The sequence below is a fragment of the Rhinoderma darwinii genome, chromosome 12 (assembly GCF_050947455.1).
Source record: "Rhinoderma darwinii isolate aRhiDar2 chromosome 12, aRhiDar2.hap1, whole genome shotgun sequence".
Lineage (NCBI taxonomy): Eukaryota > Metazoa > Chordata > Amphibia > Anura > Rhinodermatidae > Rhinoderma > Rhinoderma darwinii.
The window spans coordinates 58,501,822-58,646,000 of NC_134698.1; the positions used below are offsets into that span (position 1 = coordinate 58,501,822).

Below are 144,179 nucleotides of genomic sequence, written 5' to 3' on the forward strand. Positions count from 1 at the left end.
TGCATACATAGAAGCTGCATCTCAAAAAGTAAGTAACATTTTGGATAAATGTGAATTTGAAAAAGGTTTAAAAACACATAAGACATACATTTTATAATAAAAATAAAGATAAAAAGGTTACAAAGTTTTACAGAGACTTTAAATACTTTTCTATGGATGTACCTCTTTGTCACCTGTAAGCTATACTAGACAAAAAGGACAATATTATTGTGTATAGATCACCTAAACGATTGGCATTGCTCTTATTTAAAGCATCTGATGTTTTCCATCTTTTATAAGAACTCCGTTAAGCTGTTATGGATCTGTCAACAAAATTGTTGACAGTTTCCAATGGCAACCAGCAGAGTTGTGAATGCTGCGCTAGATTATAACTCATGATCAGTAAGATAACCAGTGCAACGTATTTACAAAGTTACTCACCTTTTTATGTAGGTTATAAACTGTAAAAAGGTGCTCAAAGTGGAACACACTGCCATATTCACTCTAGAGGGTAAGAGGAACAACTGTGGCTCAGAGGTCCTGACAAAGTGTGTTGTACATTATAGACCACCCCATTGAGGTTACACTTTGATTGTATTTATTTAGTTCTCAGGCAAACAATTATTACTTTATGACACCTCGCTTGGTTAATGCTTTACTGCCAGATCATACATTTCCATCAACACAGGGATGATCGCAGGGACTATGGAGTGAAGTCATTGCCTGAGGTTGGATCAGGAGATCGTATTTTCATGCCCTTGAGTCAAGGCTACATCTAATAAACAAGAACAAAGTATCCACAAAGTGATTCTTCTTATCTGAAAGGCTATACATCATATTATGTTGATGAGACAAGAAAATATTTCGGGAATGTCTGCTTTAAATGTAATGCAAATATGACCATGAGTTCTAAAAGATTAAATGGACTTGTCTGCCCTAAATAGATCTGGGCATGTTTTATTCAGTGCAGTATGTGCTCTCTGCCTTTTATCTGTCATTCCAGTATATAAACAAAGAAAAATTGTAAATGACCTTTGAAACCAAATAATTTTCTGCTATGGACATTTGTACATTTTCAGAATTTTTTTTTAGGGCAAGGATTTGTCAGTTAGATGAAGTCAAATGTTCACAGCCAGAGGCAGAAATTAGGTTTTTGGGCTCACGTTGCCACAAGATCCATAGAGAATCAGATGTATCAGTTATACTTCGTTTTACCTGCAGGGGCGCTGCAGGGGAAACAAATGCTAACAGCATAGCTTGAAAGCTGAAATCATCCAGTCTAACAGGTTTTTTAAAGAATAAGTTTACCAGTCCCAGGATGCATTGCAGTCAGAAGACAAAAGGGCACAGCACTAATAGGAGTGTCGAGGGCCCTTTGTCCTAGTGATCGGTGGATTTTCTGACATTTTAGATGTTTATATTTGAACCATGAAGGTCTTAAAAGCCAATAAGATTTATAATACAAGGTTAAAGGGTCTGTTAAAGGGTCTGTTAAAGGGGGGGGTACCTAACTCGGGACCTCCCACTGAGACAGAAAACGGAAAGCCCCTCTATTAGAGCAGCTCCATTTCTGGCGGACTTCAGCCGCAATGTAAAACTATAATAACTATACATACTGTACTATACTGGAGCTGCAACCTCAATTTTATGGCTCAGGTCTCACAATTTATGCTGCCCAATTCTGTGTAAACAATTAATAAGATATTAATATTACGGCTAATATTCATAATTTTTTGGCAAATAAAATTACGTTCTGACAACACATTATAATCTCCCGACTGTAATAAAGATATCTGTGCTGCTGCATCTTTAATGTTCCCTCAACTCAATTTAGTCCACGGTAGAAAATCTCAGCTGCCCAGTAGGACGCTGCCTGATATTTACGGAGGATTAGAGATGGCAAAATACTATTAACCACTTGCATCCCAACGACGACCTGTTGAATGCTGCTTAGTACAAAAAGGTATGTGTATGTTATCACTTCCATCACAAATCCAGCAAACAAGGGGTGCATTCCCATTTTTCAGATAAAGAGGGGAAAAATGTCAACCATTCCTAATCTGTGGTGTAGTTAACGGTGCATCTACAACTACTGGTATACAGAACAGACACTACCTAAAATGAGAAAGTCATGTATTGCAACCTGTATACAACTTGTTAATCTTCATCAGTGCAAGATATAAAAACCTTGGCTATAGGGGATACACCGCAGTATACACAGTAAGGTTTTGTGGTGATGTTTATTGGTTAGTGGAGAGATTTTAGGTCCCTTGTTACCCCTAAGGCCTCATTTACACGAGCGTGTGCGTTTTGCGCGCGCAAAAAACGCAGCGTTTTGCGCGCGTTTGTATTGCGTATGCACTGCGTATACGCAGCCTTGTTGCGTTTTAAACGCGCGCACGACTAGCGTTTGCATCGCGCGTAAAAAACGCACAGGGGATTAGTGGTACGCCAGCCTACAAATAGGCCAGCTGGCCCAACCCATGCTTGCTGGTAGAAGCATGTTTAGAACCTTATTTCCGCCTCTGCAGAAACCACCGTGTGTGTTTTTCCCTTCACGTTGGAATTGCCTTGCCACCCAACTATTATGGCTTCGCCAGCGCTGGCGCGTGTGCTTCTTGTCTGGATGATCTCACGTCGGTTTGGCGAGCGCCGACACATGCTGCAGGACCAAACGCCTGTAAGAAGTCGCATTTGGGTTCATCCACTTGTGGCCCAACGTACTATAAAAGGCCATTTTCATACCCTGTATGAGGACTTACGCTGGCATCCAGACAAATTTCGTGCCTTCTGCCGCATGTCTGTGGCCACATTTGACCTTCTGCTTGCGCAAACTCGCTCTGGTCTCACCTACCAGAATACCAACATGAGACGCTGCATTTCGGCCGAGGAACGGCTGCTTGTGACCTTGAGGTATGTGTGAAACTGCTAGAACTTAGTCCATGCCGCTGTCTGCTTCACCAGCCCCCCACTAACATGTGTTCTGCCTTTGTTTTTCTTTCTCGTTGTTTTCTAGATTTCTGGCCACAGGCAATAGTTATCATTCGTTGCATTTTGAATTTCTTTTGGGAGTGACCACCATTTCGTTCATTGTCATATCCACCTGTGTCGTGTTGTGGCAGAGGTTAAAGAGCACGGTCATGCCTCAGCCCACGACAGAACAGTGGCTAAGTATTTCAGAGGGATTTCTTCGAGCTACAGAATTTCCAAATTGCATTGGTGCCCTAGACGGAAAACACATTCGTGTGAGAAAGCCCCCACGCAGTGGCTCCCAATACTTTAACTACAAGCAGTATTTTTCTATGGTATTGTTAGCCTTGGCGGACACGAATTATTGTTTCAGTATTGTAGACATTGGCTCGTATGGCAGCTCCGCAGATGCACGCATATTCCGTTCATCAAGAATGGGAAAACGACTCGTGAATAGGCGATTGGCGGTGCCGGAACCTTCCATCCTCCCGGGCTCCAGCGGGCCCCCAATCCCGTATGTTATCGTGGCGGATGAGGGGTTTGCACTCACAAGGCAAGTCATGCGTCCCTTTGCAAGAAGGGGCTTGGATGACCGTCGACGCATGTTCAATCTCCGCCTGGGCCGAGCTCGGCGATGTGTGGAATGTGCCTTTGGCATTATGTCAAACAGGTGGCGTGTCTTTCTCTCAACAATGCAATTGTCCATGCCGAATGTCACACGTGTTATACAAGCGGGTGTAGTTCTGCATAACTTCTGCCGCATTAATGATGCTAACTTTGATGCAGAATATATCCTAGCACATGCAGGCACCACTGACAATGTCCCGGTGAATCCTCTAGGCCGATCTGTCTCTTCCGGCCTTCGAGTGCGTGATACTTTTGCCGCATATTTTGAGTGCCCATCTGGACCAGCACCGTGGGGGGCTGATGACCTTTGAAGGGGTGAATGTTCTTTTGAGGCTTCACTACCCACGTGAGATGTGGCCATTTTTTTTTTTTGGTTTATTTTGGGGTTTGGGGTAGGGACTCGCAAAACATGAGGACCCTTGACGTGGGTTGCGAGCTTATATCTCTCGGGGTTTGAGCAGGACTTTACACAGTTGCCGACTTACTTTCCCCATATATCCTGTTGTGCGGACTCCAGTTAGGGAAGTCCAATTGCAAGTGTACTTATTTTGCTTCGGGGCCCATGGCAGGACCTAAACTTTGCAATCCCTTTCAAGCCATGTCAAACCCCGAGAGATTAACTAAAACCTCATATCACATGGGCATGCATTGGTCCAAAAGGCCAGAAGTGTGTGAGAGTGTAGGCAAAGGAAATGTGTGGCAAACCTTGTGTTGTGTGGTATAAATGATTAATAAAACGAAATCAAACCATTAACCATGAATATTTTTATTTTCGGATTAGGACCTAACCCAAATTTTGGGCACAAAAACTTAGACACCAACATGGTGTAACGAAATACAAAATAAAAACATGATCCCACAACAAACGTGGCCAGGCCTGCACCACACACAACAGTGCCGTCCAAATATATTGGCACCAACACACTCAGAGGTGTTGGTATAGTTGTCCTGGGGAGGCATATGCCTGCATTTCAGCACCACTATGCTGGACCTGGAGCTGGGTAGGTTGTTCCTCGCCAGCATAGTGGTGCTGATGTGGTGGGTGGAATGTGGGCCCTGCGAAGTGGGGAGCCATAGGGCGCATGTATGGATGCGGCCGGCCCATCTGGGGAACAGGGTGGAATTGGCCAGCCACCTGGGGCGTGGATGGCGGCATGTATGCATTTCGCCATTGCTCTATCGCCGCGAAACACATATGGGGATTGTGGGGCGGTCTGCAAGCGTCGATCAAAGTGACGATCGACGCCTGCAGACGGCCCATACGGTCCATGGGCACCAGGCGGAGGAGGGGGACAATGCTGCGGCCGAAGGCATCATTCCCGTCCTCTTCTGCCGCTCGCCTCAGATAGTCGAGTACCCGAGTATCGACCTGGGCTGCTGTGGAGGGCTGTGGTGCACGAACACGCCGACTGCGGGCTCGCACGGGGCGCTCCTGGGCTGGAGAGGCGACCGGCCGTGCAGACTGCCCTGGTGCGGGCTCCTGGGGTGTCGGCTCGGGGCTGGGCGGCAGGACATTGGGAGCAGGAGGTTCTCCCATAGCCTCCCCCACGTCAGTCTCCTCTGCTGTGTCCTCCAAATTGTCGGTGGTTCTACAAGGAGAAAAAAACTTATGAATCCAATATCTAACATTGGCGACAACAACACGTTGGCAAACAGGACATTGGCACACACACATTAGACTCATGCAACGGCATTAACTCTTACGTGCGCATATCCATGATGTCCTTCAAGAACATGAGCTGCTTGGTGTATATGTAGGGCCGTTTGCGAGATGACCCATCTCCGCTGCGTCCCTTGTCACCCATCTCTCGCCTAAATTGATCACGGCAGCTCCGCCACCGTGTCTTGATATCTTGGACTGTAGGATATAACAAAAACATAACACACCATCAGAACTATAACCTCTCACTTCTAAATGAAGGGCCCTGCAGTGGCAATGACGTGGGACACGGGGAAGCACCTGCTCCACCTAAGTTTTTCGTACTAATGAGCGGAATACACATACAGGGCCCCAGGTTTACAATAGGCATGACAGGCATTTACAGAAAATGCGTGGTACTCACCCAACCGAGTGCGGTCCCGGGTTCTGGCAGTCTCCCACTCTTGCTCAAACATGTTTTTTGCCACCAACTCCCATGCGTCCTCTTTTACCGTCCTATTGTGGTACTCCTCACATCTGGTGTCCCATATAGCACGATGGTCCTGGACAAACAGGATGAGGCGCTCCACATCCACCCCGCGCGGCATGGCTGTAGAATGGCTCCAAGAATTCTTGACTGAAGTCTCCAGGCACTGGCTAGACTTGCCCCCTCGCACTGGAAAGGCAGGCACTTCCTGGTTTGGGTTTGCTTTGTCTAGCTTTATAGATTGTTTGGTATGGACATAACAGCTCTTGCGTGATTTTCGCGCATGCAACGCATGAGCGTCCGTGTGTCATGCGTTGTTTTCACGCACCCATTGACTTCAATGGGTGCGTGTTGCGTGAAAAACGCATGATTATAGAACATGTCGTGAGTTTTACGCAACGCACTCACGCTGCGCAAAATTCACGCATCGTCTAAACTGCCCCATAGACTAATATAGGTGCGTACGACACGCGTGAAAAACACGCGCGTCGCACGCGCGTATAATACGCTCGTGTAAATGAGGCCTAACACCATTATTTTACAGATTATACTGTCTGCCTGCTCTCCAGAGCCTTCGGTTTCTATATCCTGCACTGATGATTACAAACAAGCCAGAAACAGCTGTATGCAAGTTGGATAAAGCATCTCTGTCGCTTACACCAGCAGGTCTGGACACACCGGCACCAGAAAGAAGAGAGACATGATTTGCATGGCACCACACGCAATCCTAAAATGTGGATTAAGCTCTTGTTTTAGGATGTTATAGAAGTGGTGACATCCACATACCTTGCACAGTCTTTCAATGGAGGGCTTTTTGTTTCCCCTCATTCCATCATCATATGTGCAGGGGGCAGAGCGTCATCATTATACAAGGTGCTATGTTTTGGCTGCTTTTTTCCCCCAGCAGATAACTGTTCTTTTTCTTTAGAAATATTTAGGAACATCGACTCTGCCAACAGCACGCCCGTGGAGTCCTCGCAAAATCAAGGTAATTTATTGTGTTTATTTTCTGCAGCACCACCTCAGTAGAGAGGTCAGGAGAGGCACGGCTGCCAGAGGCTTGATAAGGAGCTGGTCAGCAAGATCCCTCAGATGTCTGCAATTGATTAAAAAAAAATCCCCAAAATACCTGAACGTGAGTGTTTTATTCTTCCGTCTAATACAGATTTATTTTTATTCTGGAAAGTTAAATTTTTCTCCAAGGCACATTCGGCATCATTTTGTGGAACACAAATTGAAAATGTCAAGAAAAAAAACAAAACAATTTACATTTTATCTACTTCTGTATACTTTAAAGATTTGGTGCCACTCATAGACTGGTGACAGAGCCTCTTTAAAAGTGCCCTATCTCCTACATAATCTGATAGGTGCCGTAATGTAGATAAGAGTTTGCTTTTTTAAAAAGTTTATTTTTTAATCGCGTTATGATGATTTTTTATTTTATGCTAATTTGTTCTAAATGCTACTTTTGACCAAGTGGGCGTTGTAAAGAGAAGTGTATAACGCTGACCAATCACCATCATACACTTCTCTCCATTCATGTCCAGCTGTACTCACAGCACATGTCCACGCTGCGCTGTCACTTAGGCTTTGTTCACATCTGCGTTGGGGTCTCGTTCTGACTTTCCGTCGGAACGGAACCCTGAACAGACACGAACTGACATGAACGGAACCCAGAGGTTTCCGTCTCCATCACCATTGTTTTCAATGGTGACGGATTTCCACCATGGGCACCAGATCCGTCACCATTGAAAACAACCTCTGGCTTTCGTCTGTGTCTGTTCGGGGTCCCGTTCTGACGGAAAGCTCAGACGGAACGTCAGAACGGGAACCCAATGCAATTGTGAACGAGGCCTAACTCCGACAGTAACTTTACCGGGGTGTCGGGAGAATGAAAAGACATCGCCTCCTGACTGTCCCCCTCAATTGGTCAAAAGGAAATAAAACACCCAGTTGGGCATTTAGAACATATTAATATAAAACAAAAAATCATCATAACTTGATCAAAAAACACTAAAAAAAAAACAAACAACTTATCTACATTACAGTGCCTTTCAGATTAGGTAGGAGATAGGGCACTTATAAACTGGTGACAGAGCCTCAAGACCAATTAAAGGGGTTGCCTGATTTAAAAAACACAATTATATAATACGAGGGGGCGGGTGGGGGTACCAGAGACCACTACAAATTTCTCTCTCTCTCTGCAACAGAACCTCCATGTATTTTATGGACCGCACATAAATATTTCAATGGGCACCATGTAATCCTTCATTTCCCCTGTAATGACTGTCGTTTTTTGTAGATTCTGTTCAATGTTTTATTAGATATCAAAATTACGGAGCTATCGTCCCCTAGAAGCAAAGCTTAAAATATATATGGGGCAGAACGGATCACCTTGCAGCAGCACACGGAGCTGTGGGGGCATAAGAACGAATTTTAATAAAAATGTATTGAGCGGCTTCTTTTTCATATTTGTTTCGGAGACTACCAAAATTACTGCCATTACAGGTCACATAAATCAAGTGTTCTACTAAACTTGTAATAATCCTGGCTTCTAGACCTGTTACTGCAGCATCAGTCTAGCGTCACCTAGTGGTGAATTTAAGGAAAGGTCATAAGTATAAAATCACAATTATCATAAATTATTATTAACAACAACGATGAGGATGATGCTTACAAAGCATCTAGGGTACTGAAGCAGTACAAATTGTAATACAGAAAAATTCATTTAATCTGGTTTGGTAGGAGCCCCCATTATCAAATATTCAGGATAACTGGCCAGTCATAAACAAGTATATGAAACGAAATTAAAAAGCATTAAAAAAAAACCTTCGCTGCTTACTCTTCTGCTCCTAGGCTTGTCATTTTAGATTATCGGATTATCAATGCCTTATTATTAATCCATTCTTCTAAGATTGGCATTGTACATTAACCCCGCATCGCATTGTCACGTGCAAGTGTTAAAAAGGGAAGGGATTGTATAGTTAGTGCCGGACAGGCATAGAGTTTTTTGTTTTTTTTTGTGGTACTACTGGCCTCAGCCAGTTTTATTTACAGGTTGTACATGAAATAAAAAGAAAACAAATAAAAGAAAACTCTATGCCTGTCCGGCACTAACTATACAGTCAGGTATCCTAACTAACACAGTGCAGGCCTAATGTCTGGCACCATAAACCATACAACCTGTTATGAATGCACCTATGACTCAAAACAAAATGACATTATGCAGATACTGAATAGGTATTGGCGTATTCTCAGTTCTGATATAGATTTAGTAGACCAGATCACACAGAGGCCATCTGTTACGTATCGGAGAGGGAAAAATATAAGGGACAGAGTCATGCACAGCTGTTTCGACCCCATTTCACCTAGGGGCACATGGCTGGATAGACAAACACCAGGCACTTTCAGATGTGGTAGTTGTAAAGCCTGTGATTTCATTCTTAAAGGGAATAGTTTTACCAGTGTTGTCACACAAAAAAAATACAATATTCGGGATTATGTCAATTGTAAGACAGCAGGAGTAGTTTATCTAATCACATGCCCATGCCCCCTAAACTATGTGGGTAAAACAGCACGACAATTTCGTCGTCGTATTAGGGAGCATGTTGGAGATATTATCCATGGTAGGGACACTCCAATATCCAAGCACGTGCATGCTAAACACCAAGGCCAGGCAGCAGTGTTAAAATTTCAAGCAATTGAACTCGTCAGACCCCCCAAAAGAGGAGGGGACTGGGACAACCTGATTTTACGGAAGGAAGCGCAATGGATCCATAGACTGGAATGTATACAACCAGCAGGTTTAAATGAGCAGACTAATTATACATGTTTTATCTAAATGTGTGATACCATCCCCCTATAGGTGGTTTACCTTGGGGTGGGTGAGTGTTTATCTGCATTTTTTGCATTACCTATTTGAGATGGCTACACTGATTAGCCAACACATAAAGAGATCGTGTTGTCAGTTTTTCTAAGGAATAGAGATTTCAGCAACTTCGTCCACCTCATATGTGATTATTTACTCTTGAGTTGCTTTGTGAGGTTGCCCACTTGCGGTGTTATACTGTCCCGCAAGATATACTTATAACATATCATCGTTTAGCGCTTACCTCCTCGTGTTTGGCAGTCCGGGCGATACGTCCTTGGCTTCCACTGCGCCTGCGCGTTCGGCATGATGCGGCCGATGATGACCTTTGGCTGTCAGCTGACGGCGGGGGGTCACATGGGCAGGTGTCACGAATCGAGAGGGTGTTGTGATTGGTCAATTCATGTGTTGCCGCCGAATACGATGGGTGGAGTTTAGCGTTTATAGTAACCTAGCGCCTGCAATGAAGTATGCCGTTGACATCGATACGTGCATCTTCCCGTGACGCACAGCGGAATATCCGCTGCTGAATACTAATATCGCTGGTGATGAGGCCAGAGTTACCAAGATACGGACCCCTGAGGATGAGTATCTGAAACGCGTAGGGTCGTTTAATGTTTATGGAATGTGTGCATTGGGGACAACTATATTGTGTTACACCCAGCGTTAGGAGATCCGATTTTGTCGGACACCTATGCTTCAATTTGGGTTTGTACTACGGTTGTGCCCTGGGTATATGCTGATTCCTACAAATATCATTTAAACACAGAGATATAGGTATCATAATAACTCAGTGTTTTTTTGTTTAATACATTTTTTATTTTCACGGTGGGGCTTATGTCACAGTGGTGTGTTACCCCTGTTTTTAAACTAGTTACTATTAAAGATATCTTTTTACTCAGTTGTCATTTCAGTGAACCTTATAATTAAATTTCTTTATATTGTGGGAGCACAATTAGATGTCTATCTAAACTATACAGTGAAATTACTACTGGCCTCAGCCAGTTTTATTTACAGGTTGTACATGAAATAAAAAGAAAACAAATAAAAGAAAACTCTATGCCTGTCCGGCACTAACTATACAGTCAGGTATCCTAACTAACACAGTGCAGGCCTAATGTCTGGCACCATAAACCATACAACCTGTTATGAATGCAGTCGGTTTTCTCTCACAAGGCTGAGAGAGAGTGTGACTGAACTGCAGCCTTTTTAAAGGGCTATCACACCTGACCCCTGATTAATAGCTAGACAGCCCAAGACCAGGACTGTGTGGATGGAGTGGGGACCCACCCATCTCTCCCCACTCCAACAACCAGGCTCTTTTCCAGGTTTTAGATAAAACCTATTGCAGAGGGAAAACCACATTATCTGCTGAATTTATTCCCTGGTTGTTTTCAGATAGCAGAAGACAGAAATCTTGGGGAAATATAGACCCCATCCACAACCTCTCCACATGGTCTGTCACTATATATATATATATATATACACATACATACATATACATACACACACACATACACACACACACCAACACTTGGTACCGCAGTAATCGTATTGACCCGTAGAATAAAGCGAACATGTTGTTTTTACCACATGATGAAAACTGTAAAACACGAAACGCAAAAAACAATGGTGGAATTGCATTTTGTTTTTTTGCCCATTTCACCCCACAATTTTCTTGTTTTCAGCTTCCCAGTACATTATAAAATAAATTAAATGGTGCCATGAAAAATACAACTCGTCCCGCAAAAAAACAAGCCCTCATATAGCTATGTCAACGGAAAAAAATAAAAGTTATGGCTTTTGGAGAGGAAAAACCTAAAATTAAAAACAAAAAACTGGGTCAGTCATTAACCCCTTAGTGACCAGCCCATTTTAGGCCCTAATGACCAAGCTATTTTATTCGTTTTTCTATAGTCGCATTCAAAGAGCTATAACTTTTTTATTTTTTCGTCTACATAGCTGTATGAGGACTTGTTTTTTGCGGGATTAGTTGTGCTTTTTAATAGCACCATTTTTGGGTACATATAATTTTTATATTAACCTTTTTGGGGGGGGGATTATAAAAAAAAAAATGAAATTCCGCCATTGTTCTATGCGTTTTTAAATTGACGCCGTTCACTATGCGACGTAAATAACATGTTACCTTTATTCTATGGGTCGGTACGATTACGGCGATACCACATATGTAGAGGTTTTTTTATGTTTTACGACTTTTGCACAATAAAAACACTTTTGAACTAAACTTATTTGTTTTTGCATCATCGCTTTCCAAGAGCCGTAACTTTTTTATTTTTCCATCAATTTAGTGATTTTTTGGGCTTGTTTTCTGCGGGACAAGACGTCATTTTGAATGGTACTGTTTTGGGGTACATGGGACTTATTGATTCATTTTTATTATGACTTTTTTGGGGGGCAATGGAAAAAGATTGCAATTTCGCCATAGTTTTTTGCGTTTTTTTTTTTACGGTGTTCACTTTGCGGTTTAAATTACATATTAACTTTATTAATGGAGTCATTACGGTCGCGGCGATACCACATATGTGTACTTTTTTTTTTTTTTTACACTTTTACTAAATAAAACCACTTTTTATGGGAAAAAAATGGATTTATTTTTTTACTGTACTTTTTATTAATAATCTTTATTTCACTTTGATGACTGATTTTATTAGTCCCACTAGGGGACTTTACTGTGCGATCTTCAGATCGCTGCTATAATGCTCTGGTATACTTCGTATACCAGAGCATTATTACCTGTCAGTGTAAATCTGACAGGCAATCTGTTAGGACGTGCCTCCGGCGCGTCCTAACAGGAATATGTCCAGGGCAGACCTGGGGGCTTTTATCAAGCCCCCGGCTGCCATGACACCCCATCGGATTTCATTCGCGGGCCGCCGATGGGTGATAGAGGGAGCTCACTCCCTCTGTAAACAAAGTTAAATGCCGCGGTCGCTATTGACGGCGGCATTTAACGGGTTAAACGGCCGCGATCGAAGTAAACTTCGATCGCGGGCGTTGGAGCAGGAGCTCAGCTGTCATCAGACAGCAGAGCCCCGGCTCCTGCCTGCACGGGAGACCCGTGCAGGACTTAGACTAGGCTGACGTGAAAAGGCGTCAGCCTAGCTTAAAGCCCATTAGTGACCGACGTAAAAAGGCGTATTAGTGGTCACTAAGGGGTTGAGGATACCTCGGCTTTCTGTGTTTCTTTAGGGTACGAACAGACACAGAGTATTCAGGGCAGATACACTGCGTCAAGTTGCGCAGCGTATCCGTCCTGAATACTGCAGGGAATGCCGTCCGAAATCCGGCACCACACACTGGTGCGTTTTTTCTGGCGTAAATTATCGCGCACACTTACCCCCTCCCGCCTTCGATATCCGCTCTGGCCTCCCTGGAGGACGTTGCAGGCCCATGTGACACTGCAGCCTATGATTGGCTGCAGCGGTCACGTGGCCTGCAACCTCATCCAGGGAGGCCGCACTGGAGTAGAAGCAGGGAACTCTGGGTAAGTATAACTTTATTTATTTTTTTCTTACTTGCGATCTTTGCAGCGGAATCGCTGTGATTCCGCTGCAAATGTCGCAACACACACTTTGCTGTGGTTTTAAGCACCCCATTGAATTCAATTGGAAAACCCACAACAGAAGAGCTGCGATTACGCAGCATTAATGGACATGCAGTGGTTGAAGAAACCGCACGTCAATTTACGTATGTGCATTCCTTTCGGCGACTTTTTTCCGCAGTGTGGGGACGAGAGTTGATGAAAGCTCACCCACACTGCTGCTACTGTAAAACGATGCAGATTTTCGGCAATGATTCCGTTGCGGAAAATCCGCAGTGTTTACGCTGTGTCTGTTCGTACCCTTAAGGTGGTCATCTACCTAACTACAACTCCCAGCGTGGCTTACTGTTAGCTCATTCTGGGAGTTGTAGTTTTGCAATAGTTGGAGAGCCACAGGTTGGCGATCATTGGTCAAGTAGATGACAATTTTAACACATAAGAGACCTGCTTAAATAGCAATTCCCTATTATAACATCAGTACAAACCAATATTAAGGGGCTGGAGGGACTTGACCTGCAAATGTCTGCAAATTACAGATTGTGGTAGCAGTCTACAATCTGTGAGTGGGGTGCAGAATATAGTGTGCGGTGAGGGAATCATTCAGAACTTGAAACTCCCCAAAAAGAATATCCACCTTTAACACAACAACATTTTAGGTCCAAAATGTGCAGCCTATTGTTTAAGGGCATGACCACACATGGCGGAATTCCTCCGCAACTGTCCGCATCAATGCCGCACAGAATCTGCGTTGCAGATTCTGCAGCGGATCTGCACAAAATGTGCAGAAAATTGATGCGGACTAGCTGCTGCGGACTGCAGGAAAAGTGCTTCTCTTCTCCCTATTCAGTGCAGGATAGAGAGAAGGGACAGCACTTTCCCTAGTGAAAGTCAAAGAAATTCATACTTACCGCCCGTTGTCTTGGTGACGCGTCCCTCTTTCGGCATCCGGCCCGACCTCCCTGGATGACGCTCCAGTCCATGTGACCGCTGCAGCCTGTGCTTGGCCTGTGATTGGCTGCAGCCGTCACTTACACTGAAACGTCATCCTGGGAGGCCGGACTGGAGACAGACGCAGGGAGTTCTCGGTAAGTATGAACTTATATTTTTTTTTACAGATACATGTATATTGAGATCGGTAGTCACTGTCCCGGGTTCAGAAACAGTTACTGCCGATCGCGTAACTCTTTCAGCACCCTGGACAGTGACTATTTACAGACGTCTCCTAGCAATGCTCCCGTCATTACGGGAGCCCCATTGACTTCCTCAGTCTGGCTGTAGACCTAGAAATACATAGGTCCAGCCAGAATGAAGAAATGTCATGGTAGTAAAAACAATACGCTCCGCAGCACACATAAGATCTGCGGACTTCATTGCGGAATTTTGACTCTCCATTGAAGTCAATGGAGAAATTCCGCCATGAGTCCGCAACCAGTCCGCCACTGCTCCGCAACAGACAGAGCATGCTGCGGACACCAAATTCCGCTCCGCAGCCTATGCTCCGCAGCGGAATTGTACGCATCGTGTAAACGAACACTGCTAAATTAAAGTGAAAGTCAATGGAGAAACGGCTCCGCTGCGGATTAACGCTGCGGAGTGTCCGCAGCGGAATTTAAGTGAAATTCCGCCATGTGTGAACCCGCCCTAATGCATCTTTATTGCGATCAAAGCTCAGTTTTCCGACTTTACACCTTCAGAATTGGACACGGAATTCTGAGACGATGCCGCTACAAATCCGAGGACAAGCCGCATTCAATGTATGTAAAAAGGCGGTTTTGTAACCCTGTTCACATGCAGTGAGCAAATCGGAAAATGGCATTTATAAAATTCCATAATGTATCCGTATAGGCTCACCTAAATGTTGGTCGCAGCATCTCAATCAGATTTGTGGTTGTAGACCTGCAACAGCAAAAAAGTAGTAAAGCCACTAAAGTTTTACACCCAGGACCTTGGCTGCAATAAAAAAAATAACTCAACAACAACAGGACACGCGAGGGAGTGTTTAACCATTTTATTTATGGTCTGTGCGCTCTAATACTCAGACCAGGCCTAGGGCAGCTCATCATATATAAGAACATTTCCAGTTGCACCAAGCCGGCTTGGTAATCTTCATTTTAATATTAACATACAAACCAAAATAAAAAAAAATGAATCCCATTAACTTCTGGCTCCAATTTAAATACTTTGACATACAATAATTTAATTTAAAAAAAAAAAAAAAAAAAAAAAAAAAAAAGCATTTTTCCAAATAAAAAACAGGTACACTCACAGTAAATGGGGGGGGGGGGGGGAGGACAGCAAACCAGTAAAAAAACAAAAACATAACAGTAGGATTTGCACAATCTTAACCCCTTCCCCGCTGAAGAGGTTCCGGGTGCATTCAGTCTGTGGTTTAGAAGCAGTAAATATTGTCAAATTGGCCAATATACAAGGAAGGCCCAAGCGACAGAAAATGTGTTTCAAAGGCAGGCCGTCAACCTTATAACCTTAGTTTTTGTCGTTCTAAAATAGCATTATAACAATTAGTGACATTTTGTAGCTAGCCAGCGTGCAAACTTTAAAATGATTAACGAATAAACATTATACATTCTGGAGAAGTCAAATAAAGAAAAAAACAAAACCAAAAAAACCAGACCCATACAGTGCATACCGCCCAACCCCACGCCCAAATAAATCCAGGATATGTTTGGTCAAAGCTATAAATTCTGCATATAAAAAATTTGGGGCATCGAATAAAGCAGGGAATTCAGCTGGTGACTATGGGATCAGTTTTTCACAGGATCAGTCCCACAAGCCCCTATACAGCATATAAGTGACCCACTTGGGCAGAACGTCAAAACATTGTATGATAACCTAATACGGAAAATGTGTGGACACATTTGGCTTTAGTCATTGACGCGCTTCCTCCTCATGTCTCTGTAGATTACATATAGATAAGATACATTGCTTTTTTAAGAATCTGCTACAAAAGGATTTCATACCTAGTGACCAAGAGTGAATGCAGCTTCAGGCCCTGTTTACACACTGCTTTTTTGGATGCTATTTTTCCAGCTAAATTGAGAAGTGTATCTTAAAGATAGAATATGAAAAAGTACTTCTCTTTTTTGGGGTCTATCCCAGATTTTGGCATCAGAAATTGCACCAAAACGACTCTATATGAATGAGGCCTTAGCACAGGTGTTCACGTTGCCATTGTGGTCAGTTAATTGAAACCAGGGTTAAAGGAACCTTCCATGTTGGAAATGCAGTTCAATCTATGGGCACCATGTTATAGAACCGGAAGAGCTGAGCAGATTGAGATATAGTTATTGGGGAAAAGATTCTGTATAACTTCTAATATATTGATCTAATCTTCGGTTTATTCTGAGCTTAGAAGTCCAGTGGGCAGTCCCACTCCGATTGACTGTCTTCCCTGAATGAGTGTACATAGAGACAGCTGTCAATCACGGAGTAGGACCGCCCACTGGACTCCTAAGCTCAGAATGAGCAGAACTTTAGATCAATAACTAACAAGTTACATAGAATCTTTTCCCACAAAACTATATATCAATCTGCTCAGCTCCCCCTGCTCCAGAACATGGTGATGATCGGACTGCATTTTTACCATGACATTTTACATATACTTGACAGCTTTCACTAAATATTATGAAGTCTGGGCCACAGATCGCCATAGCGGTGATCTAGAAACTTTTGCCCATTCAATGAAACTGCCCAGCTACGGTGTATAGACCAAATGACATGCTAAATACTGAACTGTATGGTCTATGCTTAATATAGATAGACGGTGAAACATCAACTCGTGATGAAGCATAAAAGGCAGCAGAAAATACAGGCAAATATATAGAGAAGTGTATAATACATCAACATGACAACAAATACGGCTCATCATCTTCTTAGACAATGACCAACATAAAACAACATGGAGTGTCTCCAAAAAGTGGTGCAGAAATGGGGAAAGACCACATTGTAATACCCGCAGATTCACAAACAATGATGACATTCTGGTCTGTGCACATGTGACGCCAAACATCTCAAAACAATTACATTTTACTTGAATGAGTCAGATATGGTCCATTAAAACATCCAGTTTTACATTTAGGAGAAAATTAATGGGTTTTTTTTCCATGATGGTTCCGTGGTGGGGGTGGGGGCTGGGGTTGTATTATCTTAATAACACTCAAAGAAAAGTCAAAGACCCCAGAAGGATTGGTAGATCTACACTCACAAATTTTAGGAATGTAGCACCATGGTGCAGACCGAGTAACTTCTAACTGTTGTTGATGGCATTTATGGCCAATGGTAACACATGCCGACACGTTACAAAAGCCGCAAATGGCATCTTAAAGCAATAAAAGTAGAATGAAACTTGATGCTTAAAGCTGAAGGCTGATAATATAATCTTCAATATGTGCTGCCTAAAACACTCAGAAACTGCCCACAAAATGTAAAAATTTGCCAGTGGGAGTAGTAGACTAACAACTAAAGGCACTCCCAGATCTCTGGATATCAAAAGGGGGTTGGGCAGGGGCATAAATCGCATGACTTTTCCCCTTTCAACCTCCAAGATAAGAGGCATCAGTGGTCATAGAATTTCATGCACTTTCAGCTACACCTAATAAGTATGACCGTAATAGGTAGGCCATCATGGGGCATGAAATAAATTATTTTCGGCCAATGAACATAAGGCTCATTCTGATGCATACCGGTTCCCCTTCACAAAAGTTGCTCCTACAGAGCATATCAATCCCTAGTAATATTTACAAATGGCATTCATGTTGACACAGAAATTGTAGACTACCATTTTATTTTGAGCGTAATTTTTTTTCTTTTTTAAACAGGCCTAGCATGGGGTCAAAAACTATTCTACCCAGTTTCGATCCTGCCACTCAACCTAAGTGTAAAGTGATAAGATAACGGGGCTTTACCATACAAAGACAATCAATGGGACTCCAAAAATCTTTGTTCATATTTTTTTTAGCGATTTCCGAGTAATTTTTGGGCTTCGGAATATACAAAGCACTCGAATCTTTACACAATGTAGTTTAACTTTCTATTTGACGGTTGGTAATCTCATGAAAGGAATACTGTCAAGTCATATAATGCTATAACACCAATCTCTAGAAAAGCGAATGTACAATAACGTACAATAATTGTAAAAATCACATTCAAATCATACTGTATTTTTTTTAAATGCATCTATACGCAAAACTAAAAGCGGATACATAGGATAATAGCAAAAATTCTAAAAGGATCTATGTCCATCAGTAGAAAGACAATAAATTAAGACAATAATGAAGGTAGTGAAAAGGGACCATAGTTGGTATGAAGATTTAGCCTGCTCTTATTCGGTCGATCAGCGAGGTGAGACACAGGACTCTGCGGCTTGGACTAAATGGGGACTTCCATCATATAATGATTCTTAGCAGCTTTAGACCCTGTTCACATCACATTGCGATGTACGTTTAGTTTGTAGGACAGGAAAGCTCCCGACGTGCACGCTAAGCATGTATATAATGTTACATTAGCCGCGACGGAGGCTAAAATTGTGTCTTTTATCCTCCGTCAGGACAATAAAAGTCAGCATACTGCAAAAAAAACAAAAACAAAACATGGAATAGCGTAGTAGACTAAAGTATTTGTGTTTTGATTTTTTGTTTTTAAAAATCTATACTGCAGAGTAGTTTTTTTTAACATGGGAGTCTATGGGTGACGAATGCCACTGTATGGCATCCGTTTAATGTATACCTCATGAGCTTTTCCTGCCGGGTACCTTAAATGGATGCCATAAAAGCCTATGGATGCCTGTGTCACCAAAAGGTTATTATGGCATCCGTTTAACGTATCGGTCATGTAAAGCACGTCAAATGGATGCCATAATGACCTATGTGTGAGGGATGCCACGGTTAGACAACGGTCACAGCCTATAAACGTCGGGAGCTTTTCCCAGCATATGCACATAACGTATTCCCAAAAATGTGATGTGGATGGGGCCAGAGTTGTAGAACAAAATTCTACATAAAGTAGCTTTGGGGCATAGACTGTAGCCCATTGTGGTATGAGGAAGCGGGCACAAAGGTTGCAGTTGTAACTATAGCATGGCATTGCAGATAAACACTAGTAGTCAACATTAGTCTAAACATGTCCCTCGCAGTACAGCAGAGAATACCATCCATCTCGTGTCTGGCAAGTTAAACCTCTACCTTCCTAAAGGTATCATTTCCAAAATGGAAAAAAGCCTTAAATTCCATCTCTAAATTTTTGTTCTTTGCAAATCATTGTAGCCAAGTAAAAAATTTCAGCTCGGCATGAGGAATACCAAGCTATGGCGGTCAACAATACTACCACTTTTAATTTGAATCATATAAACTACACGTATGCCCCTAAAATTCTTGACTCACAAAAGCATGCTCTACCACGTTACAACCAGTTAGTGACACATTGGCACTGTAAGGTAGCCTGCACTTCGGGAACCAAGGCCAATCATGCTAGAAGTATGCCGAGACTTGACGTTCCATTACAGCTACCAAGCCAAATGCTACCAGCCATTAAACTGCAATGTTTTGTACTGCAAAAGCATACCCCTGGATCAGGTTGTGAGAAACCATCCACATGGTCATTAGAATTTTCCAGAAACGTATGCAGGATCATAATCCACCAATTCACAGTTCTCTGTATTCTCCAACTAAGCCTACGGACATTTAACATGAATCACGTCATACAAAAAGTATTTCAATTTTTGTGTTAAAATATTCTCTTTTTGGTTAATTATGTGTGAGAAGACCTTAACATGGATTTGATCTGCATATTGTACATGCAACCAGAAATATCAACATGCAAGTTATAGTTCGTAACAATATAGGACTATTTTGCCAAGAACAAATTTAAAAGGTCCAAATTATAAGGTGGGTATTTGGGATTAATACGGGCAAATACATGTATAGCCAGAGTTAATAAGAGGCGGAGATAGATTGAAGTATAAAATACCAGATAGCGCATCCATTCTGAATTCTAGTAATATTGTCCGGACCATGTACAGTACATGGATGTTTTAACATTAGTAGATGAATTTATATGGAGGGACATGATGGCCTCTCAAATACAGAGTACCCAAAAAACTTCAGTCAGTATGGTCATAGGTTTACAAACTATATTTCCATGTCATACCAGTTTGATATGCCATGCTAAACTTGTATCACAAGTATAGTATTTTTGTCTGCTTTTTACACATTCTTGAAACAGTTGCCACATTAAGTGGCCTAGTGACTAATCGTAAAGTGGGCAATAGACTGGATTTGGTGGAACAATGAAAATCTGCTTCATCAATCTGCTTCCTTCCTACAAGTATCGAACAGAGTTGTGGGAACAGAATAGATTTTGTTTGGATCATTTGTAACTGAATTAAATAGTTCCTGTACAAGGCTGGCATAGTACGCAGAAACAGCACAGACCAATTAATTTTTTTTTTAAAAAAAGTTAAAATCTCTGGACAAAATAACAATACAACTTAAGATATTCAAAGCCTGATACCAAAAGTTCAGTAGCTGTGAACATTGGACAAAAACACGTTATATACACGCGAGTGTAAGCTTGATTTTATATGCTCCGGGCTTGGTGCAATTACCTATTGGCAGTGCCACTGAGAATTACGCATAATCCAAGTAGAAGTCAGTTTTACTCATTTACATGATGTACACCTGGATGTTCTATCCTCAGAAGGCAAGTATAGAAAAGTACACATTTGTTCCATGCTAGTTATTATATAAGTAGAGGAAAAAACACAAAAAAACCAAAACCAAGACGTCTAGTTTGGACAATCTCAACTCAGATTACGGGTTACTATGAGCACAAAGAATTTCGCAAAGAGAAGCTCTGGCCCCTTTAAGTAGTGAAAACCCTATAGAAAGCATCTCATTTTTGCATTTACCAACACGAGCTATAGCCGTTGACAATTTAGATTTCCAATAACGAGAAGTGGAAATAACATCTCGAGCATCTATCGTGAACGATTTTCATTGTTTAGACCTGCCTAAAAATAGTCCGTGAGTAGTCTTGATCAAAACAATTGTAGCATTTAGCAACAACTGGCCACAAACCTCCCAATTACAGCAATGAAGTGTTAATCCTATTAATATTTGCTATGATTAATATGAATTATCTAGGACTTTTATTCATCCAAATAGTTCTGTTTATAATCAAATTTGATTTGCAACATTGTTTCCATGGGCTCTGATCACATCTGTGTTAGAGGATCCGTTAGGAGATTCCATCGCAGAATCTACAAAAACGCTACAAAAGAAAAATCCAGCAGGCTGCATTGTTTTTTCCGGTAACATGACAGACGCCATTATGGAAATGCAACGGACCACATTATAGTCAAAGGAATCTGTCAGGTACTAGTTATGTGACAGATCCATCACAGTATTGAATTCTGTGTTCCGGCACCTAATGGAACAAAAAAAAAACGGAATTCGTAACGCAGATGTGAACAGAGAGGCTTAGAGAGTCCCCACCTCAATTAATATTTTTTATAAAAATCGGATTAATGTAGCAGGAAGAGAAAACAAATCCTATTTTTTCTTTTTTTTTTTTACTGCCAAGAGTCCTTGTCCCTTCTCTGTGCCCTTGTTGCCAATTTAGCTCTGAGTGGAAGACCAGAGTCATCTTAAAGGGGTTTTCTGGTTTAGAAAAACAAATAAAAAAACCAAACATTTTAGGGAACTGCGATCTAACAGAGGGGTCCCCCATTTAGAAACCTCATCAATTAGCCTTAGTAGAGAGTGTAATACTTAATTTCCCCTGCAGTGGTGCTGCAGGAGAATTGAACACTTGCTGCTGAGTTCCCTCACGGATTACAATCACTGCCTGATTTTCAAGACTGTAACTTTTAGAAAATTTATAGCAAGCTGTCTTTCTAAAATTACATCAGAGATGAAGACAAGCAGCTTAGCAGAAGTCACATCATCCAGATCTCCATCTCAGCCGCTGTTATTAATCAAAAATACATATTAGGTCGACAACCTCTTAAATCAGAATTCTGCATCCTGTCATCACAAATGATGACATTATGATCATTTTCTAAAACCCCATGTATCCCATAGCAGACAATTTAGGCTGTGACATCTAAAAAGAACAGGTAAATAAGCTAAACATCGGCCACATCAGTGTGAAACAATGGAAATGTCACTACTATAAAGCTGGGATTATGTGGTCACTTGTGGATGCAAATAGGATTTAGAAACCGATGAAGAATAGATGCTGCATTTCATCTTCAAGTTTGCAAAAACTACTTTACAAATTACGGCCCACAGAAAGACAAGAAAGAATATCTGCCAGGACGTGGCTTTTCAACGCCTGCTGGATAATTCAAGACAATTAAATTGTTGTAAATGGGTTATTGATCTGTAAATTTTTATTCTAAAGCCAGAGATAAAATACGATTCTCGTGTCATTATCTGATGGATCACAGCCACAATTCTTATACGATGCTATGAATCGAACCATCATCTTCGTGAAGCTCCATCTTGGAGTCACTTCAGTGTAGGTTTACCTTTAAACATGATTTTATACTCTACATACGGGTACAATCTACAAACCTTGCTTTATGTATCTTGTATGGACACGGAGTTGCAGTATTTGTTGATTACTCTCATCCAAAACTGCATCTGGATGTTCATTGGGCTTCTGAGTTTATACCTTTTTAGCACTCCCTGCTTGCTCAATGTCTGTACAGTGACTGCACTAGAGGTCTGCCTTCTTTATACTTTGCAGCAGGTACCTAAAGTAATCGGATACCGGAAAGACTAAGCCTCACAGATTTATAAGCTTCTGGGTTTGGACTGTCTGCCTAAAACAACGATTGACTGGTTCCAATAGCACTAAGTAAAATTGTGACTACAGCTCTAGGATATAGTACAGGGGAAGTATACAACAAGTACAACATCTTTTCATGCAGAAAAGACCAAACTAAAAACTGGTAATTCCCCTCCATTCATATGCTGAAATTGTGCACCTTTTAGTTGCAAGAACATTCTGATGTTACACATGACTACCAGAGGAATTCAAAAGCCTCAATGCTTCCTAGCAGAACCACCTGACAGAGCAAGCTGTAGTCTGCTGACAGTTCTGCAAGGGAGCATGGAGCTTTTTATTAACACACAGTGATGCTTGAAATTTAGACATTGATGCTGCTAAAGATTTCAATAATGATATCGCTAACATATTCTCTAAAGCATCTCCAAAGGGGTCTTCAATGCAAGAGAACAGGATAACCCTCAGACACCTTAAAACGCCCAGAAAAGAGAATGCGCTTACACCAACACGGATTGGAGACGAGTGCTGACTAACGGGGATCGGCTCCTTATGCGCCGCCTGTATGTTCTTTTCTGAAGGATTGCAGAGGAGGCATTGAGTACCACTCAACTCCAGTGTTACCCCTTTTTATGGGCACCTTACGGATGCCCTTATTTAAAGTACTGCGGTCTCATGACAGTGGTGCTTTTAGCAGGTTTGCAGAAAAATTTGTGGCAAGCTTTTGCACAGGCCTGATCAGGAAAGCAGACATGAAGAACATTTCTGTGGAAAGCCGCTTCACTTAAAGCTTAATGCTGACCAAATGCAGTCAAGAAGATAAAAAAAAAAAAAAAAAGACACACAAAATGTACACGTTAATGAGGTACAAGTAAGTATGCCAGAAAATAGCTTATTTCAATATTAGCCAAGACCTCCTAAAAGCATTCAATGCGTGAAACATTTCTTAAGCATTCATTTCAACTCAATCACACATATATACTATAATTGACAGAATCCTGTAAAACTATGTCCGACAGTCAGCCCAGCTCTACTACAATCCCAAACGATCATTCAGCTCTGCAGCATGCAGATCACTAAACTACTCGAATAACTACATTAGAAAATTGGATGGGGACCGGTCAAGATCACCAATATCTAAACTTTCTTTTCAACGGTTTGTTGTCAAGACTGTGAGCAAACATTTCTGTCTGCATACAAAAATGGCTATGCACTGCAGCTTCTTCCATCAGTTCATTGGTTACAAAGGCCCCCCCAAGACGAATAGTGGTCTGTTATTTAAATAGGCTACCCATGCAAATATGGAGAATGATGACAATAGGTCTGCCAAGAGGCAAGCAAGTCTGTCAAAGCCATCGACATCAAATATTGTAACCACTTCTTTTCTTTTTTATAGTCAAAGTTTCCAGTGTAGGTTGGATTCTTGGATAGGGCATCAGTATTGCCAGTATAAAGGAAGGTGGGTGGGTGGGGGGCAATGTATATATCAATCAATACCATCAAAGGAAGTCACCATTAGAGGTCACTTTTTAACCACAATAAATACATAGGACAAACATTTGCATATATCATTGAGGACATAAAACAATACAAATCGTGACTTTAAGATGGAATATACATAGTAACGAATCAGGAATTGTACAGTGTTTGACTGGAATAGGGAAAAACTGGAATGTCAACAAAATCAGGAAAAAAAAAAGTTGATTTTGGATACTTGTTTTAGACCTGGGTTATCATTTTTCTATAATGGAGGAAAAAAATAACAAATAAAGAAGCTAAAAATACAAAAAATGAATGAAAGGAGGTTTTGCTGGATTATTGAAGTTTCTAAATATTAGAGTATTGCAAAGTCTTCAAGGTGAAAAGGCGTATTTAAGGAAAATCGGGGCGAGCAGCATAATGACTAAATTTCATATTGCCTTCCAGTGATCTTATGAATCCTCAAAGTGCATTCAGTGCAAGATACGTGGTCATGTCACACTTCTACTGGCTGCAGATAGACATGCCGCTTTAAGACCAGAACTCTTGTTTTTGTTCACAGGTTGATGTTTTGTAAGTTTTAAGTTTGGTTCTGCATAGCGGAACAGTGCTATCTTGACTCTGGCCTTCTACATCCACATCTAATAAGGTTCGTTCGCCTACAGGGCGTGTCACATGAACAGGAACGAAACCGGAGAATCCCGGCCGCTCTTCCACCGTGCTCCCACTGCTGCTGGCAAAACAGGAGTCCACATTGCTTGGGGTTTCAGTGCATGAACTGTTAGCGGGGGACTCTCCACGATTTCTGCTTGGAGATACAAACCACCAGGAGTCAAGTCTCTGTCTGTTGGTGGACGGTCGGGGTCTTGGAACAAATTCTAAAGTCTTGGGTCTTTCCAGTGTAGAATCTTGCTGAACATTCCAGCGCCGTGGAGTTGGGGGGAACACCAAATTGGGATCAGGAAGACGGGGAACCTGTGGATCTCGGTTCGGAGACACAACATCTAAATTAAAAGAAATCAGAATTTCTATTTGAATATGTAAAGAGGTTTAGGTAAAAGTAGCATCTCTGTCATTAGAATATAAACTTGGGACAATGCAGTAACTGATCACATATTTACAATAAGGTACTCGCACATGTACATAATTTAATTTTGTATTATTTGGTTTGCCTTATGGCTGTTCAGGCATGACTGCATAAATATATAATTCTTAGCCATTTTTCAGACATCTATATTACAGCATTGTGTGTGAGCAGTCTATTAAACCCCCCAAAACAGGTTATAAACATCTCTAGGTGTTTTAAAACCCGAGTCTAGAACTCACCTGCACCCATGCATCCCATAGACTTTAATCGAATTTGCAAATAGTCTTGCTTAAAAATGTCCTACCATTTTGTGTCTACAGCTCCTGTACAGACCAATATGTAACCATGGTAACAGACTACAAAACTTTGTTTAGTCTGACTCTTGCTAACCTTAGCAAGAAGTAAGTGGGTATAGGATCTGTAGGATCAGACTACACAGGGTTGTTTGTACTCTTTTACACTAGACACACATAGATGTAGATGCAAAATGATCAGAAATTTTTAATGAAGACTTTTAATTTTCATGCACTCAAATAAAAAAAAAAAATTGTTGCACAGGTAGATATCCCACATAGATCTACTACTATTATCTACATTCTAAATCAATATAGTGCTTCAAACTACTTCTAATGTAAAGAACAAGACCAAATAGAACACATGTAAGAGGAAAAAAATGAACCTACTTGATCCCGAACAGCTTACTAAGCAATTATTAGGTGACGTCCCATTACTAATGACCGGGATCCCTTTAATGGCACCATCTGAAGGGGTCCTTCTGTGTTCTTGGTGAGGTCGGGTATTTACAGTCACGTGAGTTGGAGTAAGGGACTGATTGGGGTCCCGTTTAAAAGTCTCAATTTGAATGTTCACCAGTGGATTGCAGACCACTGGTGCTGGTTCTTCAACGGGAGTGGTGGGCATCTCATAAACGACTATTTCATCACTATCTGAGCGCAGCAGCGAACGAGTGGAATTACATTCAGAAATGGAAGACAAGGACTGCATTGTGATGGATGTTGTTGGCTCTGCCGGATGAGAAGGAGAATCTTCTTTTCGAAAAAGTTTTTTAGAGGGCGGGCTGGTGCTTCTCCTGGGACGGGCGGCACGTTGGAATAGGCTCTCCTTTTTCTTCTTCTCTTCCTTTGGTTCAGGTTCATCTTGACCTAGGTTGCATTTACCTGCTTCTAGCAGGTCAAAGCCTAGCCCAACAGTGGCAAGAAGAGCTCCACAGCCCAAGAGGACCATTGAACATCTCTTGTGCTGAGAGCCACGCTTGAGGCTATTGGTGGGAGTAAGCTGCGGGGTGCTCGTGGCAGAGTTCACTGGTGTGGGATTGTCACTGGTGTCGCTGAATGGTCCCTCCACATCTTCTCCTTTGTGGAATGGTATGCAGAGGTAGGATTTGTTTGGAGTGGGTGTTTGGGAATCTTTGACATCCACCTGATGATTCACAGGTGGGTCAGCAGCATTTTCAGCTTCTGCTCAAAGCAAATGAAAAAACCCAAAACAAAAAGAAAAGTTCAACCATAATATACACAATATAAAACAGATGTGATATATTTAGAATATAGAATGTCAAAAAGATATCTTGTCCTTTCTATATCCCACCATGATATTACAAAAGGAACAAAAAATTTTTACATTTGTACTTTAGTGCAACCCTTCAATTCAGCAGATTATTTACCATTCAGTATAGGTACTACTCTTACACACATACTATACAGCGCAATAGTCTTCTCTCTATTGTGCTATATATACGCACACACACAACTATGGCTCCATGATGAAGAAATTCTCTGCCAACCCCATTTACAGGACACCTGAGCCATAAACGCTGTCTGTATTCTGTTGACAGCATCACAAATTGCAGATGAGGCGAGTCGGAATTCTCCATGGCTTTTCTGCTCTATTACCCTAATGAATTTGTGTATTTTTTAAGGCTTCTTTTCCCAAATAATGTAATGTTATAGATAGAAGTTGCTATGCTGTAATATTAAACTATAGCATGATTCATAGGATTACAGTGATGAAAAGGTAAGGAAGAAGAGACCCAAAGGTTGTTGTGAGCATAAGGCGATGTTCACACGCACAATTAAAAACGGCTGAAAATTACAGAGCTTTTTTTCAAGGGAAAACAGCCTCTGATTTTCAGCCGTTTTTGGAGCGGACTTTCAATTGACCCTATGAAAAACAGCTCCAAGAACGGCTCCAGACGTGACACGCTCCTCCTTCTACGCGTAAAAAAACTTCTATTTTTCCCATTGATTTCAATGGGAAGCAGTTTGTCTGCGTTTCACTAGCGTTTTTTAAGGCGTATTTCGAGGCATTTACGCCCTGAAATACGCCTGAAAACACAGTGTGAACATACCATAAGAGTCTTCTTCCTATCAAGACCAGGCTAAATGTTGCCAGTGTCGCAGTTAAGTGTGGATGCCACCATACTCTGTGATTCACGTCATCTGCCAGACACAATAAATGCTTCCAGCTCACGTGGGTGAACATGGCCTTTGATTGAATACATAACGTAATATCTAGTGATATGATCAGTTACCAACAGTTAGCAAGGTTATTGCCTATGCGGATAAGTAAAAAACGCACTGCATATACTGAAGTTGGCCAAATATTCTTTGCCATTTTGGCCTCGCATGATGGTCTGGCCCACAATCTGGGTGGGGAATATTCAGTACTTCACAGAAGAACTGATCAATATCAAACAAATATATATGTTGTAAAAATGTATTTGTGATTATGCAATAACTTAATTTTTCAAAGGATTGGGTTGCCCACGTAGCAGTGGGTCTAAAAACATGGAGATGCATTAGTGACAATGGGTAAACCTGTTGACATCTCATAGTGGATCACATCCTTAATAGACAGCGCTAAATCTAGAACCCTATAGCCTGTGCTGGATTTACATTTCAGGAGTCTATGGGCACACAATGCTTTGCAGGTAGATTCTGATCAGCAGAGATAGGAGAAAGTGCTTCATGAGTACCCCAGCTTTTATCAAAGATAGACAGGTGAAGTACAATTACGTTTTCTTTCTTTAAAACTAAATTATCACTAAAATAGGCCTAAGTTTAGATTGGCTAGCAGACGTGAAACTATTAACCTCATAGATATAACCCATTTCCCACCTGTAGCATAATGCCATGGAAGACAACTCTCGTTTTACATACCTGTCTCAGTCACAGTGGTGAACCCTGGTGCAGCAGAAGTTTTGATCGGCTTACCATGGTTTGATGTATTTGAAGAGCAAGACTTTGAACTTTCCAGAGATATCCTGTAGTTTTTAGAAATAAAAAAAAACATGCTATTATTTCCATGAGGCAAGTTTTATGCATCATAAAGGATGATAAAATTGTTATGTATCTTAAGGCAACTTGGCTTCAGTTCTGCTGCCTTCTTCACTCAAATTTCCTAGCAATCCTTGCTGGCTCGGTATCTGCACATTGCTCTGGTGATTTACTGTACATTCTGGTTAGTCACTGTATAGTAGTCGGATGTCAGAAAAATGGTCTCTCACAAAAAGCAGTACAGCAAACAGCACAGAATTTTGAAGCCCAGCTATCTATAAGGTTATGTTCCCAAGGGTCGGATAAGCTGCGTAAAAGTATGCAATGTATCTGACCTAGAACCCACAGAGAATTCCAACCGGAAAAAAAAACGCACCAAATTGTGGTGCAGATTTTCAGGCGGAATATCCGCTTTGGAAACCGTTCTAAAAAAAGAGCCATTACTTATCCCCTGGGTGTTGTCATAGCAACGCATCTCTCTGTTCCACGTGCAGCCCAGCCTCCTGGGATGATGCTGCAGACCATGTGACCGCTGCAGAAGTCACATAGGATGAAAAGTCATCCCCGGAGGCCCGGATGATGGAGAATAAAGGAACGCGTCTCTATGACAACGTCTAGGGGATAAGTATTACATTTGCTATTATTTATTTTATTTTTTTAACAAGTCTTTTTTCCGATCTGCGATTTCTGCATGGGAATTAAAGCGTTCCACCGCAAAAAAAAACAAAACAAAATTTGCTATTTGACGCAGGTTTTACCTTCCCATTGTATTCAATGGGAAACAACTGCAACAAAATAGCAATGTTTTCACAGCATAAATTGACATGCTGCAGATTTAAAAACCGAACCGCAGGACAATTTTATGAATATTTTGAAAACGAAATTCAGTCGCGGAAATTCCGCAGCGTTTATCCTACGTGGGAACCCAGCCTAAGGCATGCGTCAGACAACAAATGGTTGTAACTAGTAATTCAGGATCAGTACATATGTTTGTTTTTTTTAAGGACAGAATAACCTATTGACAATACATTGCATAAAGGATTTTGCACAACACTTGCCTGTCTTCACCAGCACTGGACTCTTTACTACCCATAGTAGCTGGAACCCAAGGACGGGATTTTTTCTTTGTATCTTTCTTTTCCTCATCTTCACTTTCATCTTTCTGGCCCCCAGCGCTCCGGTTTCTTGATTTAGTGGAGTCTCCTGGAGTCACTTTACCGGATGAAAAACATGTAGTCAGAATAACTTGGTGCATAACATTTGCAGAGGCAACATAAATATGATAAGCCGATTCTATGTAAAGATTTCAACAAGGTCTACGTTACTTCTATATATAAATAGGTTCCCTCTTTGGAAGCAAAGATGAAGAGGACTAAAGTAAAAAAAGTCTTTATTTCTTATTAAAATCAATGGACTAATGGACATCCCTTTTATAGGTATACATGGCTATGGAGTTTAAAGGGGTTGCTTAATCAAGACAACCCTCGTCCATATGCTCTATCAGGGCATACGGAAATCATAGAACGGGGTCCCCACGCCAGGAACCCCCTTCTGTGAGGGAATTACCCTTTTATTCCTCCAATGCTGGACTCATGTAGATCTCTGCTAATTTTAACAGCTTTGGTTTTATACTGTTGTGTATGATAAAAACCACTGCGTATGTGAATGAGGCCTAGGTTGAGCATTCTAGAATGGATAGCTTTAAAAACTCAGCACATTAATGAGAACAATACGGTATATTGTAAATTCACCAGACAGATGGTCTTATAGTCTAGGCTTCGCCAATTCCAATTTACCATGCATACTCAGGGACGAAGGAAGCTACTACACATCTGGACTATCCTGTCTGGAGAAAGTAATAGAATAGACAAAATGCTCAATGTATATTCTCCAGACAGAGCTGTTGTGGAACGGTCTGTCAATACCATAGAAGTCAGACAAAAACATTCTCATTTCTATGGACAGCTTTAACCCCTTAACGCTCCAGGACATACTATTATGTCATGGTAAGTGCATCGTTCGCGCTCCATGACATAATAGTATGTCATGGAGTAAACACGGCGCCGTTCGCGCGGGGCGCGTTCATGAGCTGTGATAGCTGCTGTTTCCGACAGCAGACTATCACTGCTCAATGTGCCGGGACCGATCGCGGAGCTCCCCCGCCGATTAACCCCTCAGAAGCCGCGTTCAATAGCGATCGCGGCTTCTTAGGGGTTAATCCGCCATCGCCGGCCTGCTACACGATAGCGGCCGGCGATGGTGACTATGGCAACCGGACACCAAACAATGGCGTCCGGCTATGCCATAGACGGAAGCCTAGTGGGTCCTGACAACGTCAGGACCCACTATGCTTGCTGTCAGTGAGTAGCTGACAGTTCTAATACACTGCACTACGCATGTAGTGCAGTGTATTAGAATAGCGATCAGAGCCTCCTGCCCTCAAGTCCCCTAGTGGGACAAAGTAATAAAGTAAAAAAAAAGTTAAAAAAAGTTGTGTAAAAATAAGAAAATAAAAGTTTTAAAAGTATTAAAAGTAAAAATCCCCCCTTTTCCCTTATCAGTCATTTATTATTAATAAAAATATATAAACAAACAAATAAACTATACATAATTGGTATCGCCGCGTCCGTAACGGCCTGAACTACAAAATTATTTCATTATTTATCCCGCACGGTGAACGCCGTAAAAAAAAATAATAATAAACCGTACCACAATAACAATTGTTTGGTCACTTCACCTCCCAAAAAATGGAATAAAAAGAGATCAAAAAGTCGCATGTACCTAAAAATGGTCCTGATCGAAACTACAGTTCGTTACGCAAAAAATAAGTCCTCGCACGGCTTTATTGATTGAAAAATAAAAACTTTATGGCTCTTAGAATAAGGTAACACAAAAAGTGAATGATTGTTTACAAAACGTATTTTATTGTGCAAACGCCATAAGACATAAAAAAAACTATAAACATCTGGTATCGCCATAATCGTATCGCCATGCAGAATAAAGTGAATATGTCATTTATAGCGCACGGTGCACGCTGTAAAAAAAATAGAATAAAAAAACAATAGTAGAATTGCTGTTTATTAGTCACCACGCCTCTTAAAAATAGAATAAAAACTGATCAAAAAGCCGCATGCACCCCAAGAAAACTACAGTGGATTCCTCAAGGGGTCTAGTTTCCAAATTGGGGTCACTTTTGGGGGGTTTCCAATGTTTTGACACCACAAGACCTCTTCAAACCGGACATGGTGCCTAATAAAAAAGAGGCCTCAAAATCCACTAGGTGCGCCTTTGCTTCGGAGGCCGGTGCTTCAGTCCATTACCGCCCGAGGGCCACATGTGGGATATTTCTCTAAACGGCAGAATCTGGGCAATACGTATTGAGTTGCGTTTCTCTGATAAATCCTTTTGTGTTATAAAAAAAATGGTATAAAGAGGATTTTCTGACAAAAAAAAAAGTAAATTTCACCTCTACTTTGCTCTAAATTTCTGTGAAACACCTAAAGGGTTCATAAACTTTCTAAATGCTGTTGTGAATACTTTGAGGGGTCTAGTTTTTAAAATGGGGTGTTTGATAGGGGTTTCTAATATATGGGCCCCTCAAAGCAACTTCAGAACTGAACTGGAACCTAAAAAAATAAATAAATGAGGCAATACTTCGCTTCTTACATTATACTGATAATGAGCCGTGCCCACCCCGAGATGGCCCCAGTTTTGACCGTTTGTATAAACGGAGACCCCTATTAGACCGTTCCAGTGCCCGGTTTTCCCAAGCATTGACCCCCGAGAAGTGTATTTCTATTGAGGAGTCCCTGGTACATTTTAAAGGGAGGATTCCATTCCGCGAGTACCTGCCGGGTAAGAGGGCAAGGTATGGCGTGAAGATGTATAAGCTGTGCGAGAGTGCATCAGGGTATACCTACAGATTTAGGATATATGAAGGAAAGGCCACTCCCAAACCAGACTGCATCGTGGACTACAATAGGTACATGGGAGCAGTGGACTTGTCAAATCAAGCCCTGAAGCTCTACAGCGCCATGCGGTGTGATATAAGAAGCTGGCCGGGCACATCATACAGATGGCTTTGTACAATGCGTACGTGCTACGTCGATGTGCAGGCCAGACGGGAACTTTCCTGGAATTTCAAGATCTAATCTTTAGGGACCAGGAAGGGGGGGGGCACCCAGTACTTCTGGAAGCGAGGCCACACGCATCGTACCAGGGCAACACTTTCCAGGAGAAGGTCCCCAAACTGGTGGAAAGGGAAAGAGTCAAAAGAGGTGCAGAGTCTGCTATAAGAGGGGGATAAGGAAGAACACAATATACCAATGTGACACGTGTCCCGAAAAACCAGGGCTCTGTATAAAAGATTGTTTTAAAATGTATCATACATCCCTTGATTTTTAATTTACCCTGATGCACTCCGCACAGCTTACCCCCCTCATCTTTCCCTTCTGAGCCCTGCCGTATGCCCAGGCAGCTGATAACAGCCACATGTAGGGTATTGTCGTACCCAGGAGAACCCACATTACAATTAAAGGGGTGTATATCTCCGGTGGCGCATGCTGGGCACACTATATCGGACACTGACATGCCATATATATATAAAATTGCAAATCTCACTCTGCACCATCTGCTGCGCATTATCTTTTACACAGTTCCTGTGGGGTCAAAATGCTCACTACACCTCTAGATGAATGTCTTAAGGGGTGTCGTTTTTAAAATGGGGTCACTTCTCGGGGGTTTCAACTCTACTGGTACCTCAGGGGCTTCTGCATACATGACTTAGCACCAGAAAAGCTCCAGTAGGCCAAATGGTGGTCCTTTCCTTCTGAGCCGTCCCATGGGCTCAAACGGCAGTTTATCACCATAAATGGGGTATTGCCGCACTAAGGACAAATTGGGCAACAAAATGGGGTATGTTGTTCCTTGTGAAAATAAGAAATTTTGATCAAAAATGACATCTTATTGGAAAAAATATCATTTTTTTCATTTCACAGCCCAATTCAAATAGGTGCTGTGAAAAAACTGTGCGGTCAAAATGATAACAAAAACCATAAATGAATTCCTTGAGGGGTGTAATTTCCAAAATGGGGTCACTTCTGGTGGGTTTCCATTGTTTTGATACCTCAACACCTCTTCAAACCTGGCATGCTGCCTAAAATATATTCTAATAAAAAAGAGGACTCAAAATGCACTAGGTGCTTCTTTGCTTCTAGGGCTTGTGTTTTAGTCCACGAGCGCAGTAGGGCCACATGTGGGACATTTCTAAAAACTGCAGAATCTGGACAATACATATTTAGTAGTGTTTCTCTGGTAAAACCTTCTCTGTTACAGAATTTTTTTTAATAAAATTGAAATTCAGCAGAAAAAATGAAATTTGAAAATTTCATTTCCACTTTGCTTTAATTCCTGTGAAATGCCTGAAGGGTTAAAAAACTTTCTATATGCTGTTTTGAATACTTTGAGGGGTCTAGTTTTTAAAATGGGGTGTTTTATGGGGGTTTCTAATACATAGGCCCCTCAAATCCACTTCAGAACTCAAGAGGTACCTTCAAAAAAAGGCTTTTGAAATTTTCTTAAGAATATGAGAAATTGCTGTTTATGTTCTAAGCCTTGTAACGTCCAAGAAAAATAAAATAATGTTCAAAAAACGATGCCAATCTAAAGTAGACATATGGGAAATGTGAACTAGTAACTATTTTGGGTGGTATAACCGTCTGTTTTTCAAGCAGATGCATTTAAATTCTGAAAAATGCTATTTTTTGTAAATTTTCTCTAAATTTTGCAATTTTTCACAAATAAAGACTAAATATATCGAACAAATTTTACCAGGAACATGAAGCCCAAAGTGTCACGAGAAAACAATCTCAGAATCGCTTGGGTAGGTTTAAGCATTCCGACGTTATTACCACATAAATTGAAATATGTCAGATTTGAAAAATGGGCTCTGAGCCTTAAGGCCCAAACTAGGCTGCGTCCTTAAGGGGTTAAAGGGAATGTGTCATCATATAATTACCTACATTATAAATAAAGTTTTTATGTCAAACTTTTTTTAATTTTTATTTTAGACTGACACTTCCTGTTCTGTAGAGATCACTTCCTAGCAGTCATCTCATTATAATCACAATTAGGCAGGATTACAAGGAAAGGTAACAGCTCTATATAGATAACACAGGATCCACCATTGACCATATGTGGTGGACACAGCTCCCCTCCCCCTCTGCACAGGAGAACACTCTCCCATAGATGTCTAAGCACATCTCCAATCTACAGGTTCCTATGGTCCATGTGGCTGCGGCAAAGCAAATCTCTACATGCTGTTAGAAGAGAAGAGCAGTAGGTCAGGCAAGATGGGTGTCCCCATAATCAGGTACAGAGAATTGAATAAAGAAAATCTAAAAAAAAAACTAAAAAACTAAAAAAAAACCACATGTTTCTGTATCTGGTCTTAATTAGCAAAAAGAAACAAACAAAAAAATAAAATAAATAAACCCAGCCTGCTTTTCCCCCTGTTCTGGCATAGATTTCCCCTATATAGGGGGTATTCGGAATATCTGATCTACTTATATGTTCCCTAAACCATTTTCCTCAATGCAATTACCCGACAGCCTGCAGGGACATAGATAAATAGCGAAGTTAATAATTGCAGTCTATTAAATTGGGATTGGTCTGAACATATTCTTGGTGGGAATAAGAAAATATTTCATAAAAGTATGCCTTAAAGGGGTTTTCCCACGAGAGACATTTACGACACATGATATTAAGCCAAAGTAAGAAAAATTGAAGGAGCACAAACCTACGCTGTTTACGGAAGTCTCATAACTTAATGGTAGTTACGGAAACAGCGTCGCTCGCATGCTACGCTGCTTCTGTAACTGCCATTCACTACTATTGGAGATACGAAAAGCGTAATAGCTCCGCGAGTTACGTAGCTCACGACTATATAACATTTTTCATGGTCGAAAAACATCTCATTCAGCTGCAACACAGAGGGGGCCCCGTTGTGGAGATAGGTGTGGCTCCCAGAGATGGGACCCGAATCTATCTGACATTTATGACATATCCTGTGGATGTGTCATAAATGTCTCTCGTGGGAAAACCCCTTTAAGTAGCTAAATTAACTATCTATTGCACTTTCAAAATGGGAGGGTACAATTTAGACAGAATCAATGACGTTTCCCATTGTCTGCTTGGGCGGAGAGTATAAATTGGGCATGCTGGATTTTAAAAATGTCCAATCCCTTGTTTTCTCTGGGGATATGGCTCTGAGTAGTTTCATTCACCTATTTCCTAATTAAATATGCAGGTTTGGCTGATCGAGCCTAAAAGTTTTAAGGGGAGTTAGGAGGATTGATAGTAGGTCGAAATAGTTTTTAGCTGATCGTTATCTAATGGGCAATCTCTTTTTCTTGGACGGGTGCCCCAGCGATCAGCTGACCACAGGGTGTCCTGCTTCTCGGACCCCCAGCAATCAACTCAAATCTATGGAGGAACCCGGCAGAAATGTGTTCAACTCCCCTGCAGCGATGGAAAATTATGCTCATTGTAGCCACTTTCCTCCATGGCTAGGAGATAATGGTCCTGAACAGGAAACTCTTAATTTATTAAATCACAATTCCCTAATAAGGTATTTGAAAATGTGCTTTTTTCTAAACCAGACAACTCCATTAGGGCAAGTCAAATATCTGTTTAAAAGCAAAATAGAATGAAATTTTAACTTAAAAGGTAGGCCGATACACATTAGATAAACGTCAGCCAAATTGGCGATTGCGGCGGGACCAGCCGACCATCTAATGTGTATGGGGTGTCCCAACTCTCCCCCCGACGGCAGATGTTGAGACAGAGTGAAGTGTCAAGCATGTTGGATTTCAACATGCCCAATTTATTTTTTTTCATATTCGAAGATTTTTATTGGTTTTAAAACAAGTATAAAACACAGTTGGGGGAAATACCTCCACATGAAAGAAAGAAAACAAAGAAGGGCAAAGCCCCAACAAGGAGGCCAGAATCACATCCTATGACAAGCCACAATATACATCAGCAACGTGGAGAAGCATAATGAACAGGAGCGTTGCATAGACAATTAAATAGAGACAGAACAACTCAATCAATTACACATCATAAAGTGTAACGGTATCCTACAAGCGCCATCACAGGAAGCGAAGCCCCCTCACAGTTTGACAAGGGAGGGGGGGGGGGGGAAGGAAAAAACAGAAGAAGGAGGACAAACAAGGGCAGAACAGGGATATGGTAGGGCACAGGTCATGGTGAGCGAGAGCAGCTATTGGCATGGCAAGGACATGGTTGAAGTGGGCAAAACCACACAAAGCAGCAAGTAATGACTCCTCAGTCTAAGGCCTCATTTACACGAGCGTGTTCGTTTTGCGCACGCAAAAAACGCGGCGTTTTGCGTGCGCAAAAGGCACTTACCAGCTGCGTGTGTCAGCACTCACGCTGCGTTATTTTCTCGCAGCCGCTATCATTATGACACTCCGTTTGGATGTTTGTGCTTTTCTGTTTACATTCAGAGTTTGACAGCTGTTGCGCGAATCACGCAGTTCGCACGGAAGTGCTTCCGTGCGGCATGCGTGGTTTTCACGCACCCATTGACTTCAATGGGTGCGTGATGCGCGAACAGCGCACAAAGATAGGACATGTCGTGAGTTTTTTTCAGCGCACTCACGCTGAGCAAAACTCACGGACTGTCTGCACTGCCCCATAGCCTAATATAGGTGCGTACGACACGCGTGAAAACCACGCGCATCGCACGCACGTATATCACGCTCATCTAAACGAGGCCTAAGGTATATAGGAATCTGGAATTGGGTCTCAAGTCACTATATTTAAATAGTTAACATAATTTAACATAGTCCAATGGGACCATGTAGATGTGTATCACGTGGAGGCAGCTGAGGAATGTGACAACAGGTGTTCCATTCGCTGTATCAAGGCCACCTCCTGGAACCACTCGTCCAACGTTGAATGGTCCACCGTTTTCCCCTTACATGGGATGACTGACTTTGCAGCCTGGAGGAGGTGTCGAGTTGGAGACCGTTTATAAATGGGTAGTGGCATAGGGAACATGAATAGAAGAGCTACCACGGGGGAATTGGGGACAAAGAGGTTTACAAACTGAACACAGAGGTCAGGACAGGGACATTATGGCAGAAACATGACAATGATTTCCATGACATGTAAATTAATGGTCTAAAAACACTTCAAGAGTTTAGAACTGATCAGCAGTGCACGTTTTAACACTTCATTTTCACAGTGTTAACTGAAGAAAGAAAACATTTCCAAAATACATATCTGCACGAAATGACGTTGTGAGAAGCGGCTAAATAATCAGTTGTGCTCTAGTAACGCTCAATGAGTAAGAAGTATGTGATGCACCTATCCAGAATTAAGAGCTGTAACAACCAGTCTTTTGCATGGCTACTTACACTGAATGGCTCGGAGCCGCGGGATAATGGTGGGACTTGCAGGAGGGCTGAACTTAGTGCTAATTAAGCTTTTCCTTTTGTCCATGGTAGGGGAAGCCTGTACAGTGAACTTGTGTTGGAAATCTGTAAAGCACATCATAAAGCAGAGCAAAACAAGATGTCAATGGCTTTTTGGGGTCAGAAGTATAAACGCACAATAAAAATCGACCACCTTTGTGACACACATAATAGTAGGATAAAAGTAGAACATTTCAAGTATTGCGATCTTAATACTAAAATCACCAGTTATACTCTCCCGCCAGAGCGAACATCGAGCATGGAGAGACGCTCTAACACTCTGGACAGTACAGTGGCGGTGGCAACGCCCGAAGGGTTTTGTGCACGGGTCCAATTCTAAATTAATTGGACCCGTGCTCGATACTCTCGGAGTGTTGTATGGTTGCCGCAGCGACTGCACCGTCCAGCGTGCAGAAGAGTCTTGTGTCCCGCACCGATGTTAGATAGGATGGGAGAGTATAACTGGACTGACTCTATGATCAAAATTTACTTTGGAACTTGAGAGGTTGTACACTTTCCTGTCGTCCGACTGCATTAACCCCTTCCCGTCGTAAACAACTTTCAGATTTTAATTTTAGTTTTTTCCTCCCCACCTTCCAAAAGCCATAACGTCTTTATTTTTCCGTAGATCTAGTACTATGAGGGCTTGATTTTTGCGGGACGAGTTGTAGTTTTTCGTAGCACCATTTATTTTGCCATATAATGTACTAGGAAAAATTTGTGGGGTAGAAAATGAAAAATACAGGGATTCCTCCATGGTTTTTTGCGCGCCGTTTTTACGGAATTCACTGTGCAATTAAAACAACATGTTGACTTTATTCTGTGGGTCAATACGATTACTGCGATACCAAATATATATAGTTTTTTCTATATTTAACTACTTTTACAAGTAAAAACCTAAGTGTAAAAAAGAAAAATGTATTTTGTGTCGACAAATTCCGAGAGCCGTAACTTATTTTTCCGTCAATTAAGTGGTTTGAGGGCTTATTTTTTGCGGGATAAGCTGTAGTTTTTAATAATACCATTTTGGTGTACATGCGACGGTTTGATCACTTTTTATTTCATTTTTTGTGGGCGATTAGGTGACCAAAAAAGAGAGATTCTGGAATTATTATTTTTTTTACGCCGTTCACCGTGCGGGTTAAATAATGATATATTGTTATAGTTCAGACTTTTACGGACGCGGCGATACCAATTATGTTTATTTTTTTACTATGCTCTAGGAGGAAAATGGGAAAAGGTTTTTTTTTTGAACTTTTAATATTTTATTTATTTTTTTACACAAAAAAAAAACAAAAACACCAAACCTTTATTTAACTCATTTTTACTTTTTTTATTAGTCCCCCTAGGGGACATCAACCAGCGATCGTTGGATCGCTTGCACGATATACTGCAATACTTATGTATTGCAGTACATAGTTATTCTGACAGGCATCTATTAAGCCCCGGCGGACAAAGATGGCGGACTTGGGGGCCTTCATCAGGCCCCCAGGCAGCCATAGCAACCATCGCCCCCCCCCCCCCGCCTTGATTGCGTTGCGGGGGGCACGATGAGCTGTTAAAGGGGGGGTCGCCCCTTTCTTTCTTTCGCCCCCTTTCTTTCTGAAGTGTCGGCTGTAACATACAGCCGACACCGGCATCGTATGGAGCGGGTTCACTCCGTGAGCCCGCTCCATACTTCCCCTACCCGGCTATGACGTAACTGTATGTCATATGTCGGGAAGGGGTTAAGCAAGTTTATGTCCTATGCAGGTAAGTCTATACAAATACAGCAATTATATGGAAAGTGTTTCTATTCACTGGTGCAAGTCATGTCATAGAAAGATATCACTAGAAATATTGCAGTTAACTGTAGTCACACCAGATATTTCATGGTGGAGAAGTTTTAAAGTGAAAGTCTACCCTTGAACACCATTTTGTTTTTTGCAATATAAATAGGATAGAAATTCTGATTTCTTAATATTCTTCTCATTTCTTAATATATTATAGTATTGGTTAGAGCAGTTTTTCTAATACAGTGATCCAAATCCCTTGAATAGAGATCGATATAAAAGAGAACATGCTTGCTACCTGCAGCTGCTGCCACTAGGGGGAGCTTAGGAGGTTACTGCATACTATTTATACAATGAACTCAATAGCACAGTATGCAGCTAGCTCTTAGGCTCCCTCTAGTGGCAGCTGTAGGCAGCTGGAATGTTATCTTTCTAAATCTATGCAGGGAATTTAAAGTTCGGTGTCAAAAAATACAAAGCTCCATCCGGTATAAAGATATATTAAGAAATTAAGGGAGTAACTTTCTGATCAGTGGGGAACCAACTGCCAGGACCCCCACCGATTCAGGGGATAAAGGGACTGCAGCATTTGAGTAGACCGGTGTTACAGTTCCCTGCACAGCGGGTGGCCGGGAGTGTCTATATCTAGGAAAAGACTGAAGGGGACACAGCACTAAACCAGCCCCTTTAATCTCAGGATTGGTGGAGGTTCTGGCAGTCAGACCCCCCACAGTTCAGAAAGTGATGGCATAGCCTAGCAACATGCTATCACTTTCTATGATAAGACCTTCAATTATTGCAAAAAGCACAAGTAGTAAAATGTACTACTTTTCCAGATGACCAAAAAAAACTTCTTGATTTGTAAATGATAATCCCCATGATACCCTGAAAAGACCAAATGCAAAGTGTCCTGTTAACCTCATTATAAATATAGTTTAAAGAGCCGCATCGAGGACGTACCTGATGGCAGACTGATGATGTTTCCGTCTTTCAACTTGAGGCGACTCTTCTTGAACTTGCCTTTGCGTTTTTTCACCTTGGGCTTCTCTTGACAGAGCTGGTGGATGATAATGTTTAGTTCTCGCTCCAAGATGTCGATTTCCCGCTCTGCCAACTCTTGCTCCCTTCTTCGAAGAAGTTCCTCATGATTCTTCTGCTCAAGGGCTGCCCGGGATAGTTCCTCCTCCCAGCTTCGTAACTCCTATGTAAAAAATATATAAATAAAATGGATATCTCCGTCTACACTCTAGTCCTGTGGAACATAACCACAATAGCACTCTGCGCTACCTGTAGAAAACCACATGTCAACTATACCTTTTCCTTTGCCCTGAGATCGTCAAACATTTCCTGGATCTCCCGCTTCCAGTCTTCTTGCAATGAATGGAATGAATCTTTAGGCATCTCAAAGAACCCAGATTCCTCTATTGTGGTCAGCTGGAACAGGATGTTTGTAAATGTGGGGCGACAATGGGGATCCGCGTTCCAACAATCTACGGATAATTAAAAAAAAAAAAAGGAGGAACAGTTATAGTAATGGACAGCAAATAAATGGTGAGGACTTTGGGAAATCAGCATTGAGTTACTGACTGTTTTTTGTAAATTGGGCAACTCCTTTAAATAATTTTCAAATACCCCATGAGGGCATTCTGAGTTAATAGATATGGATTCACAACCCTCAGCTATTAGCCAGACTAGAGAGCAGCTACAAAGAGCATCTCTCACTCTAAAGGACCAAACATTTTCATGCATTACAAGGACAACCCATTAACTTTGAATTAGAAAATGTGTAATGCTTTATTTCCCCTGCGGTGGCACTGCAGGGAAATTCAACACTTTTCAGATTCTCCCCCAGATAACACTTCATCATTTGGGGATCAGTTAATGTTTGGGGGAGCTTTATAATAGGAATTGTAAAAAAAGTGGACAACCCCTTAACGACCGCCGTATAGTGTTTATACGGCAGCCGTTTCGGGGTAGTTCTTCCGAATTGCTGCCTTTTCACGTCAGCACTTCAGAAGAAGTTTTCCCGCATCGAGCGCGGTGCTCCTGAAGCCCGTGCTGTTGCTAACAGCCTCGGGCTTCAGGGCAACGATCGGAGACCACTGGCAGTGGTCTCCGATCATCTTTAACTCCTCAGATGCGGCGCTCAATAGCGACCGCCGCATCTGAGTGGTTTTAGAGCGAGGGGGCTCCCTCTCCCACCCCACTGGCATCCCGTGATGCAATTGCGGGGTGTCAATGGTTTCTATGGGAGCCGGGGGCTAGGGTCTGCCTCTAGTGATTGCCTGTTAGGCCATGACAGAGGTTTTACACCGGCAGGCAATAATACACTGCAAGGCAGAAGTATTGCAGTGCATTATAAAAGCGGTCAAAAGATCGCATAGTGAAGTCCCCTAGTGGGACTAAAAAAGAAAAAAAAAAAAAAAGGTCCAAAGTAAAAAAAATGAAAAAATGTAAAACCCACTTTTTCACCTTACAAAATACACATATTTGGTATCGCTGCTTCCGTAACGATCCCAACTATAAAACAATTACATTATTTAACCCGCACGGTGAACGCGATAAAAAGTGATCAAAAAGCTGCAAGTACTCCAAAACAGTACCAATAAAAACTACAAGTCATCCCGTAAAAAAAAAAAGCCCTCATACAACTAAATCGGTGGAAAAATAAAAAGTTATGGCTCTTAAAATATGTAACAGTAGTAAAAAACCTATATAAATATGGTATCGCCGCAATCATAACGACCTGCTGAATTAAGTAATGTTGTTTATACCACACGGTAAACAGCGTAAATTTAAGACGCAAAAAAGAATGGTGAAATTTCCGTTTTTTTTACACTACCCCAGCAAAAAAGTCAATAAAAAGTTCATCAATAAATTATATGTACCACTAAATGGTGCTATTAAAAAAATAACCCTTATACGGCCAGGTCTACAGAAAAATAAAAAAAGTTCTCTTTGAATGAGACGATGGAAAAACTTAAACTGATTTGTCATTGAGGTTTAAAATACCTTCGGTATTAAGGGGTGAGGCCCCATGCACATGACCGTAAAACCGCACGTAATTACGGGCCCATAGACTTCTATTGGCCACGGGTACCTTCCAGTTTGCGTACGGGAAGGTGCCCGGGCTGTTGAAAAATATAGAACATGTCCTATTTCAGGCCGTAATTACGGCACGGGCAGCCCATAGAAGTCTATGGGGCTCCCGTAATTACGGGTGGCTACGTGTGTGCACCCGTAATTACCGGAGCGTTGCTAGGCGACGTCAGGGGATTTCAATTTTTGACTAAAGAGAAGCAGAGAAAATGGCGTCAGAGCGATCATATGACCCTTATAAGGGGTTTGGACATAATTGGGACATCATTTCCAGCCCCCCCTTTTTTATGGGTCCGTAAATACGGGCTAAAAACATGTGACAAAAGACCCGTATTTACGGCTAGTATTTAAGGGAGGGAAAAAATACGGTCGTGTGCATGGGGCCTTAACCCGTTAGTGACCGGCCCATAGTCTTTTTACGTCAGTCACTAACGGGCCTTATTCCGATGCCATAGACTTTTTACGTCGCGACATCGGAATAAGTAAACAGAGCAGGGAGCTGTCAAATCTCCCTGCTCTCAGCTGCCAGAGGTAGCTGAGGGCTGGGGGCGTCCCTGCCCTGTCGGGTGAGATCGATATTATTATCGATCTCACCCGTTTAACCCCTCAGATGCGGTGCTCAATAGCGAGCACCGCATTTGAGTGGTTTTGGAGAGAGGGAGGGAACTCCCTCTCTCTCCCACCGACACCCGGCGATACGATCGCCGAGTGTCTGTGTCTCTAATGGCAGCCGGGGGTCTAATAAAGGCCCCCAGGTCTGCCTGTAATGAATGCCTGCTAGATCATGCCGCAGGCATGACCTAGCAGATGCCTGTCCGTTTTAAACGGACAGGCATAATACACTGCAATACAGAAGTATTGCAGTGTATTATAATAGCGATCGCAGAATCGCATATTAAAGTCCCCTAGTGGGACTAGTAAAAAAGTTAAAAAAAAAGTTCAATAAAGTTAATAAAAAAAATGTGAAAAAAAAATGAAAAACCCACTTTTTCCCCTTACAAACTGCTTTAGTATTAAAAAACCAAAATAAAGTAAAAAAGTTACACATATTTGGTATCGCCGCGTCCGTAACAACCCCGACTATAAAGCTATTACATTACTTAACCCGCACGGTGAACGCCGTAAAAAATTTAATAAAAAAAGATGGAAAAATTGCTGTTTTCTGTGAATCCTGACTTTAAAAAAATGTGATTAAAAAGTGATCAAAAAGTCGCATCTACTCCAAAATGGTACCAATAAAAACTACAAGTCGTCCCGCAAAAAAAAGCCCTCATACAACCGCATCGGCGAAAAAATAAAAACGTTACGGCTCTTCAAAGATGGAGACACAAAAACAAATAATTTTGAAAAAAAGGCGTTTTTACTGTGTAAAAGTAGTAAAACATACAAAAACTATACAAATTTGGCATCGTTGCAATCGTAACAACCCGCTGAATAAAGTTATTGTGTTATTTATACTACACGGTAAACGGCGTAGATTTAGGACGCAAAAAAAGAGTGGCGAAATTTCAGATTTTTTTCTATTCCCCCCCAAAAAAAGTTAATAAAAGTTAATCAATAAATAATATGTACCTCAAAATGGTGCTATTAAAAAATACAACTTGTCCCGCAAAAAACAAGACCTTATACAGCTATGTCGACGCAAAAATAAAAACGTTATAGCTCTTGGAATGCGACGATGGAAAAACTTAAAAAATAGCTTGGTCAATAACGTCTAAAATAGGCTGGTCATTAAGGGGTTAAACTGTAGTATATTTTTGTTTACATTTAAAAAAAAAACCAAAAACAATTATACATAAACAAAGTAAAAAAAGACGCATGGGAAAAACTTTATATAAAAAAGGTTAAGACAAATGATGTTAAATCGATGAAGTACAAGACACTCTTTACACATGCATGGAATAAGGCCCCATGCACACGAACATGTTTTTGAGGCCGCAATTCACCCGCAAATCTGCAGGTGAATTGCGGTACTATTCATTTCCATGGGCCCATGCACACGACCGCGGTTTCCACGGTCCGTGCATTGCCCGGGAGAATGGACCGCAAAAAGATAGGACAGGTCTTATTACGGCCGTATTTTGCGGTCCATGCTCATTGAAATGAATACACACATACCTTGTATGTTAGATGTCATAAAATCTAGAAGGGGGGTCTATTTCTTTATAATTTGGATAAGGGAGGGTCATGACGCAATTTCACACATTTGCAAAGAATGCCATGATCCTGGCAGAAAGAAGCCTCAAGACCTCCACATTAGGTGATTGGTGGGATTTCTATCCTAACCCAGACACAAATCTTTGTTTTCTGCCCATTAAAGTAATTGCGCTGTTCAGTGGTGAAAACCTTGCATGCAGAACTCTCCAGAACGAACTAATGATTGGCATCTATCGGGTATGTGGCGGAGGGTGCACACAGTACCTCACCTTCCATAAGTCTGGCAAAGGGTTCTGGACAGGTGGAGGGAATTGGAAGGGACAACTTATTCATGGCAACTCCGTAAGCCACAGCTAACCCATCAATGCCCCGGAATGGAACTTCTCCGGTCAACAGTTCCCATAGCAGGACTCCATAACTGTGGAAGAGAAAACACGCAAGTTACTTCATACAGGCTCCCGGCCAAACTTCATATTAAATCAACATTAGCGCACATGTGGGTTTCACAATCTATAGGGCAGATTTACAATGACTGTCGTTTCATACGCCAGTCTTAGCTTTTTGCGGCACTGGGGTAAGATGCAACATATTTATTAAGAGACGCACATTGGCCTGCACCACGATTGTGGTGTAACAAATCGACTACAATCAGCTGATCGGTCATAAGAAAAAAAACTAATTGTACTCACCTCAGCGCTCCGCTTCTCTCCTCAGGCTCCTGGTGAAGGACTGCAGCGCATACAAGGTCCTGACGCCGAACAGCGTCAGGGCGTCGTATGCAACGCAGGACACAACATCCAGTGTCAGAACGTTGTGTCCTGTGTTGCATAAAACGCCTTGACTGTGCACCTTCTTTGCGCCATGGCCTGGTGTAGAAGTCTGAGGGGATCCGAAGGAGAGAAGCGGAGTGGTCAAGTGAGTAAAATTACTTATTTTTTCATTATATTTAAATGTCCAATCGTGAGGGGGGGGGGGGTATGGTAGTACTGGGCCGTTTGCAACTTTCTATGCCAGAAACGTGGAAAATTTCATAAAATCCCCATCTATGTGTATACAGCGAATATACTGCTCATCATAGCATAAAAAATACAGCAGCGCGAAACTGACTGTTAAAAGGCCAATATATGCTCTACTATCTTTCCAAGTCTGGTACAGGACATCCTTTCTAGAACAGGAGGAAGTTAGGACACGCTTATTGCTTTCGGCAGCATATTCAATGTCCGTGACCTTTAATACAAAGTTTGTAACAACCTGAGAGTCATTCATAGTGTTTTTTTTCTTTGTTTTGTGGGCTTGTATTTTATTTTTTTTCATTTGAGGGGGGGTTTACTGGTAAAGCACTCTCCTGTAGTATTGTTCAAACTGTATTTAGCCATTTACTTTAGGGTGTTCCCTTCAGAGTCTCGGCCACCAATTCTGTCAAATAGCAAATTGGGGGATTGCTGTATGGAGCACTATTTTTCCCGTCCAAACAGACAACTCAGACGGAACCCGACAGACCACATTATAAAGACAACGGGGTCTGTCGGGCGCCTCTGGTGTCTGTCATGCGACAGATCCGGCACGGTGTCGTTATTTCGGTTATGATCAGAAGCAAAGACCTAGGGCCTTAGCATTAAGGTATAGCCACATGCGGCAGATTTGTTGCATAAAATTTCTGCAACTGAAAATCCATTCCATACATCTGAATGGGGTTGTTGCTGCAGCATGCGCATACATTTTTGCAAGCTCATTCCGATGTAAAGCACAGTCACAGAAATTTCTGTAACAAATCTACCACATGTGAACAAAAAACTACTGGGATAGTTAGAGGACTACCAATACGACCACCACAGTTGCCTTTTGGTTCGATCTGTCCTTTCCAGCTTCCGAAGACTCCAGAATGTCAGATTTGCCTGATCATGCAATGATAAACCCTCAGGTACTGTATAGTTGTTGAGAACACATAATGATCACAGCGACCCTACAGATTTATATACCTTATGACATGTCATAGGGACAAGATAGTATCAGTGTGGGTGCCAACATGAAGGGTCCCTTTAAGCGATTGTACACAGTATTGAGATTTACGTGTCACAATCATGCAGGGTAAATGATCCCTATATTGAATTTTTGCAGGATATTCATCTATAGCACTCAAAGAAACAACCGCCTTGGAAAAAAGCACCTAAACTGTCTGCAAAAACGGATTTTTCATTGCTAAATTTGTTCACAGCGGGTTTTTGCCACAATGTATTGAGCATTACAAGATGGCAGAGAGAAAACATACCTCCATACATCACTGCCCTTTGAGAACATAGAGGAGCGAATAACTTCTGGAGCCATCCAGGCATATGTCCCTGCTGCACTCATCTTGGTGGTCCGGTGCCATTCTCTTGCAAGGCCAAAGTCTGTGATCTTTAAGACCTTGTTGCTGAGGTCGCTATTCTCGACCATTTCCAGAATTAAAACTGTCAAAAGATATAAAAAAAAATTTTATAAGCGATTACCTCCGTCCAAACAAAAAAAATATATGGTCGCAAATCATAAAATCAGGCCTTATAGATATGCCAGACATTAAAAAAGTACAGATGTTTTGTACAGAGAATTCTAGAGGTAGAGGGTATCGGTAGGACCAACTAAGGCCCTGTTTACATTAGGTATTCGTCTAGAGTGTACTTTGGGTAAGCTCCTGACGTACACGCTAAACATGTCTATAGGCCTCCATTGTCAAAGGCCATTAGAGTGTCCTCTTGTGTACCATCCAGACGGAGGCCATCAGTACACTGGAGAAGAAAAAAAAAAGTATGAAATAGTGTAGTAGACTACGATATTCCATCCCATGGAATCCGGAAAAAAAACACTTATGTTAAATGTATATATATATATATATATATATATATATATATATATATATATATATATTTTTTTTTACATGGGAGCCTATGGGTGTTGGATGCCACTGTATGGCATATGTCACAGGCATTCATTAAACGTATACATTATGAGCATTTCAATAGCTTTGCATGTTGTAACTCTTAGGGTATGTGCACACACACTAATTACGTCCGTAATTGACGGACGTATTTCGGCCGCAAGTCCCGGACCGAACACAGTGCAGGGAGACGGGCTCCTAGCATCATACTTATGTACGATGCTAGGAGTCCCTTCCTCGCTGCAGGACAACTGTCCCGTAGTGTAATCATGTTTTCAGTACGGGACAGTTGTCCTGCAGCGAGGCAGGGACTCCTAGCATCGTACATAAGTATGATGCTAGGAGCCCGGCTCCCTGCACTGTGTTCGTTCCGGTACTTGCGGCCGACATACGTCCGTCATTTACGGACGTAATTAGTGTGTGTGCACATACCCTTAAGCTAATGCTATTATAGCCAGTGGGTGACGGATGCCACTGTTAAACATCAGTCACAGCCTACGTTTAATGTATACGTCGGCAGCTTTTCCCAGGGTATGCGTCAAACATAGGCAAAAAAACGTGATGTGAACACAGCCTAAGTTAGAGAAAAAAGGAAAAGAACGAGAATTGTAATTTGCCCGCTGGGCAGAGACTACACCCATTGTAAACACTGGAGGTAATCCTAAAACCACATCGTCCGTGTGCGCATCTTCACATGCAGATGTATAAGTATGCGCACAGCGCGGAGCCGATGGGGCCACATCTGACATCGCAACGGTCCACGAAAGCTCCTTTAAACAATATGGCTACTTAAACTTTTTTTTTTTTACTTGACACCGCAAATGAATTGAAAAATTCCATTATCTCTGTATGAGAAACAGGACGACCAAACTTTGGTAACTGCACCAACTTGGGATTCCGATTTTATTTTATGTTTAAGGTGAAGCTCTATAGAAGCTACTGTATATAGAACGTCATATTTAAAGAGGTGCTTGTCCTGTATCCACGTGTATCAGTATTTCTGTTGCCTGTAGTGTTCGGCTCAGGAAGACAAAAGCTCTGTGTCGTTCTGGTCTGATCTTTCCCACGGGCCCAGTGGGCCAGGAGTACATGTGATCCAGGCTTTTGTTCTGCGGCCACAAATGGAACGTAACGACCTGTTTTATTATAGAAGACAAGGATGAGATTACTCCCAGGAATTGTGTGAGGTCTTGGAGCACATGACTATATATTCACCTATGAAGCTACAAGCAATGACTTGTGTCATATCCCCCTAAAACAAAAGCAGGGACCGGGTCATATGCACAAGACTCCTCATACGGAGGACCAGCTAGAAACAACTGGAGCCAGTTAGCCCACTCCAAAAGGTGTTTTATGTAGGGTTTTTTTTTGGTTTTTTCTTAGCATTTTTTACTTGTAAAGCTGGCCATTCACTAGAGATTTTGGAAGGCTAAGGCCGGGTTCCCACGTAGCGTAAATGCTGCAGAATTTCAGCGAAATTCTGTGCGGAAATTGCACAGCATTTACAGTAGCAGCAAAGTGAATGAGATTTAGAAAATCTCATGCCCACGCTGCAGAACAAAAAACGCAGCGTAAACGTTAATAAATTGACCTGCGGTGCAGAATTTAATTCCGCAGCATGTCAATTTATGCTGCATTTTCATTGACTTTTTGTTCCCCAATTGAATTCAATGGGGATGCAAAACCTGCAATAGAAAGCCAAGTGTTGCGGCTTTTGCAGCGGAATGAGTGTGATTCTGCCGGAAAAATTGTAACTCAGAAAAAACAAAACAAAACATCATACTTACCCAGAACGCTCTCCTTCTTCCTGCAGCCCGGCCTCCTGGGATGATGGAGCATCCCATGTGACCGCTGCAGCCAATCACAACTGCAGCGTTACATGGCCTGCAACGTCATCTTAGGAGGCTGGACTACAATGAACAAAAAAGGGGAGGGGTAAGTATGGACATTTTGTTTTTTTTCCAACAGCGCTGCTTTCCGCAGCAGAAATTCTGTTTGAAAAACCGCACCACAATGAGGTGCGTTTTTTCAGACAGAAGGTGCTGCAGGTTCCAGGTCGGATACGCTGGGCAGTTTTTACGCATTGCAGTGCATCTGACCCGTGGGAGCCCGGCCTAAAATTTAGACAATTTTATGCCGATTGTTGGCGCTTTTTTGGGACACAAACAACCCTTGGCAAATATCCATAGAAAAGTTGATCTGCTACGTTGGATTTTTTCGGTCGTTGTATGGAGGATTGAACCAGTCTTCAAAGTCATTCATGCCAAAAGACAGACCTGCATCCTATCAATAGAAGCCCAGACCATAGATCAATGCAGCGATCAGTCCCGATTTGTGGTTTTTACATCTCGAGTTGTCATCCAAATGGACATCCTTCACAGACCAACCATGAATGACAAGTTCTGCAGAAAACGGACATCTGAAATCTCTTCGGCCCTATTCACACAGCGGATTTTGCGTGGCGGATATTCCTGCCATCGGCAGGTAGATTCCTCCTACCATTGACTTCAATGGGAGGTTCAGGAGGAATTCACTAGCAGGAAAAAGAAGCGTCCGACTCCCATGGAAATGAACGGGAGGCGGAATTTACCTTAGTGTATGGCCAGTTGTACTCATGTATTTTTGTTTATTTTTCTGCGGAACGCATAGGGCCTTTCCAATGTTGCAATTTGAAGTGGACTTTAAATTTTGTACATTTTATGAAAAGACAAAACGGGCAGAAACAAGGAAAACATTTTAGTTTTGTTCTAAAGTAGTTGGTTCAAGTCAATGACATTTGCCCCAACAATTAGTCCTCTAATGATCTCATTTTATTTTAGAGTGGGTGCTTTTTTGGTAGTAGGGGGCGATAGGAAGTATTAAGACACAAGCCAAAAATAGACCCACCTATTGCACTCTTGTAATAACTTACAATTCTGGCCTCGCTATGTGTCAAAGGACATTTTTTTTTCCACTTTCCTAGCCTTACGATTACACAGACCCTCAAAATATGAATAAGAGCTTTCAGGGGTCGGAAATCCTTCAAAGTGGTAAGGAATGAAGAGGTTAATAGCTGACACAGCAGATCATTCAACTTCATGGACAGTGCAGGAAGTCTGCCCTAAGCAGATAATTGGCTTCCTGCGGAAAGGATTTATGCTAAAATTACTGGCATCCAGCGGCAAAATCCCCCATTTCATTTAGATCTAGAAATTATACAAGCATCAGTGGATAATTTGATGTGTTACATATTCATATACACAAGGGTGGACCAAATACTGCAGACTAGGAGCCAATTAGACCAATCCACAAGCCATTTTTTTCTTCTTTTATTGGCCAGGCAAGAAGAACTTCCATAGACCAATATAAAACAACTTAAAGGGTTAGGGTATCTTCACACGTGGCAGATTTCTTGCAGAAAGTTTAGGTAACTGTTATCATGTTCCAGCTGTAATAAAGTGATAATTTACAGAGAAGCTAATTTAAAGTTGTTTGGTATTATATAAAAGCACCAGATCTTTTTCCCCCAGGAACAGCGCCACTTTTGTCCATGGGTTGTGACTGGTACTGTAGATCAGCCTCATTCATTTGAATTGATGAACTGCAATACCAAAAACACATCCCATGAACAAAAGGGGCACCGTTACTTGGGGGAAAAAAAAAGCTGACCCTTTTTTCCTAATTCCAGATAACTTCTTGAAAAAGCAACAACCAATATGGCTGCATTTTCCAGTTGCAACTTTTGCAAAAATGGCCACCATAACGGAATAGAAAAGAGCAAAACGGTCACCAAGTAAAGATTTAGTTCACATCTGCATCAGGGCTCCTTTCTGGCGTTCCGTCTGAGCTTTCCGTTAGAATCGAACCCTGACTGAAACCATAGGTTTCCGTTTGCATCATCATTGATTTCAATGGTGACAGATCCGGTAAAAATGGTTTCCGTTTGTCTCCGTTGTGCAAGGGTTCCGTCGTTTTGACAGCATCAATACTGTAGTAGACTACGCAAATTCTACAATTATGCATTAAATGTTAAAACTTCTACTGAAAAAGACTTGGGGATATTGGTGGACAGTAAATTTAACTTTAGCAAACAGTGCCAGACAGCTGCTGCCAAGGCAAATAAAATCATGCTCATAAGAACATAGTTTTGCTTCTATACAAATCACTAGTCAGACCACATGGAATATAATGTACAATTTTGGGCACCTGTATATAATAAGAACATGACAGAACTAGAGCAAGTGCAAAGAAAGGCAAAAAAGTTAACTAAGGGAATGAGCAGATGGCAGTACCAAGAAAGGTTATCAAACCTGGGGCTATTCAGTATAGAAAAAAAGACAGCTTAGGGGCGATCTAATTACAATGTACAAATATATAAATTGGACAATACAGAGAACTTCCTAATGATATGTGTATACCTAGACCTGTAACAAGGACAATGGGGCATCCTCTATGTCTAAAGTAAAAAAGGTTTCACCATCATCACCATTTACTGTAAGAGCTGTGAGACTATGGAACTTATATAAGTATATAAAGTATGGTTAAAAAAGGGACGCATGTTCAAATAGGGAAGAGACCTGCCAATCAAGCAGAGCCAGACAGGGAGAAGCTGGAGAGGAGTCACCCAGCGGACACGTCCCTGGGCCCGGAACTTAAGTAGCCCCGATACCCCTGAAGACGCTACATCGTAGCGAAACATGTCGGGGGGGGGGGCTTCCTTTTCAATTTTAAACACCAGTCCTGCTGACTCCTTGAATCAAATTGTGAGCTGTGTGCAACGTGCTGCAGCCGTTGACTCTAGGCTCCCTATACTCTGCACTGTGCTTATGCAGTCAGCAACGGACCTTGTTTTTATGTCTATGTAGTCTGTCCTTGTTGCATAAATCAAATAAATACTTTATTATTTTCAATTTTGATAGTTGGAAAAGAGGGCTTTTTGCCGGTAGGCAAATCAATCTTTTCAATCGGAACTTAAAAGGAACTCTAAATACACAAAAATTATCCCAGCAATTTCTCTTTTAACCTACTATTTTCCTTTGATCCCGTTTTGTCTCATATTGCAATTAATACGGAGAAATATAAAAACAAATCTTCTGTGTCCCAGCAGATCAGCCATTTCCCCCCTCCTTCTCCACACAAGCTTGTGTCTGGCTAAAAGACAACTGGCTGCAGCAGAAACCTCCCCCCCTCTCCTGTCTGCAGTAGGATAAAGGGATCACTAAGCCTCGCCCCTTTGAGAAGTCAAGCACCCCTAGGCCACTTACCAACCAAAAATGGAACAGATCAGCAGAACATTAACTCCTGTGTTCTCTGCAGGATTTCTATATGCAGAAGGTAAGAGCATGCAAACATTAAGAGCAAGTTTATCTGTTTACTTTTAGAAATCATTTGTAGGTTTATAGTTTCTTTAACACTGGATGAGAGACAATGTTAAAACTAGGATTTCTGTTGAACGGTGCAGCGTGCGGACAGGTTCTATTTGAACGTTTATGTTTTTTAAAAGGTGAAATGGAAAATCAATATAAGTGGTACATTTTCTGATAACCCAAAAACAGCACAGAATTATTTTGGAAATCCCGAAAAACAAACTGTCAAACTGTTCCAAACTCATATGAATGAACCGGAGAAGACTTCCGGGGCTACGTCACATGAATCATTTTCCTTTTAAAGCTGGAGAGGAAATTGTGAATTTGCCCAATTCATATTTTTTCTTGAATGTATGGATCTACGAGTAGCGCTTGCCCAGTCCTTAAAGGGCCAGCGCGCACCAGGAAAATTGCTCCTAGCCTACCCCAGCACACCCTGGAATATTTAAGGAACTCTGCCCACTTCTTCAGTGCCTGACCAACGTTATTTCTAATCCAGAGTTAGTCTGGGAAGGAACTGTATCCTGTTCTCTGAAACCTGTATACGTGATGAGTCCAGTGTCCATGAATGGCCTGCTTCCAGCTATCCGGCACCCGCCTGCTTCCAGCTATCCGGCACCCGCCTGCTATCAAGGTACGATCTATCATTGACTGTCCTATACCTGTCTGGCCAGCAGCTACTACATTACAGAAGAGTAGCCCAGTGGGTTCACATTCCCAGTGGACGTTACACTATGTATCTACACACATTAACACACGATACCAGCATATGCCAGAAGCACAGTTCAGCCTGGTCACTTAGAAAGCCCGGTGTAAAAGATGTACTATAATGTACTCGCTTGCTCGAAATCAGATGATCATTTATTACTACACAGATAATGTAGTAGTAGTAGTAGTAGTAAGCAATGTTACATTCTGTTCACAATAGCGTCACGGCTTCTGTTTATAAAGGCGCTACGACCACTGTGACGGCTCAGTTTTTCAACCCATCCAAAGATGCTGACTAACCCTGCTGACGGTAATGGAGTCTGGTAATTCGGACACCAAAAATAGTGCTGTAGACTGCGATATTCTTCCTGTCAAAAATACCGGAAACCCGGATATGAACCTTATAGCACAAGTGCGGACAGAGCCTTATATTATAGCATTAGAATAAATCATTACGTGTCAAGTGTTTGGGAAAGGCCCTTTTCTGTTCCAGCATGACGGCGCCCCAGTGCACAAAACCCGGTTCATAAAGAAACGGTTGGTCGAGTTTGGTGTGGAAGAACTTGACTGGCCCGCACCGAGCCCTGACCTCAACTCCATCCAACACATTTGGGATGAACTAGAATGGAGATTGTGAGCCAGGCCCTCTCATCCAGCATCAGTGTCTGACCTCACAAATGCTCTTCTGGATGAATGGGCAACAATTCCTACATATACAAACACAAAATCTTGTTTTAGCTGTAAAGGAGGGGGGGGGGGGTGGGGACGACTAATTCCATATTAATGAATTTAGAATGGCATGTCATGAATGGCTCCTGTAGGTATGTGCAGATATTTCTCCACGTGCTTATTTCAACAATCCAGCTTTCCAGTTTAAGTGTCGCTAAATGCAGTCCGGCGGCTCAGTTAGCACACATGTCAAGATTGGGCAGCCCCTTTTTAGATAGTGCCGCAGTGCCCTCTTTGGATGCTGCCGCAGTGCCCTCTGTGGATGCTGCCGCAGTGCCCTCTGTGGATAATGCAACACACCCCTAGATAAGGCCACAGTGCCCTCTGTAGATAAGGCCACAGTGCCCTCTGTAGATAAGGCCACAGTGCCCTCTGTAGATAAGGCCACAGTGCCCTCTGTAGATAATGCAACACACCCCTAGATAATGCCAGTGTCCTCTTCAGATACTGTCACACACCCACTTGTAGATAACGCCACAGTGCCCTCTGTAGAGGCTGCCACAGTGCCCTCTGTAGAGGCTGCCACAGTGCCCTCTGTAGAGGCTGCCACAGTGCCCTCTGTAGAGGCTGCCACAGTGCCCTCTGTAGAGGCTGCCACAGTGCCCTCTGTAGAGGCTGCCACAGTGCCCTCTGTAGAGGCTGCCACAGTGCCCTCTGTAGAGGCTGCCACAGTGCCCTCTGTAGAGGCTGCCCCAGTGCCCTCTGTAGAGGCTGCCCCAGTGCCCTCTGTAGAGGCTGCCCCAGTGCCCTCTGTAGAGGCTGCCCCAGTGCCCTCTGTAGAGGCTGCCCCAGTGGTCAGGGGCTTGCCCAGAGCTGGAGTCCCAGGCAGAGAGCTAGTAGGCTCTTCCTGGGACTCCAGCTGTGCTTCTGATATCACTGGGACTCCTGCTCTGGGGAAGCCCCTGACATCATTGTCGATGTATGAACAGCGATGTCAGAGGCTTCCCCAGAGTCCCGGAGCAGAGCCGACACCAGCGCTCTGCTCGGGACTCCAGCTCTGGGGAAGCCCCAGACATCGCTGTTCATATGTGGACAGCGATGTCAGGGAATTCCACAGAGTCCCAGAGCAGAGCCGACACCAGCGCTCTGCTCCGCTCTGGGCAAGACCCTGACACACTGTCCATATATGGGCAGCGATGTCAGGGAATTCCACAGAGTCCCGGAGCAGAGCCTGTACTAGTGCTCTGCCCGGGACTCCGGCTCTGCGGAAGCCCCAGACATCGCTGTTCATATGTGGACAGCGATGTCAGGGAATTCCAGAGTCTCGGACCAGAGCCGATTCTAGCGGCTGTGTCCCGCGGGCCGCAGATGACAGCCCCAGGGGCCGCATGCGGCCCGCGGGCCGCGTGCTTGAGACCCCTGCTCTAAGATCAAGACTTGGGCACTGTATAAATAAGGTGTTGATAGTGTCATGATCTAGAAGGAGCCTCCATGTTCTGGGCCTCCTGGTTAACAAGAATTTTGGAGTTTACATTTTTTTCTCACGTTATGTTCAATTTTCCATGTTCAATTTTTATCAGGAGAACATTTGAACGTGTTATCTTTGGCAGTGACATTCACAGAGCCTTTGGGAACAGACTTACACGGTCCACCCTTTGACGAGAGTCTACTCTTTATTAGTGAACCGGTCATAAATATTGCATTATAAAACAGGATCATCAACATACTGGCCCATAAAGAATTTGAGGGGTATTCTAGACAAAAAGATGGCTGGGACCCCGACCAATCGCTAGAATGCATCTCCCCAACCAAACGACAGAGACAAGGAGAAGTTCAAGGACCACGTTGTACAGATGAAGGGAAGGGAGACTAGGGCTTGAATGATCAGTAGGGGTCTGACCGCTGGATAGGTAATAAAGGTTTTCGGATAAAAAAAAAAAAAACACCTGTAAGCTACTTTAAGCACTAGCAGTCCTTACAATAAAGGCCCCCATACCAGTGTCCAGGGAAGTGTACAAAGCTTCTGCTGTCCAACTTAATTTGTAATTTGGAAGGCAAATAATGATGGAGTCAGTGTCTGTCAGTTGTCCTCAGACAAGTTCAGCTGGATGGTGAAAGCAGTATACGGTTCACCTGAATGGCGGTTCAAGGTGTGTGGGGGTGGGGAAGAATTTGCCGTATTTTTCAGACTATAAGATGCACCTGACCATAAGACGCACCCAGGTTTTAGACAACAGGAAAAAATCAATAAATCATATTTTACTACTTTTATAAAGAAAAAAAATATTTGTTAAATTAATTTGTTTAGTTTCACCACATTCTCAGAGCCATAACTTATTTATATTTTTTCATCGATTGAGTGGTGTGAGGGCTTATGTTTTGCGGGATGAGCTCTATTTTTTATTGCCACCATTTTTTGATCACTTTTTATTTTTTTTTTATTTTTTTTTTAAGCACTAATGGTGACCAAAAAATGGGACCCGCATCTATCTGAAATTTATGACATATCCTGTGGACATGTCAAATGTCCACCATGGAAAAACTACTTCAATTGCCACGGTCGCTATTGACCGTGGCATTTAGCTAGTTAATGGGGTTTGCCATAAAACACATGTATCCACAGGCTAGGGCAGGGGTGGGGAACCTTTTTAATGCCAAGGGCCATTTGGATATTTATGACATCATTTGCGGGCCGTACAGCATTATCAACTTAAAAATTACTCTGCTATATTTGGTCAAACATTTAATTAACTCACCAAAGAGAAGCAGTTCCAGCCATCACATTAGGGGTGAGTCGTGTGATGTTAGTCGGTATTGATGATGATGATGTGTCTGTCAGTCTGGAGCGCAGTCGACTCTTTGGTAAGTTTTGAAAAGAACTCGCAGCGGTAAGTTGTTCCGACTAACTTAAATGAGTTTTCTCCTTCAGGAACTTTTATGACATATCCACAGGATATCTCATAAATGTCAGATAGATGCGGGTCTCACCTCTGGGACTCGCACCTATCTCTAGAATGGGGCCCCCTAAACCCCGTTCTACCTCAGTGTTCCTGCCAATTTCTGACCATGAAGAAGAAAACAGCGTCGCTCGCTGAGCGGTTTCCGTAACTCCCGTAGTAGTGAATGGCAGTTATGGAAGCAGCGTAGCATGCGAGTTACGCTGTTACCGTAACTACTATTCAGATCTATGCGGTTTCTTTATGGTCAGAATTCACCTGCTTCAGCACAACACAAAGAGGTAGAACAGTGTTTAGGGGCCCCTTTCTAGATATAGTATGCGGGTCCCAGTGGTGGGATCCACATCTTTCGGACATTTATGACATATCCTGTGTATATATCAAATGTCCTTGATGAAAAAAAAAAAAACCTTTAAAGAGGCTCTGCAGATTTTGCAACCCCTATCTCCTATTGCAGCAGATCGGCGCTGCAATGTAGATAAGAGTAACGTTTTTTTTTTAAAACAAGCATTTTTGGCCAAGTTATGACCATTTTTATATTTATGTAAATGAGGCTTTCTAAAGTACAACTGGGCGTGTTTACAGTAAAAGTACAACTGGGCGTGTATTGTGTATGTACATCTGGGCGTTTTTACTTCTTTTACTAGCTGGGCGTTGTGAATAGAAGTGAATGATGCTGACGAATGAGCATCATCCACTTCTCTTCACAACGCCCAGCTTCTGGCAGTGCACAGACACACAGCGTGTTCTCCAGAGATCACGCTGTGACGTCACTTCCCCAGGTCCTGCATCGTGTCGGACGAGCGAGGACACATCGGCACCAGAGGCTACAGTTGATTCTGCAGCAGCATCAGCGTTTGCAGGTAAGTAGCTACATCGACTTACCTGCAAACGCCGATGCCGCTGCAGAATCAACTGTAGCCTCTGGTGCCGATGTGTCCTCGCTCGACCGACACGATGCAGGACCTGGGGAAGTGACGTCACAGCGTGATCTCTGGAGAACACGCTGTGTGTCTGTGCACTGCCAGAAGCTGGGCGTTCTGAAGAGAAGTGGATGATGCTGATTCGTCAGCATCATTCACTTCTATACACAACGCCCAGCTAGTAAAAGAAGTAAAAACGCCCAGATGTACATACACAATACACGCCCAGTTGGACTTTTACTTTAAACACGCCCAGTTGTACTTTAGAAAGCCTCATTTGCATAAATATAAAAATGGTCATAACTTGGCCAAAAATGCTCGTTTTAAAAAAAAACAAAAAGCGTTACTCTTATCTACATTGCAGCGCCGATCTGCTGCAATAGGAGATAGGGGTTGCAAAATCTGGTGACAGAGCCTCTTTAAGTCACTTGGACCTCACTTTCAGTAAATAACGCACATCAACATCAACACAGCCAAGGAGGGAATGACACGGCGGCAGCGGCGGTCAGGGCGTGCTGTGACGGGAGTGGACCAGTCCAGTCACCTGACGTCACATCACTGACTCAGGTCAGATAACCCGACTGGTCCACTCTTGGGCCAGCACGCACCGACCTCACTCAGACCCCCGCCGCCATACTTGGCTCCGTCCACCCTTCACCTGCTCCTAAATATCACTGAGTAGGGCGGACAGAGCTGAGGAGGGAATGACACGGCAGCAGCGGCGGTCAGAGTGAGTTCGGGGCGTGCGGTGACAGGAGTGGACCAGTCCAGTCACCTGACCTCACTGACTCAGGTCAGGTGACCCGACTGATCCACTCTTGGGCCGGCACACACCGACCCCACTCAAACCGCCACTGACAGAGCCAAGTAGCAAATGACGCGGTGCCAGCGCGGTCTGAGTGAGGCCAGGTCGGACCAAATGCTCCCGCAGCCTTATACGGCACACACGTTCCCTACCCCAGGGATAGGGGATACATGTTTGATTGCTGGGGTTACGACCGCTGGGACCCCAACGATAAGGAGAACGGGGGGCCGAAAGTCACCAAGAGTGTTAGAAGAGAAGCTTGGACTTCCGTGTTCTGTGTCCGGCTTAGTTGTTCGACAGCTCTATAGATATCAATGGAGAGCCGTTCACGCGTGCGCAGAAGAATCCCATTTATCTGTATGGAGCTTACGGACACAGAACCCGGAAGTCCAAGCTGCTCATGTAGCGCTCTTAGTGACTTCCAGGCCCCGTTCTCCTTATCGCTGGGGGTCCCAGCGGTCGGACCCCCAGTGATCACACATGTATCCCCTATCCTGTGGATAGGGGATACATGTGTTTTATGGCACAACCCCTTTAAACGGCCACAGCACAATCGCTGTTTCTGGCCGTTAGAGCAGCATGTCAGCTGTAAAACACAGCTGACACCTGCAGTGTATCGAGCGGGCCCAGCGTGTGAGCCCGCTCCATACATTATACTCACCCCCCGCACTCCACGAAGTGCTGGCATGTCATGAAGTGGTCAGGGGGACTATAAGACGCAGGGACTTTTTAGCAAGATTTCTTCTTGATAAAAACTGCGTCTTATAGTCCGAAAAATACGTGTACATAATTTTCTACAATTTATTTTTTTTTTTAAAGATTAATAGCTCTGGGACCCACACCTATCTGGTCACCCGAATCCCATCTCTTTCTGTAATATCTATAGGAATTAATGGAGAGAGCCCCGCACATGCGTGGCCACCTCTGCATTGATTCTCCACCTAGATGCAGTAGGCCACCTCAACAAGTCGGGAATAAGAGTCGGGTGACCCTCATTTTGGAAATAGGTGCAGGTCCCAGACCTAAGACCTTCATCTTTTAGGGATCTTATTGCATATCCCGTCGATATGCCATTAATGGCTTAGATAAGAATAACCCTTTAAGATATACCATCAAGGGATGATGCTTCACGCACCCTAACAATCACATGTAGCTCTCGATGGACCATTCCTTTCTTTTTTCTTTAATAGAGGTTTAAGATTTGGCACAACTGCAGCGGATTGTGTGATGAAGAATACTGTGCAACTTTCCAATATACATTGTGTTTTAATTCTTCTTAGTTGTGAGGATCTCTGCTTGCTTCAAGTTAATGGAAACATTATGGATTATGTCCTTCTCACACAGCTGCAGGGTTCCTGATACACAGAAGCAGCTGTTCAATACATTTCCATTCAACGACAGCAAGCAGAGACCCCGGAAAACGAAGAAAAATTAAAAACACAAAAGTGTAAAGGAAATATACAGTGAATACGCCCTTTCTCTACCTTGGTGAGGGAGTTAAAATGTATGTTGAGTCAAGTAGAACTCTACATATGGGCCAACTCAAATAAGTGTAACAAAAATGTAACAAAAAAGGTCTTACGAAAGAAGTGGTTTACCAAAGAGATAAGGAAAGTAACAGAAGTGACGGTCCAGTCGTTTCACGATTTCATCACATAAGTAAATCTAGCTTGTATCATACGTACTGTTGCTCGACTTCAGGTCACGATGGATGACTGGGACGATGGCTTCATCATGCAAGTAGTTCATCCCTCTGGCAATCTGCACGGCCCAGTTTACAAGTATATCTGGTGGAATCTTCTTCCCAGAAAGGACCCTATTCAACGATCCACCTCGAGCAAACTCCATGATCAAACACAGATTGGGCTCCTTCAAGCACACACCCCTCAAGGCAATGATGTTAGGGTGATCAAGCATAGCAAAGAGTTTGGCCTCCTGCCGGACATTCTCAATAGTCTGGCTGATATCTTCATCAGGGTCATGGCGTGCAGCTTTGACGGCCACTTCCTCATCGCCCCAAATGGCACGGTAAACTTTTCCAAAGCCTCCTATCCCAATAATTTCTTCGAGCAACAGCTCATTAAAGTCAATTTCTTGTACTGTGGAATGGTAAGAACAAAAAAAAAGTTGTATTAAAACATCGAAATTCCACACGTTTCAACATCAGGGAGATATTGAGTTGTGTAGTCATAAAGGACACAATGGTGACATTTCACATTCAGTTTCCGTAGTCAAAAATGGTGCAAAAATGACAACGTGAACAATCCACGACAAACCCCTTAAAATGCATCATGGGATACTTGTGAATTGCTGTGATTGTGGAGACTTGTTTCAAGGTTAAAGAGGTTCTCTATCTCATAAAGTGATGACATTTTGCTGGCGGCTCGCAGCAGCACGTGAAGGGATTTTCGGGATCGGTGGGAGTCCTACTAGTCGAACTGCCACGGATCAGAGATTCATGGCATATCCTAGCAATATGCCATCACTTTATGAGATGGGAAAACCCCTTTAAAAGTGTCATTGAAGTCATTTTACTTTTTGAAACTTTGTAATACATCTTATTAGGGTAAAGCGTCTCACTCGCTTGCCTGTAAGTTCCAGTTTCCCGTCTCTAGGTTTAGAAACTTTCACAATCACTAAAAAGTTAACCTGAAGTAACACAGTAACTGAAGAGACGGAGGAGAAGAGAGATTGCAGGGGGGGGGGGGGTGAAGCTGCAGTCTCTCTGCCTTAGCATGTGCATGGGAGTCCAGCTCCACACAATAAAGGCCTCATGTACACGGTCAGTAAATACTGCACGGACGGGCCGCTGAGTCACCTGCAATTGCGGACTGTGCTTACAGTAATAAGTATAGGAGCATGGTCCGTAAATGCGAAAAATAGGACATTTATATATACGGGAAGGTGTCTGTGGCCTATAGGAATGAATGGGTCAGTATTTTATCCGTAATTGCGGTCATGTGCATGAGGCCTTACAGAGAGAAAATTTAGCAGCGTAAAAATGTTTTAAAAATCTGCCTTCCATTTATTTCAGTAAGAATTAGAATTTTTTTTTTTTTTTTTTTTTTCTGCTCACTGAATTAAAGAAAAAAAGAAAAAAAAAAAGAAAGCTTCCTGCTCTATCTTGGGGTAGATTCCGTTCTTGAACTTCCATTGAAATAATTTGGAGGCAGGGGGGGGAAAAAAAAAAAAAAAAAAGATAAAAAATAAAATACAAATATTAAATATAAAAAAGACAAAAAAAAAGACAAAAAAAAAACAAACAACTGCATTGAGAAAAATTGGAAAACGGTCTCAAAAATAACTTTCGAGAGATTTCGAGGCAGATTTTTTTTCTGGTTGGCAAAAAAAAAATGAAAAATAAAAAAAATGAAGAGGAAGGGGTCTAATATGTGCAGGTTACATACAACATTTCTGTCTGAATGGTTTCTATAGAAAGCTTTTCATTTAGCGTTATTTCATATTATCCCATTCACTTATATTATTTATATAATATTATTTTGAGATCCATTTATAAACCATGGAAAAGCATCGGTATGCCTAGGTGAAACCAGGTTTACCGCACCATTTTGGATGCAATATTTGTCATTCCAGAATAGTAAAATAGACAATTTAGAGTTCTAGAATGTTATGCACAATCAGATATGCAAAACGCGTTTCAGCAAGAAAACATCTGGCACAATTTCCATTTTGTTGCCAATATGTACTGAATCCAATGTGCTGGCGCAGCATTGTACGGCTTCCACTCAGATTTTATCCCGACAGCATTCGTGATTAATGATCTCCACAAACCAAAAGAACATTTTTTAAGCCTTTCTTTGTGTTCTTAAGGAAAACGGCGAAAATTTTAACCTACATGAGTGATATTCACAGGCATTGTATGCCTTTTTGAAGCGATGCCCACATACGAAAATATTGGCAAAGTAAAAAAGATCTAATAGTCAGAATGAGATGGTAGTTGGCTGTAAAAAGTGTAAAATTATGTACGGCATAGATAAGTGACAGCTCCAGAGCTGTACATGATAAGACACATCACAAGGAGTCCACACCCTGGTGAATAAGACATCACTCGACAACAGGTTATTTGAGACCCAGATCAGTGCCCTAGCATTTTTGGATTCTTCGGAGACAACCTCTATCCATATGGACCATTGGGGGATATGGGCGTCATAGAGGAGGGTTCCCCGGTCAGGGAACACTCTGGGCCAAAAAGAAGGGAGAGAGAGTCGCTCCCACTTTGGCAGCCTTGAGCTACCCATATATTACCTCCAAGGCCATTCCTTTTGACAGTCGCCATGTAATACACTTCGCATGCAGAGGCTGTATGACTGGCTGGCCGTGGCTTCCCTCAGCAAAATGAGCTGTTTGCTGGGGATGTCGGGAGCCAGAGAACCCCTTAAATTGGGCACCACATAGAGCATAACAAATAAAGGCAAGTCTTACTTTTTCTTTGGACATTCGTGGAACTAGAGGCCGATACCAGGAAAGTCCTTGCATCCAACAATCACTGAAGCAAATGTCCATTTAAGAACAGTTTATAACACATCAACCAGATATGACGGACGCCAAACTGTATGAACAAAATATTTAACGCTCTGTAAGACCCTATGCACACAACCATAGTTTTCATCTGTAATTACGGATGAAATCGTGGACCCATTTTTTTTCTATTGACCACATCCACCTTTCCATATATTTACGGAAGTGTGTCTGGCCCGTAGAAATAATCCGCAAAATATACAGCATGTCCTATTCTTGTCCTCAATTGCAGCACGGACCCGCCCATAGAAGTCTATAGGCACTTCCGCAATTGCGGACGGCTACGGATGTGCATCTGTATTTGCGGATTAGCGTTTGCAGACAGTAAAAATCCTTACGGTCGTGTGCATGAGGCCCGAGACCATCCTTTTCTTTACGCCCCTCTATGAAAAGTATTGCTCAGCTTGTTCCCAGAAGGGATTGGTTTAGTTTTCCATTTTTATTTTACACTTTATATACACTACTACTTTAAGGGTATATTCAAACAAGGCAGATTTTTCCCATACATCTGAACGGGATTCGCAGAAATCCATGCAAATGCTGCAAAAACTATCCCGATCAGATATATGGGACGGATTTTCAAATCTGCGGCATGAGAGTATACCCTACTACTACAATGTATATAGCGTATAATAACACAATGTATATAGCGTATAATAACACATGACTTATCACCAGACAATATGACAGAAATCACTAGGTCACGAGGAGATGGTTGTTGGGGTCCTCACACTGTGGAGCGTTTTTAGCTGCCCGTCGGCTATAATAGTATGCTTTTAAAGAATACATCATGAAAAAGGGTCATGAAAGTTTATGACGTATCCGTTAAATGGATTCCATTATATAGTCTATGGGTGACTGATGCCACGTTAAACACATCCATCATCCATAGGCTATAATGTCACCCATTTAAGAAATAAGTCATAAAAGAGCTTACGACACATCAGTTTAATGGATGCCATACAGGGGCATATGTCACCCAAGGGCTAGCTTTTTATTTTTTAATTATATATTTAAACGTATACGTTTCTTTACTGGATTCTTTGGGATGGAATAGCATAGTTTACTACGCTATCCATCCTTTTATTTATTTTTTGTGGTATACTAAAAAAAGGTATGCCGGACAGACGTAGGCCAAAAGGACACTTATGGACTCTCTGACCCTATGAACACATTTAGGATACACGCAAAACGGGAGGTGAACGAAGCCTTATTGTGCAGTTATTAAAGGGTTCATGGACTCCATATCAGAGCAAACGAAATGTGGATTTCAAAAATCTCAGATGCAAAAAAAAAAAAAAAAGGGGCTGAGGTTTATTCCATAGTACTACAGTGTCACATTTTAACCCTTTCAGGACCAGACTAGTTTTCATTTTTATGCTTATGTTTTTTTTTCCTTGCCTTCAAAAAGTCGCAACTTTTTAAATTTTTCGTTGACCGTCATGAGGGCTTAATTATTACGGGACTTTCTGATGGCACTATTTCATATTATGTGTGATATACTGGGAAGCTGGGAAATAATTCCACCATGCTCTTATGGGTTTCATTTTTACGGTGTCCACTGTACGGTGAAAATGACATTTTTCACCGTACGACTTTATTCTGCGGGTCATTACGATCACAGTGATACCAAATTGATATTGTTTTTATATTTTAGTACCTTTAGAAAAAACTGTAAAAGTTGGAAAGAAACAAAAGAAAACATTTGCATCGCCATATTGTGACCCCGTAACTTTTTTATATTTCTGTGTATAGAGCGGTGTAAGGCGCCTTTCTGTACGTGGAAATATGTAGATTTTATTAATACCATTTTAGGGAATGTCTGGAATTTCGATCACTTTTTATTAATAAATTTTTTGGGGCTTGAAGTGGCAAAAAAACTGCGGTTCAGCCATTTTCAACTTTTATCACCGTATTAAAAAAATATTTTTATATTTTTATTGTTCGGACATTTTTGGACGCGTGATTATTTATTGAAATAACGGACAGCACACGGCCCATTCATTTCAATGGGGTTATTTAGACATGTGTGAGTTTTCACGCGAGTGTCTGTTGTGTGAAACTCACTGCGTGTCCTATATTGCTGCATTTTTTTGTGCACCGTGTCGCCCATTGAAGTCTCTGGGTGCGTGGAAAAACTTGTACAGTAAATGGACGACATCCGTGTGCTGTCCGTGTTTTAAGCATCAGTTACAAGAAAATGCAGAGATTTAAGAAAAAAAAAAAAAGGAAGTGCTTGCACGTACGTGAAAGACGCATGCCACACGCAACGCACGCTGATGCCACACGCAAAGCACGCTGATGCCACACGCAAATTAACTGCTAGAAATACGCTGTTTTAAACGCGCACATATTAGACACGCTCGTGTGAACGTAGCCTTAGGCCGGGATTCCCATGGGACGGATACGCTGCGTAAAAATCACGCAGTGTGTCCGACCTGGAAACCGCAGGACAATCAGTCCGAAAAAAATTGCAAATTTTTTTTTTTAGATGGAAATTCTGCTGCGGAGCAAAGTCATTCATACTTACCCCCTCCCTCCTCGGACGTCCGCTCCGGCCTCCCTGGATGACGTTTCAGGCCATGTAACTCTGCAGCCGGTGATTGGCTGCAGCGGTCACAAGGGATGCAACGTCATCCCAGGCGGCCAGACTGCAGGAAGGAGGAGGGAGTTCTGGGTAAGTAAGATTTATTTATTTTTTCTTCCGATGTTGCGACGTTTGCGGCGTAAACGCTGTGATTACACCACAAAAGTCGCAACGCTTGGCTTTCTGTTCCAGGTTTTGAATCCCCATTAAATTCAATGGGGAAACCCGCAATAGAAAATGAACAAAAACGCAGCATAAACGAACATGCTGCGGAGTTAACTTCCACACCGCAGGTCGTTATTAACGTTTACGCTGCCTTTTTTCTCCGCAGCGCAGGAATGAGATTTTCCGTGATTTTTAGATGTTTACAAGTTATTGCCACTGGCTACCACTTTCCACATTGTTAGGTCAGCGCACGTATACATAAATATAATGCAGATGTCTCACCTACGAGAAACTGCCCTTGGAAGAGATGGCACAGGGGGAACCGTTCTGTGAAACGCTGATGCAAACCAAACAAGAAAAAACAAAAACAAACATAGGAACATTAGAAGTAGGGTTGTCACGATACCAGAATTTGAACTTCGATACCGATACTTTGTATCGCAATACCAAATACCAGAACGCAATACCAAAACGATACTTTTGCCAACAATAAAAATAAATAAATGTTCTTCCATTTTCTGATGTGAGGCACGAGGTATTATGAATTTTGAACCTCCATGTGCCTCACATTAATAGTAATTAACCCCACCATGGTCCTCAGTCATAATGGACAACATTGGGTTAACGCGTGAGTTACATGATGGGGTTAATTACACATGGAGATTCAAAATTCATAATACCTCGTGCCTCACATTAAAGAGGCTCTGTCACCACATTTTAAGTGCCCTATCTCCTACATAATCTGACCGGCGCTATAATGTAGGTAACAGTGGTTTTTATTTTGAAAAATGATAATTTTTTACCAAGTTATGAGCAATTTTAGATTTATGCTAATTACTTTCTTAATAGACAACTGGGCGTTGTAATAGAAGTGTATGACGCTGACCAATCATGTCCATTTGTACTCCGCACAGCGCGATCTCGCGAGATCACGCTGTGCTGTCACATACACCCACATTAACTTTACTGAAGTGTCTTGAGTGTGAATAGACATCACCTCCAGCCAGGACGCGATGTCTATTCACACTCCTGACACTTCGGTAAAGTTTGTGTGGGACTCGCGAGATCACGCTGTGCTGTGATCAAGTCTCACACAAACTTTACCGAAGTGTCAGCAGTGTGAATAGGGCACTTATAATGCGGTGACGGAGCCTCTTTAATAAGTGAAAGAAAGCAGATTTTATATTATAACATCATAAATGACGCTATAAATTTATTACGGTCGCAACGATACCGAATGTGTGTATTATGTATTGAGACTTATTTTAATGTTTGTTGAAAAAAAAAAAGTGTGTTTCTTTTAACATTACTTTATATTTTTTTTACTTTTTATTTTTAAACTTTAATGTATTGGCATATTCCATATTCCAGTACATTAGCCAGTGTATTGATAGTACACAGGCAGTTGTTCGGACAAACCCAGGGCCGGCCTTAGGATAGATAGCGCCCCGTACGAAATGATCTTTCGGCGCCCCACCCCATTATAAAAAAAAAAATGCCCCATAAAAAAAAAGTATAGTGCCCCCCACAGTATAATGCCCTATATAGGGCCCCCACAGTATAATGCCCCTTTAGTGCCCCCCATACAATATAATATAATTAATCCTTTCAAAGACACAGTGACATAGTTCGTACGGTTGAAATAAAAAAAAAAAAGACACCTGTCAAGTTCAACCAAGGGATGGGAAAAATTAAGCTGATATTTTTTTGTTGTAGGAAATTATCTAAGCCTTTTTTAAAGCCTTCTACTGTTCCTGCTGTGACCAGCTCCTGCGGTCCGTTATTCCAAGGAAATGTGGCTACTGAGTCGCCGGGCCCTTCTGAAACAAGCAGGGGAAGGGAGCCAGCGCAGCGCCCCATTCCACCTGCTGGAGTGATGCGCCCTGTGCAATAGCAAACGTCGCACACCCCTAAGGCCGGCCCTGGACATACCTAAGTATGCCCTGACAGGAAATCTGGTCAGACAGCCCTGGGGTCCATCAATGGACGCTGGGCTGTCTGCCCATATATGGTATGTCCCTCAGTCGCGTCACAGGTATTCTCTGTGACGCCATCCAAAGGGAATTCCCCCCTTCTCATTCACCCCGTGAATGCTGCAGCCAGCTTTGATCGCAGCATTCAGGGGATTAACGGCGAAGATTAGGTTTCTCTGATCTGCGCCGTTAGAGCGGGGCTGCGGCTGTGTAATACAGCCATTGCCCCGCTCCTGACAATAAGTGTGTGCGCGTGGTCAGCCTAAGGTAATGCGGCCGGCGCTGCTCTACTGAAGGCACTGAAGACAGAACATGGGGGTGTTTCGTAGTGCGCCCGCTATGTTCTCGGTCTTCAGTGCCAGCGCTCATTAGTGCAGCGCTGGTCACATCACATCGTGCTGACCGCGCACGCAATTGTCAGGACCCAGGAGCAGGGCAATGGCCGTGTTACACAGATGCAGCCCGGCTCCAACAACATTCATGTATTACAATGCAAAGCCGTGCGGCTGCACAGCTTAGTATCGAAATACATGAAATAACGGTATCGAACCATTTAAGGGTGCATGGTATCTAAACAGTATCGAAATTTCGATGCATCATGCAACCCCTAGTTAGAAGGGCAGGTGATGAAAATGTATATGCACCGCTAGATATTTGGAAACTTGCTGCAAATTACATTGTGAGCTGGGAATTTTTTATTTTTTTTTAAAAAAGCAGAAGAGTTGGGGTCTGGTAGCTGGTACTCCTATTGATTCCAAAAATAACATAGTCCCATCTATCCATCTACAAAAGGGAGTAGGAATTATAGAAACCCCCAAGTGATCTCACTGAGAGAGTCCAGTAACTCCCATTTACTTCCATGATTTGGGGCTCCACGTTTGGTCAGCTTGCATTGGCCACTCTGCAGTAGGTATGCTGCCCACAAAAATCGATCTATAGGTCAACTGGTACATTTAAATGGCCTTTAAATGTCTAGTATCACGATCAATAAAATGATAGCCTGTAAACGATCAGTGGGAAAACCCCTAAAAAAATAGCACTGCTTTTTGTCCAAAAATAAAAAAAATCCGCTCGAAAAGCCTTCCTGACTCTTTGTGTGGAATTTTTTTGGCTAAAAACAAAGGCAACAAGTAGTAAGTGCGTTTTTTGTTTTTTTTATGACCTTTTCTTCTTTAGTGTGTCTTTTCAAGAAATAAATTTGATCACTAAAAATATTAACACATTCTTAGATGCAGGTTTCATGTACAGATGTCACAACAAACGGAACACTTTACACTTCATTGGGCCTTTTCAGTTCTCGTCTTTACAAATTTTCTGCATACCGGAGAAACGTGGAACTAGGGTTGTGCAAGGTCTCAAATAATCCAGTTTAGATCATTCAATGACTCGTGCTCCATACAGAAGGCGGTGTTAGGGTATGTTCCCACTTGCAGGATACCCTAAATTTCCGCAACTGAATTTTGTGAAGAAATTCCGCAGCATTTACAGTAGCAGCAAAGCGGATGACATTTAGAAAATCTCACGTCCACGCTGCGTGTAAACCTTTGGGAACGTTTTTAATGCTCTACCAAGGACAGAATCTGATCCGTCACTGGCTCTGAAAAAACAGCTCCTGCATGGGAGCCATAAGGCCGGGTTCCCACGGGTCGGATATGAAACCTAAAAACTGCGCAACATATCCGACCTGGAACCCGCAGCACATTCCGTCCGAAAGTTTTTTTCAGACGGAATTTCCGCTGTGGAAGGCAGGGCTGGAAAAAAACAAAGTGTTCATGCTTACCCCCTGCCTCTCTTTTACGCGTAGTTCGGCCTCCTAAGAGGACGTTGCAGGCCGTGTGACGCTGCAGCAGTCACATGGGATGAAACGTCATCCAAGGAGGCCAGCCTGCAGCGTGAAGGAGAGAGTTCTGGATAAGTACGATTCTTATTTTATCTTTTCCTGAGTTGCGATTTTTGCAGCGGAATTGATACGCAAAAGTCGCAACACTTGGCTTTCTGTTGCAGGTTTTGCTTTCCCATGTAATTCAATGGGTAAAACCCACAGTAGAAAATCAATGAAAACGCAGCATAAACGCAGGTCAACTTATTAAGCTTGCCTTGTGAATCTCTTTCCTGATCCCGTAGAACAGGATCTGACGGTCAGTAGCACTAAATATACATAAGCGCTAAGGGTATGGTCACACGCCTTATTTTCAGGTGTTTTTCGGGACATGAACGCCTTCAAAAAACGCCTGAAAATCCGGAAGCTGAACGCCTCCAAATATCTGCCCATTGATTTCAATGGGAAAACGGCGTTTCGCTCCGACGGGTCACTTTATTACTCGGCCGTTTGAAAAAACGGTGTGTAAAAAAAAAAAAAAAAAGCCCCGTAAAAAGTTAAAAAGAAGTGCATGTCATTTCTTGAGTTGTTTTTGGAGCAGTTTTTCATTGGGTCAATAGAAAAACAGGTAAAAAAAAAAAAAAAAACGCATCAAAAATCAGTTGATACTTTAAAAACGGCTGAAAAATCACAGGCTGTTTTCCCTTGAAAACAGCTCCGTATTTTACAGCCATTTTTACTTTAGTGTGTGAACATACTCTTATATAGATCACATCATAGAAAGTGCCCTGCTAGAAACGTACACAAGCTCTGTTCACATCTCTATTTCTTGTTTTTTGGAATGGGAGTCTGTGCGTGACATACAGTAAGGCGGAATTCACACGATAGGGTTTCCCGGCCGGGTGACGGCCGTTCATAAATCGGCCGTCACCCGGCTGCATTAGGAACAATAGACCCCTAACTGGGCTATTCACACGACCGATTTTTTGATGGGACGGGAAAACCGGCCGTCAAAAAATGGGACATGCCCTATTTTCGGCCGGGTACCTGGCCGCCCGGCTCCCATAGAAGTCTATAGGGCCGAGTAATACACGGCCATCACCGGAATGTGTCCCGAGTGATTGCCGGGTCTAACGTCGCTCGCGCATTCTCTCCTCCTCCTCCTCCTCACAGCGCAGAGTGCATGTGAGGAGGAGGAGGAGTGTATCCCATTCAGAAGAAGCGCTGTATGCTGGAGGGAACACTTTGGGGGTACTGCTGTAGCGAGGTCCCTGCTCTACTATGTGCAGGGGTACTGTGTGGCAGGGCTGGGGTGTACAGCAGGTGGAAGGGGGCGTTGTGATGGCTCCCTTCCCAAATCTCCCTGGCCCGGCGAATCAGCCTCCTTTCCGGCCTGGCGCTTCTTCAAGCGTCGCTACAGCTATAGCAGCCATAGCGGCTGCTAGCGGCGACATCTACCATGGCCGATGGCGCCGCTAGCAGCTGCAGCTACTGCTGTAGCGAGGTCCCTGCTCTATGTGCTAGCCCCACTTTAGCTCCCTGAAGGAGCGGAATCCCCGTGTGTTCGGGGATTCCGCTCCTGGACAGAGCGCTTGATGTCTCGGTCCATATATGGACAGTGACATCAGGGGAAACTCCTGAAGTGGAATCACCAGCCACATGGAGATTCCACTTCAGGAGTTGCCCCTGATGTGGAATCTCCATGTGGCTGGTGATTCCACTTCAGGAGTTTCCCCTGATGTCACTGTCCATATATGGACAGAAACATCAAGCGCTCTGTCCAGGGGGACATACAAAAGAATGTTGAAAACTAATGAAGTAAAAGAATGAACATTATTAGTAATGTGAAGATAATATAAAAAAGGGCATAATGATTTTTTTTATGCTTGGTAGACATGGCATGAACAGATGGAGGTGAGGAGGAAATAAACACAAACTCCGTATAAACATACGTTTTTGGAAATTCCTGTGCTTGATAGACCTGGAATGAACAGTATCTATGTGTAGTTTAATTAGGCATCTGTTGCTATGGAATATGTGTTCATTCCACTATAAACTTCATTTATATCCTATTGAATCCTATCCAATGAAATGCAGCTGAGGGATCAGACAAAGCTCTCTATACTCTGTGAAAAAGGTTGACTGGCAATCATGTGACCTTACTGGGTGTGTTTATAGTGGGTTGACTCAAAAAAACTATTGACAAATGAAATTCATCCGATTAAAAAACGGTCAGGGAAAAAAAACGGATGCAAATGAGGTCAAAAATCGGGTGGTAAAACCGGCAACACGACCCGGAACGGATGCAAACCGGCCGGGAAAATCAGCCGATTTTCCCGGCCGACACTCGGACCCTGTCGTGTGAATGAGGCCTTAGGTCCAGAATTATTTGGACAGTGACACAATCTTCATGATTTGGGCTCTGCTGCCACCACATTGGATTTGAAATGAAAATACTGAGATGCAAATGAAGTGTAGACTTTCAGGTTTAATTCAAGGGGTTGAACAAAAATGTCCTGTGATGCGATAAGGAATTGCAACCATTTTTCTACACAGCCTCCTCATTTCAGGGGCTCAAAAGTAATTGGACAAATTAACATTACCATAAATAAAAAAATTTAATATTTTGTAGAGAATCCTTTGCAGGCAATGACTGCCTGAAGTCTGGAACCCATGGACATCACCAAACGCTGGGTTTCCTCCTTTGTGATTCTTTGCCAGGTCTTTACTGCGGCGTCTCCAGTTGTTGCTTGTTTGTGGGTCTTTCTGCCTTAAAGAGGCTCTGTCACCACATTATAAGTGCCCTATCTCCTACATAAGGAGGTCGGCGCTACAATGTAGGTGACAGCAGTGCTTTTTATTTAAAAAAAACTATTTTTACCACTTTATTAGCGTTTTTAGATTTATGCTAATGAGTTGCTTAATGCCAAAGTGGGCGTATTTTTACTTCAGACCAAGTGGGCGTTGTACAGTGGAGTGTATGACGCTGACCAATCAGCATCATGCACTCCTCTCCATTCATTTACTCAGCGCATAGGGATCCCGTTAGATCGCTATGTGATGTCTTAGGGTATGTGCACACACACTATTTACGTCCGTAATTGACGGACGTATTTCGGCCACAAGTACCGGACCGAACACAGTGCAGGGAGCCGGGCTCCTAGCATCATACTTATGTACGATGCTAGGAGTCCCTGCCTCGCTGCAGTACAACTGTCCCGTAATGAAAACATGATTACAGTACGGGACAGTTGTCCTGCAGCGAGGCAGGGACTCCTAGCATCGTACATAAGTATGATGCTAGGAGCCCGGCTCCTTGCACTGTGTTCGGTCCGGTACTTGCGGCCGAAATACGTCCGTCAATTACGGACATAATTAGTGTGTGTGCACATACCCTTAGGGTATGTTCACACGCTGAGCCAAAAACGTCTGAAAATACGGAGCTGTTTTCAAGGGAAAACAGCACCTGATTTTCAGACGTTGTTTGAGCAACTCCCGTTTTTCGCTGCATTTTCGCGCCGTTTTTGGAGCGGTTTTCAATAGAGTCTATGAGAAAATGGCTCCAAAAACGTCCCAAGAAGTGTCCTGCACTTCTTTTGACGAGGCAGGCTGCACGGACGAAAATCACGTTCGTCTGAATCCACCCTAAGACAGCACATAAGGATGTAGCAGGATCCCTATGCGCTGAGTAAATGAATGGAGAGGAGTGCATGATGCTGATTGGTCAGCGTCATACACTCCCCTGTACAACGCCCACTTGGTCTAAAGTAAAAATACACCCACTTGGGTATTAAGAAACTCATTAGCATAAATCTAAAATCGCTAATAAAGTGGTAAAAATAGATCGTTTTTTAAATAAAAAGCACTGCTGTCACCTACATTATAGCGCCCATCTCCTTATGTAGGAGATAGGGCACTTATAATGTGGTGACAGAGCCTCTTTAAGTTTTGTCTTAAGCAAGTGAAATGCAGCACGATCGGGGTGAGATCTGGTGATTGACTTGGCCATTGCAGAATATTCCACTTCTTTGTCTTATAAACTCCTGGGTTGCTTTCGCAGTATGTTTTGGGTCATTGTCCATCTGTCCTGTGAAGTGACATCCAATCAACCTTGCTGCATTTGGTTGAATCTGAGCAGAAAGTAAATCCCTGAACTCTTCAGAATTCATCCGGCTGCTTCTGTCTTCAGTCACATCATCAATAAACACTAGTGACCCAGTGCATTTGGCAGCCATGCATGCCCATGCCATCACACCGCCTCCACCATGCCATCACACCGCCCCCACCATGCCATCACACCGCCTCCACCATGCCATCACACCGCCTCCACCATGACATCACACCGCCTCCACCATGCCATCACACCGCCCCCACCATGCCATCACACCGCCTCCACCATGCCATCACACCGCCTCCACCATGTCATCACACCGCCTCCACCATGCCATCACACCACCTCCACCATGCTTTACAGAGAATGTGGTGTGCTTTGGATCATGAGCCGTTCCAAGCCTTCTCCATACTTTCTTCCTCCCATCATTCTGGTACAGGTTGATCTTCGTTTCATCTGTCCATAGAATGCTGTTCTAGAACCGGGCTGGCATCTTTAGATGTTTGACAAAGTCTAATCTGGCCATTCTATTTTTAAGGCCGATTACATTGTGGTGAACCCTCTGTATTTGCTCTCATGAAGTCTTCTTCTCTTTATGGTAGACTTAGATACTGGTACACCTACTTCCAGGAGAGTGTTCTTCACTTGGGTAGATGTTGTGAAGGGGTTTTTCTTCACTATGGAAAGGATTCTGCGATCATCCACCACTGTTGTCTTCCGTGGACGTCCAGGCCTTTAGGAGTTCACAAGATCACCAGTGCGCTCTTTTTTTTTTTTTTTCAAGAATGTACCAAACTGTTTATTTGGCCACTCCTAACATTTGTGCTCTCTCTCTGATGGATTTCTTCATTTTTTTCAGCCTAACGATGGTCTGTTTCACTTGCATTGAGAGCTCCTTTGACTTCATGTTGTGGGTTCACAGCAACAGCTTCCAAATGCAAATGCCACACCTGGAATCAACTCCAGACCTTTTACCTGCTTAATTGACGATGGATTAACGAGGGAATAGCCCATTAAATAGCTTTTGAGATAATTGTCCAATTACCTTTGGTCCCTTGAAGAGGCAGCTACATATTAAAGAGCTATAATTCCTAAACCCTTAGAGGGAGTTCACACAGAGTTCTTTGACGAGATTTTGACGCAGTAACCGCGCCGCAAAATGCGTCAAAAAACGGCTGAAAATGCCTCCCATTGATTTCAATGGAAGGCGTAGGCGTTTTTATCCCGCGAACTGAAAAATAGTCTTGTGGGAAAAAGAAGGGACATGCCCTATCTTTGGGCATTTACACCTCGGACATCAATGGGAGGCAGAGAAAGTGTATTTCACTGCATTTTTTGCCCGCGGCGCTCAATGGCTGCGGGTGAAAAACGCCCCGAAAATCGGCGTGCAGGCAGAGCAAAATTTGCCTCAAAATTCAAAACGGAATTTTGAGGCACATTTTCCTCCTGCAAAAAACTCCTTGTGAACCCAGCCTTACTCAAATTAGGATGTGAATACCCTCAAATTAAAGCACTTTAAGCCCATATTGATTATATAAACTGTATATTCAATATGTTTTGGTAAACAGCTAAAATGAGAAACTTGTCACAGTCCAAATAATTCTGGATCTAATTGTATATGCAATTGTAGAATTTTTTATTTTTTTTAAAAAAACGTATAGCCCCGACGTATGCAGCTGTACGCCTAAACAACAGCACATATGGCACACAGACTCAAATTCTAAAAAACTTATACTGCACCGTATGTATTTTTTGCAGGGTGCCTCTGCATTGAAAAGCCTAGTCAACTAAACTTTTCAATAAAGTTAAAAAAGGTATGTCAAGACATAGCAGCCGGGCGTAAGCCAAATTGACACCTTGGCATAAATTCAGCCAGAGGTCACACTAAATAATTTTCAGCAGAATAAAGATACTACTCTCAGCGGTTCGGAGGAGTATTTTTAGCCAAGGAGGAGGATATAATTTGAGGTAATTTAAGTGATAACAATGGAGGAGATTCATGAAAAATGTCTAAGGCAAGGTTTACATGTTTCTTTTGGCTTCATCTTAGAACGGAGTCGTACGGACACAATTAGCGTGTATGAAGAGAGCTTTCCCGAGGCACATGCCAAATATAAAACAAAAATTGCAATGTGAACAAGGTCAATCAGAAAAACTGTCTTTGTTACCCATAGCAACCAATCACAGCACAGCTTTCATTTTTCAAGAGCACTAAAAGATATGAAAGCTGCACTGTGATTTGTTGCCATGGAGAACAGAGTTTTTCTGTTAAATTTCATATGGATTCATAAAAACTGTCCAACAGAAAAACTCATACCCATAGCAACCAACCACAGTGCGGCTTTCAGATCTTATAGTGCTCTAGAAAAATAAAAGCTGCGCTGTGATTGGTTGCTATGGGCACCAAAGAGGTGGACAGTTTTCATGAATCCATATGAAATCTACTTGTGAAATGTATAGTATATATGTAGAGTGATGGTGCAGCTGAGCGACGTCACAGCAGAATTAATGATGACTGGCCCCACAGTACTTGACAAACATTCGCACATCAGGAATGAGACACTTGGGTAGATCTATCAATGTGTTTATGCCAGTTTTGTGGTGTAAATACATTGAAAAATATGGCATTCGGGTCAAACGGCATAATTATGAAGCCCCTGTTGGCAGCGCTTCAGATTAACATTCTCTGCCACTAATTAGGGTCTCACGCAGTGGAGTTAGGCCGAGGTCAAATATCGCGTATTTGTCGCAGATATTCATTGCGGATTTTACCCTTTGCAATGCAAAGTTCTGCGTCAAATCAGAAATAAAATCCACTATGTTTTTTTACTCTTTATTCAGCCTCTCTTGCTTACTTTTGTGCCCTAAAAAAATAGTAAAAGGGCAATTCTAATTTGGATAACTCCATTTTAATTGCAACCTCTTAGCTAGAGGTTAATTGAAGGGCCTCTCTACAAGGAGCTCTCTATGGGTTAGTTCACATGGTGGATTTTGCATGGCAGGTCGCACCGCAAAACCCGCTGCGGAACTATTCCTGCTCACGGCAGGAAAATTCCTCCTTCCCGTTGACATCAATGGGAGGTTCGGGCAGAATCCGCCCGAAGGTCGGGCAGAACACTTCTTTTTCCAGCTAGCTGAAATAATCAAGTTTGCCGGGAAAATGAAGCTTCCGATTCCCATTGAAATGAATGGGAGGCGGAATTTTGCAGCAAAATCCGCTGCAAGATTCCTCTGTGTGAACATACCCTTAGAGGGACCCTCGGTGTTAGGGTATGTTCACACACTTGAAATACGCCAGCAGTTTCCCAGTGATTTCAATGGAAAATACATTGTGTCGTTTATAGGAGGCATAATTTTATGCTGCTGAAAGATACAAAAACAAAAAACCTCTTGGAAAAATATGCCTCGTAAAAAACTAGTGACACGTCTCTTCCTAGAATGAACGGATGATCAATAACCAACAGAATTAAATCAGCCGTGATGTCCATAGCAACCAGAGCTCAGCTTTTATTCCATAACTGCTCTGGAAAAAATGAAAGCTGCGCTGCGATTGGTTGCTATGGGCAACAAGCCCAGGTTTTTCTGTCTGGCCAGTTTTGATAAATGAGGCCCAATGTTTTTCATTTTTTCACACATAAAATGTATTTTTTGTGAGTTCATTCAATTGCAACAAGTAAAGGATTATCCTCTGACATGTTACTACAGTAATACGATCAAATACGCAAATGTCATCAAATCAATTAAGGCCCCATGCACACGACCGTGTTTTTGCGTCCGCAATTCCCCCGCAAATCCACGGGAGAATTGCGGACCCATTCATTTCTATGGGCCCATACACACTATCCGTGTTTTCACGGGTCTCCGCATGTCCGCAAATCCGTGCCGCAGAAACTCAGGACATGTCTTATTACGGCCCGCAAATTCGATGCGGACATGCCAATAGAAGTCAATGGGCCCGTGGAAATTGCGGATACACCTCCGTGTGTCATCCGCAGTTTTGCGGATTTGCGGAAGTGTTGCTAGGCGACGAACGGGAATGAGTTCTGTCGTCATCCTGTTTTACCTAGGCTTTTTTTTTTTCATCCGCATTTTGCGGATTACATACGGATGAACTGCGGATTACATACAGATGAACTGCGGATGACATTTCACGGAACGCGGTCCTGGAATTTGCGGACCAGAAAAACACTACAGTCGTGTGCATGAGGCCTAAGAAAAAATAAATGCGAACAGTCCTTTGGGCTGTGTCTGGCCAGTTGTTTTATTCCTGAGCCGAACACAACTTACGACAATGTTGTGCTCTTTGTGCACCCGTCCAGCGTTCATAGCTTGACAGAAATACGCTGGCGGCGGCGGACACCCGGCATCACAACTGATGAATCAGATGCCAAAACTGCTCCCATAGGAAAGTCTGGGTTCAGTTCTGGTTTCACGTTTCCCTCCAAAGCAGAGATCTGTGACCGCACTATATGGATGAGTGTGCTGGTTTACACGCATGTCCATACAGAACTGTATATGGACACGCAGTGTACAAAAATCTCAGTGAACACAACATGTCCACAAATTCACTGTACATATGTAAACAAGGACCAGTTCATACAGCTCCGAGCCTACAGATTTCAGATCGGGTACAGAAATACTCAGCATATGAATGACAAAATGACTTTCAGGAAATCAGAAACTTCTAATGGCCTGTTCACATCACATTTTCTTCATTCCATCGGAGGTGTACATCAGGAGTGCAGACGTATACCTCCATTGTGGATGGCACTGACATATCCCACCGTATAGGCATACAGTGGGATATGTCGCCAGTACTCCCCTGGCACAGCGCACTTATAAGCGCTGAGCCCAGGGAACCTCCTGACGTCACTGCCCATATATGGACAGTGACTCAGGGGCTTCTCTAGTCCCGGAGAACCCAGTCAGAGAGACAGTAACGCTCTGGCCGAAGATTCCGCTCCTGAAGGAGTCCCTGACTTCACGGTCTATATAGCGACAGTGACGTCAAGGGCTTCTCCAGTCCAGAAGTCCCCGGCCAGAGCATCGGTAGCGCTCTGGCCGGGGACTTTGAAGTTGAAAGCCCCTGACAACACGCTCTATATATGGACAGTGACTTCAGGGGCATCCCCAGGGCCTAAAACCCTGGGCCGTGAGCTACTTGATGCTCTTACCAGGGATTCTAGCTGGGAAAGCACCCAATGGTAGAAGTTTAACGTAAACCTGTTACAGATGCCATATAGTCACTACAGGGGAAATGTATGGCCAGATGCGGCCTCTCCTGATAGTTAAGCTATGTGCACAATGCATTTGCAGTGTATGACGGAGGAATAGGTCGGGAAATACTCCTGATGTATACCACCGAGGCATGCCACTGTATGGGCATACAGTGCCAAAAAAAGGACACTCTTATGGCATGTTGGGTAATGGACCCTATGGATACATTCAGCAAATGTGCCGGCAATGTTTCCAGTGCGTATACACCAAACGTACACTGCTGTGTGAACCTAGCCTACGGTGTCATGCACATCGCCTATTACCATTTCATACAATACAGCTGTCAGAGGTCCACAAAGGCCTCTCCTGTACCTCCGAACGCCTCCAATTTCATTTAGCACAAATCCGATAGAAAAATAAAAATTTGTGTCGTGCGCCATCGGATGTTGAATGTGCGGAGTTATTCTTCTCTAAAAGCACTGCTTCAATGTAAAAATAGCTCTGTACATACAGTATGAAAGAGCCTAACAACTGTTCGCCAGGATATATGAATATCACTGAACTCAAACCCTGCAACGCCAGAGCCGCACCAAGACCATAGTGTCAATTCTCCCGAACTACGGCACATTACGGAGTAAGCGACAGACCGCTGAAATTAGCATGTTTGTCACTATTTTGTACTGCCCTCAAACAGGGGAACATAAATAGCCGACATACCCATTTTAAAAAAGAGGAATTTTTGCAACTTGGTAACCACTCTTTGTCATGTGACTGGCCCGCTGTACCCGGTAAACGATGTAGCAGTAGTACAGCGATTACCTAGAGTACAGCGGGGCCAGTTATATGAAGAGTCATGTAATCCAGGAAGACTGTGCAACTAGACTTAGCGCTATAAAAATCTCATATTCAGTGTGATGGGGGACCGGAATGTATATTAGTGAGTGTACTCACATACTGCAGTGACTACATTGCTAAGACTTTTAGGTCCCCACATAACCCCTTTAAAGTAAACTGCCCTGGTGATCAACTGATGTCACAGGGGAAGCTGCAGGCAGATCTATTCCCTGCAGGGGAAATGTAGTACTACCCACCAGCTATTCAAATGAATGGTTGACCATGTAATACATGGCTGGAGTTAGTCCGTCAGAGAAGGGATCACCCTTCTACCAAGAATAAGTTGTACGCAGGCCCCTTTACATGCAATGACTTTTCAAACCACCGACGAACAAATCAATGGTTTGAATCGTAGAGGATCCAACAGGCATTTCCATCAGGACACTCCTCCCTGCCAGACGAGGCATCATTTTTACCTAGCGACAGTTCCAGCAGGAAATATGTATTAGGCAGAAATAGGATTCATTAGCTAGAAAGAGACCATTTTGTTAACACATAAGTACAGATGGCCAATCTGACCAAAAGGGGGAGGGGGGGGGCCAAAATGGCTAGAAATGCGTCGACGACACCAAACATTTTTTTTTTTTTTACAGGAGTCTATGAAATGTCCTATTACCTGGCTACTACAAATTCCAGCTGGCTCGGAGAGTGGTCTCCCTGGCTCCGAATGTCTAAGGCCCCATGCACACGACCGTAAAAAGAACCTCAGTTTTTGCAGACCGTCATTGCCGCCCGCGAAACAAAGGGGATTGCACATTAATCAGGCCTCTTTTCTTGCGGATCCGTATATACGGATGCACTACGGACCGTATTTGCGGATACCATTCAGCAGAAATGGGTACGTTGCTAATTATTTGCTGATGCCTTTCAAGCAATACGGAACCGTATTTACAGTCAGTATTTGCGGATACGGTCGTGTGCACGAGGCCTAAAGTAATCTGTCCATCCCTGGCCTTCGATATCACTTGGAGAACTTCAAGTTAAAAAAAACAAACAGCACAGCACTCAGAAGACCCTCATACCAGAGATTGGTAGAGGTCCTAGCCCATGGACTAACACTGAGGTCCAGTGGTGGACATAGACTGTGCAAAAACCGTATATGGGCCCCTTGCTCCCCATGACCTAATTGGTGATATGTCAACCCCGGCTGACGTCTCAATGACTGTTCAGAAGATACGTAAAATGTTAGTGTACCAAGTGAAGGTCACAGCTCCTATTTAGCTACAAATCAGTGTACATGACATTTCTACCGATAGTACTCTACTTGGTAGATGATAATCTATAAAACAGGATTAATGCTGCAGATATTCACTGCCAGAAAACAAATATTCTTACACAATAGAGCAGAAGCTGGGCAGCAGGGCAGTTCTTCCACTCGTTTGCCTTGTAGTTTACTGGAGAAACTCTGAGTTCTGGTAACATAATTGCTAGGAAAGATGCCCACCCGATCTTGGATCTTTCCAGTCCACCATCCCTCATCACCAGACACACGCGAGTCCTTGGAGAGCACCTGGACCAAGTCACCCAAACGAAGGGTCAACTCATCCTCTGCAGAGGCCTCGTAGTCAAACACTGCAGTCCAATACAATGGATTGGATAGGGAGTCAGAAGGGGGCCCTCCGATTTCTCCAGCACCTCCTCCACCACCACCCCCATCATACTCCTCCAAAAACTCCTGTCTAGTGAGAGTACTCTCTCGATCATCCTGTTCTTCTTCATCGTCTGCAACCAACGGTACTGGTAATACTGATGCATTGGATATTCCTCTTGTCGCTGCAAAGGACGCTTTACTACTGCCAGGCAAGGAGAGCAGAGATCTGAGGGGCTCCATTGAACCGATCCATAGGTGAAGCTTGGGGTATGGAGCCTTGTGCCCATGCACTGCACTTCATAGACTGAAAGCAAGTCTGAGAAAGTGAGTATTCCTTGCAATATTTAAGCAGGAGGACCAGGTTCAGTCCAGTACATGTACGATCGGCGATGCACCCAATGTGATATTGACAGGTGTCAATCAAGGTCTCCAGAATCAACTGGTGCTGCAATACAGGCTACTCCACATGTAGAAAAGTTTCCAGAGATCCTACAATTCCACACCAATTCGGTGTTTCAACAAAGTTATCATTTCCTTGACTTGGAATAAAAGCATTGCAGACTGCACTAAGGTGATAGATGCTTGTGGTGCCCACGGCCAGGTGATGTGCAGCCCAATACGAAAGGTAGATGCAAGGTAAGAAGCTGCAGCATGAACCGGAACAAAGGCTGCAGCATCAGGGAGTCCTGGATGGGAGGATCAATTCGTTTAACAGGACCATTCACAGCAGTGATCACAGTTACCAGCATGGATGCCCCACTCCGCAGGATTCAGAGGGCCCGACGCTGTCAGGTGGTAAGATGCCCAAAGCTCCTTAGGAAGCAGAACTTGCAAGAGCACAGGATGCGGCCGTAAAGAGAGAATCTGGGCCCAGTCCACTCCCACCTTTGCAGTCGAGTTCAGCACTTTACACGTAGACTAGGCACCAAGAGGCTGACCCGCAGCATCTCTTCTCTCCCCTGTGCCCGCTACTGCTGCCCGCACCCATCCGCCCGGTACCCCCACACCTCCTTCTTGTCAAGGAAAGAGGGAAGGAAGCTGGCGGATTGCAAGCCGCTCAGTCATCTCATTGGCGGATGACGCCGTCCATCAACTCCGTTTCAATTTCTGATTGGATGATATACAGAATCCGCCTCAACCTATTGATCACGCCTCCTGTCTTCAAACCTGCTGACCCACAGCTTTTTTTTTTTTGCTTTTTTTTTATTAAACAAAACTTTAATAGCTTTTACATTGTAGTACAGAACACAAAGAGGTTAAAAATGAGATGGCAGCAAGATAATTTTATCATGGAGATATTTGTATTTCTTAGTGTTTGAAGCTTCGATAATTTGTAGCTTATGAAAGAAATGGTTATTTAAAAAACAATAGTAATACCACAGACAATGTCATGTCAAAGAGGGAAACTTATTTTGCCCTTTTCTTACAGAATCACTTTTTTCAGACTTCATTAAGGCTTCCTTCACTCATACGTGTTGTGTGTCAGTTTTTTGTTCCAAATGGTACATAAAGGTCATGTTCACTTTCATTGCAGAAAATCCGCAGCATAATACAGTAGCAGCAGAGTGGATGAGATTTTAACAAATCTCATCCACACGCTGCGTAACAAAAACTCGCCGAAAAAACGTTCTTAAATTGACCTGCGATGCGTTTTTTTTTAGTCCGCAGCATGTGAATTTATGCGTCGGAATTGCTGCTTTTTTGTTGCAGGTATTCCCCAACAAACCCGCAACAAAAACCTGCGAAAAAAAAAATCTCATACTCACCCAGATCTCTGCTCCTGTGTCCAGCCCGGCCTCCAGTTTCATCCCATCTGACTGCTGCAGCCAATCACAGGCTGCAGTGGTCACATGGAATGAAATATCATCCCAGGAGGCCGGGCTGCAGGATGCCAGAGGGACTTGTCGCCATGGATACAGCTGGGATAAGTATGAATTTTTTTTCTAGCGCTGCTTTCCGCCGTGGAAATTCCGCTTGAAAAACTGCACCACATTGTGGTGCGGCTTTGCAGACGGAATATGCTGCGGGTTCTAGGTCGGATACGCTGCGGTATTCCCGTTTATCCCTTATTTTTACCTGATTGAAACTACAGTTCGTTACGCAACAAACAAGTCCTCGCACGGCTTTCTTGATGAAAAACTAAGTTATGGCTCTTAGAATACAACACAAAAAGTAAATGATTTTTTTTTTAAAGTATTTTATTGTGCAAATGCCATAAGACATAAAAAAAGCTATAAACATCTGGTATCGCCGTAATCGTATCACCATGCAGAATAAAGTGAATATGTCATTTATAGCGCACGGTGAATCCTGGAATAAAAACAATAGTAGAATTGCTGTTTTTTACTCACCACGCCACTTAAAAATAGAATAAAAACTGATCAAAAAGTCGCATGCACCCCATGAAAACCAAAATGAATTTCTCAAGGGGTCTAGTTTCCAAAATGGGGTCACTTTTAAGGGGTTTCATCTGTACTGGTACCTCAGAAGCTCTGAAAATGTGACACGGCGCCCAGAAACCAATCCAGCAAAATCTACATGCCAAATAGCACTCCTACCTTCTGAGCCCTGCCGTTTGTTCAACTAGCTTTACAAATGTTTGGGTGATTTTTCTCCTGTATTCCTTGTCAAAATTAAAAATTCATACCTTTTATCGGAAAGATTTGATTTTCAATTGCACAGCCTAATTCCACAAAATGCAGCAAAAAACCTGTGGGATCTAAATGCTCACTATACCCCTCGATAAGTTCCTTGAGGGGTTTAGTTTGCCAAATAGGGTCACTTTTGAGGGGTTTCCACTGTTTTGGCACCACAAGACCTATTTAAACCAGACATGGTGCCTAATAAAAAAGAGGCCCCAAAATCCACTAGGTGCCCCTTTGCTTCGGACGCCGGTGCTTCAGTCCATTACCACACTAGGGCCACATGTGGGATTTTTTTTCAAAACTGAAGAATCTGGGCAGTAAGTATTGAGTTGCGTTTCTCTGGTAAAACCTTCTGTTTTACAGAAAAGAAATGGAATAAAAAGGATTTTCTGACAAAAAAAATGAAATTTGTACATTTCACCTCTACTTTGCTTTAAATTCCTGTGAAACAACTAAAGGGTTAATAAACTTTCTAAATGCTGTTGTGAATACTTTGAGGAGTCTAGTTTCTAAAATGGGGTGTTTGTTGGGGTTTCTAATATATGGGCCCCGAAAAGCCACTTCAGAACTGAACTGGAACCTAAAAAAATAGCCTTTTGACATTTTATTCAAAATGTGAGAAATTGCTGCTAAAGTTCTAAGCCTTGTAACGTCCTAGAAAAATAAAAGAATGTTCAAAAAATTATGCCAACATATAGTAGACATATGGGAAATGTGAACTAGTCACTATTTTGGGTGGTATTACTATCTGTCTTACAAGCAGATGCATTTAAATTCAGAAAAATTCAATTTTTTTCACATTTCTCAAAATGTTACTATATTTCACAAATAAACAATGAATATATCGACCAAATGTACCACTAACATAAAGCCCAATGTCTCACAAGAAAACAGTCTCAGAATCGATTAAATAGGTTTAAGCATTCTGAAGTTATTACCACATAAAGTGAAATATGTCAGATTTGGAAAAATGGGCTCTGAGCCTTACGGACAAAACTAGGATGCGTCCTTAAAGGAACAGTGTCACCCCAATTTTTTTTTTAATATGTTAAAGATGTTAGTGCTTTATTAAAAACGTTTGGATTAATTTGTGTGTTTGTGTGTTACTTTTTTTTATTTTTACACTTTTTCTTCCCTATGGGGGCTGCCATTTTTTTTTCCATTTCTGTATGTGTCGATTAACGACACATACAGACATGGAATACGGCAGCTCCAGTCCCATAGGGACTGCGAACGGGGCCCGTTCCATCCACTTTCGTGTACGCCGCTGTGTGGGAACGGCGCATGCGCCGCTCCCACACAGTTCAATTTGAAATGCGCGCCGTCCGGCGCCATTTTCCTGTGGACCGGAAGTCGCGGCCGGACAGTAAGATTACTACTTCCGGACGCGGCTTCCGGACTTGTGCACATGGAGCAGCGGCAGCAGACGGAGCGGATGGACCGGAGGGAGCGGTGGCGACTGGAGCAGGTAAGTTATTTCTATGTATGTTCGTGTTTCAGTGTGTTTTACTAGTGTATGTAAACCTTCTACACTGTGTGTTAGCTCAAAAAATGGCGACACACAGTGTAGGAGGTTAGACCGTTCAAACCCCTCGTTTCTCCCGGCACTAGCCAGGATAAAGGAGGGGGGATTCTGAGAGCTCACTAGAGCGAGGGATTTTTACCCAATTTTGCAGCATAAAGCAATGTGGTTGCTTTACCACATGCAATGCTGCAATTTTGGGAATGGCTCCATCTAGTGACCAGTGCTGGGAAATATTATAAATTGAATCCAATTTATAATATTTCCTGACTCGTGAAAAAAAAAAAAAAATTAGAACAATGTTTAATCACCTATACACTAACTGTTTAATTAAAAAAAACAAAACATGTTTTGCTGGCAACACATTGCCTTTAAGGGGTTAAATACATTATAATAAAGTTTTTTAATATATAAAAAAAATACTAAAATTAAAAAAAAAAACTTTACGCATTTTCCCCCAAAAGCAATGTAGCAAAAAAAGTTAATTAAAATAACTGGCATTGCCGCATCAGTAAAAGTCTGAACTATTACAATATATCATTATTTAGTCCGCCTGGTGAACACCATAAAAAAAAAATTATTCCAGAATCGCTGTTTTTTGGTCTCCTCATCCCCCACAAAAAAATGGAATAAAAAGTCTTATGTACCAATAAGAACTACAGTTTCCCAATTATACCCCCCTCATGCAAAGTATACCTCAAACCTTAAAATTATATTCCCACGCCTGTATATAATTTGCCAGCAGAATTGCCATAATCAAAATGATGATATTGCCCACTATATTATATATATTTCGTACAGTTGTAATTCCCCTCCCCAGATCATTTTTGAAAAGTCTTCAAAGAATTGTTAATAATTTTATATGGATGTGGAAAAAACCAAGGGTTCGGATGCACACATTATTCAGACATTGAAGGATTGGGGGCATAGGGGTGCCGGACATTCAAAAATATTACTGGGCAACTGTTTTGGACCAAATGCGGTCGTGGAGTGTTTCCTCAAACTGGAAAAGATGGATTCAAATTGAGCAGAACATGGTTGACCGCCCATTGATGTCCCTATTTAGTGTGGTCCCGCACAATTTAATTAAAAACTCATCTACAATGTCCCTTAATGTGAAAGCCTCTATATGGACCTGGAAAATGTATGTCTCCCAACTTCCTACATCCGCCCTAATGCCGTTGGGGAATTTGCCCTTACAATATTTGCTATCTGAATTGCCAGATATTTCTCCGGACAATTGGACATCTGGGGGGTTCTCCCACATCCATATGCTATTTAATGATCATTCCTTAAAGTCATTCTTAGAGCTAGCTAGACAATACTCTATCCCCAATAAAGACTTTTATAAGTATTTATGTACTTGACACCTACTTACCTCCATTGATACTGTAACGCCCATGTTCCCCTCCTTTGCCCACAGAAACTTATTTGACCCCACTTGTAAGATTAAAGGTATTTCGGATTTCTATAATGACCTGGGTTCTCGCCTCTTCCTCAGCAAACCTCCTTATTGCACAAATTGGGAAAAATAATTTCAATCTGTATTCTTTTTGGAGGATTGGGGACATGCCTTTTTTTGGACCAGAAAGGTCTCTAAAGGGGCTGAACATTGTGAAGCTTCCAAAAAATTATTATTGAGATGGTATCTAACCCCTTCACAAATTGCAAAATCTAGCCCGTCATACTCGGAGGTGTGCTGGCGGGGATGTGGGCGTAAGGGCTCATATATGCATATGTGGTGGTATTGTCCAGGAGTACATTCCTTCTGGAGTGAAATATTTAGCCTCATTTCTACTATTGCATCATGCACAATTGTACAGAGATTTGTATGACGCTGACCAATCAGTGACCAATCAGCGTCATACACTTCTCTCCATTCATTTAGTCAGCGCATAGTGACACTGCGTTGTTCGCTATGTGCTGTCTTATAATGACACATTAATGTTACTGAAGTGTTTAGACAGTGAATAGACATTCCTTCCAGACAGGATGCGATGTCTATTCACAATCCCGGCAATTCGTTAACGTTTCTGTGGTACTCACAGCAGAGCAAGCGTAAATGACAGGTTCCAGGGAGATTAAGCTTTTCTCTGCTGTAAGTACCGCAGAAACGTTAACGAAGTGCCGGGATTGTGAATAGACATCCTGTCCTGTCTGGAAGGAATGTCTATTCACTGTCTAAACACTTCAGTAACGTTAATATGACAGTATAAGACAGCACATAGTGAACAACGCAGTGTCACTATGTGCTGACTAAATGAATGGGGAGAAGTGTATGACGCTGATTGGTCACTGATTGGTCAGCGTCATACACTCCTCTGTACAACGCCCACTTGGTCTAAAGTAAAAACACGCCCACTTGGGCATTAAGAAACTCATTAGCATAAAGCTAAAATCGCTCCTAACGTGGTAAAAATAGATTGTTTTTCTAAATAAAAAGCACTGCTGTCACCTACATTATAGCGCCCATCTCCTTATGTAGGAGATAGGGCACTTATAATGTGGTGACAGAGCCTCTTTAAGCATCAAGTGCAAGTCGTTTGTAACCTGCTAACATCTTAGTTTACTACAGATGTCTCCGCAATGCAGACAACATGTTAAGTAATGTTCTGGGTGGACATGTTTGGTTCTGTTTGTTTCTTTCTTTCTAATTTATTTTCTTTACTCTTTAATTGCTTATTATTTTACTTTTCATTGCTTATTATTTTTTTGAATAAACCATTGCTTGGTCTCATATTGTACAACGGCCACGTATGTAAAATGTATGTCATACTTACTATACTGTTGACTCAACATTAATGTGGTGCTTGCTTCTTTGTATTGATATGGAAATGATGGGACCTTTAATTTATCATTGAATGTATTTATTTTGTAAAAAACGTAATAAAAATTTTATATTGAAGAAAAAAAAAGAACTACAGCTTCCCTCGCAAAAAAATAAGCCCTCAAAAAATAAATAAAATAAAAAAGTTATGAATATGGTGACAGAACAAATTTTATGTTTAAAAATTATTTTTTTCCTTGTAAAAGTAATAACATAAAAAAACTATATATATTTGGTATCTCCGTAATTTATTAGGGTATGTTCACACGCTAAAGTAAAAACGGCTGTAAAATACGAAGCGGTTTTCAAGAGAAAACAGCCTCTGATTTTCAACCGTTTTTAAAACAAACGCTTTTAGATGCGTTTTTTTGGAGCCGTTTTTCTATTGATACAATGAAAAACGGTTCCAAAAACGTCTCAAGAAGTGACATGCACTTCTTTTTACGGGTCTTTTTTTATGTGCCGTTTTTCCAACACTGTTTTTCCCATTGAAATCAATGGGCAGATGTTTGGAGGTGTGCAGCTTCCGTTTTCTCAGGCGTTTTTCGAGGTGTTTACAATCGTGCATGGTGAATGGTATTCCGGAAAATATTGTCTCTGATAGAATGTGTACAATTTGTGGCTAACTTCTGGAGGGTCTTCTGTAAGAAACTTGGTGTACAGTTATCTTTCTCTACTGCATTTCACCCTGAGACTAAGGCTATGTGCACACGCTAGCTACCTTTTACGTCTGAAAAGACAGACTGTTTTCAGGAGAAAACAGCTGCGTCGTTTCAGACGTAAAAGCTCCTCCTCGCATTATGCGAGGCGTCTTTGACGCTCGTAAATCTTGAGCTGCTCTTCTTTGACTTCAATTAAGAACGGCTCAAATTACATTGCAAAGAAGTGTCCTGCACTTCTTTGCCGAGGCAGTCATTTTACGCGTCGTCGTTTGACAGCTGTCAAACGACGACGCGTAAATGACAGGTCGTCTGCACAGTACGTCGGCAAATGGGCAGATGTTTGCCGGCGTATGGTAGCCCTATTTTCAGACGTAAAACGAGGCATAATACGCCTCGTTTACGTCTGAAAATAGGTTGTGTGAACCCAGCCTAATGGTAAAACTGAACGCTTTAATCAAACCCTGGAACAGTATCTTAGGTGTTATATTGCTGATAACCGGAATTTGCTATAAATAATCACCAACATGTTTCTCTTGATACCTCAACGTTTTTCTGTAATTATGGTTTTCATCCTCGTTTTGGTTTATTTTCCGCCTCTTCTAGTGATAACCCCAAGGTAGAAGTTGAATCAAATAAACTGTGCACAATTTGGGCTCAGGTTCAATTGAACCTGAAGAACTCCCAAGTTATTTAAAAAAAAAAATGCTAACAAAAAACATAAGGTGGGTCCTGTCTTTAGTGTGGGTCAAAAGGTGTGGCTTTCTACAAATATTCTGCGACTGAAAGTGCCTACTCGTAAGTTTGCCCTTAGGTTTATTGGTCAATATGAAATTGTTAAAGTTATTAACTCTTTATCTTTTCGTCTGGCGCTTCCTCCGTTCTTTAAAATTCATGAAGTTTTTCACAAACCTCTCCTTAATTTTTTTTTTCCCCCATCTAATTCACTCAAGAAACCTCCTCCTCCAGTTCAGGTAGAAGGAGATATGGAGTTTGAGGTTCAGAGGATGGTGGATTCTAGAAGGGGCACTGGAATGGGTATGGGTCAGAAGAACAAACTTGGGTTCCTGCCCATTCAGTACATGCTAGTCGTTTAGTTAAGATCTTTCATTTAAAGCTTCCTTTGAAACCTAGGCCAAGTTTTAAGGGTCCAGTGGCCCCTCGTAGAAAGGGGGGTACTTTTAGGAAACGTCTGTTCCTTTAAGATTGCCTTGACTACTGGTCATGCTTCTGGGCGGTTCTGGTTTAACTTTGAGCCTATCTCTCTTGTCTGTCTTTCTTCCTCTTAGAGGTTAAGTTGGAGCATTTATACTTGGCATCCTCCACTTGCTCTTTGCTTGTTATTTTCTTGTCTTCAGGTGTTTTGATCAAGCTTCTGACCACACCCTATACCTCTGACTTCTGGACTTCTTGGAAACTGACCTCGACTTGTCTCTGGATAACCCCTTGTTTACTGATTTGGAAATATCTGCTCCCGGCTGGTTTTCACCTCTGCTATACCTGATATCCACTTGCTTTCTGATTTGGATTTTCTGTATACCCTCTGGCTGTCTGGTTATCCTGTTCAGGTTTGCCTGCATTGCACCTCTCATCCAACACTGAACTCTGTTAAAACAACCTGGGTTCTATCCAGGTTGGCTCTGGTGAAAAACCATAGAGTAGCCTTAGACTCTGTTGATCAGAGTTGTGATGGATTTGAGGTTGCAGATTCATTTGCATGCTCACTTCCGGCAGTCTCCTGCAGCCTTTGGGGAATCGCTCGCATAGCAATTCCATAACACTTAAGACATAACATATAATTCTGTGGTGCCCCCTACATATATTACATGTTCAGTTTTTGGACGTTTCATCAGTGTAATAGTTGCCATGTGTAATCCAATAGAATCATCCAGAAGCGCGCTCTGACGTGAAGGCGACTGACCTATATAAAGCATATACTTACTACCTGTTAGTCTAATGATATTTCTGTTGGACGAGCAATGGCGCTGATTCTGGGACGCCAATTACTCTCATTTGTATTGGGTGTTCAGTAATCACTAGTGCACATACTCTATAGTGAGATTATAACACGACTAGCATATGAGCTCAGGGCAACAATAAGGGGCCTCACCACTGCCTGTCTCCTGCCAGATCCCCACAATTCTCTCACCAGTTCTACTCTTACCCCCCCTCCCTCCCATATGGTAAGTATCCGGATGACATAGTCTGTGCCGAAAATTTAAAATGAGGCAGAATTTATACACATCTAGAACTCATCATCAGACGCAAATACATTAGAGCATCATCTACTATATACAGCACACAATTCTGAACAACAATCCGGCTCCATATTACACTCTGTACTACACTCCTGCGACGGACTTGACTGAAAGTGGCAGCAAATTACTACACAGATGCCACCCCCTGTATGTTTTTACGTCATGGGTTTGCAAAACATTTGTGCAAAATCGATGCAAAAATGAGTGCTGTGAATTTGCCATAATTTGCTTAGAACAGCATTGTTTGTGACGTGATTCTACGTAAATTGAAGCAAAACCGCAGTGGTCTGGTCTGGGGTCTGATTAATTTGAAGGGTCTGGTCTTGGGATCTGTATTTGGAAGTCTAAATTTATTTAGGGGTCTGAATTTATTTTTACATCTGGTCTTCAGTCTTAATTTATGTTGATGTCTGATCTGGGATCTGAATTATTTTAGGGGGCTGGTTTGGGGTCTAATTAATTTTGGGGTCTTAGGTGTGATGAATTTAGGGGTTTAGTCTGGGGTCTGATTAATTTAGGGGGACTGGTGTTGGGTCTGAATTTGTTTAGGGGTCTTATCTGAGGTCTGAATTTATTTCACAGAAGTTGTGTTTTTTTTACCATGACTCAGCTGGCAAGTGTGCAATCACCCTAACTTTCACATGGATCTGGTAAATGCTGTGGGTCACGGACTAGTTATGCCTCTGTGTGCAGGGGTAGGATTCAGCCAATTCTCTCCAGTTCTTCCAAAGAACTTGTTTAAATAGCAGCCTGATCTCAGATCTGGCTGAATGCACGATCCCAACTCGTTAAGGTTCAATTATATCTCTGTCCATACAGCTCCATATCACACACTGTACTGCGCTTCCGCCTTGAGTGTGCTGAGAAGAAGACGGACTTGACTGCAGGGGGCTTCAAATGAATACAAAGTTGTCACCCCCTGTATATTTTCACATGTTGGGGTTTTGCAAAACATTTGTGCAAAATCGCCGCAAAAAAGAGTACCGCAAATTTGCCACTATGTTCTTAGAACCGCTTTGTTTCTGACGTGGTTTATGTGAATTGCAGAAAATTTACCGGGGTCCGGTCAGGAGGCTGATTAATTTAGAGGTCTGGTCTTGGGTCTGTATTTAGAGGTTTGAAATGATTGAGGTGTCTAGGGTCTGAATTAATTTTTGACGTCTAATCTACTGCCTGAATTTATTTTGAAGTCTGGTCTGGGGTCTGAATTAATTTAGGGGCCTAGTCTGGAGTCTGATTAATTTAGGGGTCTTAGCTAAGGTTTGAATATCTTTAGGGGGTCTGGTCTGGAGTCTAAATTTATTTTGTCATCTGGTTTGGGGTCTAAATTTATTTAGGGGTCTGGTCTTCAATCTGATTTAATTTAAGGGTCTGAGTTGGGGTCTAATTAGTTTAGGGATTTAGGGTCTGATTAATTTAGGGGGTCTGATATTGTGTAATCATGTGTCTAGTCATACTGGGAGTTTCCTTCAAAAGTTGTGCCATCACCCTAACTTTCCATAGATCTGGTAAATGCTGTGGTTCACTTTTTATTTACTACTTTGTGTGGGGTGGAATTCAGCCAATTCACCCTGGTTCTTCCAAACTTGTTTTTGAAATATCAGCTGGATCTCAGATCCGGAGCCCTAGGTTCCCTGAACCACCATTCCATGGCGACAGACTTTTTTTAAACGCAAATCAACGTGATGACATTGTGCCTAAACAGCAGAGGCCAGAAGAGTCCTACACTGCTGGATGCATCGTGGGAATGGGGACAGGTGAGGTTCAGAGGCACTTAATATATTGCAGTTAATTTCGAAAACATTATGTATGGCGCTATCTACATGTCACTAATATTTTTGATAGCACTATCTGTATGGCACTATTATTTTGACACAATCCTGTGTTTGCCTCTGTGCAAGCTTGTGTATGCCTCTTGGATAACCAAGATTCTTGGTTATCCAAGAATCATTCTGATAGTCAGAATGGGATGACAAAGAAATTTTTTCAACCCTATATACTCATCAATTGACTTCCAAATCTGTTTTTCTCATACTGCCACACGTACAAAATTGTGCACCGAATAGATGTTACCACTTGTTTTCATAAACTAGCTGAAGCTACATTGACTTCAAGAAGGAAACAACACTAAAAAGGGAGTTGCCAGGAAAGTGAATAAGTTTGTTAAACAGGCTTTAAAAGGAACTGTTCTATCGCTGGTGCTGTATAATACTTTAACTCTGCAACTTGTGTGAGCATGCAGAAAAATCAACACATCCAACTTGAATAATGGATGGTTGCCAATACTATTATGATAACCTAAAAAGTAATTAAGACTTTTAATATCTCATTTAGGCCTTGTTCACATCTGCATCGGTGGCTCCGTTAGGGGCCTCTGTCGCAGATTCAGCCGGAAATACCGTAAACAGTAGCGCAGACTGCTGCGCTATTATTTCTGGTAAATCCATGGATACCCCGATGGGACCCATTACAGTCAATGGGTTCCGTCGGGCGCCGGTTGTCTCCGTTGTTCAACCGTTTCCAGCATTTTGTTCTGCACCTCTGACGGAGCAGAACAATGGAATGCCGAACACAGATGTGAAGAGGGCCTAATTTAGATAATTGTCTTTACGTAATGCCTACAATTTAAAATAAAATCAACCCTGGCTGAAGAGTAATGATCTCTTGGTAAGTAGGCTAATCTCCTCAATACTTATGATTAGAGTTTGGGTATATTAGGGTTCGGGTCAGGTTATAGGGTTATGATTTGGTTAATAGAATCATGGGTGCGATTAATTATTTACATAGCACTAACATATTCCACACACAGTAGAGAAAATGCATTCACAAGGTCCATACAATTTGGACAGGATTAGAAAAACATGGCTGCTATCTTCCAAAAACCGTACCACAACTTTCCAGGATGTGTGGCATTGGAGATCAGTCCGATTTACTTTAATGGAGCTAAGCTGTAATACCAGACACAATTCATGGATATGCGTGGTTCTGTTTCTGGAAGAAAGCAGCCATGTTTTTCTAAACCTGTACAACTGCTTTAACACATCAATGGACATTTTGCTTTACCTTCTTCCAAACCCTTAAGCAAGTCTCCCCATCATGATTCTGAGAACTGTGAATATATCTGCTTGATCCATTGGATCCCTGGAGCAGTTTAACAATGTGTGTATTTTAGAGTGGTGTCTCGGAAGCAATAAATCTCAGTTTAACTGGGGGTCTACCGGGGCTATTTAACCCATGAATCAATCTATATTTGGACCATCCTACATTATGTGCATGTGCAGGATTTGTGAACTTTACTGAGTTGGTGCTCTAAGTTTTTCCTTACATCATCTGAAAATCTGATGGCAACATTGCATGCTTGAGAGAGGACCCTGTTGTGCAGGAGCAGGAGCTTTCCGCTCCTTTGCTGAAATCAAAGAATCTTGAACACTAACAGATTATATGATCTTGTGTTGCCTGTGTATTGCTGATTTACTCTGTCTTTAGGAAACTTGCTAAGATTTGCTTCAACTCTCTATATTTCTATTTTCTTCTTGTTTCTGCCCGTATTTTGGATTGTTGCTTAGTCTTCTTGTCTTTCCGGTAGTACTGCGTGGACAGCTAGGTTCTAGCTTGTTTTTTTTCTCACTATATGTTTGTTACTTCCTTTTATATGTCTAACCACTCTTCAAGAGAAAGAGGAGATCCAGGCACAGGTATTGCCATAATTGTCAACAGTCTTTACCAGGTGAATATTCTGCATGTGTTTGAAGAATGTATAGTGGATTAGAAAGATATCCCGCTTCATAGTGAAACTATTTTTCAGCTGATTTAAGTCACAGCAAGCATCATACTAAGGAAAGACATGAGGATTCCTCTTCCAGCAAAAGTTCTACTAAGCAAAGTCAACAAAGCAGAAAATTCAGAATTCGAAAAGAAATTGGAATCATGTTGGAAAAAAGGTAGATCAGGGATTCAAGACCAAAGTTTATTTAAAAAAAAATGGATACTCTTAAGGCCTTATTTAGATGAACGCAGAATATGTCCATGTGACGGCCATTAAAACAATGTTTTTCATGTCCGAGTTTCCCCACGTTCGTCTGAATAAGCCCTAAGTTACAAGTGTGGCAAATTGCATGTTACATTAGCTAAACCTTCCCTTGCATAACTTATGGTGACCAGACATTGGCTTAGTAAACAGTTAGTAAATCAGAATGGTGTTCCAATAACTTTTGAAAGCTATCCCTATAAAGAAAATGCCATTTTTTACTACTGTCTTTTTCACAGTTCTCTAAAGCACTAAGTTTTCCCCTATTTATTGCCAAAGACACTGAGCGAAATGGGGGGGCAGTCCCTCCAATGACTGACTAAAATAGGAAATAAAAAGAGACACGGCGCCACATGGTGCAAAGTAAAAGTGAGATAGGGCAAGGGAGCAAACTTGTTAAGAAAACGCTCACCTGGTCCAAGACACAAAAAGTATCAAAGGGTGGTAATGAGGCTGCTGCTGCCAGGTCTAGATCACATCAAATTAAATTTGTTGTCCAAAGGATAGTTGTAAAACATAAAAAAAAGGACCAACGGCGCTGCACGGATGAACAGAAGGATGGACGACTTAGTTAACCATCAGGTAAAGTTTAATGAAAGGGCTACGCGTTTCAACACCGAACTGGTGTCTTCATCAGGCCAGTATGAAGACACCAGTTCGGTGTTGAAACGCTTAGCCCTTTCATTAAACTCCAATGACTGAGGCAGAGGAGGCTGGACAGGATGGATCTGCAACAGACAACGACTGAGGCACTTGGAGCCCCATTGGAGAACCACTCCAGAATTCCAGTCCAGGACTGGGGCATGCAGTCGAAGCCAAGGCAGGCCCAGCAGAACAGGATTGATGGCCTTGTGCAAACTAAGAAATGAAATTAGTTCAGAATGAAGGGCTCCAAATTGGAGCTTCAACGGCTTGGTCGTAGATACGATCGGATTGGGCAGAGGCAGTCCAATCACCGAGGCAACAGCCAAAGGTGTCTCCAGGGGAACTGTGGGCAACTGGAGATGATCCACTAGCTCCTTTTGGATGAAGTTTGCCGCGGACCCGGAGTCTAGATAGGCAGAAACCTGATGCGTCCTCTCGCCGGATACTATGGTCACAGGAATAGTCAACTTGGAACAGAATGCTTTATTTGGTACTGTTCCACCTATGGTCGTCTCTCCAACCAATCCTAGGCACTGGGGTCTCTCTGGCCGCTGGGGACACAAACGCACAATATGGCCTCCGAGGCCGCAATACAGACAAAGTCCAAAAGTGCGTCTGCGTTGTCTCTCCTGGGTAGACAATTTGACTCGGTTCATCTGCGTAGGATCCTCTGGAGGGACGACTGAGGAGGATAGTAAGGATTGCTGGAAAGTAGAATCCAGCCTATGAAGTTCTCTCTCCTTGAGAACCTCTTGGGAACGCTCTCGGAACCTCATGTCAACCCGGGTGGCGAGTAGGATGAGATCGTCCAGGGTAGATGACAGATCGCGAGTGGCCAGCTCGTCTTTAATCCTAGAAGACAGTCCCTGCCAGAATGTCGCCACCAAAGCCTCGTTGTTCCAAGTTAATTCAGCTTCCAGGGTATGGAACTGGATGGCATACTCGCCCATGGAGTTGTCTCCCTGGTTTAGGGTCAGCAGGGATGCAGCAGCTGAAGAAACTCTCCCAGGTTCCTCAAAAATCAAGCGGAAAGTCCGTAAGAAGCACTGCAGGTACGGGGGTCTCTGGTCCCTGATGTTCCCACAGAGGATTAGCCCATGCCAGGGCTATGCCAGTAAGGAGAGGGCTGATGAAGGCGATCCTGACATCATCAGAAGAGAAGGCCCTGGCATGTAGTCTGAAGTGGAACTGGCACTCATTCAGAAATCCGTTGCAGGTCCTCGTGTCTCCGCTAGAACGAGGAGGTTGCAGCAAGAAAGACAGGGGATCGGCACTGGTACTGACAGCAAGTGTAGCAGGAGGAACAGCAGAAATGGGTGCAGTGACGACTGTGGTTGGAGCAGCCAGCCGATGAGCAATGGTGTTCACCGACAGGAGGAGTTGGTCTTGCCGTGACTGGAGTTCTTGCATCTCGGCCAGCATGGCTTGTGTCGTCAAAGTCTCAGGTTGACCAGCGGGGTCCATGGCCTGCGAGTACTGTCACGGTCTGTGGGTATGTGGACCCACTAGGCCGCACCGCCGTAGCAAGGAAGCAGCAAGCCAAACCACAGAGCACCCCAGCAATACAAAGTCCCGCATAAGGGTACCGGAATAGTCCAGACAGTAGCCGAGGCTTTGGCACAGATGGAGGTGGGTGCAGCAGGTTACGCCAGACGTGGTAGAGGACAGCAGGTGCAGCTCGTTGCGCCAGACGTGGTGGATCACACAGGGCGAGGAAGATGGCACTGGACGTGGCAGATGACAGCTGATGCAGTACGTTGCACCAGATGTAGCGGATCACACTGGACGTGGAAGATGGCACGGGACATGGCAGATGACACAGGATATGGCAAACGACAGCATGTACAGTAGACACGACTCCAACACTAGTAGGCACAGGAACAAGAACACAGCACGGGATACAGGAACAGGCAACAGGGCACAGGTAACAACTGGAATGGGAAACACTAAGGGATCATTTGCAAGACAGACTTGGGATACACTAACAACGCTCAGGCAAGGATCAGAAGGGCAGGGCCCTTCTTATAGTCCAGGAAATCATGTGAGTTGATGATGATGATTGTTCACATGTGCGCGCGCTGGCCCTTTAAGACCGGGCACGAGCGTGCGGGCGCACCCTACAGGACACAGCGGACCGGAGCAGAAGTGAGCGCTGGCGTCTCCTAGGAAGGAGATGCAAGCCAGCGCTCACTAATCCATGGCTGTGGGCGTCGGGAGGTGAGTAAACCCGACAGCCCGCGACCATGGACGCTACAGTTATGTTTCCAGACAAAGTGTTGCATTATACTAATGCATCCCAAGTACTTTGAGTATGCTTCAGAAGAATTGCATGTGAATCTATTGGTAACCTATCTGCAGGATGGAGCCAAGAGAAAAATTTCAGTGGAAAAGGGAGTCCTGATCTAGAGCGGTTAACCCATTGCTTAGTTTCGCCATGCTAATGCCAGTCTAATAGCTGAATTAAGATCAGGCACTATGATAGTTTAAAGTCAGGGAGGCCAGCTCCACATAATGTCTTCAGGCATGAGAAGACATGAATTCCAACCCGTAGTCTAGTCCGTCATAAAAAAATAAATATGTAATTGGCATCATATACTGTGATGGGAAAAACTCTATTTAATGTATAGATTTTGTAACAGTCTGTGTATTTTAACAAATTTCTCTAAAAGTTTTTAATACAAATTCTTGTATTTTTATTCTTAGTGATAGAAAAAGAGACTTGGGTCACAAGATTACTGTGCCTATTCTATGGAGGAGTATCATTGTGTATTGAAAGGAAAACATGTTTACGTGTTTTGAGTGTTCTCTTGTTTTAGGTTTAGTGTTGCCTCATAGTTGTCATTCTGAACCAGGAAGTTAAGCTTGACTTTAGGCTTGCCGTATTGATAGGCTGGCAGGAAATGTCCCATTGTTAAAAAAAAAAAATCTATTTCCTATTGCAGGAGTATTGTATGAAACTCCCACAAGATGATGGGGCTATATATAATAAACACATTAACGTATGTATAAGTATATTTTTATTTTCAGCATTTCATACGAAGCATCTCTTCCTGTCCAGGGCCATTTTAATACATAGGTGGGCCAAGTGCAACAATTTCATACGTTGCCCTCTCAGCAATAGAAAGTTATCACCCACAGCACAGCAAAATTTACAATAGTCAATTTTACGGTGCACACAGTAACACCTAAAATAGTACACTATGAAGTGAGTGCATCGTACACTATCAAATGTGGTTCGCAATGTTGACTTACAGCACTGGGTTTCTGATTTTAAATCCGATCAAGGGCAACAGCTGCATGGAGTTTGTGTGTTCTTCCCATGTTTCTGTGGGTTTCCTCCAGTTACTCTGGTTTCCTCCCACAGTCCAAAAACAGTTTTGGTGTCCTATCAAATTGGTCCTATTGTGTGTGTCTGAAATAGGGATCTTAGATTGTGAGCCCCACTGGGGACAGGGACTGATGTGAATCGTGTGAGAGATGTTCTCTATAGCTATTCTCCACTGTGAGTATGTTCACACAGCTTATTTTAATAAAATTATGTTTCATGGTGTATTAAGCAACTTTTTAAATTGTTTTTTTATTTTTTTACTTTTTCAGATACATCTTCTATGTATCCTGAATACATAGAAGCTGTATCTTGCGTTCAAACCCGGGACTGATGGCTTCGGTGACAGAGGATCCTTCGTGTCTTTGACACGCAGGTTTGATTTATTATCAATTGCGTCTAAGTTCATAACTTAGATGTGATCGCTAACAGGTGGATCCACGGTCAACGAATCTGTCAGTACCGCTGATCTGACGGTTTCCGTTTGAGCGCAAGATACAGCTTCTATGTATCCAGGATACATAGAATCTGTATCTCAAAAAGTAAACCATATTTGAAATAAAAAAAAACAATTAATAAGTTGCTTAAAACAGCATGATACATTGTTTTATAAAAAAAAAAGTATTCAAAGGTTTACAGGGGTTTGCTCATCAGGGACATTTATAGCATATCCACAGGATATCCCATAAATGTGAGATAGATGCGGGTCCCACCAAAACGTACTAAGTACAATATTATTCAGTGTTAGGCTCTATTCACACATATCTCTTTAGTCTACTTTGATCTTTTTTTTTTTAGGAAAAACATGTAAGGCAACATATTGGTAGTGCATCCAATGTATATCAAGGGGATCTAACATTAAAGGTGTTTGCCCATAAGGGACATTTATGGCATATCCATAGGATATGGCATAAAAGTTAGATAGATGCGGGTCCCACCTCTGGGACCCGCACCTATCTCTAGAACGGGGCCCCCTAAAGCCTGCTCTACCGTTCTCGGCTCCTGCTGCCTCCCGGCCACTTCCTGATTAGCTCGCTGTTTCCGTAACTCCCGACCATCTAAATCAGTAAGTGTCCGTGAGGCAGCGGGAGTGGAGAAAGGTAGAATGTGTTTTATAGGGTTCCGTTCTAGAAATAGTTTTGGGTCCCAATGCTGGACTCCGCATCCTATGGATATGCCATAAATGTCCCTTATAGGCAAACCCCTTTAATGTTAGATCCCCTTGATATACATTGGATGCACTACCAATATGCTGCCTGACATATTTTTTCCTAGAAAATAGATCAAAGTAGACTAAAGAGATGTGTGTGAACAGAGCCTAACACCGTACAATATTGTACTTAGTAAGTCTTGTTATTTTCTTATTTTGCAGTTGTGCTAGCCGGCAGTCATTGCTGGCTCTTCATAAATAAATTATAATAGTAATTTGCCACACTCTAAATTTTGCAGTTGGGAAAGGCTGATAAACAGCATCTTAAATGTATTCACATTGCTCTGGGGTATTGGAAATGCGTAATACTGCAACTCTCTACTTCCTCATGTATGTGGCAATGTGCCTAATGAATTCCAGCATACCTGAATCTGAGATATGTACCAAGTACAAACTGCTGACTCAAGTAAGCGCTGTCGTTGTTATTGTTTCGATCATTCTGCATTGAACATGCTGCTCAAGTTAAAGCCTGCCATCAAGTGACCGAGAACGGTAACATCGCTGATATTAGAGAGATTTTACTGAAGACTCCAGAAAAAGAGTGGTAATAAAAAATTCTAGTATTTTATAGCTCGTTCTTCCACATGTACCTGAATAATCTTACTTGCTTTTTCGTTATCATTTTTATAAGAAAATACGCTCTTAGTGGATAATGTCGTGATGAATGGCAACAGTCCACGTTACAGCAAGGTGACCACAATCACAATGTGCTCAAGTCAAAGGGGTTTTTCTTATAATGATCATTTATCACCTATCCATAGGATAGGTAATACATTTCTGATCGGTGGGGGTACAACCGCTGCAACCCACACCGATCCCGAAACCAGCAGTTCCGTAGTGCCCTATGTCAATGGTGCGGGACTGCGCATGCTCGGCCATTGCTCGGTTCTTTCTATGGGGCTGCTGGAGATTGTTAATAAAGTTCATGAAGAGGCATACATAAGCCGCTGACAGCCAAGTGGTCCAGCCAGCAAACTGACAGCTTCGGTTTACAGCGGCACTATGTGGCTTCTACGAATAGTGGATACATAGAAGCTATAGCGCTAAAACTAAATATACATTTTAATAAAAGTCAATTTTAAAAATATTTTTAATGACATAAAAAAAGACTACAAAAAGATTTTCATAGTCTTTATATGCACCATAAAGCACTAATACATGAGATCAGTTAAGAAATAATATGGTGGTAGAAACAATGAATACACAATGGGGGATATTAAAAGCTTTACAGTCGTTTTCTAGGGTAAAAAATTGGCACATTTTGGCGCACGCCATATTTGGGCTAAAACCTGCAACTTTTTATGTCTCTCGTCACTTTCCAAAAAGGATGAGAAAAGGAGCAGGAGTTAGGGCGGATTTACACGAGCGTGTGCGTTTTGCGCACGCAAAAAATGCTGCGTTTTGCGTGCGCAAAAGGCACTTAACAGCTCCGTGTGTCATCACATAGGATGTGCGGCTGCGTGATTTTCGCGCATCCGCCATCATTATGACGCTCTGTTTGGAGGTTTGTAAACAGAAAAGCACATGGTGCTTTTCTGTTTGCAAACATACTTTTGACTGCTGTTGCGCGAATCACGCGCATCCCACGGAAGTGCTTCCGTGTGGTGCGCGTGATTTTCACGCACCCATTGACTTCAATGGGTGTGTGATGCACGAATAACGCACAAATATAGGACATGTCATGAGTTTTACGCAACGGACTCACGCTGCGCAAAAATCACGGACTGTCTGCACGGCCCCATAGACTAACATAGGTCCGTACGACACGTTCGTGTAAATCCGCCCTTAGTAAAAGGATTGTGGTCAACCACAGTCCAGCAGCTTTATCATCAGTTACACAAGAAGCTGGCATAAGTTATGGTGCAGTTCTACACCTGCTCATATCTGGCATATATTCGCATTTGCACGAAGAGCCAAAGATGCGCCAAATTTATTAAGATGGCCCCCTATTAATAAATTTGCCACATTTTCTGCCACTAAAGTTCACTTTAAGACTGTTGTTTGAAATGCCAGTCTTAATATATTCCAGCTATAATATATTAATGAAGATTTATTAATCTGTTCCAAAAGATGGACAGAGGGAGTGAGGCCAATACAAGGGACTGTTCCAGGAACGAGAGGGACTATTAGATGGTGGACACTTATTAAGTACCAGAAACTGATAGAGTAGCCAGTGAGAAAAAAAAAAGAAAAACTTGGCAGTTGGACTAAAGCAAGTAGTTTACTAAAAATAAGACTATGGGGTTATGTATCAAAATGTACCTGATAAAGGGGTTTTCTGGGAAAACACATTGATGGCCTATCCTTAGTATAGGCCAGGGGTCTCAAACTCGGCCGGGTAAGTGGGCCGCATATAGAAAAAATGGGAAGTTGACGGGCCGCATTACTTTAAAATTTGATGCAATACAAAATAATAATAATAATAATAATAATAATCTTTATTTATATAGCGCCAACATATTACGCAGCACTTTACAATTTAGAGGGAACATGAAACAAACAATATCAGACATTACATAGTGACAAAGTTCATTTACAATTCAAACCTGGGGAGTGAGGACCCTGCTCGCAAGAGCTTACAATCTATGAGGACATAAGGGAGACACAAAGTGTAATAGTGTTTGTTCTGTACAATGGTCCGGCCATTTTTATACACATGCGGTGGTAACATAAAGCTGCATGAGCCGGTCACCAGCCAGTATCCGTGTATGACGGACATGAAGAGAAGGAGTGTGAGGGAATCTTATTCTGATGACTAATCTAAATGGAGGGCCATGGAAAGGAGTCAGATTAGGGAATGTTATAGGCCTGTCTAAATAGATGTGTTTTCAGGGCACGTTTAAAACTGTGGATATTGGGAATTAATCTGATTGTCTGGGGTAGCACATTCCAGAGGACGGGTGCAGCACGAGAGAAATCCTGGAGACGGTAGTGGGAGGTTCGGATTATGGAGGATTTTAATCTAAGGTCGTTGGCAGAACGTAGAGCCCGAGTAGGGTGGTAGACAGAGATGAGGGAGGAGATGTAAGGAGGTGCAGCACTGTGGAGAGCTTTGTGGGTGAGAGTAATAAGTTTGAATTTTATTCGGAAGGGGATGGGCAACCAGTGCAGTGACTGGCACAGATTAGAGGCGTTGGTGTAGCGGTTGGTCATAAAGATGAGCCTGGCTGCTGCATTGAGGATAGATTGGAGAGGGGAGAGTTTAGTGAGGGGAAGACCGACTAGTAATGAGTTACAGTAGTCAAGACGAGAGTGAATCAGAGCAACAATGAGAGTTTTGGCATTTTGCTCCGTAAGAAAAGAGCGGATTCTGGAGATGTTTTTGAGGTGAAAATGACAGGAGCGGGAAAGTGATTGTATGTGAGGAGTAAAGGAAAGATCTGAGTCAAAAATAACCCCGAGACAGCGGGCGTGCTGCTTAGGAGTTATGATAGTGCCACACACAGAGATGGAGACATCAGGTTTAGGGAGGTTAGTAGATGGTGGGAACACAAGGAGCTCAGTTTTAGAAAGATTCAGTTTCAGATAGAGAGAGGACATGATGTTAGAGACAGCGGACAGACCATCACTGGTGTTTTGTATTAGAGCAGGGGTGATGTCACGGGAAGAGGTATATAATTGGGTGTCATCAGCGTAGAGATGGTACTGGAAGCCAAATCTGCTGATGGTTTGTCCAATAGGAGCTGTGTAGAGAGAAAAGAGGAGCGGACCTAGGACTGATCCCTGAGGAACCCCGATATCAAGGGGAAGAGGAGAAGAGGTGGAACCAGCAAATGACACACTGAATGAGCGGTCAGAGAGATAGGAGGAAAACCAAGAGAGAGCCGCGTCCTTGAGGCCAACAGAGTGGAGCATGTTAAGTAGGAGTTTGTGGTCTACAGTGTCAAAGGCTGCAGAGAGATCCAAAAGAATCAGGAGAGAGGATTTACCGTCCGATTTAGCCGCCAAGAGATCATTTGAGACTTTAGTAAGGGCAGTTTCTGTGGAGTGTAGAGTGCGGAAACCAGATTGTAAGGGGTCAAGAATGGAGTTAGCAGAGAGATAGCCGATAAGGCGAGAGTAGACCAAGCGTTCCAGGAGTTTGGAGATGAAGGGCAGATTAGAGACTGGTCGGTAGTTGGCAGCGCTGGATGGGTCAAGTGTTGGTTTTTTCAATAATGGGTTTATAATGGCATGTTTAAAAGCGGAGGGAAAGATACCAGAGGAAAGAGAGAGGTTAAATATTTTATTGAGGTGACTAGTGACAGCTGGGGAGAGGGACTGGAGGAGGTGTGAGGGGACAGGATCACTAGGGCAGGTAGTAGGACAAGAAGAAGAGAGGAGCCTCGAGACTTCTTCTTCAGTTATTGGGTCAAATGCTGAGAGTGAAGAAGAGGGAGTGCGGGGGGGAAGGGGATCGATGTTACTAGGGGACTGGGAGATAATATCATGCCGGATGTTGTCAATTTTAACTTTAAAATAATTGGCCAGGTCTTCAGCACTGAGATCTGTGATTGGCGTCTGCACTTTAGGACTAAGGAGGGAGTGAAAAGTATCAAAGAGGCGTTTTGGATTATTAGATAGTGTGGAGATGAGAGAAGTGAAGTAGACTTGTTTGGCGCGGTGAAGGGCAGAGTTGTAAGTTTTGAGCATAAATTTGTAATGGAGGAAATCTGCATCCAAATGCGATTTTCTCCACAGTCGTTCGGCACATCTCAAGCACCGCTGAAGAAAGCGGGATTGAGGCGTGTGCCAGGGTTGTCGTCGTCTTTGTCGGGTGGTTCGGAGTGTAGTGGGGGCTGCTTCATCCAATGCATTTTTGAGAGTGTTATTATAAAGTTTGGCAGCCAGATTGGGACAGGAGAGGGAAGAGATAGGGGACAATGAGGACTGTAGACTGTCTATGAGTTTCACAGTGTTAATGGCATGTAGATTTCTGTATGTCTGATACGTAGGGATGACCTAAGGAGGCAGAGAATATTTGATAGTAAAGCAGAGAAGATTGTGGTCAGAAAGCGGGAGAGGAGAGTTAATAAAGTCAGAAACTGAGCAGAGCCGGAAGAAGACCAGGTCAAGTGAATGCCCGTCTTCATGTGTAGGAGAGTTAGTAAGTTGTGACAGACCGAGGGACGAGGTTAAAGATAGAAACTGGGAGGCAGATGAGGAGATTGGGTTATCAATGGGGATGTTGAAGTCACCCATGATGAGAGTGGGTGTTTCAGAGGATAGAAATTGTGGAAGCCAGGCAGCAAAATGATCCAGGAATTGGCGGGGTGAGCCCGGTGGGCGGTAGACAACTGCCACTCGGAGGGGAAAAGGGTGAAAGAGTCTGAGGGTGTGGACTTCAAAAGAGGGAAATGTGAGTGAGGGGACCGGGGGAATGACCTGGAAAGTGCAGTGTGGGGAAAGAAGTATACCTACTCCTCCACCCTGCCTGTTCTCAGTTCTGGGGGCATGAGAGAACTGGAGACCACCATAAGATAGAGCAGCAGGGGAAGCAGTGTCAGACAGGTGTAGGTTTAAAATTTTAGATATTTCTCCACGTGCTTATTTCAACAATCCAGCTTTCCAGTTTAAGTGTCGCTAAATGCAGTCCGGCGGCTCAGTTAGCACACATGTCAAGATTGGGCAGCCCCTTTTTAGATAGTGCCGCAGTGCCCTCTGTGGATGCTGCCACAGTGCCCTCTGTGGATGCTGCCGCAGTGCCCTCTGTGGATGCTGCCGCAGTGCCCTCTGTGGATAATGCAACACACCCCTAGATAAGGCCACAGTGCCCTCTGTAGATAAGGCCACAGTGCCCTCTGTAGATAAGGCCACAGTGCCCTCTGTAGATAAGGCCACAGTGCCCTCTGTAGATAAGGCCACAATGCCCTGTGTAGAGGCTGCCCCAGTGCCCTCTGTAGAGGCTGCCCCAGTGCCCTCTGTAGAGGCTGCCCCAGTGCCCTCTGTAGAGGCTACCCCAGTGATGTCAGGGGCTTGCCCAGAGATGGAGTCCCGAAGCAGAGCCGCTTCTGGCACTCTGCCTTGGATTCCAGCTCTGCTCCTGACATCACTGTCCATATATGGACAGAGATGTCAGTGGCAACCCCAGAGCTGGAGTCCCAGGCAGAGCGCTAGTAGGCTCTTCCTGGGACTCCAGCTGTGCTCCTGACATCACTGGGACTCCTGCTCTGGGGAAGCCCCTGACATCATTGTCTATGTATGGACAGCGATGTCAGAGGCTTCCCCAGAGTCCCGTAGCAGAGCCGATAATAGCGATCTGCCCGGGACTCCGTTCTGGGGAAGACCCTGAAACACTGTCCATATATGGGCAGCGATGTCAGGGAATTCCACAGAGTCCCGGAGAAGAGCCCGTACTAGCGCTCTGCCCGGGACTCCGGCTCTGGGGAAGCCCCAGACATCGGTGTTCATATGTGGACAGCGATGTCAGGGAATTCCACAGAGTCCCGGAGCAAAGCCGACACCAGCATTCTGCTCGGGACTCCGGCTCTGGGGAAGCCCCAGACATCGCTGTTCATATGTGGACAGCGATGTCAGGGAATTCCACAGAGTCCCGGAGCAGAGCCGACACCAGCGCTCTGCTCGGGACTCCGGCTCTGGGGAAGCCCCAGACATCGCTGTTCATATGTGGACAGCGATGTCCGGGAATTCTCCACAGAGTCCCGGAGCAGAGCCGACACCAGCGCTCTGCCCGGGACTCCGGCTCTGTGGAAGCCCCAGACATCGCTGTTCATATGTGGACAGCGATGTCAGGGAATTCCAGAGTCTCGGAGCAGAGCCGATACTAGCGGCTCTGTGTCCCGCGGGCCGCAGATGACAGCCCCAGGGGCCGCATGCGGCCCGCGGGCCGCGTGCTTGAGACCCCTGGTATAGGCCATCAATGTGTATTCCCGTAAGACCCCCTTAACTTGTGGATGAATATTTGCCCTGGGTTAAGGAAAGCAAGGCTGTCGGCTACTACTTTATCTTATATTGTCTTTGTAAAGATTTCCACATGTGAGTATGTACACCGAAATTCAGCGCAAATAACGGACGTCATCTTGCAAACAAAGAGGGGGCGTGGCATGTACAAGGGGTGTGGTCTAAATAATCGTTCATTAATCGTAATCAAGGTTACATGTTTATTTATTCGTGATTTTGATTTAGGTCATAATTGTCCAGTTATAGTATGTACAGTATAGGACTAGAAGTAATTTGGCATAGGAAATAGAACAGAGGAAAGTTGAAAATGTCAAACTTCTTTTTGCTTTCAAAAACTTGGAATTGTATTTGCTTTATGTATAATGTGACAAATTCGCTAAACATGTGTTACAGATGTTGTCTATATTTAAAGGGATCTAACAAAGAACATTAATAAATGTCTGATTGCTGGGGCCCCACCACTGCGACCCCCACTAATCAGTTTGATGGGATTCCTCCTCACTGCACGATCACAGTGGGAAGTTTTAATGGAGCGGTGGTCACGCATGCACCCTACCACTCTATTCATTGTCTATGGGATTGATGGAAAACTGCAGATATGCCATTCATTTTGAAGATGGGGACACCCTTAGGCTGATTTCACACGGGGCCGATATACGCTGCACCGCAGGGAATTCCAGGTGAAAAAACGCACCAAACTGTGGGGCAGTTTTTCGCCTGGAATATCCGCTTCGGTAAACTGCAGCACTTAACCGTCGGCTAGCATGCTGGGCCCCTGGGATGACATTTCATCCCAGGAGACCGCTGCAGCCTCTGATTGGCTGCAGTGGTCACATGGGATGAAACATCATCCCAGGATGCCGGCCTGGAGGAAGAAACACAGACTCCTGAGTAAGTATAAGATTTGTTTTTGCAGAGTTGTGTTTTTTTTGCGGCGGAATTGCTGTGAACCTCCCCTCAAAAAAACGCAACAAGGGGATGACCCGCAACAAATAAGCAGCGTTTCCGCACCGCAGGTCAATTTATGAGTGGTTTTTTTCCGCTCAGTGTTTACGCAGCGTGTGGATGAGATCCGTTTTATCTCATCCACTTTGCTGCTACTGTATTTGCTGCTGATTTTCCGCAAAAAAATTCCGTTGCGGAAAATCTTCCGTATTTTAACGTGTGAACTGACCCTTAGGCAGAGCGACAGGGGAACTAGAAATTTTCCCATACAAATACCCATAATATAAAGAGAGGCTTAAAATCAAGACATGTCTTGACTGTAAAGTCAGACTTGGCAAAATTTCCACGACAAAATCCATAGCAACTTACAGTGCAATATATGTGGATGAGTTTTTGAAAACACTTAAAATACGGATAAAATCTGTGTGGAAATCAACGTATGCTCATTCTCTTGCAGAGATGACAGGTTTTCACCATGGATTTCACCCTGTGCAATAAATTTGGAATACCCTTTGCAGCGGTTTTGGGGCCAAATTACCGGCTGAGAAAGTCCACTACATGTGGAACTACCCTTACATGTATATGCAGCTTTAATTGACCCGCTCTTTCCAGTGAAAATTTAGAGTTATATTATATTCCTAAGGCCATGTTAACATAACGTTTTGTGATGCGCATTTTATGCTCTAAAATCGACGTTAAAAAAAATTGCACATATTTTTAGGCAAGCATTTTTAAAAACACCCCAATAGGCACAGGTATTTAGGCACAGCATATAAAAGGTGCCTCAAAAACACGTAAAAAACATTTTTATGCAGAATACATGTCTGAATTTTTCTGCCTATAAATTACTCTGTGTGAACATACCCTAAGAACAATATAATTAGTTTCACATGAACATTTCCAGGGAAATCTATCAGTATCTATTTTACCGACAGAAGTGGAGCTAAGAGGGAGGGAAGATTGATTTATATGTGATATTTCATGTCTTGCATAGTGTACTTCAGATTTTTCTAATTCTCTCCATATTTTGGCACACTTCTCCTTTGCAGGTGCAGTTCCAGGGAACAGAATGTTGGCATGTATTCAAATTCACTGTTCAGACCATCTCGGTGTAAGTGTACAGTTAATTCTTAGTTAAAGTGAGCGAGCACTTTTCATGGGTTTCCCAGCACGTATATTGTATGTAATTGACATCCGCTACATGCAGTGTTATCATAAGTTATGAATGGCAGCACAAGGATCTATACAATGTCCTGGTACGGCTGTTCTTGCCCCAGCATGTCCCTTGAATGTGAACCATTTTTTAGCTTTTTGCTGGACTCGGGTGCATGCATGATTGCTGATATTAGCCACATGTACACCACCAGTTTTCTGTTGTCAACTGCGGATATGTCCAAGAGGACCAAAGTTTACAATATTAGCGTATACTCATACAGTGCGGTAAAATTGATGTTTATTGCAAATATGACTGCAAAATTGTGGCGGCAAAATATAGAGGTTTTGTTGCAATTTCGCAAAAAAAACGCTGTATTTTCCTGCAATTTTCCAGCAATCCGGACAATAAACCGCGATTTGATTGCACAGTGTGGCAACCAGGGACGCTCTTCTCTATCCCCTCTGCCCGCTGCAACCAGCACTTCCTGATGATGTCACTATGGCAAGGATTGAAACCCCACATTTCTAGACACACAGGCACCATGCACACGACCGTAGTTTTTATCCGCAATTACGGATCCATAATTGCGGATAAAATACTGATCCATTCATTTATATCGGCCACGGACACCTTTCCGTATATTTACGGTTGTGTGTCTGGGCCGTAGAAATGAACAGCAAAAAAATTAGACATGTCCTATTTTTCACATTTACGGACCATGCTCCTATACTTATTACTGTGAGCATGGTCTGCAAATGCGGATGATACCCCGAGGCCCGTCCGTGCAGTGTTTACTGACCGTAAATATGCATGGACTTGTGCATGGGACCCCACTGCCTGTTCCTGGCTTTAAATCATTGCTCCTGGCTTTGGTTCCTTTGCTTCTTTGTGATGTCTGCTCAATGGTACCTCTGATGTCTGACCTTCTGACTGCTGGCTACACTTTGACCTGGCCCTTGTCTGCTGTGGAAACCTTTACAATGTAGGCCTATGGGAAAAATGTAAAGGCAAATACGCCATGTGTGACTGCATCCTTAGACTCTACATCATAACAATTCCTTGCAAAATTACCTAGAGGACATATTTAATTTACCTCTACATCATCATTTATCACTATATTTTGTACACTATTTTATAGCCACAATTCTACTTCAGGTTGGGTCTAAACTGTCAGCAATGTCTTTTTTACTAATATGTGTGTGTGAATGTGGCAGAAAGTGAAGTCCATTGAGCTTGAAACAAAAACCTGTGTGGTCAGCACCGGCAGATAATACATTGAGCTGGCTACACACACAAAAAGCATTATATGGCCTTGCTAAAAACACAAAATGGAAAAATGATTGGAGAATAGGTTTTGACATTTGTGCAGAATAGGTTTGTAGAGTCTTCTAGATAAGGCTTGTGGGTTAGTTTTTTGTTCTTTTTTTCCCCACTATAACTAAAGTTATGTTCTCCTTTCTGATAGCTGGAATTGTTTTATATGTATTTTCAGCGTTCTGTTTAAAGTGTACCTGTTACTAGATAAGTGCACGTCAAACAGTAATATATGAAGAATGTACGTGAAGAGTTAACTTGTAGGGCACTATGCAGTCCCCTGACTAGAGTACAGGGATTAAAAACGGCATCCACTGGTCAACTGGGTGACCCAGGGTGGAGGAAAACTCTTTCAGCATTTCTTAGCAATTCAGTAACACCAAGATATATATTTTGTCTCATTCAGAGATTTGTCATGAAGAACAAATAAGGCTATGTTCACATCTGCGTCAGGGCTCCGTTCCGACGTTCCGTCAGAGCATTCCGTCGGAACGGAGCCCTGACTGACTCAAACTGAAACCAAAAGTTGTCTGTTTCTATCACCAATGATTTGAATGCTGACTAGTCCGGTGCCAATGGTTTCAGTTTGTCTCCATTTTGCAAGGGTTCCGTCGTGAATGAATAGCGCAGTCGACTACGGTATTCATCCAGTCAAAACAACGGAACCCTTGCCCCCTTGTAGGTAGTGCCACACAGCCCCCTGTAGGTAGTGCCATACAGCCCCCTTGTATGTAGCACCCCCACCCCTTCCAGTAGATAGCGCCACTGTAGCTCCCTGAAGGAGCAGAATCCCCCCGTAGCCAGGGATTCTGCTCCTAGAGCACTCCGCTTGTCCTCTCTGTCCATATATGGACAGTGACATCAGGGGCAACTCCTGAAGCGTAATCCCCGTCGACATGGTTGCCGACGCTGCGAGCGGGGATTTCACTCCAGGAGAAGCCCCTGTTGTCTGTGTCCATTTATGGACAGTGAAGTGGCTGAATGGCTGAGTGAGTGTCTGAAGTGGCTGAATGTGTGGCCCTTTAATGAAGTCATGGGCTTTCATTTGAGGCTGATTGACCATCACTATTCTATATACTGTAATATATATACACATAATAATACAATAGAATAGTAGTATAGGGTGCGCTATATTTTACAACATTGTGCATTCCTATTGGAAAATACAGTTCTTGCTACTGAAAAATGGCAACTGAACAGCAAAGTGATGGAGACCTAATGAAAGCCGCCCCCCTTTTACCAATATCAACGAATAGTGTCAGATAAAATTGCTGTGGCAGTCATTAAAGGGGTATTCCCAGAATCGATAATTATCACCTATCCACGGGCACCGAAGATGGACAAGTGCAACGAAACGCGCGTCGAGGTGGACGTCTTAACACCGCTCCAGCACCTTATGGGTCAGTATGGTGATATTTTCTCTATTTCCCTCTTGCACAGACCATTGCTGTACATGTATTTATACATTATTTTGCACTGTGCTTTGTCCGTATTTGGTCTGTTTGTGTATGCCATACCTTACTCTCTGATTCATGCATATTGTTTATTACTCCTTTGTAGGAGTTCATGTGATGGTCGTCTTTCTGTTAGTGTGTCTGTGGACCTTTTTATATGCCCTATTTTAGCAGTTTCAATAAAAATTTATTTTATATTTGATACAACACTCATGCGTTTTTGAATCTCTTCTTTCGCTCTTTTGTCTGGATATCTAGTTTTGATGCAGGCAAATATTACTAAATTAAATCTTTTTTGATCAACCCTCCTTACAAAACTATATTGGTCTGATATAAAAATTACTTTACATTTGGTGGGTGATCACTACTATATCTTTTTTGGTTATATTGGTAGTGTATTTGGTGATTGAAACGGAAACCTCTGGTTTCTGTCTGTGTCAGTTTGTGTCTGTTCAAGGTCCCGTTCTGACTGAGAGCTCTGACGGAATATCAGAACGGGACCCCAACACAGATGTGAACAGAGCCTTGACTGCTCCACTTTTGGAAGATACAGTTCTGTTATCAGACATAGATGAGTATGTCCTACAATTGCAAATAAAAAGCCACACACCCCACCAAACCAATGTCGACAAAAAGAAAAGACAAAAAGAAAAGTGGCACAGTTTTCATTAAGACAAAGAAGAAACAAAGCAACAAAGCGCACATAGTGCATGAAACGATAAAGAGGTTTAGTGTGTACTGGGTTCAAGTTGTGCTGACCTTGTAAAGTTATGCTAGGAGCATAACATCCAGTGTAGCATTTTACAAAATTCCTCTGGGATGTAGTTACTTGGGTCCGGTTGCAGCCTGAGATCCAGTTCGAGAGCTAAAAGAAGCCTCTATATTTGGACAGCAGGAGTAACGAAGAAAAAGGCGGATACCTCTCTGCGCCAGAAAGGCATCCGCCTTTTTCTTCATTACTCCTACAGTTTTCATTAAGAGGTTTTCGGAATATATCTCATGAGAAAATATTTAGTACACAAATAAGGCCCTGTTCACATTACATTTTGCCCTACATTTCGAGTGTACATCAGGAAAGTCTGCGACATTAATGGTAAACATGTCATAAAGCTCCATTGGACCGATGGAGGACAAAAGTGTGTCCTATGGGCCTCTATCTGGCTGGTATAGTAGACTATGCTATTTTTATACAACGGGATTACGCAAAGCATGGGAACAGGCGAAACGGCCATACGCAATTTTTTCTCCTCTTCCAAAAGACAATGATCATCTAATAAACAGAAAATAATTCTGCAAGATCGTGATTGCCGCGCTTTTTTCCCCTTCATTTTGTTTCTTGCAGAAAAAACTATACCGTGCAGCATGTATACTTTTTTTTTTAACATGGGAGCTTATAGGTGACGTATGCCACTGTATGACATAAGTCAAAGGCATCTGTTAAATCTGTTCATGAACTTTTCAATAGCTTTTCATGACGTATACGTAAAACGGATGCTATAATAGCCTGTGGGTGACGGATATGAAGAGGGCCTAAGCCTCATGCACATGGCCGTATTACTTCTTCATACAAGCTCCAAGTTGTACGAAGCCTAAATATGGCACTCATTGAAGTCTTTGGGGCCATATTGTACATCTGTATGCCTCCGATCTCATAGAGTGGCCCTTTTTGTCTAATTTATATGGAATGCAACAAAAAAAAGTGTCATGCTCTATCATATGCCCTGTTACAGAGGTATTGCTTCTAGCGGAGAATATCTCCGTTAAATAGTGCTAAATGGAGGCAGCATAGAGCGACACAGAAAATGCCTATGGCTCTTTAGTATGGAGTCATAGGGACTCCCTGTGCCACTATACTGGCTTCATGCTCTTTTAAAGCGGCAGCACATTAATAAATCTGCCTCAGCGCTTGTTACCTACTCTACACTCTGTATGTTGGTGACTTGGACGTATCACATATCCATGCATAAGTGTATAGTCCTTGGGTTTAGACTAAATTTTAACATTAAGTCAGAGTTCCTCAATTGGTTCAGGTTTTGATCATACAAGAAAAACAACATGACGAATGAATTTCTCAGAATATCTTATGTAATGGGGCTCTAGGTTTAAGAAACTTCAGAAATATTTAGGCTATTGTATTTACACATTTGCAACCAATTTTACAATAATATTTTTTTATTGCCTTAATGCTGTTAAAGCAAAAAGTTAAGTAATTTTGCAAATAGTCTTGATTACAAATTATCTACTGTTTGATGTCAGCTCCTATGCAGACCTATGTGTCTCTGAAGTAAAAGGGTATGCTCACACGTGCACGTCCGTTACGGCTGAAATTATGGTGAAATTACGGCGAAAACAGCTCCTGAATTTCAGACATAAATGGCATGTGCAGGCGTTTTTCGCAGCGTCCATTACGGACGTAATTGGAGCTGTTTTTCTATGGAGTCAATGGAAAACGGCTCCAATTACGTCCCAAGAAGTGACATGCACTTCTTTGACGCGGGCGTCTTTTTTACGCGCCGTCTTTTGACAGCGGCATGTAAAATGACCGTCTGCACAGTACATTGTAAAACCCATTCAAATGAATGGGCAGATGTTTGCCGACGCTTTCAAGCAGTATTTTCGGCCGTAATTCCAGCAATAAACGCCTGAATCACGTCCGTAAATAGTGCGTGTGAACATACCCAAAGACTTCAACCAAACCCTGTGTAGTCTGATCCTGCAGTCATACTCCACTTCCATTTTTCCTCTATTTCTTGCTAATCTACTGAATGTAGATTAGTAAGAAGTCAGGGGCATATAGAAGGGAGTATTGCAGGATCAGACTACACAAGGTTTGTTTGTAGCCTGTAACCATGGAGACACATAGATCTGCATTTGAGCAGTAAACACAAAATGCTAGGAGATTTTGAAGGCTATATTCAAAATTGCTTAATTTTTTAAAAAATGCACTGGACTAATAATGATAATAAATAGTTTCAAAGGTATAAATACCTTTTAGGTCTTACATAAGAATATTAGCATCCAAAAAAAAGTTGTAAAATATGTTTTTGACAGAGCTATAATTGCAATTGCTAGACATGGTAATTATGCTCAGATAATGAGACAAAATATATCAAATAGTTAATGAGGTAGAATATTATATTATATATTATATATAACAAGAATACATTAGAATATCGGCTAAATTAGAACAAATGCATTGAGTATTAATGAAAAATATAATTTATTGATCTGTGCAAGATATTCAGGACATTTTAATGACCAAATGTCAGTACAGAAATAGTACAAAAATGTTTTACTTTTTCAAATAATCATAACCAAATATTGCATTTTTCTTGCTTTAAAAAAAAAAAAAAGAAAAAAAAAAAGAAAAAGGAGTAGCATATGATTATATATGAGGAGCACAAGATCTACAGCCCAGCTGGAAGGCCTTCTGTTAGCATAATTCCACAGTCAACACAATTTTAGAGTTTAAAGGGATATTCTGGTTTCAGCAAATAAAGATTATTCCTGTAAACTGAAAAGTTATATAATTTTACAATGTAATTCCTCAGTTTTCAAGATCTCTGCTTGCTGTCATTGAATAGGAAGTTTAATTATTTACTCCAAGTGGATAAGAGTCTTTCCTGGTCAAGTGGTGATCACACAGGTGTTTGGTTTGTTAGAAAACACAGCTCGGATACACATACTGTTAGGCTCCATGCACATGACCGTAAAATCACCCGTAATTTCAGACCGTAATTACAGACCCATTCATTTCTATGGCCGACAGACACCTTCCCGTATATTTACGGGAATGTGTCCGTGCCGTAGAAACTGTCCGTAAAAGATGGGACATGTCCTATTTTTTATTTTTTTACGCACTGTGCTCCCATACTTTATAATGGGAGCACGGCCTGTAAATGCGGATGGCTGTCCGTGGCCGGCCATGCCCGGGCACGTGGGACCCCATTTAATGTTACGGGCACGGTCATGTGCATGGGGCCTTAGTCGTGCACTTGTGTGATGATCACATTACCAGGACAGATTTTTATCCTCTGGAAGTAATTAATGAAGGTCCCTATTCAATGTCAGCAAGCAAAAAGCTTGAAAACTGTGGGGAGTTAAAGGGATTTTCCCATCTTGGACAATTATTTTATATCCACAGGATATGCCATAAAAGTCCGATAGATGTGGGTCCCACCTCTGGGACCCGCACCTTTCTCTAGAACGGGGCCCCCTAAACCCCGTTCTAGCTCACTCGGCACTCGCTGACTACCGGCCACTTCCTGGTTAGGTGGTCGGGAGTTAGGGAAACAGTTGAGCTCACTGAGCTACGCTTTTTCCGTAACTCCCATAGAAGTGAATGGGAGTTACAGAAACAGCGCAGCACGGTGAGCTATTCTGTTTCCGTAGCTACCGTGTTCCTAAACAGTGTAGCTCGCCGTGCTACGCTGTTTCAGTAACTCCCATTCACTTCTATGGGACTTATGGAAACAGCTTATCTCAGCGAGCATTCGGCTGTTTCCGTAACTCCTGACCACCTAACCAGGAAGTGTCCAGAAGGCAGCAGAGCCGAGTGAGCTAGAACGGGATTTAGGGGGCCCCGTTCTAGAGATAGGTGCGGGTCCCAGAGGTGGTACCCACATCTATTGGACTTTTATGGCATATCCTGTGGATATGCACTAATTGTCCAAGATGGGAAAACCCCTTCAATACAGAAGCATATTTAAAAATGTTATAACTTTTCATTATACAAACACTAATACATTTGCTGAAACTGGACAACCATAAAACATTGAGTAACTTTGAAAATACTTTGCTACAGTTTACTGTTTTTGTACCATCTTAATTCCTCTCAGATATGTGAGATAGTTTTAAAAGGGGTTGTTTTCTCTTTTTGAAAAATGTCCCAGCAATCAGTTGATCACTGAGCGTCCAGCTACAGTACATCTGGGAACCTGTTGATATTGCCAGGTAAAGTTTACACCCAAATGAGCAGGCAAGCATGTCATTTTGCATTGAAGCCATTCTGTCTTAGCAGCTCTCCGCTGTGGCTAATAGAGAGCATTTCTGTTTTTCTCCCATTTCACTTATCTGGGATGCTGGGCAGTTCCTTATCTAGTATACGTGTAAATTATCTCCAGAATCTGGATTCTCCCACTATTCTCTATTTGGGTATTTAGCATGTTAGGGTATGTGCACACACACTAATTACGTCCGTAATTGACGGACGTATTTCGGCCGCAAGTCCCGGACCGAACACAGTGCAAGGAGCCGGGCTCCTAGCATCATACTTATGTACGACGCTAGGAGTCCCTGCCTCGCTGCAGGACAACTGTCCCGTACTGTAAACATGATTATACTACGGGACAGTTGTCCTGCAGCAAGGCAGGGACTCCTAGCGTCGTACATAAGTATGATGCTAGGAGCCCGGCTCCTTGCACTGTGTTCGGTCCGGGACTTGCGGCCGAAATACGTCCGTCAATTACGGACGTAATTAGTGTGTGTGCACATACCCTTAATCATCTGGACTGTGTGCCTGTAGCACAACGGTGGTCAGGATTGTCAGGGATTAGAAAAATAGGTTTTTAGAGCCACTAATTTCTGTTTCAATATGTCTTTATTAAACAGTTGAGACATCAGAAAATATATGTGTATAACAGTTCTACTCGCAGGTAGAAGTAAATAGTTAGTCTCAAATAATAATTAACCTATAAGTTTTAACATTTTGAGAAAATGGGATTCAAAATAATATGGATAATAAAAGAAAGGTAAATAAAATAAATGTTGTGAAGAACGTATACAGGTCATCATAAAGAAAAAATAAAATGTATACAATAGACAACGTATGAGCTCCCACTAGAAAGGGAGAGGTACGGCATATACAGAATTATTCCAACACATCCAATCTCTACAGAATCGGTCATGTCTTTATATGCTACAGGCATAAATATATTCATATTGATAGTTTGTATTGACTTTTTTAATGATGTCTGTGATGGTCGGGACGTTACATGTTTTCCATCTGAACGCTACAGCTGATGTGGCAGATATTAATATATGACATATTACAATTTGGAATTGTTTGGGAATAACATCAATTCCAAGCCGTAGTAACCCAAGTTCCGGCGTAAGGTTGATATTTTGAGTTGTAATCTCATTTAGTAGTGCGCTAATTGATTGCCAAAAGGTTAATAATAAAGGACATTCACAAAATATGTGAAGTATGGATCCCAAATGGTTACAACCTCTCCAACATTGGGGCGATGCATCACTATATATTCTGGAAAGTTTATATGGAGTGAGATACCATCTATAGAATGTTCTCCATCTCTCTTAAATCCTCTTCCTGTACTAATCATCTAGAGCCACTAATTTCAATGGACTGAGACTGGTTTGCAGCTCATCCCAATTCAAGTGAATTGGACTGAGCTGCAATACCAGACGCAGCCTATGAAAAAGAATGGCATTGTTTGTTCTAATCCCAGACAAAGAGGTTTTTTTTATAATGGATTTGACTCAAACTGACATGTTACATTGAATTGAGTCCCCATAAACACTTAGGGTATGTGCACATACACTAATTACGTCCGTAATTGACGGACGTATTTCGGCCGCAAGTACCGGACCGAACACAGTGCAGGGAGCCGGGCTCCTAGCATCATAGTTATGTACGATGCTAGGAGTCCCTGCCTCGCTGCAGGACAACTGTCCCGTACTGAAAACATGATTACAGTACGGGACAGTTGTCCTGCAGCGAGGCAGGGACTCCTAGCATCGTACATAAGTATGATGCTAGGAGCCCGGCTCCTTGCACTGTGTTCGGTCCGGTACTTGCGGCCGAAATACGTCCGTCAATTACGGACGTAATTAGTGTGTGTGCACATACCCTTAGGTTTCCAAAAGTGTCACTAAGGAGATAAATTAAAGGGGAAATCCAGGATTAGGAAAAAATTGCCCAGGGCCCCCATCCTCTTAGGGTCCCATGCCCAGGGCCGCCATCAGGAATTTCAGGGCCCCCTACAGCTAAATTTTCTGGGCCCCCCTACCGTGGCACCGCCTGTTAACGGTACTCCGTCCAGCACTATATCATGGTACCCAGGGCCGCCATCAGGGGGGGTATTAGGGGTACTGATGTGAGAGGCCCGGCCAAACCTAATTGAAAGGGGGACCCGGCAAACTGGCAACTTGCCTTTGGTAGAAAAAAAAACAGGCCCCTGCAATGGGGCCCGTTTTTTTCACCAAAAGAATGTCGTGAGCTGCGGGCCCCCCTTTCAATTAGGTTTGGCCGGGCCTCTCACATCAGTACCCCTAATACCCCCCCTGATGGCGGCCCTGGGTAGCATGGGGGTCGTCATGGGGGCCGTCAAACACCACCGCCCGTGCAACCGATCGCGCGTACCCGCAAACTCCCGCGCATGCGCACCCGCGACCGCCTGGAACCGCGCACCGAATTTTGAGGCAGATTTTGACCTGCCCACACTATCTTGCCGCGTTTTTTGCCCGCGGCGATTGAGGACAGCAGACAAAAAATGCAGGGGAAAATGCATTTTCTGCCTCCCATTGATTTCGATGGGAGGTCAGAGGCGGTACAGCGGAAAGAAAGGACGTTCTGCTTTTTCTTTTTTCCGCGACTGGCTCCCATTGATTTCAGATTAAATCAATGGGAGGCGGTTTTGGAAGTTTTTGGTGCTGATTCTGACGCAGTGTCCGAGTCAATATCAAGGCCCAAAAACTCTGTGAACTGGGCCTTATTGTTAGGGCTTATTCAGACGAACGTGTAATACGTCCGTGCAACGTGCGTGATTTTCACGCGCCTCGCACGGACCTATGTTACTCTAAAATCCCTGCGCAGGCCGGCTTAATGATTTTACTGTATCACGCTGGCCTGTGCAAGGGTCCCAAATGGAGGCTGTGATGAGGCTACGTCGCGGGAACGGGGCAAGATAAGTAAAAAAAAATTCGGGCTATGTGGCACTATATATAAGGGGAGGATTGCTGCACGGCACTATATGCCAGGTGTAGGGGTTGCTGTGTGGCACTATATACAAGGGGGGTTGATGTGTGGCACTATAAACAATGGGAGACTGTGTGGGACTATATACAAGGGAGGGGGCTGTGTGGCACTATATACACGGTGGCTGTGTGGCACGATATACAAGGGAGTGGTTTGCTGTGTGGCACTATATACAAGGGAGGAGGGGTTGCTGTGTGGCACTATATACAAGGGAGGAGGGGTTGCTGTGTGGCACTATATACAAGGGGGGGCTGTATAGCACTATATGCAAGGGGGGGTTGTGTGGCACTAAATTCAAGGGGGCTGTGTGGCACTATATACAAGGGATGACTGTGTGGCACTATATACAAGGGGGGGCTGTGTGGCACTATATACAAGGGGGGCTGTGTGGCACCATATACAAGGGGGGATTGTGTGACACTATATACAAGGGGGGGCTGTGTGGCATTATCTACTAAGGCGGGCTGTATGAAACTATATACAAGGGGAGGGCTGTTTGGTGCCATCTATAGGGGGCTGTGTGTGGCGCTATCTACAGGGGGCTGTGTGTGGCGCTATCTACAGGGGATGGTGTGGCACAATCTACAGGGGGGACAAAGGGGGCACGATTACTAAAGGGGCACTTTTATTGTGTCGAGCACTAAGGGATCATTATTACCATCTGGGGAACTGTGGATTACGAGTTTGTTTAGAGGATGGGGTATAGGTGTGGAGGGTGCTGGAAAAGCGACAAACCAACATGTCTGTGTCTCAAATTCTGCAGAGACGAATCGTGGCTGGAATAAGTTGTCACAGTGGTGTGGGCCAGATGGAGAAAAAAGGGGAATGTATACGACTCCAATCAGAGAAAACATCACCTGTTAGTCACTATGTATAATTGTGCTGTAATCACTTATTTAGTCTGCAGAGCTCCTTTGTATAACTGGTATCTACCACTATATGGTCACTATATGGTGGTAATATTGGTCTTTATATAGCAGTTTTTATTCAGTAACAGTATCTGGGTATTATTCAGTCACTATGTGGTTATGGTGTGGCGGTATTATTCATTAACAATATGGTGGTATTATTCAGTCAGTATGTGGTGATGGTATGCCGGTATTATTCAGTAACAGTATGGGGTATTATTCAGTTACTATGTGATTATGGGGTGGAGGTATTATTCAGTCACTGTGGTTATGGTGTGACGGTATTATTCAGTAACAGTATAGGGTATTATTCAGTTACTATGTGGTTATGGTGTGACGGTATTATTCTGTAACTGTAGGGGATATTATTCAATCATTATGTGGTTATGGTATGGCGGTTTTTTTGTGGACCTTATATTGTGTTATTATTGGTAATATTGGTCTTATAATAGCAAGTTGTATTCAGTAACAGTATGGTGGTATTATTCAGTCACTACGTGGTTATGGTATGGTGATATTATTCAGTAACAGTATGGTGGTATTATTCAGTCACTATCTGGTCATGGTGTGGCGGTATTATTCAGTAACAGTATGGTGGTATTATTCAGTCACTATGTGGTTATGGTGTGGTGGTATTATTCAGTAACAGTATGGTGGTATTATTCAGTCACTATGTGGTTATGGTGTGGCGGTATTATTTGGACCTTGTAATGTATTATTATTGGTAATATTGGTGTTATAATAGTGAGTTGTGTTCAGTAACAGTATGCAGGTAATATTTCATCTGGTATAGTTGTATGATATAATAACTGTATATGTATAATGTTTTTAATTGTGTGAAGGGGGAACATGTGCTTTGGGGCTTGCAACACTCCTGGATGCGCTAGAAATCAGCGATACAGTTCTCTTCACACCGCCTTCTGAATTGACTGCATTATTGATACAGTAATTCAGCATTTGAGGCCCCACTTTTAACTTTGCCCAGGGCCACACTTTGTCTAAGGGCTTATTCAGACAAACGTTGAATACATCCGCGTGACAGCCGTTAAAACAATGGCCATCACAAGGACGCATTTATTTCAATGGGGCCGTTCACATTGCCGTTGTTTCAACGGACCGTGTGAAGGGTTCATTGAAAAATAGAACATGTCCTATTTTCTTCCGTTTTCACGGATCCCTCAAGTTTATGAAGATCTGTGAAAACGGGACCCGCACGGGGACAACGTGGACGTGAAAAACTGCCGTTTTTCACATCCCTTTTTCTCCACGTTCGTCTGAATAAGCCCTAAAACCGGCCCTGCACATGACTGTATACAATTAGAGCTACAACTTATTAAAAATTAATGCATTAGTCTTATCATTGTGCACACAGGAAAGAACCTTTGTCACCAGAGAGGTATAAGAGTATTACATGATCCATTATATCAATTTTCCTAAATCAAGTACAACCCTACTCAAATAAATTACATGAAAGTACTACTAAGGCTATGATCATTCGCTGTACTGTCCATTAAAAGCACAGCATAAGCAAAGTGTGAGTACCCCCTAAGACAGGTTGAGAATCTAGGCGTTATACCTCTTACACATTACCATGAATATAATGGTATACTTTAAATATACATGATATTTCCATAATATTTCCTCAACTAACAAATATGTGTGTAGAAGCAAAAGTGGGCATGCCGTATACGATGTGTGCCAGAATGTTTATTGTAAACTTTCACAATTGTTTAAAACTATAATTTGTTATTATGGCATATAATTTATGGGAACAAAAGTGTTCTGCAATCCATAGCCTAAAGCAGGAAAATGTACTCGTTTAATGGGGTTTTCCCACCATTTACATTTAACACCTATTTATAGAACACTGGAATCCCCACTGGTCACTAGAACTGGGGTCCCCCTTTCCTCCTCAACCGCACAGCTACTGTGAGGTGGGAGTCTGGATGAGTGATGGTCTAATATGCTCGCTGTCGTTTCATTCAAAGTCCATGAGAGTGATGAATATAGCCAAGCGTTGGGCTCCCATAGACTTTACATGGAGAGACAACAGCATGCTCGACTCCCACTTCAATCAAACTTCTCCTTGGGTGCAGGTTATTATAAACAGGGGACTCACGACATCCATTCTAGTCGTCATCGGTGGTTGGGGCACCAGCGCTCATACATTTATCACCTATCCTTTAACGTACTTTTTTCCACTAATCTTGTGATACAACATAAAAATCAGTTTTTCCATATGGTTGCAACAACATCCACTATCTTGTTCCTAACCAGCACAATGCTAGAAACCCCAACCAACAACCTTTTTTCCTTGGATGCAAACATATGGGTCTGTCAATCGATGTGGTTAACCTAAATAATCAGACACTTATGGAAATAGTAGACGTGCGATGATCAATAACAATCATTTACACTCTGGTTTTAGATTCTTACATGGTTGCAAAATAACATTATAATCTTGAATTGCTGTGGATTAAATATTCCAAGGAGAATAGTTTGTTCTTAACTTGTTTTTTGGTCTTTTTTTTTTAATTATTCATTCTTACCCACAGTGATAATGGGATTCAGGGGACGCTCACATCATTTAACAGAATTATGTCATAAGAGGTGACATCATTTCATACTTTCTCGCTGTGTCTTATGACCTGTAATAATTGTCAGGGTGTAGTGAAGACCTATGTCTTTCTTCTTTGCATAGCACACCTTTGAGGAATACAGGCACTCCCCTGTTGCACAGCAATACTTTATAGGCAAACCCAACTCTATATTTATTTTTCCACATAGCGTTCATATTGAGCTGTGTGTGATTATTAACAATATGCTGCCGCCATTCTGACAAGTCTACTATGCAGCTAAACAGGTTGTATTACTTCTGTGCCTCTGAAAGAGAGATAATTTAAAAAATCCTTGTGTCTGTCATGTCACTCACAGAGCTCAGAAATCAGTCATACAGAGGTACAGTAGAAGCCCCCTGTATCCCCATCGAAGTCCTATTATGGTTCTTTCCAAACAGAGCTGTAATATGGCCGTGCATGAGTGGGCATTATTAGGATAAATTCACACGCAGCAGATTTTTTGCGAACTTTCTGCAATTGTCCAATTCATCTGTATAAAAAAAAAATCACAGAGAAAAGAACTAGATTAATTTAAAATCACAGAAAAAGGCCATACTTACTCATACAAGGGCAGGTACAAACACCAGTTCCCAACAGGATGCAGACAAATCACAAATACTACATACAGTGTAGGACTGGAGTACCTTGGGCCCACTAGAGGAAATAATTCTTGGGGCCCACCCGTCAGCTATATAGAAATAATGCAACCACTCCTTATTGTGTACTAAAATGTGTATAGTAAACCAAAGACCAATATTACCACTACATAGTGACCATATAGTGGTAGACACCAGTCCTACACAATCGCTCTGCAAACCATATAACTTAAAGGAGTTTTCCCATCTTAGTCATTTATGGCATATCCACAGGAAATGCCAATAATGTCGGACAGATGCGGATCCCAGCTCTGGGACCCGCACCTACATCTAGACCTGGCCGCGGAGACCAGTGGTGAGAAGGTTGCACATGCACGCAGCTCTCTCCATTCTGTTCAATGGGAGTTACGGAAACAACCAAGCAAGAGCTGCTCGGCTGTTTCCATAACAATCATACAACAGGCTAGAGAGAGCTGCGCGCGCGACCCCCTATCCACTGGTCTTCGCCTGGATTCTGCGGTCAGTTCTTGATATAGGTGCAGGCACCAGAACTGGGACCCGCATCTATCAGACATTTTTGGCATTTCTTGTGGCTATGCCATAAATGTCGAAGATGGGAAAACTCCTTTAATACAATAGAGTGCTATCCATTGACTCACCGGTGACATCTTCTCAGAATGGAGTCGCTAACTTTTCCTTTTCTTCTTCATCCGGCCCAGATTGCCCTGACACCTTCTCCCGACTACGAATCGCCTCTGCAGAATTTGTAACACAAAGATCTTTGCTTCTCATTTTTCTAGCATCTCCCCACCCTCTACAAAAACCTTACCATTCATAGTGCCCCAGATGGAAATAATGCCCTCTCGGTGCCACACACTATAATAGTACCCACACACAGCCCCCTCTGGTAGATAGTGCCACACATCCCCCCACTGTAGATAGTGCCACCCAGTCCCCCCTTGTAAATAGTACGACGCAATCCCCCCTTGTACATAGGGCTACACAGCCCCCCACTGTATATAGTGCCACACAGCCCCCCACTGTAGACAGAGACACAAAGCCCCCCTGTAGACAGTGCCACACAGTCCCCCCTTGTACATAGTGCTACACAGCCCCCCAACTGTATATAGTGCCACACAGCCCCCCCATAGACCGCGCCACAAAGCCCCCAAACTGTATTCAGTGCCACACCGCCCTGCAAACACAAAAGAAATTCTACTTACCTAGCCCCATTCCCACAACGGACAGAGCTGCTCCACAGCCTCGGGACACACAGACAAGACACTTGCGTAAGTCGGGGTGATGCAGTGATGTCATCACGCCGGCCTGTGCAGTGATTCTTCCCAGCGCCTTATAGGCTGCAAGCCTAAAGTGGCCTGAAGCCCATAGTATTCAATTGTATCTGCATCCTGAGGATGCAGATACAATTGAATGTGGCAGTCGCTAGCACCTGGGCACCCAGTGCTAGCAATACCACCAGGCATGAGGGAGCCCGTGCCACCTGACCCATAAATGTTGTGTGCCAGACGGCCCTGCCTACACGAGTAAGCAGCGGGGCAGGGAGACAATGTCTCTCTGCTCCGCTGCTGGATAAAAGCAGCTCGCTACCTGGGCCCACCTGAGGATCCTTCAGTCCTCCAATGGAAAAGTGAGACGCTGGCTACATAGAGGAAGATTGCTCAGGTGCAAAATACTGATGAATATCCACTCTCACGCCTACTATTCAGCAGCCACTAGGGGGTTGGCTGCTTAGTATTATCATTGCACACAGATATAGCTTCTATAAGTGTGCCAGTTACATGGTTACATCTAGTGCACCATGCTGGCAAACCGCCAATTAGTTGCGCCCATAGTATTAGATCAGGCAGGCTGCCCAGCATCTTCTAAGTGTACCACACTAAGTACTGACACACTATTCTTCCCTAACATTACAAGGCCTGACCTGCATCCTGAAAAGATATCCATGATAAACAGTTTTAATCTGTATGAGGCTTGCAGTAATCTATGAACATCCTGCAGAAACAGCCCCATTCAGATGTATAGAACAGATTTTCAGCTACAGAAATTAATGCAACAAATCTGCAGCATGTGAACATACCCTTATATCTTCCCCTGTAAACTTATTAATCTAACAATTCAGATTGTGATTTATCCAAAATAATTTTCCTGTGGTCTTCTTATCACACACACACTATTAATTCAACACACTGTAAATAATAATTAATCTAGCATCAGAGCAGGGACGAGGGGTAGGCTACATAGGCTGAGTAGGCGGACTCCTGGGTCACTATTAATGGGGAAATTTTTAGCCTTGCTTTATCTTTATATCCGAGCTGATAGCGGTCACCTGAATGACTGGCCAACCAAGCTACCATAATGAACTTCTGGGAGCAAGGGTGGAATGGGCACATTCTGAAACCCTTCCTTGGGCACCAAGAGAGCTTGTCCCAGGCCATTTCTTCATACTTAGAACCGGTGTGATACTGAAATAGTATATGCTGTGGATTAGTAGATCCTTATTACATGTAATCTAAATTTGCAATTACCCAGAAGTCTTCTACTTGTCATTTCTAGATGCGACATATGTAATTATGTTACTATATTGTATGTGCCATGATGTGCATATGCCAACTATAGAACAATGATTGTATGTGCTATGATAAACATATGGAACTATGATTACATGTGCTGTGATGGACATGTGCTAACTATGTTAATGCGTAGATAATAGAGGGGGCGACATGGCTTTTGGTTCTGGGGGACTACAGAAGTCTCACTGAAATAAGTGGATGCCTAGTAAAATAGGCAGCTAACATCTGGTTATGTTAACCTTGGAAGGAAGACTCCCTGAGATTTGGTGTTTGAGGGGACCCACAATGTGAAATGTGAGATGTCGCAACAAGACCACACTTTTGAAGCTAGCCATACAGATATTTGTCTGCAGCCCCCCCCCCCCCCCCCCCCGAAATGTGGACATAATCCTCCAGCTGTCTGATGTGCCTAGGGACCGACAAGATGTCCCCCAATGTTCCCTGTACAGAGAAGAAAGGATAAGACAGGTTCAATTTCAGCATGTATGTTTTCCTGGGAGTTATACAGTGTTTGAGGTTTCAGACTGACACCTATTTCCCTACACCAACTGTAACAACCCAATGGGAATAGTTAAGAGGAAGCCAGAAAAGATACATCAGATGATCAATCAGTTGGCCAATAGCCAACTATTTTATGAATGTTTCTCTCCAAATCTTATTGAAAAAATGTTCTTAAAGGTTTTCAATACCATAAAGTACCAGTTACAGCAATTCCAATGAAGAGCCTACCATATTACTGCCAATATTATAGCACTAGCCATAGTGCTCATATAGACATACAAGTGCCCATGTAAAAATAACATTCATAGTTTCTATAAAATAATATTAGACAAAGTGCCCATCTAATATTAGCTATAGTATCCATACAATAGTACCAGCTGTAGTGCCTTTGTCAAAGAGTCAGAAGTAGTGCTAATATAATAATACCAGCCATAGTACCATCTACTGTATGGTGTGTATATATAATAGTATAATATGTGAAACATATGTAATAGTACCAGCTGTAGTACTTTTGTCAAAGATTCCGAAGTAGTGCTAATATAATATCAGCCATAGTACCATCTACTGTATGGTGTATATATAATAGTATAATATGTGAAACATATGTAATAGTAACAACTATAGAGCATATGTAATGGTATCATCTATTGACCAGAGATAATAGTACCAGCTGCAATGTATATATTATAGCACTAGTCAGAGTACATACATAATAGTACTATTTGTAGTTTATATGAATAATAGTATCGGACATAGTGCTATATAGTGGCGACCATAGTTATCGTTCCTGCACGTTAACGGGTTGCTGACTTTTTCATTGGAATATGGGCTACAATAAGGAATCAGCTACAGCATAGTAAGGTGTTCTGGGAGTCCTAGTGTGCATGGCAATTTTTACATTTAATTCATGCTCTTGGTATTTCAAATGTCTCAAATCCATTCCAAGCTTTATTTTATCCATGGACATAGCAGATCGTATGCTTTAATGTTCTTTGTCTACAGAATTTCTCGGATGTTTTAAATTACTGTTGAATCCTACTTTTTGCACTCAGAAGGGAGTAAGGTGCTAATCACTAGGTTTATTACTTCTCTGTATTTGATAGAATTATAGCTGCATATAACTGTCCATAATATACAAAGTGAACATCATAAATCAATGACCGCTGTAACCTCAGCTTCTAAGAAACAAAAGCAATGGCAACTGATGGTTGTAATTTACAAGTTTTGGAAAAGGTTTGTCTCTGTGAGAATCATCAGATTACTGAAATTGCTTCTTTATATAGGTAAAAGCAATGCAAGTAATAGGGTAGAGCAGGCCCAGGGAAGTCAATTTTTCTGTGAATACTCGCCTGATGCCCCTTTGGCAGTCTTTATTCTGTGAATATAGATTGGTGACAGTCTGTTTATGAAAATGCCCCAAGACCTTACAGACACTCAGGCGGTTCATGAAAACACTGATCGGGTAGTCTGTATGTAGTCTGTGGTCTTCTCGAAGACAGCCAATGATCTGGCTAGAGACAAGGTCAGTGAACGTTTGGGTGGTGTAAAAGTTTAGGCAAAAGCTTAGACTAAATTTCGAGTGTTTGGCAGGTTTCACTTTACGGCAGAAATGTATTTTGGATTCGGACCATTATTAGGCTTTATGTTGTCCCTAATATTGCCAAATATATTTGTGGGAACAGGCAGCTAAAATGATCATTAAAAGTCATTCTTGTTTGCGTAAAAAGCATGAAAACTTGTGTAAATGTGATAAAAAAAATTACTACAGAACAGCAGAAATATAACAAGTGGAAACCATGACTCAGTAGCTAAAAAAAAAAAAAAGGACTGACAATTTGTATCAATTCCTCTCAGACAGCACCATGTATTTGTTTTTTTTCAAGTCAAGCCATTTCCTAAGAAATCCCCCTCCTGCTCCTTACAGGGGGCACAAGAAATATGTATGCTGAAAGTAATATATGCTCCTGTACTGCAATATAATTATTTCACAAAATTATTTCTATAAATGTAGCTATCCAAGAGAAAGTTCCCTTAACTCTATGCAACAGTGCTATGTCAAAAAGCAGTTGAATAAGACCCTTTCACACGAGCCAAGAAAAAGAATGACGCAAAGTTTATGGGCAGAGCTTCTCATATATCCCGGCTAACTATATTTCTTTACGCTCTTTTTGACACCCTGGAAACCTCTAATCCGCATTCTAATTGAAGCTCTATTGTTGCTGACTTGTGCCAAGGGTCCTCTCATGGATTTTTGAGTGTGAATTATATGAATTGTACTCTATTAGAATAACACACTATAATATAGATCAGATCTGTCTAAATAAAATATCACTAGTAATAGTTACAATAAAACATTCATGAGATCGATTTTTTAGAATAGATTTCTAGTAGCATAAATAGAACTCGGAGAACGCAGCAACATTGTAAAGTCTTCCAAACACAAGAACAGATGGTAGCGGGATGTGAACAACGGCTCTTTCTGGGGTCAAAGAAAGTGTGAGTCAGGGGATCAGGTGTCTCTTCGAGCCTTTTCTCACACTTACTTTACACCTATCTAAAGCTGTACAGAAAACAGGCGGTGCATTCTCCTGTCACACGAATTATTATTCTCAGTCCCAATTTTTTTGTATACCTTTTTCTCTACTCTGTAATAGAAATTATATTGGTGCTTTACTTCAGTGCATAAAACCAGACTCTGTGTTATAGAAAATGTAACAACCACTACATTAGTTTGACTGTTATTTTAGGCTATTAAACATCAAGATGACATTTTTCAGACTAGTAATCTGTTCTTACCACAAGATGCAGTGTGCCTTTTTAAAGAAAAACTCAACCAGGGGAATCCACAGACTTTAGCTGGTTCCATCCTTGGCACCTTCTAGTAAACAAACTAACAAAAACACAAACTGTCACGGTTATGGAGAATGTGGACCCACTGGGCCGCTCCGCCATAGCGGAGTAGCAGCTGGTCAAATTGAAAGCCAATGACAGACACTAGGACGAGAGTACCTGGGTAGCTGGTTTGTGCCGGACTATCGTAACCAGGCTTGTGCTGGATAACTGGACTTGAAAACAGAAGTCGTCTCGGGTAATAGACTTGACACAGATACTGGAGTTGAACACAGAAGTCATCTTGGACACTTGACTTGGCACGGGCACCGGACACAGATACTGGATACTGGATACAGCTAGGGAACCATTTGCATAACAAACACTGGGAAGACACAACTCAGGCACTGAAGAAAGGGTCAGGCTTCCCTTTAAGGGCCAGGGTGTTGGCCCTTTAAGGTTTATCATGAGCGTGCACGTGAACCCTATGGGACAGCTGGAGAGAGAAAGCAGAAAACACAGCATGCCGGCGTCCCTGGGAAGGGGGACGCTGGTAAAGACACACATTCCTGCAGTCGCGGCCGCTGGTAAGAAGGTGATGCCAGCGGTCCGCAAGTGCTACAGTAACCCCCCCTTACGTCCCCTCTTCTTAGGTACGGAGCATAGGTGGAATTTTAGCATCCACATTTTCTTCGGGCTCCCAAGTGTTGGAGTTGAGTTATCTGCCACATTCCGTGTCATCTACCACATCTGGTGTCATCTGCCACATCTGGTGTCATCTGCCACGCCAAGATCCATCTGTGCCAAAGCGTCTGCTACACTTTGTGTCTGTCTGGACTCTTACAGGTACTACTGTGCTAGAGACTTTGCATAGACTGTTGTTTGGCCAGCTGCCACTCCGTTACGGTGGAGCGGCCTAGTGGGTTCACATACCCCGGGATCGTGACATTGGGTAGCCGTAGCTTGTAAGACGCAGGGTTGATTGGTTGTAGAATCTCAAAAGGGACCAAATTTTTTTTTTAAGATAACCAGACTTTGAATCCGGGAAGAAATTGAGGAGGAATTCTTCTCTTCCTATGTAATGACGGGGGTGGGGAGACAGTGAGCCCTAATCTACCCGCCACTCAGTCCCTGCCTACTTGCAACGACCCGCCCTAGGCGACGGAGTACAACTGGGCGACGGTCCCTACGCTCAATAAGTGCACGACAGACAAACAGACAAGGGTACACAGAGCTAGGGGGAGAAAGGAGCAGTTGCCCACGGCAACACCGTGAGTAACAAGAGAAGTGAACAAGCCGAGTCAAACCAGGAGAGTACGAAGTGCCAAACGCAGAGCAGAAGAGTAGTAAACAAGCCGAGTCAAACCAGGAGTGTAGGAGGTACCAAACGCAGAGCAGGAGAGTAGTCAGCAAGCCGGGGTCAATATGAAGCAAGGACAATAGTACAAGAAGCTGCAGAAGGGCCAGGAAACCAAACGAGAAGAATCACAAGCAAAGAAGGAACAGGAAAGGCAGGTATAAATAGACAGAGGGCGGGAGCTAGCTCCATCTGGCCAGGCTGTGATAGGTTCTCCCACTCCTAAGCCTGCCACCCTCAGTGGTGGAAGATGGAGTCAGTCTCACAGACCTAGAAGCAGGTGCAGACTGATTATCTATGGGCGTTAACCCCGAAGCTGTGCCTGGCAGATCCTTTACACCTATCGGTATATTTCTTCATGTGATCCACTTGGTTTATTGCCAGATGTGAAGTAAGCTTCCAAAAGAAGAATTGTCTGCAGGCACTTTGAGATGCTGCCAGTACAGGAAGAGGAACACGTGGATGTTGGCTGCAACTAATAAAGAATAGCGAAGAATCAGTAGACGCACTCATGTGTTTATTGTAAGAGAATTCGGCCCATGGAAGAAGATGCAACCAATTGTCGTGTTGAACAGATATAAAATGACGAAGATAATTTTCTAGCACTTGATCGATCCTTTCAACTTGACCGTTAGGGCTTATTCAGATGAACATATAATACGTCCGTGCTACGCGCGTGATTTTCACACGCGTCGCACTGACCTATGTTAGTCAATGGGGCCGTTCAGACTGTCCGTGATTTTCATGCAGCGTACGTCCTATATTTGGCCGTTTTTCGCGCATCACGCACCCATTGAAGTCAATGGCTGCGTGAAAACCGTGTACGGCACACGGACGCACTTCCATGTGCCACACGTGATGCGCACTACAGTAGTCAAAACTATGAATGAAAACAGAAAAGCACCACATGCTTTTCTGTTTACAAACATAAAAACAGAGTCTCGGGGGCGTGGCTTAGCTATGGAGCTGTGAGCACGCGTCCTGGGGGAGCTCCGGATAAGCAGGCACAGTACAGCAATTAACACCGGGTAAACCCGGCAGGCGATGCCAGGTAAACGAAGGGGAACTTGCCATGGAGCCTCTCGTTCCTTACCCCGTTCCTCCGGCCGCTGCAAGAGCATGGAACGCTTCCTCTCCTCCTCACAAACAGCCTCAGCCTCTCCAGCAGCAATGGCGGACGCACTGACACCGCTTCCGGCCATTGAGATGTCGGCTCCCCTCCTTCCTCCTCCTCGGTCGCGGCCTGCACCAACAGACATGAATCCAGACGCTGATCCTCTCTCCTGCAGTGCTCAGAATGCGGTAAGCCCTGCATCCCCACGCACCACACTTCCCATGAGGGAATCGCCCGCCATTATACCGCTCCCACATGGTTCTGAGGTACAAAATGGGCCCATGGGCTTACACGCTGATTTACATCTGCTGAGGGAAATTATCCAGGCCCTCCCCACTAGACATGACCTTGATTCCCTGGTTACCAGGATTGAGCATGCACACCAACAAGACATAGCAGAGCTACGCCTGGAAGTAGACAGAATTGATTCTAGGGCTCTTTCTACTGAGCAAACTGTATCTACTATTGATTCCAGAGTGGCCTCCCTGGAGCGGACTGCCATTGACACTAGAACACACTTACAGTCCCTGGCTCTTCAATTAGATGATCAGGAAAATAGGGGACGCAGGAACAACGTCTGCCTGAAAGGCCTCCCAGATCTGGGCCCACGAGATGAGCTATCAATAAGGGTCCCTATTCTTTTCAACAAGCTCACCAACAGGCCGCCAGATGCGACTTTCCTCATAGACCGCATTCACAGAGTCTCTCGGCCAGGCCCGCTCGATCCGTCCACACCACTGGACGTTTTATGCCGTCTACACTACTACACTGACAAAGATGCAATTATCCGGGGGGCGCATGGTCACATGGTCCTATGTCCGTGGAGGGTAGTACGATCACTATATACCCTGATGTCTCGCCACGAACACTCTATATGAGACGACTTCTCCACCCCTTACTGGAAAAAATCAAGGCGGCAGGCGCTACATACCGATGGGGCCACCCGTTCCATGTTGTCGTCAAGAATAACTCTGGCTTCTACCTTTTACGTCACCTCTCGGATCTTGATGGCCTCTTTCGATTTCTTCAAATCGACCCCTTTCCAGTTCCCGACTGGTTAGCATTGGAGAGAGTCGACCAACCACAAAGACGCCGTCTTAGAAGAACCAGCCAGCCTCCCCTCAACAGATCTATCCCTGGGGCGCAACATCTACCGCTAGTGGATCTATCCCACAGGATTCCACCTGAGGCCTAAGAATGACCACACGCGCCGATATCCTATTATTTCTATGATGTTGCCTGCAATTATGGATTCCCAAGGACTTGATATGTTATGTCCTGTTTATGCATCTCTCTGGTTCTCTTATTTGATTCCTTACAGCTAATGTTCCTCTCAGTAAAACCCATCAGTGCCCATAATTCCTATTAAGGAACTATGGCCGCTCCAGATATTTAACCACTCACTTCGGACCGACTAACGGCTGCAACGTATTAGTCTCCTTACATCGTGTAGAACAGCACATGCATGATTAACATCCGTGGGTGATTTTGGGGTTTGATATTACCTGTTACTCATTATATGCCACTTATAACAGTACCCCCCTGCACCTCACATCATCCCTAAGAAACTGAGGGAGTCATTATTATTATAGTTCATATTCACAGGCTTATGTTGTTGATATTGCCAGGTATATTGCTCGTTATGCTACTGGCTCCCAAGACAAGTTTGCGTACCGATTTGCGTTTGACATGCGGTCATGGCAGCCTCTTTTTATTGTTCGGTTGGGTACTACTTTACTGATATCTGGAACAGGTTATTGGACTGCACACCACCATGGTTTGCAGGACCTATGTAACCCGCCCCAGTCCGACAGGGACTGAGTCGCTGATTTCGGTTCTATAAATGTATGTGCCTCCGTCGCTCTCCCTATGGCGAGCGATGCAAGAAATGGTTTACTGTTTGATGGTTGTGCTAGCTATGCGTGGCTCCCCCCCCCCCCGTGGTTTTCCAGGTCCCCACAAATTTAACACCCTTTCTCCACAGGTCTCGCACCTACGATGAGCCGTCCCTTGGGCCTCTTTCTTTTGTATAGTCTCGATCTTTTTCTCTCCCTCTCTTTATCTCTCTCTTTCTCACTCACTCTACCCCCGTCTTCCCCCCCCCCCTTTTTCCTCCCTCCCTCCATTGCACCCCACAGCGAAAATGGCGCAACATATACAAGTGGACCTGAAAATAGGATCACTAAATGTCAATGGCTTACATAGCCCTGGAAAACGATCCATACTCTTCAATATGCTGAGAAGCAAACACCTACAGGTTGTGTTCCTTCAGGAAACTAATCTGTGTCAACAGAAGCCCTTCAAGTTGTCTAATACTTGGTTTCCCAATGCATACCATAGTTTCTCTCCTGATACGAAATCAAGGAGGACAAGTATTTTGATCTCCAGATCCCTCCCCTCCTGGGATCTCGCAGTGATGATATGCGAAGGATGCTCTTACTTAAAGGGAATGTGTTGTTAGCAAAAAATGTTTTGTTTTTTTTAGTTAAACAATTAGTGTGTGGGTGATTAAACATTGTTCTAATTTTTTTTTTTTTTTCACGAGTCAGGAAATATAATAAATTGGATTCAATTGGATTCTAATTTATAATATTTCCCATTGCTGGTCACTAGATGGAGCAATTCCCAAAATTGCAGCATTGCATGTGGTAAAGCAACCACATTGCTTTATGCTGCAAAATTGGGAAAAAATCCCTCGCTCTAGTGAGCTCTCAGAATCCCCCCCTCCTTTATCCTGGCTAGTGCTGGGAGAAACGAGGGGATTGAACGGTCTAACCTCCTACACTGTGTGTCGCCATTTTTTGAGCTAACACACAGTGTAGTAGGTTAACATACACTAGTAAACACACACTGAAACACGAACATACATAGAAATCACTTACCTGCTCCAGTCGCCGCCGCTCCCTCCGGTCCGTCCGCTGCCGCTGCTCCATGTGCACAAGTCCGGAAGCCGCGACCGGAAGTAGTAATCTTACTGTCCGGCCGCGACTTCCGGTCCACAGGAAAATGGCGCCGGACGGCGCACATTTCAAATTGGACTGTGTGGGAGCGGCGCATGCGCCGTTCCCACACAGACGGCGTACACCATAGTGGATGGAACGGGCCCCGTTCGCATTCCCTATGGGACTGGAGCTGCCGTATTCCATGTCTGCATGTGTCGTTAATCGACACATACAGAAATGGAAAAAAAAATGGCAGCCCCCATAGGGAAGAAAAAGTGTAAAAATAAAAAAAAGTAACACAAACACACAAATTAATACAAACGTTTTTAATAAAACACTAACATCAAACTGATATTAATTTTTTTTTTGGGGTGACACTGTTCCTTTAAGGGAACTATTGACTCTCAAGTATACACCTTTGCCTCTTTTTACCTGCCCAACTCTGGTCAGGTCACAGCCCTTATTGGTTTTTTGAATGCCCTGGAGGAATTTGGTGAGGGTACCATAGTTCTGGGCGGGGACTTTAATGTAGCGCTAGATCCCACATTAGATACGTCAAGTGGATCGTCGTCTTTTTCGATGTCCCAACTCCGCCGTATTCTAAGGTCCTTTCACGAGCACCAACTGGTAGACGCCTGGCGACTCCTTCATCCAGCTGACAAGGACTTCTCCTTCTATTCCGCAGTGCATGACACATACTCCAGAATTGAACTCTTTTTTACCAAACATCACTCTCTCCACTCCATCCGTTCTGCGGACATTGACACGATCTCCTTTGCAGACCATGCCCTCGTCACCCTGACCCTCTCTCTACACTCCCCCCTCCTCCGCCAATCACAATGGAAATTGAACCCCCCCCCCACCGGGACCTACCTGCAATCACCCTGGAACTCTGGCTGGGCATGGAGATGCAGGTTGCTCCCGCTGCCCCCCCACCGGGACCTACCAACAATCACCCTGGAACTCTGGCTGGGCATGGGGATGCAGTTTGCTCCCGCTGACCCCCTTCCACCCCACCGGGACCTACCTGCAATCACCCTGGAACTCTGGCTGGGCATGGGGATGCAGGTTGCTCCCGCTGCCCCCCTTCCACCCCACCGGGACCTACCAGCAATCACCCTGGAACTCTGGCTGGGCATGGAGATGCAGGTTGCTCCCGCTGCCCCCCTTCCACCCCACCGGGACCTACCAGCAATCACCCTGGAACTCTGGCTGGGCATGGAGATGCAGGTTGCTCCCGCTGCCCCCCCACCGGGACCTACCTGCAATCACCCTGGAACTCTGGCTGGGCATGGAGATGCAGGTTGCTCCCGCTGCCCCCCCACCGGGACCTACCAGCAATCACCCTGGAACTCTGGCTGGGCATGGGGATGCAGTTTGCTCCCGCTGACCCCCTTCCACCCCACCGGGACCTACCTGCAATCACCCTGGAACTCTGGCTGGGCATGGGGATGCAGGTTGCTCCCGCTGCCCCCCTTCCACCCCACCGGGACCTACCAGCAATCACCCTGGAACTCTGGCTGGGCATGGAGATGCAGGTTGCTCCCGCTGCCCCCCTTCCACCCCACCGGGACCTACCAGCAATCACCCTGGAACTCTGGCTGGGCATGGAGATGCAGGTTGCTCCCGCTGCCCCCCCACCGGGACCTACCTGCAATCACCCTGGAACTCTGGCTGGGCATGGGGATGCAGGTTGCTCCCGCTGCCCCCCCACCGGGACCTACCAGCAATCACCCTGGAACTCTGGCTGGGCATGGGGATGCAGGTTGCTCCCGCTGCCCCCCCACCGGGACCTACCAGCAATCACCCTGGAACTCTGGCTGGGCATGGGGATGCAGGTTGCTCCCGCTGCCCCCCCACCGGGACCTTCCAGCAATCACCCTGGAACTCTGGCTGGGCATGGAGATGCAAATTGCTCCCGCTGACCCCCTTCCACCCCACCGGGACCTTCCAGCAATCACCCTGGAACTCTGGCTGGGCATGGGGATGCAGGTTACTCCCGCTGCCCCCCCACCGGGACCTACCTGCAATCACCCTGGAACTCTGGCTGGGCATGGGGATGCAGGTTGCTCCCGCTGCCCCCCCACCGGGACCTACCACCAATCACTCTGGAACTCTGGCTGGGCATGGAGGTGCAGGTTGCTCCCGCTGCCCCCTTCCACCCCACCGGGAACTACCAGCAATCACCCTGGAACTCTGGCCGGGCATGGGGATGCAGGTTGCTCCCGCTGCCCCCCCCCCCCCACCGGACCTTCCCGCAATCACTCTGGAACTCTGGCTGGGCATAGGGACACAGGTTGGTCCCGCTGCCCCCCTTCCACCCCACCAGGACCTACCAGCAATCACCCTGGAACTCTGGCTGGGCATGGGGATGCAAGTTCCTCCCGCTGGCCCCCACCGGGACCTACCAGCAATCGCCCTGGAACTCTGGCTGGGCATGGGGATGCAGGTTGCTCCCGCTGACCCCCTTCCACCCCACCGGGACCTACCAGCAATCACCCTGGAACTCTGGCTGGGCATGGGGATTCTCTCGGATTCGGTCGTATCCAACGCTCCATAGATGACTATTTCGTGAATAATACCACAGAGGCCACTAATCCTCGTATTATCTGGGAGGCACACAAATGTGTGATTAGGGGTACGTTTATCAAACACAGTGCCCGGTTAAAGAGGGAACGTGCTGCAGCTACTGTCTGTCTGCTATCGGAGATTGAAATCTTTGAGATCGATCATAAACGCTCCCGTGATCCGGATTGTCGGGTTACCCTCCTTCATAAAAGAGAGGAACTTCGAACTCTCCTGTTGTCCAGGGCCAAAGCCACGCTTTCCAAATGTAAACGCCACTATTATGAATACGGCAACAAAAGCATTAAATCGCTTGCCAGAGCATTACGCATTCAACAAGCCCAGAGCTACATACCCTCGATTATGTCCTCTTCCCAAACACGTGCCCGATTACCTATGGATATAGCCTCCACATTTCGGGAATTCTACGCCTCCCTGTATAATACGGATTCAACTAACCCTTCCACGTCAGCCAGAGACTTCAGGTCAAATATTTTGGCTTATATTGCAGATTCTGGCCTCCCCTCACTATCAGATGATAGTCTCTCTGAAGAACCGATCACCCTGCAAGAACTTTCCTATGCTCTAAAACATTCCCGGTCGGGCAAAGCCCCTGGCCCAGATGGATTTACGCTCCCATATTATAAAAAATTTCTGTCAGCGTTGGGACCTCATTTTTTAACTTCCTTCAATTCCTTCTCCACCACGTCTCCCACCCCTCCCGACGCTCTTAGAGCGCATATTGCGGTGATTCCCAAGCCCGGTAAAGACCCCTTACAATGTGCTAGTTACAGGCCAATTTCCCTCCTTAACACCGACATCAAATTGTTTGCTAAGATTCTGGCTGTTCGTCTTGCACCGCTGCTTGGGGAGATTGTTCATACAGATCAGGCGGGTTTCATGGTAGGCAGAGAAGCACGGGATAACACAACTAAAGCCATCAACCTTATTCACAAAGCCAAGATATCTAATACGCCTCTCATGCTCCTATCCACGGACGCTGAAAAGGCGTTCGACAAGGTCAACTGGACTTTTATGGAGGAAACGCTCTTACGTCTTAGCCTTAGATCTCATATGCTGGGATGGATAATGTCCCTGCACTCGTGCCCATCTGCTAGAGTTCGCGTAAATGGCATCCTCTCGGAAGGGTTCTCCATTTACAATGGCACCAGGCAGGGGTGCTCCTTGTCCCCCTTGATCTTTGTACTGACATTGGAGCCTTTCCTACGCCATGTTCGAGCTAATCCAGATGTGAGGGGCTTGGAGACACATAACTCAGTCAACAAGGTAGCTGCCTATGCTGATGACCTACTTTTCTTCTTGACTAACCCAACCGTCTCCCTTCCCAATCTCATGTGGGAATTTCAGCGCTATGACAACTTATCCAACTTCAAGATTAATTTTTCTAAATCCGAAGCACTGAATATTTCCCTTCCTCCCCACCTCCTCTTGTCCCTGAAACAATCTTTCAGTTTTAAGTGGGCTCCGGTAGCCTTGAAATACCTGGTCCATGTTCCCCCAGATTTGAAGGATCTTTTCCATTTGAATTTTCCTCCACTTCTTGCTGATCTTAAGGCGGACTGCGCCCGGTGGTCGAAAGGCACTTTTACATGGATGGGCCGGTGCACCATCTTCAAAATGAATGCACTTCCAAGACTCCTCTACCTCTTCCAGACCCTTCCCATTGCTATACCTATTAAATTTTTTGAAGCAATCAACTCTCTCCAGATCTCTTTTATTTGGAACGGTAAAACCCCTCGACTTTCACGCACGCGCCTATGTCGATCTAGGGAATCAGGAGGGCTAGCACTCCCTGACGTCCGCTCTTATTATACTGCATCCCATCTTGCTCGAGTGGTGGATTGGTGTAAACACGAAGGTTTTAAACCATGGGTGGGCCTGGAACAGAGTTTCTCATCTATACCCCTACAGGCTATCCCTTGGCTACATCGTAATCAACTCAAACACCTCCGTCATCACCCCACTATAGGCCCAACACTGATGTGCTGCTCCCTTCTCTCAGTTCGGTCATCCCTCCTCCCGGTTCACTCCTCAATGTATCCCATATTGGGCAACCCCGCTTTTACCACCGGTATGACGGACCCAGTCTTCCGCTCATGGCAGACCTCGGGATGGTTTCGAGCAGCCCAATTTCTGAACGGCAATGATTGGCTCTCCATGGCAGACATGGCCCAGGTCCCTGACCTCCCGCCGCTTGGGCATTGGCGTTCCCTCCAACTACATCATTTTTGCTCTTCTATTTCATCCCCTACTTCCTACCAAAGGGACAAGACTCCTCTAGAGGTCCTTTGTACTGGCTCTGAATTGACTAGACATGCAACGTCCACAATATACAAACTTCTCATAGACCCCCCCGGATCTCCCCCTCCCTGTCTATCTTTCTAAATGGGAAACGGATCTAGGTATCTCCTTCTCCCCCACACAAAGCCAGCGTATACTCATTATGGCCCATAAGACCTCGATTAGTTTGCGATATCAAGAAGCGGGCTTTAAACTGTTGTCTCGTTGGTACAGGACCCCAGCTCGGTTGCACCACATCTTTCCTACAGCATCCCCTTTGTGCTGGAGATGTGGGCAGGACATTGGTACCCTCCTCCACACCTTCTGGTCATGCACCCTTCTTACCCCGTTTTGGGAAGGCATAAAACGAGTGATAACTGTGGTCACAGGCACAGATATAACCTTGGACGCGGCCCTCTTCCTTCTTCATCACAGCGACGTCCCGGTGAATATATATAAGCGCTCCCTGCTTCACTTTTTAGTGATGGCAGCCCGTCACTGTATCCCATTACGATGGAAAGACCCTTCTCCTCCTACATTGTCCCTCTGGGTTTCACAGGTGAACGACATTATGCATATGGAGGACTTGACCTCCGTTATCTACGACTCAAGTACCAAGTTCTGTCAGACATGGGCTCCATGGATTGTTTTTCAGGACTCAGACTCCTACAAAGACATTATACGGGATCCGCATACCCCTAGGCAACCTGACTAGCGCACTTTGCCAATGGGATGTAGTGGAGGGCCCTCCCCCCTCCCCTCCCCTGTTCTTCTTCCCCCCTTGGCTTTCCTCTGCTGTTCTGCTCTTCCTCTCTTGGTCCTTCAGTGTGGACTTTATGATCCGGTCCTCCGTGTCGGAGGCTTGTTCTTATTCAGAATACTACCCTACATGGGAATGATAGCTTTTATTATTTCAGCTAATATGTATATGAAGGCTGTTTGTACTTTTTATATTGGTTTCTGTACTTTTTCTGTACTTTGTCATTTGTACCCTGTATGTTGTAAAATGGACCTTTTCGGTCATCAAAATAAAGATTTTAAAAAAAACAAAAAAACAGTCTCATAATGATGGCAGCCACGCATTATATGCTGCGGACACACGGAGCTTTTATGGACCTTTTGCGCGCGCAAAACGCCACGTTTTTTGCGCGCGCAAAACGCACATGCTTGTATGAATCCGGCCTTAGATTGTAGGTGATAAGCAGAAGAAAAGTCCAATTTCACGTCCAAAAGTTTACACAGGGCTCTCTAGAATTTATACGTAAATTTTACACCCCGATCAGACACGATATGGTGGGGTAGTCCGTGCAGACGAAAGATATGTTGAACAAACAAATTTCCCAAACGAGGCGCATTCGGGAGGCCAGACAGAGGGACGAAATGTGACATCTTAGAAAAACGATCCACCACGACCCAGACAGTGGTACATCCAGCAGAAGGAGGAAGGTCGGTAATAAAATCCATAGCCATATGTTGCCAGGGACCATCAGGAACAGGCAGAGGTTGAAGCAGACTGGCAGGCTTGGAATGGGTAGCCTTGTTTTGGGAACAAGTAGGTACGATAATAGACATAGTCCACAACATCTTTAAGCAGCGTGGGCCACCAGTATTGGCGAGAAATAAAAATTGAGTCTTACGGACACCATTGTACCCAGCCAACTTGGAATGATGAGCCAGATGAGAATTTTTTTTCTGTCAGCAGGACGAACAAAATTTTTTAAGAAGGAATGTCTCTAATCTGCAGAGGGTTAACAGAAATAATCCTAGAGGGATCAATGATATGTTAAAGGGGTTGTCCACCTTCTGACAACTGATCACCTATTAACCTATGTCATCGGTGCGGGTCCAACACCCGGACCGCGCACCGATAAGCCGCTCCAGTGACCTGCGGGCATGTTCACACAGGGAGATGTGCTGCCAACAATAATATTTTCTTCTGTAGAAACGATACGATCAGACGATGAACAAGTGTTTTCTTGTTCATCGGCTGATCGTTGCAATGACCGGGAACGAGTGTTCTGTGAACGATTGTTAACATGATAATTGGCTAGACAAAACCGATAAAAACAAGGGGACATATACAAAAACACCGAAAAAAGGCCATATTTACAAATGGACACAGCCAGGTCAGAAACGCTGATGAAGGAGAGTGAGCAGGTGCTTTAAATAATAATAACCACTCCCACTAGTCTTGAGGGGAGTGGTTTGTGTGGTGCATGGGATGTGTAGTAAGAAATAATAAATTAATAGTGTGTGTGCAAGTGTAATACTATAAGTGAAATATAGGGGGCAGTAATGAGTGAAGTGCCTCAATAGAAATAAATGGATAATGGGGTGCAAGTGTGTGAAACATGGAGGGATAGTGTGTAAGTCATGAGGCACAACGTGTATAGCCAGGTAGAAGCCTATTTGTGACGCATTGATAATGCAT

At 43.3% G+C, this 144,179-nt stretch overlaps 1 protein-coding gene across 2 annotated transcripts; it reads right to left on the reverse strand.

The window, feature by feature from the left end:
• Positions 1 to 23,806: 23,806 nt before the first annotated feature.
• Positions 23,807 to 83,559, reverse strand: MAP3K9 (mitogen-activated protein kinase kinase kinase 9). 2 transcript variants are annotated; one of them, XM_075844200.1, is made up of 11 exons: positions 82,288 to 83,559; positions 61,333 to 61,746; positions 47,596 to 47,776; positions 45,596 to 45,744; positions 41,385 to 41,560; positions 41,031 to 41,271; positions 38,242 to 38,364; positions 29,857 to 30,010; positions 28,682 to 28,785; positions 26,186 to 26,980; positions 23,807 to 25,419 (listed from the first exon to the last, which is right to left on the reverse strand). In XM_075844200.1, the coding sequence occupies exons 1-11, from the start codon at positions 82,781 to 82,783 to the stop codon at positions 24,947 to 24,949; spliced, it is 3,306 nt and encodes a 1,101-aa protein (XP_075700315.1). In that variant the 5' UTR covers positions 82,784 to 83,559; the 3' UTR covers positions 23,807 to 24,946. The 2 variants fall into 2 exon arrangements, with proteins under 2 accessions (XP_075700315.1, XP_075700316.1); XM_075844201.1 differs by lacking the exon at positions 82,288 to 83,559 and adding an exon at positions 76,868 to 77,039.
• Positions 83,560 to 144,179: the final 60,620 nt, after the last annotated feature.

Excerpts from the sequence above, each read along its gene's own strand:
- MAP3K9 (XM_075844200.1), bottom strand. The coding sequence starts at position 82,783 with ATGGAGCCCCTCAGATCTCTGCTCTCCTTGCCTGGCAGTAGTAAAGCG. Across the intron at positions 41,272-41,384 it reads ATCTCAGGGCAAAGGAAAAG|GAGTTACGAAGCTGGGAGGA; the intron begins GTATAGTTGACA and ends TTTTTTACATAG. Across the intron at positions 30,011-38,241 it reads GCGGCTCCGAGCCATTCAGT|TGACTCCAGGAGACTCCACT; the intron begins GTAAGTAGCCAT and ends CATCCGGTAAAG.